Source organism: Mustela erminea, chromosome 9, assembly GCF_009829155.1.
Source record: "Mustela erminea isolate mMusErm1 chromosome 9, mMusErm1.Pri, whole genome shotgun sequence".
Taxonomy (NCBI): domain Eukaryota; kingdom Metazoa; phylum Chordata; class Mammalia; order Carnivora; family Mustelidae; genus Mustela; species Mustela erminea.
The window spans coordinates 112,491,109-112,626,601 of NC_045622.1; the positions used below are offsets into that span (position 1 = coordinate 112,491,109).

At 64.5% G+C, this 135,493-nt stretch overlaps 4 protein-coding genes and 1 long non-coding RNA gene across 13 annotated transcripts in view; 2 read left to right on the top strand and 3 right to left on the bottom strand.

Moving 5' to 3' along the window:
* Positions 1–24,629: 24,629 nt before the first annotated feature.
* On the top strand, positions 24,630–28,581 carry LOC116600201. Its single transcript, XR_004289546.1, has 3 exons — positions 24,630–24,672; positions 25,953–26,044; positions 28,547–28,581. It is a non-coding gene; the product is annotated as an uncharacterized LOC116600201 (long non-coding RNA).
* Positions 28,582–36,464: 7,883 nt separating this feature from the next.
* LOC116599986 lies at positions 36,465–76,828 on the top strand. The gene is made up of 8 exons (XM_032359920.1): positions 36,465–36,642; positions 67,990–68,056; positions 70,218–70,322; positions 74,097–74,225; positions 74,310–74,313; positions 74,706–74,834; positions 74,918–75,579; positions 76,717–76,828. The coding sequence occupies exons 1-8, from the start codon at positions 36,465–36,467 to the stop codon at positions 76,826–76,828; spliced, it is 1,386 nt and encodes a 461-aa protein (XP_032215811.1).
* Positions 76,829–92,203: 15,375 nt separating this feature from the next.
* Positions 92,204–95,009, bottom strand: LOC116599987. The gene is made up of 4 exons (XM_032359921.1): positions 94,986–95,009; positions 94,373–94,554; positions 94,134–94,267; positions 92,204–93,642 (listed from the first exon to the last, which is right to left on the bottom strand). Exons 1-4 carry the CDS (start codon positions 95,007–95,009, stop codon positions 93,164–93,166), a joined length of 819 nt encoding a protein of 272 aa, XP_032215812.1. The 3' UTR covers positions 92,204–93,163.
* Positions 95,010–106,446: 11,437 nt separating this feature from the next.
* MRPL23 (mitochondrial ribosomal protein L23) lies at positions 106,447–113,103 on the bottom strand. The gene is made up of 5 exons (XM_032358795.1): positions 112,997–113,103; positions 111,226–111,348; positions 110,388–110,470; positions 109,770–109,843; positions 106,447–106,653 (listed from the first exon to the last, which is right to left on the bottom strand). The coding sequence occupies exons 1-5, from the start codon at positions 113,068–113,070 to the stop codon at positions 106,480–106,482; spliced, it is 528 nt and encodes a 175-aa protein (XP_032214686.1). The 5' UTR covers positions 113,071–113,103; the 3' UTR covers positions 106,447–106,479.
* A 14,267-nt stretch (positions 113,104–127,370) lies between these two features.
* TNNT3 (troponin T3, fast skeletal type) overlaps positions 127,371–135,493 on the bottom strand; it is a 16,668-nt gene continuing 8,545 nt past the window's right edge. For 6 of the 9 annotated variants that reach the window (XM_032359293.1, XM_032359292.1, XM_032359289.1 and 3 more), the window contains 9 exons: positions 135,150–135,168; positions 132,599–132,644; positions 131,844–131,960; positions 131,667–131,744; positions 131,321–131,434; positions 131,136–131,245; positions 130,892–130,982; positions 129,225–129,265; positions 127,371–127,591 (listed from right to left, as the gene is read on the bottom strand). In XM_032359293.1, coding sequence (XP_032215184.1) covers positions 127,537–127,591; positions 129,225–129,265; positions 130,892–130,982; positions 131,136–131,245; positions 131,321–131,434; positions 131,667–131,744; positions 131,844–131,960; positions 132,599–132,644; positions 135,150–135,168 — 671 coding nt within the window. In that variant the 3' untranslated portion in view covers positions 127,371–127,536. Of the gene's footprint in view, positions 127,592–129,224; positions 129,266–129,832; positions 129,874–130,891; positions 130,983–131,135; positions 131,246–131,320; positions 131,435–131,666; positions 131,745–131,843; positions 131,961–132,598; positions 132,645–135,149; positions 135,169–135,493 lie in introns of all 9 variants that reach the window. The other 3 variants (XM_032359294.1, XM_032359291.1, XM_032359287.1) reach the window with 1 other exon arrangement.

A 135,493-nucleotide genomic window follows, 5' to 3' on the forward strand; every position in this document is an offset into this window, starting at 1 on the left:
CAAGGCAGGGCTCCTTCTCCCAGGCCTCGGTGGGGCCAGGCGCATGCTGGGAGCCCAGTGGTGGGGCCAGGCAGGCCTGTGAGGTCCCTGGCCAGGAGAAGGGACTAGGCCCTTGTCCCATTCAGACCATCCTCAGGCCTTTCTCCGGGGAGCCCCGAGTGCCCTCGGCCTCCCCAGCGCCGTCCTCTTGTCTTCTCCCTGCTCTTTCCCTCGTGTCTCCTTTCTGTCTTGGCTCCTTTCTGGACGCTTGCTCTGGCCAGTGCCCCCGGTTGAGTACTGTGGAACCAGAGCCCAAGAAGAGGGAGTCTTGGGGGCAAGGACTCCAATATTACGGGGGCACGTCCGCAGACTCACTCGTGGGGCTGAGGTAAAGGTGTCCCAGCAGCGCCCACACCTGAGGAAGACAGCCAGACCGCCTCTGGATGGCACGCAGTGGCTAGCTGGACGTGGAGGGCTGGAAGGGCGTTGTAGGTGCAGGGAACAGCACGGCAGCCTTGGCATGACCCGTGTTCCTGCATGAGCAAGGCCAGATCCGGGCCGTGGAGGAGGACACAAAGGCACACAGCGGCCCCGGATCAGCGGCCCCGGATCCCCAGGCCCTGAGTGCTGAGCCAAGAAGCTGAACTTGACTGTGGGAGAGCTCGGGGCAGCAGGGAAGGGTCTTTGAGGGGAGAGGGAGCCACTCCAAGGTGCATTCCAGAAAGATGGTCCAAGCCTGGGTCAGCTGAAGCCGGAGGGTTAGCAGAAGTCCCTGCACGTGTGCCCTGGTGTGTGTGTGTGTGTGGGGTGTGGGGGTGCTGCGTCTCACCCCTCCCCCAGCCCCAGAGGGCAGGTCCCAGCTCCCCAGTGTGGGCATGGGGGTGGGCAAAGCAGCCCAACCTGCTGCAGGTCCTAGACAGAAGCCCGTGCTGCTCCTGTGAGGCTGGCAACCCCCACCCCCTTGCCTGGCCAGAGCATCCCTTTGGAAGGCCTGGCCTGTACCTCTGCTCCCCTCTCCCTCCTTGTCATCCCTGGCCTCCCCTCGATCAAGAACAGATGTGCCTCTGGAACAGGAATTCTAGCTATTTGGTTAACCAGTCACTCAAGGGACTTTCTGATAAGGCGATTTGGTTCTCAGCAGAGCCAGGGCGGGGGAGGGGTGAGGACAGGGACTCCGCCCCCACCTTCCTTGCCCCCAGGCTCTGGGATGCTCCGGGCCAGGGTCTCCCCGCCCGCTGGCAGCTCTGAGGAAGACAGGTTTTCCAGGCCTCCAGTGGTGCTGAGGTGACCCAGCAGGTGGGGGGTGGGCCGAGGCTGCCAGCCGTCTCCCACTCCCCGGACCTGGATGTGGCCAAGCTCCACCCGCCACAGCACCAGCACGAGAGTTTGCTGCCCGGCATCCGGTGGTCTGTCCTTCATCATTCACCCAGCCGGCGAGGCCGGGGAGCCACAGAGATGAGGAAGACCCCATTGCTGCCATCAGGGCAATCAGACCACCACTGTGAAGAGGGAGGCCACTGTGTCAGCCTAAAGACACACCATGAGACGCAGAGAATGCATTTTCCAAATCTTCCCCAACACAGGTTGGGGCGCGACCCCAGGGGGCTCCTCTCCCCGGGCCCGGTGTCCTCTTCCCCTCCAGGCCGCCCCAACAAACCACAGCTGACTCCCTGCTTAGGCCGGCCCAACGGTGGACCAGCCCTGCTTGAGCCTTGGAGGTGGCAGTCCTGGGAACTAGTTCCTCAGATCTGCCATTTTGGGTCCCTGGTTTCCCAGAACCCAGCACAGCATCTGGTCTCATTCCACCCCATTCGCAGGCACAGACGGTTGGGACTGCCCTGACGCTTTCTTTGGTTTTCCAGAACTTAAGCCCTTGGCTCATCTCTCCCAGGCATGGACCACAATACCCATCCCAGGACCTGGTACAGAGTAGAGACTCTAGGTGGGCTTCATGAAGACAGACGGATAGAAGGCGGTTGGGTAGATATACGTATGTCTGTGGGTACTTACATGTGTGTAAGTGTGTACAGACAGGTGGGTGTGTGCAGGGGTGGACGGAGGGGTAGGCAGAGGTAGGGATGGACACATGGATGGATGGCTATGTGGATGGGTACGTGGCAACTACAGGGAAACAGATACCTACCCGTGTGGTTGCTCGTGATTGTCCTGGCTGGAAATGAGGAAGGACAGCAGAGAGACTGAAATGTACTGAATGTCCATCCTCATAGAAATTCTATGTGCTGATTCAGATTATAGTACATCCTGCTTTTAGAAAATGGAGCATAACATCGGTTGAAAGATGTTATGGATTAAATGAAAGATTTATGGATTTGTGGATTAAATTAAAGATTATATTAAAGACCATTGTGGATTAAAAGTCCCAGGTTATGGACTAAAAATCCTAAAATCCTACCCTAGAAAAAGGCACAGGGCCCAGAGAGTTTTACAGGCAAGGCTTTTTGGGTTTCTTTGTTTCTTTCTTTTTTCTTTCTTTCTTTTTAATGCTCATTGATGACCATTCTTCTGCAAAATGTTTCCAGCATAGAATATGGACACAATTCCAATTCATTTTCTGTGTCCGTATAACCCTGATCCCAAGGCTTGATCATGATAGCGCAGAACAAGGAAAAACCGCAGACCAAGTTCACATGTGAAGATGGAAGCACAAATTATAAAGAGAAGAATTAGCAAATTAAATCCAGCCGTGTATTGAATTAAAGTAATAATATACCATGACCAAGCAGAGTTTACTTCCAAGAATGCAAGGATGACTCAACATGAAGAAATCTGTTAATATCATTGTGTTTCTAGGCCAAAAGAAGAAAAACCATATGATGATACTGATAGGTGCCAAAAACATATTTAATAAAGTCTAACATGCACTCCCAGTTATAAAATGTGTTTCACAGGCTCAGAATAAAAAGAAACTTCCTTAACATGAGAGAATATCAATGGCTTGCCCCGCCGTCCTCTGTCTGAGCCTGCTTCCTGTCACCCACCGAGAGGACCCTCTTCATCGACCAGGAGCGTTCCTGGAGTGATCGTCAATAGACACTTTTTTCTTTTTTGGATGTGACCCCTCAGGAGCTTCTGCCACTGCTGACCCCACCCTCACCACCATCCTGAAACTCCTTTGGGTTCCAAGCATGGAGAATGTTTCCTGGATGAGGTGTTTCCGAAAAGTCAGCGTTCCTGCCGACAACAACCTTAAACCCTGGACAGCAAACAAACAAACAACTCCCCAAGGGCTCTGGAGAGTTGGCAAAGTAGGGTCGTCACAAAACGGTGCAGACATCTGAAATCCCCAGAGAGACCCTGTCGGAAGGTCACTGGAGACTAAGATGGGAATCCCCAAGAGAAGCGGAGATGGGGGCATCCCAAATTGTATGCATACACTCAGCTTGAGTTGCTGGTGTGGGGCAGATGGAAGCCAGACTGGATGGAGATCTGAGCCACCTCTTGGACCACATGGGGCAGAGTCCGCGGTTGGAGCCCGATCGAGCTAACTGCTCAAACAAACACATCGGCACTCTGCAGAGAAATGCTACACACCCATGGTCCATCCATGGAATGTTCGCTGAGTCTGGGGTGCAGCATGAAATTACACAGCGTAGGTGAGGGCCAGGGACAGGTGTTCCCCCTCCCCAAGGGAAAAGACGATTAATCAAGGCCAACTCTGAGGGATGTTGGAGTTATCAGACAGTCTTTGAAGGAGATACAATAGCCCCGGCCACCAGTGGAGATAAAGGAAAACATAGTCACAATGAATGAAAAGACAGGATTCTGGCAGACAGATGGCAAATGTTAAAAATGTCCTGATGGACAATTTGAGCGGAAGAGTACAATCTCTGAGACAAACAAAATCTACTGGACGAGGTGAGTGTCAGAACAGGGATGGAACAGTCTATCAACTCAGAGATCAGTCAAAAGGAGCTACTCGATGTGAGGAAGAGGGAGAGGCTTGAACGCAGAGTGCAGTCACGGTCACATGGGGGCTGGCAAGGGGATGGTAGTCTCAGAGGGGAGGAGTGGGAGCAGCAAAACACTCAAGAAGTAGGGACTAGAAATCTCCCAAATGGAAGAAAAACATAACAGATTCAGGAAGTTCAGTGCAAGCCAAGGAGGCTCAGTCCAGAGCACGACAAGCTGATGAAAACAAACGTTAAAAAGGAAAATCCAAAGAGGAGAAAACAGAACTTCGTGCGGCGGGAACCAAGGCGCCTCACCTGAAGCCATGAGGGCCGGCAGACAGTGGGACAACGTTCTTTTGGAACATGTTTTCCTTGTGCTCCTGTGGCCACTGGGTCCACTCTCCCTGTCTTCTTGGTGTTGTGCTATCTGTTCTGTTCTGGTTTTCTGACTCCCCTGGGTGGGGTGTTGCCGAGCCTTGTTCTGACCTGGTATCCCCTCTGTCCCTTCCCTAGACGTCTCCCCACGTGGAGGGCCACCATGCCACAGTGCTAGCAATCACACACAACATCCTGGATAGCCCCAGCCATGGACCTCTGGCTCCCCTCGCCTGCGGTCAGGGGCATGGATTCCACGTCCCCTCCGTTCCAAACCTGAGCTGCCTCCAGGGTTCCCTGTCTCAACGAGTGACCCTCCTGGCCATGTAGTTGTCCCGGCCAGAATCCCGGGGCTGGAAAGCCCCATCACTCTTCCCTCATACCCCTGGACGTCTGTTGTCTGGTCTGTCTCCCTCCTTCCGCCGCGGCCTTCAGGTAAGAGTCTCTAGGGTCTGGGGGCCGCTCTGGGCTACCTGCGTGCCGGCACTCCCTCCTCGGATGTGGAATCTGCATCCCCGTCTCGCAGATGGCCCACCGAGGAAGGCAGGTGCTCCGCAGTGGCCATCGGTGGCTCTCAAGTGCCCCTCATCAGGCCTAGGCTGGGCACAGAAGGGCCTGGCAGGCTGCCTGCCCCGGGAGCTCACCGTCTGGAGGGAAAGCCTGACAGCTAACAAGGCGTTTAATGAGCCGATTACATAATGACGGGCTGCAGAGAATAACAGGGCTCACGGGCAGGCGGCGTCCACCCTCCCCACGCCCCTGAGGCCCAGAGGCGGGTTCGGTTCTCCTGCTACTCTGGGCCAAGACGAGGCCTGTTTGTGGGCCCATCTTTTTGGGCAGCCCCAGACTCGGCTCCCGGACATCTCCCGTCGGGCCTCAGGGAGCAGGTGCAACGGGACAGCTGCCCTCTTCTCCTGCGCCGGGCCGGACGGCCTCAGAGACACGCAGTCAGTCAGCCTCGTGCTGAGCTGAGGCCAAGGACAGCTCTTTCCAGCCTGGAGCCTTCGGGCATCAGCTCTGCACCCCTATACCGGGGGTCAACCCATGACCCCAGGGCAGCCCTGTGGGCCTTTGTGGTGGGGGGACGAGGTCAGCTCTCCAGACCCGACCAGGTCTGGCCTCGCCTCCAGTTCTGAGCGACTTCCTGCCACAGAGGCAGACGTGAGCCCCTGTGTGCCGAGTGACAGTTAGCTTCCCGTTTCCCCAGCTCCGGGCGCAGGGGGGCCTCTGAGCCCGCCGTCCTGTGTGCTCCCCACCACCTGGGACCTGGATGGGATCTCCAGCCCATGGTCAAGGTGAGACCCAGCCCAGAGCACGAGGGCAGGGAAGCTCCAGGTCACTCCGGGGGCCCGGCTGGGAGACCCGCTGGCCCCTCCTGCCCCCGGGGAAACTGCCAGCAGCTCAGAGGTGAGTGTGCATGCAGAGGGAGGGAGGCGCGTGCCGCCGCATCCAGGCTCCCGTCTCCTCTGTGTCACGGGGCAGGCAGGGCGGAAGGAGTCGTGTCAGCGGTGCCCGCCTGGCAGGCCCGCCCGTGCCCCGTGTGGGCCGGGCCAGGGCCCCGTCTGTGCTCTCGGCTGGACGGAGGCCCTCCCGCCGCGGCCAGGCCCTGTCCACTTGCATCACTCGGGGACCGGCCAGCGTGCCCGGGAGATGCCCTGCGGCTCAGTGACGAGGGGCGGGCGCTCTGCGTGTTCCCGTCCGGCAGAGATGGGGCGAGAGTGGGGGTGTTGGCCGGTGCCGCCTGCCAGAGCCACTTCCAGGCCCGGCCGGATGCCAGCTCCCCGAAGGAGAAGGGGGCGGCTTCGGGGCGGCTTTGGCAGGCGGCCTTCGACCCCTTTCCCGGCCGGGGGGGCTCCCAGGAGAGGAGAGCCCTGGGGCTCAGGGCCCTTAATCCCAGCCAGGCCTGCCCACTGTGAGTTCCATGGAAACCCTTACACCAGCCTGGGCTTTCAGGGCTAATTCCCAGTGACATTCGAGGAAGTTCGTTAGGGAGTGCTGGGCACGGGCAGGCGGGAGCTTGGGGCAAGGCCCCTCCCGGCGCGGAGCCGCACCCCCACCGCGCTCTGCCTGTGACCAGCGGACGGGCGAAGGTTTGGCTCTTGGCGGTTCACCAGGGGGTCAGGAGAATTCCCGGAACCGAAGGAATCCTGCTGCTGCCCCGCCTGAGGTAAAGGGGCTTATGGGGCGGCAACGGGGCCGCGAGACAGACTTTGGGGGGTACTCGCAGCCCCGGCCCCAAAGGGCTGTCCAACACAAGACTGTCCTGGGGGAAAGGGGGCCCGGGGTACAGCCACACCCTGGGCGGCGGTAGCTGGGAGGATTCAGGGTGCTGAAGGGGCCCTGGGAGGCCAGTTCCTCTAGGCCAGGCTGGTCAGGGAGGGCTCCCTGGAAGAGGAAAGACTTGGAGAAGGAGAAGTGGATCGGGAGGAGGGTGGGGGGCCTACGGGGGGCGGGGGGCCTGAGGCGGCTCTTCCAGCAGGGCTCCTTACACGGGTAGGGGAGCTTGGCTGGCCTCAGGGCTGTGGCGGGGCTGGAGCCGGGTGCCCCAGCTTGGCGGTTGTGCCCCAAGCGGGAGCCACAGAGCTGGGACCCAGCCCAGCAGCCCATTGCACTTAAGAATGCCCTTGATGAGGGGCGCCCGGGGGGCACGGTCGGTTAAGCACTCGACTCTTGATTTTGGCTCAGGTCCTGGTCTCAGGGGCGTGAGATCCAGCCTCGCGCTGGGCGTGGAGCTCCCTTGAGATCTCGCGCGCCGTCCCTCCCCTTGCGTCCGCATGTGTGGGGGCGCGCGCTCTGTCTCTCGGTCTCTAAGAAGAAAGATCTTCCTCAGTGAAGCTGAGGTTTTTGTCTGTTCCAAGAACTCAGGGCCTGGCAGGACCTCTTCAGCGTCCCACGTGTGGGGGGTCCCGCTGGGGAGGAGCGCGGTGTCGGCGGCGGGAGAGGCTCGCAGTGGTCAGTGGCCGCAGCGGAGAGGTACTCACCGCCCGTGCTTGCGGAACGAAGTGTCCCCTCCCCTCCAGGAAAAGCAGCTGGGGTGGGAGGCGGGGGTGGGGGCTCTCCGATCTCCTTGGAGCTTCGGAGCAAAAAGCAGAACTTTGGGAGACTGGCGACTGGGATGGGAAGCCGGACCCGTGGGACTTCACCTATGATAACCCTTCCGTTTTGCAGACTTTCAGATTTGCGGACAAATCGGAAAGGCAGCGGTCGAGCTCCCAAAGCCCCTCCCGCGAGCACCTCGGCCCCCCCATGCATTTACAACCCCTCCCGGGGCCCGTGAGGGTCTCTGCGGTAGATTGGACGACGGGTCTGTTCTTGCCCTCTTTCGGCTCTGGTCCCCGGCCCCACACTGTTCTCCTCGCCCTGTCTCCTGGTCTTCTGCACCGGTGGGCTTCCCTAGGACGGGGACCCGAGGGGTCATCATTGTGGCCTCAGGCCCCAGATTGCATCTCGCTTTAAAGAAACCACAGCTTGCTGGGTTTCGATGTGGTATCAGAAAGAAAATAACTGTGCATCCAGAAGGCCGCGGGAACACGCCAGCTCCCTCGGCCGCGTGCTCCTCCTCTTGGTTCCCCCGGGACCTACGGACGCGTCGCCAGTGCCTGCACGGGAACCCTTGTCTCCTCCTGCTTGCCATGAGGCTTTGCGGGGTGTAGAGCCCTGCCTGCCATTCTCTCTGAACAGCTTTTGTTTTGAAAACCATAGTTATTTTTATGAAAAATAATTTATGTTCATACATAGTATCTGATTATTTTTGTGACTTTTAATTTATTTAAACCTGTTTTTAATTTCTGACATGTAAATGTAAAAACAGTTAATGTCTTCGTTTTAACTTGTGTGTGCCAATCCTCACAGCCGCAAACCCACGTCCCCACGAGCTCTTCAGGCCCTCACGGACCTCGAGGCCTGGAACGGATCCCAGGGCAGGAAGGACGGGGACGGAGCTCACGCAGGCTCGGCGTGGGGCAGCCAGCACTGGGTCCAGCCCTGGCCCGATTCGAAGCCGTCCGCCAAGGCTCAAACTAGCTCAGCTTTATGGGAAAAGTGCAGGGGATTCCCGCATACCCCCCACCACGCACACACGTGAGTGCACACGCACATACCTGCATTTGCACACGCATGTGTGCACACACATTTCCTACTAACGTTGAACGATATTCCACCGTCCGGATGTCCCTGTTTACCGGCTCACCCACCGAAGGGCGTGTTGGCGGCGTCCCGGTTCCGGCACTCTGGAGCAAAGCCGCCAGAAACATCCGCGTGCGGACTTCCGCGTGGAGATAGGTCTTCTCCCTAAGTTCCAATTTCAGATTACGGGCGCGTTGCCCCAGAATGATGGTTAAGGCATTTCTCTCTGTCCCTTTGTCGGAAGGGCTTTTTGGGTCATAGGCTGTTGTTTTAAATTCATGATGTTCTCTTCTCTGAGGTCTTGATGCTGTTTGTACAAACAGTTGGGTCTGTTACAAGACTTCGTTTGCCCCCCCGAGCTACAGCTCCTCTCCGCAGGGCTTCATTAGGGTGTCCCTGTGTGCGACACGTTCTCACAGTCGACCGGCCCGGCCGAACCCCTCGTGTTCCTGTTGGAGATCACCGTTGTGGGTTGACCCTTGTCTCCCGGACCCGACTGACAGAGACCCTTCCTCCCCAGGCATCAGTGGGGAGAAGTCAGGGCTCCCATCCAGGGCGACTTTGGCGCCCCCCACCACCACTCTGACCCTGAGATGCAGGCACCTGCATTCAGCCAGCGGCCGGGAGCTCTGGTGGCCTGGCATGGGCGTAGGAGCTGTCGCGGTCCGGAGACCCCGAAGCCCGCTGCCGGCGCAGGGCCTCCTGGAGCCACGGGCAGGTGAGCCCAGATGCCTCACTGGCTCACTGGCTTCGCCTGGGCCCAGAAGAGGGGACCCTGGCTCCCAGACACCGGCAGGCCTTGCCCCCAAGACGGGGGGTCTCGGAGCGGCCTCTTGGGTCTGCTACTTTGCAGCTGGAGTGCAGCAGACGTCCGGCAGTGCGCCTGCCTCCGTGCCCATACTCGGGGCCGCCCCGAGTGCATCCGTCCCGCGGTCCCCGCTCAGCGCCCCCCAGAACCGCCCCCCAGAACCGCCCGGCCTCCCTTTCTGAGCACCAGCCGTGCTGAGCACTGAGCGCTGTGCCCGGGGGCTCAAGCCCCACCGTCTAGCATGCCGTCCCCACCACGGGGGACCCAGCCCGTGTCTCCGTGGGGCTGTGAGGGGGGCTGTGGGGGATGGGCCCCTGTGTGTGAACCTTTCCTTGTGCTCTCCCATTGACAGGGCGCTCACTGCTGCCTGCCAGCCCCTGAGCCATGCTGTCCTCCTGGGCCCCCACCTGCCCCCTCCTCAAACCAGTCAGGGGCCCCCATGAGGGCTGGGCCGAGCCTGCCTGCTCCCAGCTGAGCACACGTCCGAGCCGAGCCCCCTCTGAAGTCCTCCCTTGGCCTGTCGCAACATTCTCCCCTGCAGCGCTCTAGGACGGGGCCCGACGAGACAGCTCTGACCCTGCCGGGACCCCAGGGCCACACAGGGCAGAAGTGCACGTCTTCCTGGCCCACAACTGAATCTGCCCGTGGAGGACAGGCAGGCTGATGGACTCTCGGGAGCGGTCAGCCTCGTGGACCCCAGCCGGCTCTACGGACCCGGGGTCCCGCCAGGCTTGAGGGGGGCCTGCCCTGGACGCGCCACGCATCCTGCCATGCCTTGCCCACCCCTCTCCTGCTCCCACAAGGAGCCCCTGCCTCAACTCACGTGCTCTTGGGCGGGGCACGGCAGCTCACGCGGGGACCGAACCCCCACAGTAGTGAGTGGGCCACATGCCAGGATCCCGTCTTCCTCGGACACACCCCGGTCTCCTCCGGCCAGGCTCGAGCCCAGGCGTCCCCCCTGACGGGCTCCTCAAGGACCCGAGCAGCCCACCCAGCTGAGTGCCTGGCTGTCTGTATGGGCCGGGCCCTGGGGACCCCAGCCCAGCCCTCGTGCTTGGGGAAAACCAGCTGCTTCCTGTTTGTGTCCGTGATTCGCTTGTTTTCCTGCCCAGCGGTCGAGGGTCGAGGGTCTGAGCGCCCAGCGAGCCTGGCGCTCCCCCTCGTTGTGGGGCCTGCTGTTCTGAAGAGAAACTTAATCACTTTGTTTTCTTGGTTTAGATTTTGCTTTTTAATAAAAAAATGACCCCGCTCAGCGCCGGCCCCGCGGCCCTAAAAGGCGTCCCTTTGAAACGGCTGCGCAGGGCCAGCCAGGAGCTCCTGGGGGAGGGCGGCGGGGCCAAGGCTGTCGGCGCTCTGAGGCCCAGCGCGGGCGTCGTCCAGGGAAGCTGGAGGGCAAGGCCGGGGGCAGCTGCCCTCTCTGTCCTCCCGTAGCCGGCAGGACCCCAGCCGCAGGTCGGCACTGGGAGCAGCGCCCTCAGATGCCAGGTGGGCCCTGGGAGGGCAAGGAGGGACTTCACCTGGGGCGGGGTGTGGGGGGGGTGCTGCGGCTCCGGAGGACTTCCAGGCCAGCCCTGGGCGCCCTCCCTCCGTCCCTCCGTCCGTCTGTCCGTCTGTCCGTCTGTCCCTCCGTCTGTCCCTCCGTCCGTCTGTCCGTCTGTCCGTCTGTCTGTCCTCCCTGCTCTCGCCTTCCCTTTGTCTCCCAGGGGGTGAGTCCAGGAAAGGTAGGGGACAGCCCCCGGCACCCCCCGATGTCCCCGGCACCCCCCGATGCCCCCGGCACCCCCCGATGTCCCCGGCACCCCCCGATGTCCCCGGCACCCCCCGATGCCCCCGGCACCCCCCGATGTCCCCGGCACCCCCCGATGCCCCCGGCCCCCCCCCGATGTCCCCTGGTACCCCCCGATGTCCCCGGCACCCCCCGATGCCCCCGGCACCCCCCGATGTCCCCGGCACCCCCCGATGCCCCCGGCCCCCCCCCGATGTCCCCTGGTACCCCCCGATGTCCCCGGCACCCCCCGATGCCCCCGGCACCCCCCGATGCCCCCGGCACCCCCCGATGTCCCCGGCACCCCCCGATGTCCCCTAGCACTCGTCCCCTAGAGGTCTTGGCCTCTGGGCCTGGGGTCCTGCGGTCTGCATTGCGGGTCTCCTCCTGGCTGGGGTGGAGTGAGGCGGCTGCCCGGGGAGTGCCTGATGCCTTCCTCGGCCTCCTGCCACGGCCGGACTTGCCCCTCCCTGGGGCGGGTGGATCCTCGGAGCTGAGCGGTGGGACTGGGGGAGGAGGGGGCCGCAGTCGCAGACGCTTGTCCACGAGGCACTGGAGTCAGGGTCCAGCGGGCGCCGCAGCATCCTCGAAGCCTTCCTCCCAGAGTCCCCGGCATGTCCCGCTCCCAGCATGCGGGGCCCAGGCTCGCCGCAGGGTCGGGGAGAGGTGAGCCCTCCTCGGGGACAGAGGCAGAGTGGGGGACGTCTGTGGAGGGCGTTCAGGAGGGAACCAGGCGATGGGGGTGCACCGGGTGGCCTTAGACAAGGGAGTAAGGAAGGGGCAAGGCTCGGAGGCTGGTCGGAGGCTGGTCGGAGGCTGGGCGCACGCGGGACAAGCCGCCCGGGGCTCAGGAGCGGGGCCGGGGACCTGGCTGCAGGGCGGTCGGCGCATCCCATCAGGGTCTCGTCCTGCGTGGACCCCGCGCAGACCCCATCCTCTCTCAACACCGGACACTCGGTCAGGGCGAGAGCCCCAGGACGCCCGCCAGCTTGTGGTGGAGCCCGGCAGGGAGGTGACACCGAGAGGCCGGAGAGGAGGTAACCGGACCCCGTTGCCGCCGGGGCATAGTTGGCCGTTTACCGGAGCCGGGGCAGGGCTGCCCAGGGCTCCTTGGGCAGGGGCCTGTCGGGCAAGAGCCGCTGGGAAGCCCGCGGTGCGGCTCGGAGGGGGAAGGGCCCGTGAGTGCGGGGTGGAGACCCTGTTTCCGCGGAGGTCTGCGTGCTCCTCCCGGAGGCAGGCTACGGAGGGCAAGGGCGGGGCGCAGGCTAAACAGAAGGTGCTGGGGTGAGGGAAGTGGGAGGTCAGGGTCAGGGCTAGAGAGGGGTATGTCCCTGCATCCGTCCTTCTGTGACTCTGTCCACTGTCTCTCCGTCCATCCCTCCATGCCCCCGTCCACCCGTCCTCCATGTGTCCACCCAGCATCCCTCCCCCGTCCCTCCCCCTCCCCCAGCCACCCATCTCTCGTCTGGAGCCAGAACCCCTGAGAACCCCCGCGGACCTCTGGGGAGTGAGTGCAGTGGCAGGGAGCTGAGGCCGTGTGGGGTCTCTCGGCCGTGCTCAGAAGGTGGCGGGAGCAGGGAGGGGCCTGGAACTGTCTGGAACGGGCCCAGTGAGGGCCCAGTGAGCTCTGAGAAGCGTGGGACCTTGCCCCTGAGGCGGGGGCCGGCGGACGGTCTGGCTCAGGTGCTGGGCCTCTGGATGCGGAGTGGACAGGCTGAAAGCGTCCAGGTCCGAAGCCGGGAGAAGGGGGCGCTGAGGAGGCGAGGGGTGGCCGGACCGGAAGCTGGGTGACAGCAGCGTGGGAACAGCGGCCGAGGGACTGCGGGGGCGCAGGGTGGCCCCCAGCTTGGTCCCAAGCCCCGGGGAGGATGCAGCGGGAGAGGCAGCGGGGCAGCTGGCCCCGCAGGGCACGGGTGGGGCTCGGCACTGACTTAGTGTATCTGCGACCCACGGGGACATCGGCGAAGGGGGCTGTGGGAGGACGTGCGGCTGACGGCCGGGACAGCTGGGAGCGGGTGGGGCTCTGGCCGCTGTTGCAGCCGCTCCCGGGCCAGCCGTGGGCACCCCTTCCTCTGGCAACCTCCTGGTGTTGGGTGTTGGAGGGAACTCCCAGGGCCTCCCTGGCCCCGGTGGCCCCGGTGGCCCCAGTGGCCCTGGTTCCCGGCCACCGCGCCAGCACTGCCCAGAGCAGAGGCAGGCAGGGAGAGGGGGCCAGGAGTGGGGGCAGAAGAGGGGCTTCAAGTACGCAGCCCTCGGCTGGGCCTGGGGCGTGAGTGAGGTTCCAAGGTGTGTTTTGGGCCACGGGATAAACCCGCTCAGATGTTTCCTGCATTACGGAGTGTGTGGGGAGGGAGGGGAATGCTCCACTTTGCACAACAGCCCTAAGTAATGCGGTCACTCGTTGCCGTTCCGATAGCTGGAAAACAGCTGATTCTGGAAACCGAGCACTTCCTTGGGCACAGGGCTCGGAGGAAGAGGTGCACCCCACGGAGCTGGGGGTGGGGGCACAAGCCCCCGGCAGGCCTTGTCCCGGCACCCGGGCCCTTTGGGAGAGGGGCTGAGGCCGGGGCTTGAAGGAGAGACCCCGCCCGCGAGCCCGTCCCGCTCACGGAGGCAGCCAGGTTTCTATGGCGCCGCGAACCCGACACGTGGGGTTCTGGAAACTTGGTGGGCTAATCCGGGCCCTAATCCTAGCAACGGGCTGGACCTGCAGCTGCATGCGGGCGGGGATGCTGGCAGGCATGGGGACCCTCCTGTGCGGGCCTCGCTGTGACGGTGCCCGGGCTCTCGGTGTCCCAGCACCCCGTGGACTGAGGGCTGTATTGAGCCTCGTTTGGGGTACCCTCTGGGCTGCCCAGTGTCCCCTTGGCTGTCCTGGCCTTGAGGTTGTCAGTATCAGAGGAGATTAGCAGGTACAGGAGGCCGTGGGCGTGTAGGCAGTCGGGTCCCTGCTGGGAGCCAGCAGAAGCCCCGTGGCCACTGGGGCAGGCTCAGGGACCCTGGCGAGCTCACTCTGGGCCTGGGCTCTGGCCCTGCTGGGTCACAGAAGCCCAGACAAAGGACAACCCTGGAGCCTTGGTCCCGGAGGCCCACCATACGCGTGCATACATGCATGCATGTGTGTGAGTGTGTACACGTGAGTGCGTGTGCATGAGCACAGGAGGGACCCTCTGAACGCCCCGGTGTCTACCAGCGGCACCTGCAATTGCACTGTGTATTGGAAACATACTTCCGCGGTGACCCCCGTCCCCTGGACCCGCTCTGGGCCTAGTGGACAGCAAAGGGGCTGCGGCCCTTGGGCTCCACACTGCAGACCCCCGGAGCCCACCACTCCTTCAGCCTCGCCAGGTTGGGATTCCCTGGGGCAGAGCTATCTCCTGGGGACTCGGGCCCAGGAGATGGTCGGCGGGGTAATTCTACCCAAGGAGCCGAGCATGAAGCCCTGACTCAGTTTCCCCTCCCCAACCTCCATGCTTTCCTGGCATCTGGGTAGGACTGGCCTGAACCCGCTCTGCCCGGCCAGCCAGCCTCTTCTGCCGGCTGCCGGTCTGCTTGCGGGAGGACACCAGCCCAGACTGGCTGTGGGGGGAGCAGGGAGGGGCTGGCCACAGGAAGAGGTTGAAGGGGAGAAAGGGGGAGTTGGGCCTTCAAATTAGCGACTTTTAGAAGGACTCAACTCAGGAGCAAAGTCGGGTCCCGGGGGATGTTTCAGGGAACTGACACCTGGCCCTCTGGTCCCTTCTGGGGGGCAACTGGGGCCAGGCTGGAGCCCAGGCCCAGGACAGCATCTTCCCAAGCCTTGCAGGGATCTGGCCTTTCCTGGCCTCCTGCCCCCCAGCCTGGCTCCCTGGCATCCAGCTCGAGGGCCCTGCTCCCTGTCAGAGGTGGAGGCTGCTTGGGTGGAGCCGGGCGGAGGAGGGCCAGGACCAGAAGGGCCCATTGTTCAGAAAAGGAGGAACTGACTTCAGCCCCGGCAGGGCCCCCTCCTCCCCCTGGCTTCCTGCTCTCTGGGCGGCCAGAGGGGAGTAGATCCACCTTATTTGGGGATTGAGATGCCGCCCTGTGTGTGTGGCCCTGGGGGTCCCAGCACAGGACCACAGACTCACAGCGACGGGGGGGAACCTCCATGGGCACCTCCCGTGACTCAGAGCAAAGAAAGGACCATTTGGGATCCGTCCGTCCTCCCAGGCACCCTGACCCCTCATTCACCCACCTCCCCACTCAGATGTCCACAGCTGCCCTCACGTCTGTCGTCAGCCGTCCCGCCGTCTGTCCCTCTCTCTCGTCACCCATCCCCCCACCCACCCCGTCCTCCGCAGAGCCCTCCTCCGTCCGCCGTCCGTCCGTCCGTCCGTCCACCCGTCCACCCGGCCCTCCGCCGAGTACCCTCCTCCGTCCGCGCATCTATTCAGCCCCCCCTCCATCCGCCCATCACAAGTTGGTGACATCTTAGTTTGATACTTGGAAGTTCATTGCCCCCCACCCCAAAAAATCCTTCTTGAATAAACTCCTTTAGCCAAAAAAGTGCAGCTCTATTGTCGTGGCTTATAGATTTTGAATCATCCTATCTGAGAGCAGGGCCAGGACATGGGACCATCCCATCAAGACCTTCCGTTTCCCATGCTGCAGATGACAGAAAGCACACATGGGCACCAAGGAGGCTGGGGTCCCGGTGCGAAAGGGCCTCTCCTGGCTCCACGGGACCTCAGAAAAGCACCTCACTCCTCTGGTCTCACCAGGCTCCTCTGTACAATGGGTTGTGGACACTGCGGTGGCTGTCAGTGGGGAGCAGGAATCCGCCTCAGCATTTTCCAAATATCCCGAGTGCGAGCTGTGATGCCAGCTTCATGGCTGCCCGTGGGTGTGGCTGACCAGGGGCCCCGTTTCCTGGAAAGGAATCCTGCAGGCCCGGGCTCCTGTGGCCAGGGCTCTGGCCCCTGGAACTCTCAGGACAGCCTTGGAGGGAGAAGCCTTGGGTGACGGCTAGGTGGCCCCAAGTCCCAGCACGAGCTTAACGTGGGAATCTGGGTTTGGGCTATAAATTCTACGGTCGTGGGACTGAGGGCTGATCCCATCTGAATAGCGTTTTGGTGGATGAATAGGAGTTTGCCACACGGCGGCAGGAAGGACGCTCCACGCAAAGGGAACAGAAAGGCAGCTGCGCTTGGGGTCCGCAAAGTCGATGTGGGTAGAGCACGCGTGCAGATTGCGTCCTGGCTTGGAGCAGTTTTAACGGTGACTGGAGGGGTGGGGCGGGGAGGGGAGCCCAGGGCTCTCCTGGGCGAGGCTGCAGGATTGAATGGGCCCGGAGCCCACGGAGCTGAGGGGCCAGATGGGGTTCCCGGAGGAGGGCTGTGAGCGCTGGCTGTGGGGGGGGGGCGGGCAGGAGGGGAGAGGGTCCTGGCCTCCGGCGGCTGGCGGGGGGAGGCTTCCGTGTGGGAAGCTGAGTCCAGGAGGCGTGCCCTGAGAACCACGCATCTCCTGCCCGGTGCCCGCAGAGGCTCTCTTGGGGCGTGCAGTGTCTAGAAGCCTCCAGATCCTTCCCCTGAATCAGGGGTCAGGGGCTTCTGCTCTGAGTCTGGCCTGAACCCCTCCTTCCTGCCGGGAGGCAGAGCTCCGGGAGCCCCCGGTCACCAGCTTTCATCGCCTGTGGCCCCCACTCTCCACTCAGTGGCCACAGGCATCCAGAAGGACAGCTGACCTGCAGCCCAAGGCCAACTGCCCCCAAAACCAGACTCTGGGGTCTCGGCAGAGCACGTGGTGCCGGCAGCTATCCCCAGGCCATGACGTGGCCCGTCGGCCCAGGAGGCGTGCTGCTGGAGCCGGTGCTGCCACGTGACTCCCATTCTGCAGGCTGGGGGGGCTGCTGGGCATCGAGCCTGGGGGCCCCTCCCTCCCAGCACTGGGCGGGCTTCCTGTCTGGCCCCGGGGAAGTGACCTCCCGCCGCCCCCAGCAGACAGTGACGTCAGCGTCTGAGGTGACAAGGCACGGGGCTGGCACCTGCCCTACACACTGGCCCGGTAATCTGTCCAGGAATAGAGGCCACCTGGGCTTGGGGCAGGCCGCCGTCGGAGCCGGCTTCAGCTTGAGGGAATGCAGATGCCTGGGTGGGGCAGGCGCGGCCCCCAGGACTCCCCGCTCCGCGCCGGCACACCGGACCGGGAGTCCCGCTCGCAGGAGGTGCCCAACACACGTGTGGATGAAAGAGCGGAGACTGACCAAACTTAAGGAGTCCTGATTTAGGGAAAAGCGGGACATTTTAGAGACAGCTATGGGTAAGAGGGGAGCCTGGGATCTGGGCCTGTCTTTGGAGGGCAGGCTGGTGACAGCTCGGGGCACCAGGGCCCTGGGAGTGAACGCCCCAAGCGGGAGGGCAGAGCTCTGTCCCACACCTCTGTCTGGCCAGCGTCGGGCAGATCCTCCAGTCATGGCCAATGCCAGGGACTGTCTTGTGGCCCGGACCCTCCTGCCCTGTCCCCCACCACGACCCCATCACCCTGCCCCATGCTCCTGCACTTGCTGGGAAGGGGACCAGCTGCAAGCGGGCACCTGCCGGCACCGTAACCATGCCGGCCTCCAGGCACAGCCTTGGGCAAGGCCAGCGTGCGGCTACCAGGCCCGGCGCTCTCTCCAGGTGCTGTGGTGAGGGTTGTGGCCAGCAGGTGGGTGGGGGTGTGCCCAGCCCAGCAGCCTGGCACCAGAAGGCCCTTTGGTGCCCAGAGGCCACACCCTGCGAGGGGGTCCTGTGCCAGCTGGCAGCAGCACAGGGATGTTGAACGGTGTTCTCCTGTGAGAACAGCAGGTATAGTAGCCATTTCTGGAGGCCAAGTTCAGGGAGGACCCCGTCCCAAGGCCCCCAGGCTGGGCAGCTGCAGGGCAGGGCCTCAGAAAATGGGCATGGTGGCCCGCTGGGGGGAGGGCAGGTTGAGCTGGGAGGGAGGTGCGTCAGCTCAGCTGCCCGCGGAGTCAGGGTACCCAGGGAGAGTGGGGTGGGTCTGGCGGGTCAGGCACCGAACCCAGCAAGGACAGAGGACAGGGCGAGGGGCGGGGTGCAGCCGACTGCGGCCGGGGCTAGGGGACGGGACTGCAGCCGCCAGAAACACACGCGAGCCGGGAAGGGCATGGGGCACGCGGGTTCAGGTAAAGCTTGCGGGACCAGGAGAGGGTAGGAACCGCACCACCCGCGGGGCCCGGATGTCTGGCCATGTCCACAGGCCTGGGGTCCACCCCTGCTCCAGTGCCCCCCCAGGAGGACTCTGGCACCACATCACGGACACCAGCTGTCCTGAACCGAGCTTCCCTTGGCTCCTGCCCCAAAGAGGTTCTGTCCAGACAGGAGAGGCAGTGGGGGGCGGGGCCCAGGCAACCAGCCATGGGAGGAGAGGGCAGCTGGGGGCGTGCCGGAGGCCCCCCGTCTGTGTGGACGGGGGCTCTTTGGGGGGACCTCACTGGTGCATGGGGTCCTGCCCAGTGTGAATGCTCACGTGTCCCATTGAGGGTGTGGGGGACACAGAAGGCCTAAAGGAGGGGGCCAAGAGGATGGGCATGACCTCCCCAGCCTGGGTGCTTGGTAGGGCACCCACTGGGGGGGTCTGAGGCCCTTTGCCTTCTGCCCCAGCCTTTGACACTGTGCCCAGAACACCAGGCTGCCCTGGCGAGGGGTCCTGAATCCCCTCACAACCGTGTCCCCCAACAGGGAGGAGGGTCTCCTGACCACCACGCGGTGGTCGGTGTGTCTGCAGGACATGGGTGAGCGTCCCTCCACCCCTGCTTTGGGCTCTGTGGGAGCCTCGGACTGTTGGGGGCCAGGCGACCATGCGGCCTCCCGCCCGGGGCCTGGGGGCCTGCACACTGAAGGCCAGGAAGGAAGCCACTGCCCTCGGGCTCTCCCACAAGCAGGCTGATCCCAAGGCCAGGGACAGACCCTCTCTGGGCCTTCTGGTAGCACTCATGGGGTTCTGGCTTTGGCCCTAGGACTCGGGAGGGTTGGGGGCGCCCCCCACCAGCCTTCACCAGCTTTGTCTCAGACACTGTCCCTCTGTCGACCCCTTGGGTCCACCTACCCAGGACACTCATTGAACTTTAGAGACACCGGCTGGTTCCCAGCCCTGGGCATCTGCTCCCTGGGCTCTCTTTTGCCCTAACTGTCCACGGGGAGGTGTTCAGATCTGGCCCTGATGTGTCCACCAAACGCCAGGCCCGCCCTCCCTCCGGCCCTGACATCCGACAGATGCATGAGGAACGGCCCCCACAACGCGTGGCCGCCGAGGCCAACGGCTCTTCTGAACACTCTTGTCTGATAGTTCATGAATCCCCAACGCGGTACTTCTGCCGTGCGGGGCTCCCGCCTTCCCAGAGCGGGAAGCAGCCGCCCAGGGTGGCGGGCGCAGTGGGGCCGGGCCTCCCTCCCGAGGCCCCCCCAGCCGAGGCCGTGTAGGAGGCTGGGGTTCCTGGGAGAAGGTGGCATTTAAGCTGAGACGGGCGGGGGCCGGTGGTGCCATCCCCGGGGGTGTGGGGCAGGGGACCTGAGGTCGGGGGCGGAGTGCGAAGCCAAGGGCAGAGGCAGCCGAGCCCCGAGCACATGGCTGCGGGGGACCAGGGGGTCCTCGGAAGGCTCTCAGCAGGGCAGGGTGAAGTTCACACTGAGGGATCTGGGCGGCTGCAGGTGGGGGCAGATTGGCAGGGTGGGGTGTGTCCAGGGAGGGTCAGAGCCTCTCTGGGAGGGGGCGGAGCCACCTGAAGTCCGGGGACCTGGGCAGGGGTGGAGGGATGCTCACGAGCCCGACCCGGAACGGAGCATGGCAGGCTGAGGGCCAGGCAGCTGGCGGGGGTCCGGGGGCAGGGCCCGGGGTGGGGGGCGGCAGGTCACTCAGCAGGGAGAAGCGAGCCAGGCCGTGTGCTCTTGCTGAGGAAAGGCCCCTGTGGCCAACCACGAAGACCCGAGGGGATCCACGTGTGGCCCTGCTCAGGGCGTGTGACATGGGCCAGGCTCACGGGGCAGCCTTTCCCCAGGCCCACGCCTCCTTTCTTCACTGGTAAAGGGCCTGCTAAGGGTCCAGACGTTTCCTGGGGCTGCCCGGGACGGCCTGCACTCCCTCTGGGTCCTGGGGCACGCTGTGGCAGCGGACGGGACCACGGCCAAGGCCCGGGGCTTTGGAGCGGTCTCTGGAGGCTGTGGTGGCTTTCTGAGAGGCCTGGGCAGAGCGGGGACCTCGGGCTACCCGGAGGGCCCGGCCCAGCGGGCTGCGGGGCCAAGGACAGCAAGAAGCCTTGGGGTCAAGGGGAGACAAGGGGTGCCTCCAGGGCACGTGCCACAGATCCCTGGGCCCTGCTGGGCCGTGGCCTGGAGCCAGTCCCGGCCGCAGCCCCGGACAGCACGCAGACCCCCGGCCGCTGGCATCGGGCTCACGGCGCCCGCTCCACCTGATGGGGTTCCAGCCGGGAGGCCTCACGCCCGTGAGGGCAGAGCCGGCCATCCCGTGGGTGCTGCCGCCCCCCGCCCCCCAGTTCGCCAGACCGGCCCCGGGCTCTCTGACAGCTGAGTCCTCCCCGAGGGCTGGTTCCTCCTCAGCCTCCGATGCAAACCAGCCCCCTTTTCCTGAAGCCGCAGTCCCGGGGCAGCGCAGGGCATCGTGGGGGCGCGGGAGCCAGCGGGCCGGGTCGCTGGTGCAGGAAGGCAGGAGGGTGAAGGCACAGCCGCCGAGGGCCTGCGGGTCGCTTCCGCCTCGGTGCTGAGGTGAGCGGGAGCCTGGGAGAGGCAGGCAGCCCACCGCGGGCTGGGGAAAGCCACCCCCGGCCGGTGTCACTCCTAAGCACAATCCTGAACCAGCCTGGCAAGACGGAGAACTTGGGGAGGGGGCCATGGGTCTCTTGCGGAAGCAGATGCCCCCTCGTACTCTGGAGAGGCATGAGTTCCCCCCATGTGTCCCTGAGCCTTCGGGGCCTGGACCAGACCCCTGTCTTTCTCTGCCTGGCCCTGCGCCTGGGGCGCGTGTGTCTTTCCCCCACGGCCGGCTGGGCAGGACTGCGGTGGGCAGGACGGAGGCTGGCGGACGGCCTTCCCTGTCCACATTCTGCCAGAGGCATCGTCCCCGTCCCTGTCTGGCTGTGAACGCAGCAGGGACCCCTCCCACTGGCGCGAACCCAGGAGGCGTGAGCCTCCCCCAACCACCGTATGCGCCCCCACGCAGAGACCGCAGGTCTCCGACGCCTGCAGCGTGGGGAGGACACCCCCAGCGTCCACGGCCCACCAGGTGGGCAGTGTGAATCGTCCTGCCTGGGGGCTGGCCGCTCTGGGGAGAAGCGGCCTTGGCCGGGAGCTGTGACACGCATGGCCTCGGGGATCTCAGAGGCAGAAGCAGGGGTCTGGGGCGAAGGGCTCCTAGGGCCAGCTGCCGGCTCAGGTCACCCCTGAAGCCCCGGGGACCCGGGGGCCAGGATGACATATGCTGGGATTGGGCCCGGCTCTGGGCTTTAGGAACCTGGTGCTGCTGGACATGGGGGCGTGATCTTGGACCGGGACTCCTGGACCGGGGGTGCGGTGGGGGCATGGCTGGAACCGGGACTGGCAGGGGTCTGAGTGTCTCCAGCTGCACACCGTCTGGAGCAAACTGTCCCTCTGTGCCTCAGTGGCCGTCTCCCCGGTGGGCATCTCCCCATTCGTCCTTCACAGGGTTGCTCTGAGTATGTGAGCGTGGACCCCACAGGCCCTGGGAAGGCCGGCCGAGGAGGCAGCAGGGGGCTGGGCTGGGAGTCGGCACTCGGGTCTGTGTGGTCAGGACAGCGCATCAGGGGTGGGCGGTGGCCACGGAGGGGCCCAGTGCCAGGACGGCAGGAGAGAAGGCAAGGGCCGAGGTCTTGGTCTGAGTCCTCCTGGCAGCGCTGGCAGGTGGCGTGAGATTATCCCATTTTACAGATGAGCAGCGGGCACTGGGGACCTTGCCAGGGCGGAGGCTGGTGCGCTCTGACTCCCGGCAGGTAGCCGGCTCTGGTGGCAAAAGGGGGGCGCGGGCTGCCCTTGGCGCGTCCGCCTTCATCTGCCGCCCTCTGGCTCCCTGAACCTTCCCATCAGCACCTGTACCCCAGCTCCTGGGCCAGAGCCCGCCTGGGCCGGCCTGCGCAGCAGTGGGGGGCACTGTGGATGCCCGGTGCCAGTCACCGGCTCCTCCGTGCCCAGGCGGCCCCCTCCCCCGGGCTCCGTGCAGTCACATTCCTGAGCCTGCGGGTCAGCGGCGCCCCTCAGCGGGGCATTAATGAAGACACGGTCTGGGGTTGTGCAACGGTGACAGCTCCACGGGCCGTGCCGGGGACGGTGGGGTAGGACCAGGCCCTGCTCTTGGCCCCCCGCCTGACCCCCAGCTCGTGGGCTGTGGCCGTCCCGCCTGCGCTGGCCGGGCAGCGGCTGAGCGGGCCTGGACTCAATTTGTCCCAAGTGAGTGTGTGTGTTTATTCTTGGTCACCGAAGCCCGTGCTGCTGAATTAACTTCCTGATGTAGTAAACATTTCGGAAGGCCGGGCTCCTCTCCTTCCTGCCCCCGTGCCAACAGCGTTCCCCAGGCCCGGCCTGTCTGGTGCCAGGCGGAGCCGCTCAGCGTCCCGGAGGTGCCCTGCAGGCTCTGGGGTCCTCTGTCTGTCCCGAACCTCCCGCCTGGCGCCGCTGCCCTAGCGCCCAGGGTTACAGGGCTCCCGGGAGCAGGAGGGGCTGGTTCTCAGGCCTACAGTGCAGTGACTGGGGCGCGGAGGGGCAGGAAGGGCCGACCGAGAGCACCAGCGGAGGCTGTGTGTCCTCAGCCAAGGACCCGGACCTCTCCGGGGGACGCCCGGGCAGTGAGGTGGGCGGGACCAAACTGCTCGCTCTGGGCACGACAGGGAGGGCTCCTGAGGGGCAACGGGGCCTTCTTGGTGGTATGGGTTCGGGGCACCGTAGCTGAAAGGAGCACAGCCTGGCGGGTGCAGACTCGGGGGTGTGGCCGGGGGGGCAGCCTAGTGGGCTCTAAAGGTGGGCTCTGCGGCCAGTCCTTGGAACCGCCCCCATCCCGGCTCGCACCGTGAGGTCCTCCCTCAGGGAGGGGTCCCCGCCTTCCCCCAGAGTGGCCCCAGGGCCTCGGCTCTGAGCACCTCTATGAGACATGTCACGTGGCTGTAGGTGCTGAATTGCAGAGCCGGTCACCCCGTCCCACTGGATTCTGCAAAGGACCTTAGAAGGTGTGGGGGCAGGTGAAGGGGAGACCGGGGCACGGAGGACAAGGACAGCCGGCGGGACGGGGACGGGGCTGGGCCTGGCCGACAGAGCCCCGCCAGAGCTACTTCTGCTTGGCAGGAAGGACCGGGTGAAGGGTTATCTCGCCACAGTGTGTGTGTGTGTGTGCTTGCGTGCGGTGTGGACATCTGTGCGTGGGTGTACGTGTACGTGCGTGGGTGTGAGTGCACGCTCGCATGCGTGTGTTTGAGTGGACACACGCTTGTTTGTGTCTGTGTGCACGCATGCTGCTTATGCACACCCACGTGTGCTGCGCTGGTGTAAGTGCATGTGCGTGTGCACACACACGTGTGTCTCTGCACACGCGTCTCTGTGCTGTTTATGCGTGTCCGTGAGTGTAAGTGTGCATTCACATGTGTGTTGGCGACACACGTGCGTGTGTGCACATGTACACAGGTGTGCCGTGGCGGCACGTGTGCACACGTGTGGGCACACGGGCATTTCCCAGCTCTGTGTACGGACTGTGTGCTTTCTTATACGTGTTTGGCATTTTTTTGCTGCCGAGTTGGGGGGCAGTGGTCTGGGGGGATGGGCAGCGGGGGAGGGGTTGCGCACGCCGGTCATCCTCCCCAGCTACACATTCTTGTGGTTGTGTCTTTAACTTGGTAAAAATTTGGGAAATTTCTAAATAAAACAAAACAAAGGAAAAACATTTTCAAAAGGCTCTCAGAATTGGGGCTGCCCCTTCCCCTGGTGACCGGCTCCGTGGGGCCTGCGATGTCCCTGCGCGGGCAGCGGCGGGAGGGAGAACTTTCTAACCACTGACGAGAGTCGCGCCGTGAAGGGATGAGCTCCCCATCAGGACAAAAATACAAGCTGCTCTGAGACCCCAGCCCTCTCTGGCAGGGGTCCAAAATTCCGAATTTGGAGGACAGGCTCGAAGTGTCCCCATAGGGTTGCCAGGCAGGGTGTCCTGGACCCCAGTCCCTCTGAGGCTGGCGGGGACAGCTGGTCCTAGGGTGCCGCAGGGAGGCTGGCGGAGGCTGGGCCGCTGAGGGGGGGACCAGGAGGAGAGGAGGGGCTGTTGCTGGAGCGAGGCGGGGCGGATGTGTGCGCGCCACGGACAGTGGCCAGGAAGGGTCTTTGTTGACTGGGGAGGGACAAAGGGAGGTGCTGGGCACGGCCCCGTGGACATGGGGTCCGCCGACCGCTGGTACCACTTCTGTCGGGCGGGTCCAAGGGCAGCGGCTGGGGGCTGGGCTGTCTCGAATGGGCAGCAGGGACCGCCACCAGAACCAAGAGAAACAGTGGCTTCAAGGCCTGCCCAGCAGCTGGGGATGGGCTCGGCACACGGGAGGGCACCCCCAGCCCTGGGAGCGGGTTGGAAGCTACTAGCTGACGCTCGGGTGCTGGAGGGCCGGGGGCGGAAGGCGGGGTCTGGGGGCTGCAGAGGGGACTGGGGACAGCGGGAAGGCAGGAGCGAAAGGGACATGGCTGAGGCCGGCTGAGGTCTGTTGTGGGGCATAAGAATTGTGGGGCTCAGGTGAGGGGTCCCTATGGGACCAGAAATCTTGGGCTGCTGGGGGTAAGGGGGCGGTCAGGGAGGTTGGGGGGAGCCCAGGGGTGATGGTGCCCACTGAAGAACACGGGGGGCCAAGCCCCTGGGGACCCCCTGTTCACGGGTGTGCACCCGCAGTCCCAGGCGGGCTGGCCGGGCAGGGTTAGGGACCATGTCCCTTTAGGGAAGTCTGTCTGCCCAGGACTGCAGGGAGCAGGTGGGCCTCCTGGCCGTGTGGCCCGCCTGCCCGCAGAGCCAGCTTCCACAGTCCGGCTCCCGCGTGCTCTGAAGGTCTGAGCCGTATCTTCTGCACCGGACCTGGCCCTTGGCCAACCCCCAGCCCTGGGTCCGTCCGGCCGTCCCCCTTCCCAGACATGCGGGGAAGTTTGCTGAGGCCATGGGGGGTCTCCAGAGTCTCAGCGTTGCGTTTCATGAGCAGACCCCTATTTTGTTTGCCCCTGGAGTTTGTAGCCTGCGGCGGCTCTGTGCATCACTCCAGGATCCACGAGCGAGGGCTGGAGAGACCTCCGGGGCAGGAATGGCCTCCCCTCTCTGTGCTAGGGTCTGGGCTGGCAGCCCAGAGGCTGGGATCCAAGGCCGGGTTCCGAGGGGCCACGGGATGGCCTCCTCGGCTGCGTGTCCTGGAGCCGCGTGGGCCAGGAGCCGTGGGCGTCCACAGGCCGGCTGCCAGCGGTGTCGGGTGCCCTCGCCGTTCCGGACCTCCGGGACCCGGCCGGGTTTGGTGGCTCCTCCCCCTCTGAGCACACACCCTGCGCATTCCTGTCTCTGCCCTCTGCCGGGGCTGTGCCCCTCTCCCTGCCGCACCCCTGCCCTCTGGCCCGCTCTACCCCTCCTCTTTGGGCACCAGCCCACGGGCTCTGGCGATTCCCGTGCTGTGGCCCCCCAGGAGCTCCGAGGATTAGGTGCCTGGCTCACCCCGCAGATGGGACCCCAGTGAGTACCAGCCAGGCAGGCTCTGCCCTCTTGGGAGCTCCCCAGCACCCTAGGTGCTAGTCCAAGGCCCCAGCCTGGTTCCCCGGGCGCCCACGGCCGCTCCCCTGTGCTGTCCCCACACCCCAGACTCCTGCCACTGGGGCTTCTGCTTGTCCCAGACCCTCCACCTGGAGTGCCCGGTTCCTCTCTTTCCTGGGGTGTCCTGCACGCCTTCCATACCCGGCTCAAGTGTGGGTACTGCCCCACCACCCGTGCCGAGCCTGCTGGATCTTCCCAGGGATGGCGGCCCCCCCCCAGCCTCACCACGAGAGGCTCCTGCCGTGCAGCCCAGAGCCGAGCCCGCTGGAGGTGGAGACATCGTCCGCACAGGTAAGGGCCCCGGGACGGAGCTGGAACAGGGCCCACGGTGGGGTACCATGGCACGGCCCGTAGTCAAACGCCCCCCTCTCCCCGAGGCAGGGCGCCAGGCTGGAAGCGCATTAAGGGCCTCGAGCTGGCACTTGGCCGGGCGGGGGCCACGCCTGCCAGGCCCTCCTGTCCAGCCTCCCAAGACAGCCTCCTCCCGGGGGACCCAGGCTGGGAGCCCCACCTGTCCGACACCCCCGGGGAGACTCAGGGTGCACCTCCCAGCAAGCTCCAGCAGCTACCTCTGCCTCTAGGCCCCCCAGAAGGTTCCACAGGCCGTGCCACTGTGGCGGCAGGCTTTGGGCCGGCTTGGTCGGAGGTGTGCCCAGAGGATGTCTGAACGCAGGACAGACTCGGCCCAGACCCCTGGGACCTCCGCGCAGGGGATGAGGGCTGGAGCCAGCAGGGCGTCCCTGGGAGGGCCTGGGGACAGAGGGGGTGCATGGCTGACTGAGTAGCACGTGAGGGGCCAGGGCTGCTGAAGGGGAGGCACCCTGAGCTGAGCTGAGCTGCTGGAAGGAGACAGTGTTGGGGGACATCTAGGCCATTTCAGCCCACCTCCTCCCCAGGAGCTCCCCAGGCAGGCTGTTGCCCTGCAGGCCGGTCTTACGGGACACCCCAGCTTTGCAGGGGCCGGCTCCGGGCTCTGCCCCTCGGCAGGCCCTAGTGTGCTCCCGATCAGGCAGGAGCCCCAGGGCTGGGAGGGACCGACAGGGATCCCTGGAGGTCCTCTCTCCTCACTGTGCCTGCCTACCCTGGTCCTGGCGTCCAGAGAAGTCCCCATGGGCGAGGGCCGCCCCTGGCGACACCGGCCAGCCGGTCGGCTGCTCTGCGGGCCACATGGCAGCCGGTCCACCACCCTGAGTCCCAAGGACGAGTGAGTGCACTGGCGGCCAGGCAGGAGAGGTGTAGGCCTGCCGGTTACGGACTTGCCTGGGAGCTGGGCTGGGTCACGAAGCCGACCTACGGTGCCCAAGGTCAGGGGTCTCTGTCCGAGGACCTGATCTGAGAGCCCCATCGCCTTCCTCCTTGGCCAGGAGCGGGGCTGTGCTAGCAGGCAGCTCCAGCCCCTGGGGCTCCGGGACTGCCCCAGACCATCCTCCAGCCCCTTCAGCCTCCTCCCTGCGGCGACTCTGTCCCCCCACGGCTGCAGCGGACCCCCACTGGGAGTGTGGGGGCACCTGCCTGAGATCGGTGGTTAGGTCTCCAAGCTCTTTGGGTCCCTCTGAGGGACCTGCGGACGCCCACGCCTTTGCCTCGTCCCCCGAGGCTGAGCAGGTGCCGTGGCGGCCTCGAGACCCCGCTGGCTCTGGGGTGGCCAGGCCCCGATGGAGGGGCTGTGGGGTGGGCTCTGTGACTTAGGGCTGGGGCCAGCTGCGTCCTGGCAGCGCCCTGGAAGAGCAGTGGTCACTCCGAGCCCAGCCTTCAGAAGCCTGTGTGTCCTCAGAGCCGCTGGGACCCAAAGCCCAGAATGGGGGTCTGATCTGTTCAACTGGGAAAATGGGGATCATAAATGGGGAATCACCCAAAAGGACCAGAGACTCCAGCAGAGGCAGGACGTCCCCCTGCAACGGGCTGCTCCAGCCCGCATCATGCCCTTCCTCATGAGGGTCGCAGCAGTCTTGGCCCCGCGGCCAGCCTGGGCACCTGGGCTCTGTCACCCGCTCAGACCCTGGTTTGTCCACTGTACTGGGCAGTGTAGCTGCCCTCCATCCCCTTGGCAGACTGTCCCCTAGCTGTCCACGCCTTGGCTTCCCAGCCTGGGATGTGGTCTGGAAAGTGGCCGGCCGACGTCCAGGACTCTGTCTGGGCCGACCACTCTGGGGGTGCTGGGTGTAGTCCCGCAGTCCGCTGGCCCTAGAGCGTCCACCCTGCCTGGCGAGAAGCTCCTGGCTGTGGTGCTGGCCGGCCAGGCGAGGCTGCTCAAGGGGCTGTGGCCCCGACCCCCCACACCTACCCCAGTCTCTCTCCAGGCTCTTGCCAGACCTAGTGGCCTGCTGGGCTGGGCGGGCTTGTCCCCACTGTGGAGGGCACCGGGAAGGTGGCCCTGCAGGGCCTTGAATGATACCAGGCGTGGGGGCACTGGGCAGACTGTGCAGTTGGACAGTTGTCAGGACAGGGCTGTGTTGGCACTTCCACCTTGGTGCCGCATGGAGCACGTCACCCACGCAGGGACCCCTGTTGCCCTTCTCGGTGCCGGGGCCGAGGGTCCTGGGGTCCAGCCCAGTGCTCTTTCCATCACCTGCGCGGTCTGCCCAGCGAGCACGGGCCTAGCCTCTGCCTGCCCCTGTCTTGCCCCCGCCCCCAGGCCCGTGCTTGGGGCAGAGCCGGTGCAGTTAGAAACTGGGTGACGACAGCCTGCCGTCCTGGCCACCAGCTTCAGCCACCATGTTCACAACACGATCTGGTCGTACCTCGTCCCGTTACGCGTTTTTTTTTTTTTTTTCCAACTTATTTATTTGACAGAGGGAGAACAAGCAGGGGGAGCAGCGGAGGGAGAGGGAGAAGCAGACTCCCCGCTGAGCAGGGAGGCTGATGCGGGGCTCGATGACCAGAGCCGCGGGCAGACGCTTCACCGGCTGAGCCCCCCCGGGGGGACGAGCGCCCCTGACCTCGTCATGTTAAAACGCAGCTTGCCTGGGGCATACCTCGGCCGCCCAGCGTCCGGCAGGGACCGGACTATCGTTCAAAGTAAAGCTTCTAATATTCTAAAAAAAGAAAGAAAAGTCTTTCTGATTCACTTCAAACTAGTGCGGGGCCAGGGTGCGGAGGCCGGGACCAGGGTCTCCGCGGTCCGGAGAGCTCCTTGTTCTTGGGTGCGTCGCTTCATGTCTAAAATTTTCCACCGAAAACTTGGGGAGGAAAGCCCAATGTTCAAACACCTCTCTGGGGACTGAGAAATGGATGTTTGGGTATCAGCCAGGCTTCGAGAGTGGCGGGGGTGACAGAGATGGGGGACATCCTCCCCGAGCGCAGGGGCGGCTACGGATCCTGCTCCGTGGCCCCTAGACCACAGGGCGCCGTGTGCTGCGTGGTTTCCGGGGCGCCCGCCTGAGGTCCCGCCTCGGAGGGGGACGCCGGGACAGTCCCCGACCGCTGTGGGCCAGCAAACCATCGGTCCTCACAGCCCCAGCCAGACGGGGCTTCCCCAGCGGGCCGGGAAACTGATTAGATCTGGCCTGGACTAAAATTAGTCCTAATTCAATTTCTCCTCCGAATAGGCGACCCGTTTGTCCCCAAAGAGCAGGATTCCCACGTGGCTTCCAGACCAGGACGGCCGCTCAGCCCTTGGGGCGCGCAGGCCAACCCCAGAGACCCAGACGCACTTTTTGGAATGAAATGCCCTCTGGGTTTTCAGCAAAGGACCTTCGTGGCTGTGAGGAGAGGAGGGGTCCGGCCCGCGGGCCACACTCCAGGACCAGCCCCTCCAGACCCAGAGCGGGCCGGGGCAGGGTTGGGAGCAGGTGGACATCGTCTCCCTGACTCCCCCCGCAGAGCTGGGAGCGCCACCCCAACCCTGCGGAGGCCCGCGGTGTGGGAAGGATCTTTTCCTCTCGTGGCTGGGGTGATGCCAGGGTGGCCAAGGGAGGGAGGGTCTCCAGTCCTGAGCCTTCGTCCTCGGCAGAAAGGGGGCTATGTTGTGGGCAGCCCGGACCACACAGCATTGGGCCTCAGGTGGGAGCTGACCCCGGTGACGTGAGGGCCCCTGCAGGGGAGCAGTGCTGAAGTGTCCCTGTTCCTTCTCATTATTGTCCGCCCGGTGGGGGTGGGGGGTGGGGGTGGGGGGGTTCCGCAGTGCCCTCTGACCGCCACCATCCTGGCTGGCCTGTGTCCGGGCTCCAGGGATGGACGGTCCTTACAGACGCCAGCTGGGGCCGGATGCACAGAAAGCTGCTCCCAGGACACGCAAAGCCTCTAGTCCCTTCCACTGGGGCCTGAAGCTGGGGGGACCCCAAGAGACCTCGTCCTTTGCGGCCCCCGGAGCCTTCTGGGCAAGGGAAAAACGCAGTCCTGGGCCCCCAACGCAGCTCCCACACGGCCTGTGACAGGAGGGGCTGCCCTCACCCCCTCCACGTCCTGGTGGGAGAACCAGCCGTTCCTGCCGGGAGCCGCCCTTGGCCATGGGAAGGATCTGACAGACAGCAAGCAGCCCGGGACCCGCCCAAGGCCACTTCCCACAGCTTATGCAGTTTTGGCCCCCTTTTCCCAAACCTCCCCTGCCCCGAGACACTGACTGAGCCCACAGACGGGAGTCAGGCCTAGAGCGGGGGGGCAGCTAGCAGCAGAGTTTGGGTACCCCAGGGAAGACCCCTGCCCAGCCCCCTGGTGTCCCGTGGAGCAGGACCCCTCCTCTGCCTTCCCAGCTCCTTCTCTCAGACGCTGGGGATAGAGGTCAAGGCCTAGGTGTTGTGACCTGATGGCTGGGGCCCTGGTGGAGGGCACGCAGCGCCCCGGGCCCGGGACCCAGGGGGACCAGGTATGAAGGGAGGTGGCCTTCGGGCCCAGGGCATCCCAAGTTGTCCCAGGACCCCGGCCCCGGCCTCGGCCTCCCCTGCCCGCCAGCCCTTCAGCCGGCAGCCAGCGTGGACTCGAGGGAGTGGGTTAACCGAAGGCGTTCCGACGCCTGGCGGAGAAATCCCTAGAAAGTCCAAACCTTCCGAGCGGTTTCTGCTTTGGGAGAGATATTCAGCCGCACTTCTGGGGAGCCTGAGTCTGTTGCCCACAAGGCTGGGGGCTCCCGTGTCCCGTGCCTCGTGGCTGCAGATGACCACGGAGCCTGGGTAGAGCCTGAGCGCTGCGGCCGCTCGGGAGCACTGCTGGGGCGAGCGTGGCTGGGTCCCAGCGTCGGCGGCCCTCAGGACGGGCAGGTGCGCCGGACACAGGGGCTTCCTTCCCAGCGCCCCCGAGCGCGTCCCCACAGCGCTCCTGGCCGCTCGCTGCTTGGCTGCTCCTGGCCACAAGGAGCTCACTCCTTGTGTTCTCAGCACATCCCCGCATCGAGGAGCCGTGGCTCCGGGACGGTCCGTCTGTGATGAATCTGTGGCTTGTGCCCGCCCAGCCACCTCCTGTCAGGGTCCTTTCTTACCCCCCTCCCCACCGCGAAGGCTGGATGTGCCTGGCCCCTTGAGCACCGTCCCTGCCCTAGACTCCAGCGGTAGGACAGGCCAGTGGAGACGGGAGTGCTGGGCTTCCCTGCACCCCAGGAAGTGACCAGAGTCCCAGTGAGATGGTCCTCGAGTTGACTCTTCCCAGGGCCCCTTAGTCTCCCTCCCCACACCTGTCTTTGGGGCTGTTCTTGCCCTGGGCCTGGAATTGGTGGCTGGGGACCAGTGTGGCCCTGTCAGTGGGAACTCGGAGGCCCGGTGGGAGGGCCTGGCCCCGTTGGCACCCCCACGTCACTCCGTCCCGGAGCCTTGCCTAAGGGAGCAAGGACAGGTGACCCTTCTCTGTATCGGCCAGGGACATGGGGGACCCCAAGCCACAGACGGAGGCCCACGGAGTGCCCATGGCCTGGCTGTGGCCCCTGGGACTCAGCACCCCACCACGCCCTGTCGGGTTCCAGGACCACCCCACAAGAGAGGACTCCTGGCCAGGAGCCAGGCCTCGGGGCTGTGGACGAGCGTCTGCCCAGCCCCCGCTGACGGACCTCCGTGGACAAAAACCCGGGCCAGGAGTGACGTGGGGGTGCGAGTGTCCGAGAGGCCTCCAGCCACCTCGTGTCCCTCTCTGGGGGCTGGCCGTCGGCCACGGTCAGCGTGATGTCTCCCAAAGAAAACACACAAACACGCGAACACGAGAACAGCTCACAAATGCACAGCCTTGCGTTTCAGATCTGGAGCAGGACGATATTTACTCTGAACCCAAACCCCCGAGACCCCTGCTGCCACACGTGGGGCAGGACGGGGTTCTCTCCAGAGTCACCCCTCTTTCTCCTTGGCACACAGGGGTAAGCCCCAGGAGCCCACCCTGACCCGTCCGTGTGCACAGGTCACAGACAGGTCTCTGGACCCAGGAGCCCTTGAACATGAGTTGAAAGCCGGGGACCTCCAGGTCTGCGGTCATCTGGCACTCAAAGAGGAGGCCGTGGCTCCATTCTGGAGGGTTCCAGCCCCTGTTTCAGGGCCCGCTGTCCCCTAGGAGAGCACCCACCAGGGAGGAGGCCGGCTTGGCTGCAAGCAGCCCCTGCCTCACGGGGATCCGGGCAGAGGGAGTTTCTGTGCGAGCAGGCCGCCTTGCCTTCCTCCTGCTCCAAGCCACACGGGCCCAGCCCCCTGCGTCTGACCTCAGAGGGCCCTACCAAGCCTGAAGTAAAGGAAGATTCTGGATCCTTGTGGTCGGAGAGCCCTGGGGGAGGCTGGTAGGCTCCAGCTGCTCAGACGCTGAAGACCGTGCAGCTGTGCCAGGACCACCTCCGCAGCCCCGTCTGAGAGCCCCCGCTCCCCAGCGGGGCCAGAAGGGACAGGGCAGGCCTGAACCCGCTGAGCCCATATGCCGCCCTTAGGAAGGACACGCCAGTGGGTCTGTGGAGCCAAGTGCCCTGGGCATGTCGGGCAGAGAGGGCCCAGGGTCCCAGAGGAATGTGCTGAGTTCAAGGGGCCCTGTCCCTTCTTCAGGGGAGAGTGTCCTCACAGAGGGACTTAGTCACCCGTGGGGGCCTTGACAGCCCTGGGTTCTGCTTGACAAGGAGGCATCTCACAGAAGGGCCTCTGTGCGTCTAGACCCAGCCCTGCCATCCCGCACGGCAGGGCGAGGGAGAGGCCCCCCCAGAGCATGTCTGTGAGGCTGAGGGGCTGGGAGGGCCAGCCTGAGCCCAGGGGCCGCACAAAGCGCTCGGATGGTGAAGTTGGCAGCAGGGGGTGGTCAGGCCCGTGGTGACACACAGAGTCCGGGCATCCCAGGAAGGACCCGGTGCTCGGGGAGGACTTGGGCAGCGGTTGTGGGGGACCATGCCCCACACATGCCACTCTGGTCACTAGTAGAATCTGGGGAGAGGAAGCCATTCATCCGTCCTTCCGTCCATCCATCTGTCCACCTGTCCACCTGTTCATCCGTCCATCCGTCCGTCCGTCACCCACCTGTCTGTCCGTCCATCTGTCCATCTGTCCATCCACTCACGTCTACTCCCTCACCATTTAGCCCAGCAGACACCAGGCGAGACGCCGAGACACAGCCGTGATCGAACAAACCCTGCGTGCGCAGAGCTTGTGTTCCAGGACCAGGACCGGGGACCCCCACCCTCGGGTGGTTGGACTGTGCGTTGGGGGTGGATTTCCCCCATCCAGGGATGGCAGCCACACCAAGGAGCAGGGAGAGGTGGTTCTCACGGGGGAGCCTCCAGAGTGCCGGGTGGTCGTCGGCACGGGGCTGTGCATGGGGCCTCGCTGGCCTGCTGGGCCCCTGGCTTCTCGGGGCGCTGCTGGGGCTGAAGCGCTCTCCCCCCCATCTGCCTCCTCCCCTCGGCCCCCGACCACGCGGCCCAGCCTCACCTGGCAGAGAGGACGGGCAGGCAAGCCAGGCGTCCGGCCCCTGCCCCACAGCCCTGCTCCGTCTGGGGCCAGGGGAGGCCCAGGGTGACCTCTGGGGGCCCCGGGCGCAGGCTCCGGTCCCCCCAGGGCAGGCGTGCACAGGAAGAAGGAGACAGGCTCAGGATGAATGGAGCGGATCAAAGGCATGGACGGGCCGCGCCGAGCAGGGTCTGGAAGCGTTTAGGACCTGGAGGAGGCGCGGCTTCAGCTCTGGGGGCCGCCAGCAGGCCCTCTGCGGACCGTCTCAGTCTCCGGCCACCCCTGGCACATGGAGGCCATGCCGGGGTTGGGGCAGCTGTCCGCAGGGTCTGGGTTCAGAGCCCAACGTCTGGCCAACTTGAACTGTGGGTGTGGGTGCGGGCGTGTTGGGGACACGGGGGCACAGCTTTAGCAGCCTCCCTGGCCCAGTCCTCTGGGCATCTCCGGGCACTGCTGTGGTGCCCGTACCCTGCGTCCCCCTCTCCTGCAGGTGTGCACTCCTACTCGCAGACCTCCCCTGGGCCACAGCCCACCGTGCAAGCATGCAAACCACTCCCTGGGTCCTTCCCCAGGGTCCTTCCAAACGTCTCCCTGCACAGAAGGAATGTGGGGCCGTTCTCCCCAGCTCCCTGTGTCCGATCCCCCTCAAATCCTGGAAGTTCCTGTCCAGTGCATCTCCTCTTCGACGCAAACCCCTGCTCTGCACCCCGCTGGCCCCCCCACCCCGCCTTGCCCACCGTCGAACCTTCAGGAAGCACCTCTTAGCCACAGCCTTTCTCACCTGGAGCCTGGTACAGGCTCCTGGCAGCCCCCAGCACCGCCCTGCCTCTGTCCACCATCTGTCCTCTCCAGGCTGGGTCACCACGGTGCTTCCAACCCATCACCCAGCCCCCTCGCAGGGTCCGCAGGGCCCCGTGGGACCCCAAGCCCCGGCTACCCCTCAAAGCTCCATGCCCAGAACAAACTGTCCTCTGCTCCAGAGCACCCGAGCCCCCTTCGCATCTGGCGACCTCCTCCTGGTTGTTCAGCTGCCCCTGAAACAGTGACCCCTTCGAGGGAGGCTCCCCTCCGTGCCCCGCCCAGGAGGCCTGTCATTCCCAGGCTCCTACCTATAACCCTGGGCTCATACAGAGCTTTGTCCCTCCCCCAGACTCTCGAGATAATCACATTTAGGACCCCCAAATCACTCATGGTCTAAACAGGGGGGACCCCCACGGAAGTGTGCGGATCCTATCAGCCCTCTGAGCCTGGGGCTTTCTCAAAGGTGCCGTCGACTCAGCCCATTCGCAGCCAAACTTCTGCTCATTTCCCGTCCCAGTGGCCTGGCCTCCGGGAGCTCATAGCATCCACGCCCTGGCACGGGGTTGGGGGAGGGGGGCTGGACATCACCCTCCAGCACTGGTGCACCGGCCGGCGGCCTCGCATTCACCTCCCATCCCACCTGCCTGTCCCCACTGCCAGCGCCCTCTTCAGGGCACCATCATCTTTTCCTACAATGATGGAGCTGCTTCTCAGGGGTGTCCACGGGCCCCTTCTGGTCCAGTCTTCCATACCCAGAGCCTCAACGCAGTTCCTAAATTCCTGCCCAGAGAGGGTCCTACTAGTACCTCCAAGGGAACACATTCCACCTGGGGTGATGGAAGCCCAAGAAAGCTCTCCCCCTTGGCCTGGCCATCAGATTTCCCCAGAGGCAGGGCCGCGGGGTGTGGCAGGGATCCTGGCCGGCTGGCGGCTAGGGGCGCTGGACCCTCCTCGCCCTGAAACCCCGCCACCCGGGTCCCGCCAACTCCTCACTGTCGCTTTGTGCTGTAAGCGAGCGCGTCCTCTCCAAACACCCTACGCCTGCACCCCTGTCCAGCTGCCTCTCCCCTTGCCTTCTCTTTCTGGAACATTCTCTTAAAAACCCTCTCATGGGTCTCCATGGCCTGACAGCCAAAGCCCGTGGCCTGTCCCAGTCTGTTTTCCCCAACCCCCAAACACTGTGTCTTCTGCGTTTGGACCTTGGTCCTCTTCCCATCCTCTCTGGGTGGACGTCACCCATTCATGTCCCTGGGCCTCTCAGACGGTCTGGTCCACCCAATCCCTGAGCCTGAACTCAGCACAGCACAAAAGGATGCCCCCCGGAACAGTCCCCAAGCACCTCAAATTCTGCGCATCAGAACAAGACAGGAGGCTGGTGCTCCGGAGGGTGGCAGAGCAGTGAGGCGGGGGGCCTGGGTCCCCGAGTCCCCACGTGAAGGACCCCTCGGACACCCACCCTGAGCTGTGCTGCGAGCCGGGCAGGAAGCATGGTTCTGCGTAACCAGCAGCCGGCCTCCCCCGCTGACTCCTGCCTCCCTGGGATGGACGCCAAGCGCCCCAGCGGGCCGGGGTGGGCCGAGCCACGGGCACTCTGTCTGGTGTGGGAAACCCATCGGGGCTGGGGGCCGTCGTGTTGTCACCCACGTGCATTAGTGACATGTGTTCTTTCCCAGGGAACTTTCCCCGTGTTTTATAAAGAGACAGATTTTGCTCAGATTATACAAGGGACGCGCCTTTGGGGAATGAGCCCGGGAGGTGGAGAAGCGCGTTGCGGGAAGAGCGACTGTGCCTCTGCGTCGCAGCACCTCGAGGGGCCCTGTGTCTCCGTCCAGTCTCTCCTCCGCGAGCGGGGTCGGCTCGCCCAGAGCCATGTCCCAGCATTCGGAACGTGGGTGTGCAGAAGGGGGCACGGGGACGTAAAGGTGAAGGAATTCCTTGCTTAGAGCTAAGTTGCTCCTTGAGGAGACTTGGAAGGGCCCCGAGACATGAGCCCCACCTCATCAACTCTTGGAAACCGAACGGGAAAAGCCTCTACCCCCGGCAGCGGGCCCGCCGACTCACCGGGGAAGAGGCACACGATGACGGTCAGGGTGTCTGAGCCTGCGGCTGCGAAGCCAGAGTCTCAGCCCGGCGGGGGCGTGGCTGGATGTCGACGTCCAGACGCCTCTGATGGTTCGGAGCCTGCAGACGCGGCCTCCCTTCCACGAGGAGCCACATCCTTTCCCGGCTTCGAGGCCGAAACCAAGCAGAAGTCAGGTAAGACCCAACCAGCCACACGCAGAGTCTCACAAAGGAGGAGAGGGACAGAGAGACACAAGTTCCAAGTATCAGAAATGGGAGAGATGACATCACCGCACGCCGTGCAGATGGCGCAGACAGCACGAGGCAGCATTCTCAGCAGCCGCAGGCCAGCGGCGCCGACACGGGGGACGTGGGTAGGGAGTAGGGACGAGCAAGCAGAGGCTGAGGCGGGAAATACCATTTACAACAGCGTCGAAAATATGAAAAACTTTGGGACGCATCCGAAAGATGGAAGATAACCTACTCGCTGAAAACTGCAAAGTATTCCCACGAGGAGTGAGAAACCGGAACAAGAGGGGAGAGACCTTCCTCACGGTCAGAAGACCCAGAAACGTTCAGATGTCAGCTCTCCTCCCGGCAGCCCCTACCCTGCTGCCCCGCCTCCGGCTCAGAAAAGGATGAGCTGATTCTAAGGTTTGTGCAGAAACGGGAAGATTCTAGAAGAGTCAAACAACTCTGAAGAAGGAGAAACGAGGGTCGGACTCCGCTCCCCGGAGAGGGAGGGTTCGATGGCTGTTGGACGGAGGACGCACAGACACATCAGAGGGACAGAACGGTGGATTCCAGAACAAATCCGCACGTTACACGCACCGCGTGTTTTATCTCTGGAAGGTGCAGACCTCTGTCCTTTTTAAACTGAGGTGTCGGCGACCGTAGAATCATACTGCCGACCACGCAGCTGCGACCTGAGTACAGGGCCGTGCGGCGAGGAAAGGTTGACCTCCCAGCGGACGGTGCCGGCGGAGCGGCGTACCGTACGCGAGAAAGACGCGCCCAGCCCTGCTGGGATTCCCAGTGGGCTCCCCAAAATGCCTTGGTAATGAGAGGAAATCAGAAACATATGGAATTGGGCAGACGGGCAGAGCTTCGCGCCACCGATGGGGACCCATGGTGACGCTCTTCATGCCTCCGTCCTGTTCACGGGTCCGGGGCCCTGTGACGGGTCTGGACGGTGGCATGGCTCAGTCCCACCATGTCTCCGGGAATAGCGTCTCTGCCCGAAGCTCAGGTCAGTGATGACTGAGTATTGATTTTGCGGGGTGGGGGTGGGGGTGTTCAGAACTGATCGGAGCAGGTCCAGCCGTAGCTCACGTCTTCGTGAGCGGGTGACCGCAGAGGTGCACAGCTTTGGCCCAGTGCCCCTGGCCATCGTCCAGCACCTGCTGGGAGATTGTCCGAGGGAAGAAGGAACCAGGGCATCGAGAGCCCTTGCAAACCACCTGTCTGCTGAGGGGTGGCTGCCCAAACACGGAGACAAGCCCTACAATCCAGCAACAAGCCTCCCCACCTGCCCCTCTCCCCTGACCTGGGCCTCTACCCCATCCGAGCCTCTCCTCTGTCCTGGCCTCTCCCCCACCTTGGGCCTCCCCATATCTGGCTTCCGGAGCCTCCGGGCCATTTCCACAAGCCAAATCCTGTCTAGAAGGATGAGGTTTGCTGATTTAAGAGGACTCAGGAGCTCCCCTGTCAGCAGACTCTCGGAGGACCCTCACCAGCCCCTCCTAAAACGGCCCAAACACACTCAGACTTGCGCCTCCTCCCACCTCTGTCCTTGGGGTGCACCTCCCCACCCAGCCAGCCCCCACCCCCAAGCCTACAAAGAAATCCCTCAAAGGCCCGGCTGCCAGCCTGGGCTGGGGAGGCTGATTGACGGGGCAAGTGGCCCGTGGCCTCCCTCCCTAGTCCCCCAGGGGCTCCGAGCACCCCTCAAGCTGCCAGCGGCAGGCTGGGTGCCCTGGGGCTCCCTGCGCTTCACTCCCTGGCAGAGGTGAAGGCCGGAGCGGGGCGGGGCGGGGCATGTTGCATAAGCAAGGAAAGCAAAGGTTAGAGAGAAAACAAACGTGTAAGGCAGCTTTTGATCGCTTTTCCACGAAAAGGCCCTCCTGGTCCCCGCCGTGTGGCCAGCAGGGACGCCAGCCAAGCCCGCTGGCCCTTACCCGGCAGGCCCCGCGCCCCCCACGGCAGCGGTCTCCTGCAGGGAAGGGCCCGGACCCCACGACGGCCTCCTGTCTTCCCTGTCTATGCGGCAGGGCCTCTTGGGGAAGAGCGGAGGCCCGTGCCCCAGGGGAACCCATGTCAGGGCCAGGCTCTTCTCCCCGTCGCCTCCCTGCCCCCCACCCAGGGCTGCCCTCCCAGGGGCTTCTCAGTTCCGTGAGTGGCAAGACCATAGGGCAGCCCCCCTTGGCCACGGGGAACTGAAAGCAAGTGGGGGGAAGAGGCCTGGGTGGGGAAGGGGCTCCCCTTGGCCGCTAAGAGGAGGCCCAGTGGCCTGGAGGTCCAGGCGGGGGTGGGGAGGGGTCCTTCCAGGCCTCAGCTTCCCTCTGGGTGGTGGACAGGTGACTGGGGAATTTGGCTGCAGTTTCCGGCCCGGGGCCATCTACTCCTCGGTGTTGGGGACTGACCTTGGTGGTGCTGGTGGGAGAGATCTGAGGCCTGGCGGGGGGTAGGGGGCAAGCCCTCCAGCTGACCTGAAGTTCCTCCAGCCAGCTTCCTGGCCTCTGGTCCAGTCCCTGCCCGTGCTCCGCAGCCTTCTATGGCTGCGCAGTACCTAGCGGAGGACGGTCTGCATTTGTCTCCACTCTGGCACCTGTCAGTCACAGACCCCAGAGACCGCGTCTCCCCCACATTCCGGGCTGCTCCGGCCTCCCCTTGGTGTCCTTGTCTGGAGCTGCTCCTGGACAGTCCCCTCTGCCTCCTCTGAAGGGCCCTGCACTGGGCAACCCTGCTGAACAACTCCCCACTTCCCCCAGGGCCCCCCAGGAGCCCCCAGGACCCCTGCCCTCCCCTCCATGTTTCCCCCCTCCGGCCCGGGGCGGCGCCCTCCCCTGTCCCTCCCCTGTCCCTCCCCTGTCGGCCCCTGGATTCTGCCGCTACCGGTCTTCCACCCCACTCCCCACCCTGGGCCTCCACCCAGCTCTGGGGCCCAACTCACCCAGCCTCACCCCTGCAGCCTCTCCCAGGCCCCTGGCACAGCAGCCCCACCCCTCCCTCCCAGGCCTTTTCCAGAGCTGCCCAGTCCCCTCCTTCCCGCCCCCTAAACTCCACTCCAGGTGTCCTGGAGCCCCCTCCCTGGAAGGTGTCCGTCCTCAACTCAGCCCCGGGGTGGGGCTTCCCAGTTCCGGGTCCCAGGAGCCTGGCCCTGGGGGATGGGGAGGGAGCAGAGGGAGGGGCCGGAGCGCCGGGGGAGGAGGACCTGGTCAGGGGCAAAGCGGCTGCAGGGGGAAGCCATGGCTTTGGGGAGCAGCTGGGGGGCTGGGCTGGGAGGGGTGGGCAGTGTTCCCATCTTGGGGACAGAGCTGGGGCCACCAGAAGCCTGCTTGTCCCCGGAGGTTCCAGTCACAAAAGGCCTTCCCCGGGAGCCTCGGAAATTTTGTTGTCTCTTGCGCCCCCGTGAGGTCAGTGGGCATCATGACATCCACTTTGGCCATCGAGGTGGGGCTTTTGGGGGGGTGCAGGTGGCAAGCGACCCCAGCCCCCTCCCCCCACCGAGCTGGGTCCCTCTGCCCGGGCTGTCTAGGGGCCAGGAAAGACCCTGCCTCCTCTCCCTTCCCTGAGACCAGGACCCTCATCCCAGCAGCTGGAGGCCCCTCTGCTACTGGGCCCAGCCCACCTGCCAGTTGGGCCTCAAGGGAGCCCCAAATCTGGCCTCAGCAGAGCCCCAACTCCGGCTGGAGGATGAGCCCAGCAGCCCCCAGCCCCGCTGTTGGCTCTCACTGTGCTCGAGCTTTCGGGGACACGGGACTCCTGCTGGGAGGGCTGCACGAGTTCTCTGGGCAGGCACCCCTAAGCCAGGGCCTACGGAGGGGTCTCCTGAGAAGACCCGTCCCTCCTAGGACCCTCACGCAGGAGCAGTGGCCCCCACGAGACCCGCCGGCAGGGCTGAGTCCAGAATCAGCCCTGAGAAGAGGAGGCGTAGTCAGGGAGCCCAGACCTGCTCACGGCCCACGGGCCCTTCCCTGCAGCCTCCAGAGCACTACAGGCCTCAAGGCTCAGACCCCCGGGGAGGGGCCGCCCAGCCGGCTGCCTCCTTTCCTCACCTCCTCGCTCCTGGGGTCCTGGGGCAGGAGGTGCAGCTCGAGGTCTGCAGGCCAGGTGCCAGTTCTCGGGAGCCACCAAGGGAGGACCCGTAGCACGACATGCGGCCCCGGCTCTGATGAAGCCCTAGATGTGCCTGTGGGCTTAGGGGAAGGGCTCTGAGGGCCGCAGGGCAAGGGGGATCCTGAGAGACCCGAGGCCAGGGGTGGCCTCCAAGGACAGCTGGCGGCTCACGGTGGGGCAGAAGGAGGGTCTGGGGGGGCGCTGCTCATGGGCATGCCCCTCCCCCAAAAGCAGGACCCAGAGGAACAGGCGGCGTCCCCACGGCGAAGGGGCAGGAGGCCCCAGGGAACCCAGTGGAGCTGTGCCAGACTCTTTCCCTGCGGCGCTCCGGCCCCACTCACCAGAGGAGCAGTAGGTCGGCTCCCACTGCTGTTGGACGGGGGGACACTTGGTGATTCTGGGAAGGACTGTGGCCCCCCCTTGAGGACAGGGCCCTCCCCCGCCTGCCCCAGGCCACCCTCCCGGAAGAGTGGCTCTTGTCCCTCTCCACAGGTCTGGCTGCTGGACAAATCTGGGACCATGGCAGAGACAGAGGAAGGGGTGTGTGGAGAGCCGGACTGAGCCTACAGACCGGCCGGGGGTCCCTGTCCCTGGCCTGCCTGCCTCGGGGCCTGGGCCTGGCCGGCTGCAGAGAGGCCATGTGTCTCTCTCTGTAACCGGTGCCTGGCCCTGAGGCGTCCAGGGCTCAGGCTGGGGTTTGTGAGGGCAGGGTGGGGGCGGGAAGGGGCCCGGAGGAGAGAAGACGATCCTGGGAGTGACTCTGAGCTTCTGCAGGGGTTTCGGGCACGAGTGCTGGTCTTCTAGAGGCTTCCGCAGGAAGGGAGGCCTAAGAGGCCAGAGTCCTGCTCTGCCCTCAGTGCCCAGCTCTGCTCAGAGCTGCCACACAGAGCAAGTCCTTGCCCGCTGCACAGCAGCCAGAGGGAGCCCAGGCCTGGAGACGCGGGCCTGGGGAGACGCTCTGGTTCTGTGAGGGCTTATTGCCCCCAGACATGCAGGACGCACCAGCTTTGCCACGTGCAGCCCCGCACATGAAGGGACACTCCGACCTTGGCTCCGGGACATCCCTGGGCTGTGTGGTGCAAACCCTCACGTCCGTCCTACTCGTGCTGCTCTCTCCACCCAGGGACCCCACATCCTCACCCACGAGGGAGCGGCTGCCCCCCGCCCCACCCAGCGCAGGCCCATGGAGGCCTGTCCTCCAATGCTTGGGGCCTCAGCCGCCCCATGGGCCCCTGAGTGGGGATCCAGGCCCCACTGACATCGGGGTTTGGACAAGTGGCTGCTGTACCACCCGGTGTGGGGGACCACTCTGCTCTCTGCACAGGGGGCAGGGCCAGGCCTTGCCTGCCCCACTATGGGGGCGGGGGTCACCTTCAGCAGAAGTTCAGGCCACTCACCCAGCCCCCGTGTCTCTGCAGGGACTGCCGCCTCCTGCTCCCTGCCCCTCCTGCCTCTCCTCTCCCAAAGTCTGAGGGCAGGGAGTGGGGGCTGCGGCTCCCCAGGGGTGGAGGGGGCAGCCCAGCTGAGGACAGATGGGGTGGGGGGCGCGTTGGGAAGGCAGTCTTTGCCACGCGGGCCCCAGAGCCTCCTTCCCTCCCCAAAACCCACCCTCGGCCGCCTGCCTCCTGTTGTCCCCTTCAGCTCATGCCGGCCGAACGGCGCCGGTCACCCAGCCGGTGGCCCCCGGGTGAGGCCTGTGCAGACTATGGACATGGGGGGAGGCCCCAGGCATGCAGGGCCGTTGAGGCTCTGCCCACCTGTCCCTGTGGCAGGAGACAGCTGGGCCGGTCCCTCCAGCACAGACCCCCTGCTACTGCTAGGTCTTGGCAGCGGGCCCCGGTGGGTCAGCCGCAGCCCCCTTCGTGGGCCAGGTGCCATCCCCCGAGCCCCACGCTCCAGAAGCACCAAGAGGCCTTCGGGGACTCTGAATTTCCCGGGCAACCAAGGCCAGACGCAGGAGGTGAAGCCATCTCTTGGTACCAGCAGGACCAGGCTCCCAGCAGGCCGAGGCTATGGGCCCCCGAGTAGCGCCGGGGCTGGGGATCTGGCTCTGCCCCGTCACTGCCAGGGCCTCGTCAGGGTCCGTCTCCGCAGGCACTCGGGATGCACTCTCAGGTCTGAGCACTGGATCCATCCTGCCCTGTGGCAGGCCAACCTCGGGACAGGACTGTTCCTCCTCATGTGCTTTCTCCCATGGCAGAGGCTCCAAGCGGAGCGGTGACCTCCAGCAGGACGGGCCCCTCCTGCCCAGGTGACAGGCATGGCCCACAGGGGACATGCCCGGCTCTGGCTACCAGGGCCCTAGACCCCCCAGTCACCTGCAGAGCAGCTCGCCTGACTGCTGTCTGTGGCTCTAAGAGCTGTCCGAGTGTCCCTTGCCTACCAGCCCCGGGGGGGTGGGGTCATCCCCTGGGCTTGCTCTGGGCACACAGGGTCTGCACCCGGCTCTGGACATCAGGACCCGGAAGGAGCAGGGTGCCCCGCCCAGCTGCACCCCCTCACATCTGGGCACTCGCTCAGGCGGGGGGTTGGTCTGGCCTCCTGCCGCCCAGGCTTATCTGACCCTCCAGGCCCAAGTCCGGAACCCCAGCGCCCCGGGGCCTCTTCCCTGCCAGACCCGCTTTTCCCCACGCCAAGGCCGAAGCTAATTTGGGCTTGAACTGGACAATGAGCAGTTATCTGGGTTATCTGACGGAGGGCCCAGCGGGCCCCAGGGGCCTGGCCCTTTGGCTCTGCCTGAGGAAGGGGAATCCCCGCGGGCTGTGGGCGGGCACTGACCCTCTAGCCCTGAGCCTGAACCCTGGTGAGGAGGGAAGGCTCCTGGGCCGGAGCCCGGGAAGCTCTAGGTTTCGGCCCAGCCCGGCAGGGTCCTCAGGCCCTGGGCCACCCTGGAAACCCATGAGCGCGGGCCCCCTGGAGCCCTAATGGGGAACAGTGGGGCTTGTAGGTGGCATTTGGAAGGCAGAGCCCCTTCCGGAGCTGCCCCGAGCAGAGGCGACAGGAGCGCCCGGGGCCTGCGGCTGGGGCTTCCATGGGTCCCGAGGCCTGAGCCACAAGGGCTGAGCAAGTCCCTGGAGCCTCGGGTCCTGGGTGGCCGGCCCAGGACCCCCCGCAACACTGTCTGCACCCAAGCCAGAGCCCCAGCACCCGGCGGACCACCCGCCCATCAGTGCCAGTCACTCTCCTCGCCCTGTGCACTCCGTCCAAGCCCAGCCCCCGCCTTCCCCTGCAGAGCCCCCCCACACCCCGTTCCTCCGGCCGCCCCGGCCTGGCTTGACTCTTCAGGGAGGGGGATCCTGCCCGCTGTCCTGCCCGTCCGCTTCCTCGTGTGCCGCACGCTCTCGCCCTGTCGGTGGCCTCGGGTCCCTCCTGTCCCAGCAGCCCCTCCCCGAGAGCCCCGAGGCCCCGAGGAAGTGGGCCGTCTCCTGAGCCGCCTGCGGCCCCGACCCACGGGACCCTCCCTCCCGCGCAGCCCGAGGCCGCTTCCTTCTCAGTCCGGCGGGATAAACACAGGAAACAGGACTAGTGAGGAAGGGGAAGCCAGGCCCCTGAGAAGGCCTCTCCAGGGCTCAGCTCGGAAATACCTGTCCCTGAGAAAACTTGGGGCTGGCCCTGGACACCCTGGCCCCGGGCTGCACTGCGGGAGGGAGTGGGGAGCAAGACGTGGAGCCCGCTGGCCTGGAGCAGAGGCTGGGGTGTACGCACCCGAGTTGGGGGCGAGGCCACACGGAAGTCAGAGGAAGGGGACTCCCTGCTGTCACAGCAGGACACGTGGCCCCGCGCCAGGGCGGGGGAGCGGGTGCCGAGAAAGACGGTGTCCCCAGCACGGTCCCCACAGCAGCCCCTTCTGCCCGTCCACCTCCCAGCTTCCTCTGGGGACAGCTTAGGGGGATGCCGGCCTCCACCCCGAAGGACCCCATCCCCAAGGGGGCTGGTTCTCAGTGCGGCGGAGCTCGCTTGGCCACCCTCCTCTGTCCCCTGCGTCAGCCACTCTTCTGGAGGCCCTGCCCGGCTGTCCTGTCCCTGGTCCTGTTTCCTGGCGGTCCTCTGCGGTCTGGCCCTGGGCTCCCCCAAGCTTGCCTAGGGGTTGTTTGCTAAGCCCCTCCCCCTCTGGCAACTCCGTGGGGCCCCCCTGCCGGCTGGTCTCCAATGGCACAGACTTTGGTGACCCCTCCCAGGAGACAATGGGGAAACCAGTTGTGTCGGGGAAGGTGGGGGCCAGGTGCACGGACTGCTCCTGCGGGGAGAGGCTGAAGGGAGATGGGCCGGGCGGGGTCAGTGAGGACAGGGCGAGGGGCGCTACTCCAGGGGGCCAGCAAGAGACCAGCCCGGGCACGGTGGGGTCCTGGGCACAGTGGGGTCCTGGGCCAGGGGCACCGAAGCCGACCCAGGATGGGGGAGCAGCAGGGGTGCTGTCAGATTTCTAGAGCTCTCGGAGAGTGACCCAGGCCCTCCTGCCCTGGTTTCCTTGGGGCCTGGCCCTGGTGGGAAGGGTCCTGACGCTCTCGGTTGCCTGCTCCAAGCCGGAATGGGGTGAGGATGGGTTTCTCAGACCCACTCATGGTTTCCACTGGTCCCACGGGGCAGGACGCAAACCCGCACGCAGGCGTCAGCAGACACGTGTGGAGAGCAGGTCCGGCCTTCCCTGGCCGCCGCTCCAGCCCTGGGGTTGCCCAGCAGGGATGGGTCCGCTGGGCAGGGGTGGGGAGGACGGAGCTACGGCAGGGCTGGAGTCGGGAGCCTCCGTGAGGTGCAGCGCGAGCCGCCCCGGTGCCCGGAGCCGGTGTGTGGCATCTGGGAAAGTCACTGCTGGGTCTGGCTCAGAGCTAGAGGCGTCCCCACCGCCCTCAAAGCCACCTGCTCCCTCCACCAGCCCACTCCTCCGAGGCTTCTTCTCCCTGAAAAAGATTTTGAGGGATTTCTTAGAAAGAGCAATTAGAGAGAGCCGCAGGCCCGTGAGGTCCAGGAGACTCCGAGGCCAGCCCAGCCCACTTCCTCCCTGCCAGGAACGCCGGGTCCCCGGGAGCCAAGGACGCAGGCGGCCAGCCTACCCAAACGCCGCTGTCGCCCAGAAGCACGGAGCCTCTCCTCTCCATCTCCCAGGGCCCTGTTGGGGGGGGACCCGAGGATGTCTCTGATAGTCCAGACTAAAGGGAGCTTCACGGCAGCCCACTCCCCACGGCCGCAGGTCCCCGGGTGCCCATGTGACTTGGGGCCCAGACAGCGGGCATGGGCCAGGAGGTGGGTCCTCCTGGGGATGGGCCACCGTGGGCTGCCGACTTCAGCAGTGGCAACCGGGGCTCTCTTCTCGGGGCGTTGGCTTCTGCTGGGGGGCAGAGAGACCAGCAGGGCTTCCTGGAGGAGGGGATATGAGCGAGAGAAGCCCCCAGAGAGCTTGGGGGGGTGCAAAGGTCGCTGAGCACCACGGGGTAGACTGGGGTTGAGCACCAGTGAGCTTGTGGGCTCTGGGGCCGCCCCCGAAAGCTTCCCAGGTGCAGGTCACTGCAAGTGGGCAGGCAGCACCCTGGGGCAGGGGACGGGGTGGTAGGGTGGCCACCACGTTCTATGCTGCTCTCCACCCCACTTCTGCCCTCTAAGGCCCAAGGACCGAGTTGAGAGATACAGGCTGCCGCATGTGACACGGCGGGTCCACAGCCTGACAAAGCCAGCCTGCCCGCTGGGTCCCACAGCAGCCTCCAGAACCCTCGCCCGCCTCGGGGTTCTGGGGGCGGGGAGCGCTGAGCTCAGACACGGCACCCCAGGGTCCCCAGGCTGTGTGGGACACTGGGCCTCCCAGCCCAGGCTAGCAGACCCTCCGGGACACCCCGTGTTTCCCCAGGGCCAGCCCCACACGTACAGTCCCATCGGAATCGGCACCTTGCAAATCACGTCCCCGTGTACAAAGCTGGCCTGTGTGAGGCCCCGTGGGCCTCGGGGCCAACAAGGCTGAATGGGGACGGCTGAGGGCAGGCTGGCAGGGCTGCCCGGTTCCCGGGGAGGCCATTTATCACCCGAGGCTGGGGTGCTGCGGTCAGTGGCCCCACGGCCGGGACTCCTGTCACTGTCCACGCTCAGCACTTCCTGCCGTCCCCACCTCTTAGCCCCAGAGGAGCCCTACCCAGTCCCAACCCCAGACCTCGCCCTGTGCTGCCCCAAGCTGCACCTGGAGCCCCAAAGGGAGCCCCAATGGCGAGGTGCCCCCCGCCCCGTGCCCACAGCAGCCCGGGCGCTCGGATGACTTATTTCACAGACGGGTCCCCAGGCCCCCCCCACAACCCTCCCTGCCTCTGGGGTATTTCCGGTGCGGACGCCAGGCAGCATACCCTGTGTTTGGGCACAGTCGCTGACACAGTGGGCCGTTTCAGCTGCGGCCAGGGGAGCCGCTCCGGCCCGGGGCACCTTTGGCAAGGCAGCCACTTCCTGGCGGGGACGTGTCTGGGCACCACACATTCCTGGGCTTCTGGGGCCGCGGGGCACTCCGGCAGCCAGGTGGTCTTGCTGGGACCTTGGCCTCCAGGCGGGGCACTGGGGGGACCCCCTTCCAGCCCTCCCACCCTTTTCTGGCCTTCTGCCACTCTCTGGAGTGGCCCAGGTCTGGACCTCTGCTCCTGCGGAGTGAATGTAGACACCCAGACAGAGGGCGGCCAGAGCTGGCCCAGTCTGCCAGGCTCCCCAGGGACCCTCTCTGGAACAGAGACCCAGGAGGAGCGGTTCCTAGGGGGTCTGTCTTTGCCCCACTCTGTCCCGAAGTCATCCCCTGGGGCCCGCCTGCCCCTGGCCCGCCGCCTGCCCCCTACTCAGCCTGGGTCTCACTTGCTGAGGACAGGCAGCTAGTGGGGGCTGGACACCGGGGCCCACCGAAGTCCCGGGGGACCTTCCATCACCTCCCTGCAGCCCACCAGCCCCTCGATGCGCCGCCATCTGTGCCCTCTGGGCCTGGCATAGGGGAAGGGCAGAAGGTGCATCCTAGGCTGACGGGGCCCCTGGAGGGAAAAGAAAAGAAAAAAGAGGGTGAACTGGGACATCCGCTTTGTTCTGGAGAGGAGCGTGGAGGCCATTAGCACCCTGCAGCCCTCAGCGCGCACCACAAGCTCCCCCATTCCCGGGGGCACAGCTAGGATTGAGAGCGCACTGCCAGGTCTGTGGGGCCAGCCTGTCCTCGTGCTACGGCCGGGACTGGAACCTCTGGGCTCGGCGGTCACAAGTCAGCGACCCCTGGCCTGCTGTCCCAGCTTTGTCTGAGAGAAATGTGGGCCCGTCAGCCGGGAGCCCCAGCCTGGGAGCCATGCTTCCTGTTTGCCGGCCCCAGGCTGCTCGGCGGGATGTCCGCGTCCAGGTGGCCTGGTGTCCAGCAGAGACCACAAATCCCCCGTGGGCAGGGCTCCGGCTGGTCCCCTATCAGAGGACCCTGGTGGCGGCTGCAGGCTCGAGGGGCTTTTGAAACCTGTTCAATCCAAACTCCCAAGCCCGCCACCTGGGCTAGTGGTCCCCCAAGAGGCCCCGGCTGGCGGGGATGCCTCTCGTCCCCAGCTCCAAGGCCTGTAGTCAGACAGAAGGTGCTGGACCTTGTGGGCTGAGCCGAAAGTCAGCTTGGCTGTGCTGGCGGCTCCCACAGCTCCATGTGCCCCGCGGCATGCTGACCACGGTCCCTGTCACCCGAGGCGGGGGGGCGGCGCGCAGGCAAGGCCGGGGGTGGGGGGCGGGGGCTGGGGCAGCTCTGGGACTTGGCCGGAGCCCAGACATGGGGGGGGCCACGGCGGCTCTATTTTCGGGGGTCTCACTCAAGCTAGGGCCCAGGTCACCTGCCGTGGGAGCCTCCATGCTCCAGCTCCCTGGCAAGCGCCAGCGCCAACGCCCTGTGCCCAGGGGCAGGAGCGGTCTGGCTGCCTTCGCGAACCCTTGTCCGCTTCGCGCACTTTCCTGAGAAGAAGGCCGGCTGCCTGTGAGCACGTTCTCGGGCTTTTCAGGCCCAGGAAGCTCTGTCCAGGGAGTGTCCCCGGAGGACAGAAGACAGTCGAGGGAAGTTGGCCAAGGCACCTTCCTCGTTGTGCTTGCCCCTGGCCTTGCTCGCATGGCCCCCACACCCCCGCTGGCCGCTGCCCTCCAGGCACTCTGCTGCTCACTGCTGCCCCTCTCAGCCGGGGCACCTGCTCTTGATGGCAGCCTGGGGGTCACGCGGATGGCCTGATGGCCCGGCTCCCTGGGACGGCGGGGTGGGGCTGGCTGAGGCCTATTTGGGCTGGCTCTGGCTCTCCCCGGCGCAGAGGACGGGGAAAGAGGGAAGCCACGCGGCGCGAGGCGGAGAGGACCCCACTTATTATCGCTCAGCTCTCAGGGAGGGGGTCCTGCTCTCGGGGTGGAGGCAGCCTGGGAAGCCCAGCCCCTCCCTTGGGTGCTGCCCAGCGCGGCCATAGCCTGGGACGGGGCCCTGCCATGCTGGTCTGCAGATGCCCTGAGACGTGGCAAGCCTGGCCCTAGAGCTAGCCCGTGACAGGGTCTGGGGACCACGAGGGCAGTGCTGGGGGGCTGGGGTTGGCTGAGCACCCCCAGCCCAGAGGCCAGGAGAAGGGGTCCCGGCAGCCGCATGCCCACACCTTCCCCGAACGTGGGTTGAGGGAGGCGGCGAGCTGGGGACCTCGAAACTGCCAGGGCCGAAGCCTGTGAGCTCACGAGCCGGGAGGAGGCCGGGCGCCCCGAGCTGACCCCCCCGCCGGCCCTCACTGCCCTTTTTGGGGTCTTGGAGTACACGGCCGGCGCCAGCCAGCAGAGTGTCCACATTCCCTTCCTCTTTGGGAAGAGGAGAGAGAAGCCAACACCAGGCCTGAAATAGGGACCCCTTGCCTGCTAGGACGGCCACGCGGATTGGCCTCTGGTGGGCTCCAGCGTCCCTGCACAGACCGGCCCGGAGAAGGCCCACAGGCCCTCTGAGCGGGCAGTGGTGCCTGGCGGCGGGCCGGGGGCCGGATGGGCCTCAGCAGCTGGGCCGCCAGTGGGGATGGAAGGGGACAGCTGGCGGGAAGGCTCTGTGAGGACATCCCCCGGCGGGGGCAGATCATGGGCTGGGGAAGGGGCTCCAGAACCCCACCACCCCCCGCGGGCCCGGCTCTGGCCCCGGTGCTCAGATGGGGGTCGGGTGGTCCCAGGTGGGCAGAGCGGGTGTGGGCCTGGTGCCCTGCCGTGTGTGGCGCACCCCCTCCCCTGCACGCCAGCCCTGGCAGGGGGCCCCTGGGGAAACCCTAGAAGGCCGCTGCCTCTTGTTTTCCTGGTCGCCTCAGCAGCTCCCCTTTCTGGGGCCTCGGGGCGCCTGACGGTCTCAACTGTCCATGGTGCCCGCATTCCCTGCCTCTTCAGGAGGAGAAGTGAGCCGGAGGCCGGAAATAGCCTTGCCGTGAAGTGGCCCTCGGGGACACCTGTGCAGCTGGGGGCTGGCCGGCCCCGCCATGAGGCTCAGCACTCCACACCACGCTCCTGCCCTCTGGCCGTCCGCCCTCCCCTGGGCTGGGGTCTGCAGGCAGCCGTGGGCGGGTGGGAGCGGGGTGTCCGCTTCCTCTGGGGGTGCGGACAGTGGAGGGGCTGCAGGGAGCAGCTCGGCGAGCGGCCTGGGTGGGGCGGCGGCCCTGGGCCATGTGTGGCGCGTGATGTCTCTCTCCCGGAGGCCTTGGCCCCACAAGCTCTCGGTGCTGAAGTTTCTCACTTTCCATTCCGTCCCGCTTCCCGTGTTTGCTTTCCTTGGTCCCCGGCAGCGGGCGGCTGGGAAGTCTGCTCTGTGCAACTTGGCCAATTCCGAGAACTGCTTCCTCGAACACTGGGCACGGCCCTGCTCGGCCTCGCCCGCCCCACGCCGGCACCCGGGAGCCCCGGGGGAACCCACTGCAGCACCTGCTCGTTTGCCCAGAGACCCCTGTCAAGACAGTGAAAATACGTCTGCTTCTTCCTCGGTGGGGAACACAGAGGGACAGTTGTTCCCCCGGGGGTGTTCTGGCCCCACTAGCTCTGTGGCCTTTCTGGGCCTCGGTTTCTCTGTCACCCGGGCCTCTGGGGAGCAGATGCTGGGAACAGCCACCCCTCCTGCTCTCTCTGGCCTCTGCTCCCAGCCCCCTGCCCACAGGGACCCAGTGCCACACCACCCACTCATGTTCCCGGGAGTTCGTGGCCCTTCCAGCCAGCACCCAGCTTCGCCCCTTTCTTTCTCACGGGCACACTTGGGCCATCCCTTGGGGCAGGCACATGGTGGGGGGTCTTCTGCAGGGCCAGGACCACGGCCCCCCACGCTGGCGCAGACACAGTGTCACCTGGGCCAGGGTGTGGCGGTGCTGCCGGACCCCCCGCCGGGCTGCTGGGGGGCGGCGGGGGGGACAGCCACCCGGGGGAGGGCAAGAGTCCCTCCAGCCAGCAGCCCCGTGGGGACAGGACGGCAGTTCCTAAGAGGCCGGGGCTCAGGGCACCGGAGTGGGAGGGAAGGGGGGTGTTAGAGGTTTCCCTGGGGTCTCTCACAGAGCACCCCGCGCCCACTGGGTGGCAGGAGTTGGAGGGTCAGGCAGAAGGCTGTGTCGTGCCCACTCCGGGATGTTACGGTCCATCCTGGTTCTTCCCGAATCTGGGCAGCAAGTAGGTGCAGGGGCGCCCTTTACCCCTCAAGAGCAGCTAGGGGTGGGACCGGGGAAGACCCCCAACGCCGGCGCACTCCCACAGACTGGGGAGAGGGTGGGCCGGCACACTCGGGACCGTCTGGACCAGCTGTCCGGGGGGAGGCTGAGGCTTTCTGCCCACGTGGCCCTCTGCCACTGTCCTCCTGAGCCTCCGTCCCGGGCGGCCCCTGAGCCCCGGGAGCAACTAGCCTCCCCCCGCTCAGGGTCTGCAGGGTCCAGGTGGGCAGACCCGCCATCACCCCCAGTGAACATGAGCAGAGCACACAGGGGCTTCGAGCCCCAGGACCCTGAGACCTGCTCAGGTTGCCCCCAGAGCCATGCTTGCCGGCTGAAGAGAGGAACCGGGGAGCCCCTTGGGGCTGAGGAAGGCCCCAGCAGCCTGCACACAGCCCGATCCTGTGCATGCCCGTGTCCGGCAGGCACAGTGACCGGGACCTTTCCCACCCTTCCCGCCCCGTGGGAGGCTCCGGCGACCAAGGCAGCGGAAGGCACGGATGGCCTGGCGAGTGGGGGCCAAGATGCCACTGGGGGTGCCCGGGGCCCCCTGTCCCCCTGCCCCAGCTGCAGGCTCCTGCTCGCGGCCTCCTGGACACCCTGGGCTTTAGGAGTGGGTTTGGGGGAGCAGCCTCAACGCACGACCTTGTAGGGAGCAGGGGTGCAGCTCGGGGCAGGGGCGGGAGGCCTGTGCACGTGGTGGTGCCAGCCGCCCAGCCTGGGTTCCCCGGGCCCGGGAGGGGTCCCTGTCTGGAAGGCACATAAGGAAAAAAGGAGCCTGGAATTTTTTTCCTCTGGAAAAAAGAAATTAAAAAGCTAGCTTGTTTTCAAAGGGGAAGATTGATGTCCTCCCTGCTTTCCTGCGCTTGGTCTGGGGCCCACGAGGTGGTTCCAGGAGAAAACCCCCCTCTCCCTCTCCTCAGTGTAACCAAACACGATCCCCGTTTGCAAATCACACGGGGACCTTCAGCGGCCAGAGCTCGGGAGCCCCCGCCCCCGCCAGGCCAGAACAGACAGGCCTCTCATCCTCTGGCCCTGGGCTGGGGGCCGGGCTGGGGGCCCGGCGGCAGCGGGTCCTGCAGGGTCCAAGTGTGAGGAGGTGTCCAAGACGAGGGCGGGGGCTGCGGCCTGGAGCCGGGAGCCGGGGCCCCACAGGACCCCAAGGAGAGGATGGCAACCAGGCAGCCGGCTCGGGTCCACAAGCCTCGGCATCGAGGGCCACGGCTGCCCTTTCCCTGGTCCCTCAGCTCTCTGAACTCTCCAGCCGCCCACCAGCCTCCACTGTCCCAGCGTGGCAGCCTCCCTCCCTCTCGGGGAAGGAGCAGAAGCAGAAGCAGAAGCAGAAGCAGGAGGAGGAGGAGGAGGAGGAGGAGGGCAACCAAGGGAAACCTTGGGGAAACCAAGGCCAGTTCCTGCACCCAGGAGCTGAGGGTCCGGGGTCCTGTGCCTTTGCTGTGGCTCAGAAGGAAGGCACTTGGGGACAGGATCGTGCCTGCTGGAGGGGTGGCTCTGGTCCTGCCTTGTGCACCGAGACCCTGGGTCCCACCTCCCGGGGAATGACCCTCCGGCCCATCCCCTGCTCCCTTCAGAAAGCACACGACGCACGGACGCTCAGATGCGCGTGCCGTGCACACATGCGGACACACACACTCGTGTCCACAGACACACATTTGCACACAGACATGCATGTGCACAGGGGCGGGCTCTTCTTTCCAGACACGCAGCCCTTGCAAGCACAGAGTCAGGAAGGAATAAATCTTCGAGGCTTTGCAACCTCCCTGAACCCCTTCTTGCCCTGCTCTGCGTACCCCTGAGGGGGTGGGGAGCCTCAGACAGAGTGCGGAGCCGGGACGGCAGTCCTCCCAGGATGCAGGGCAGACCCAGCTGGGGAGATGGCAGAGACCCACAGCCTGGTCCCCAAGAAGGGACTTGTCAGAGCTGCACGCAGGGGCAGGGGACAGCAGCCTGCTCGGGAGGCCTCGGAGAGGTGGGCCCCTCAACCCGCCAGCCCGCCCCAGGACGGACATTCTTGGAGGCCAGAGGGCCAGGACCCCTGAGCGGGCCTGCCCTGCTGTCACGTGCGGTGGAGGCTAGGGGCGCCTCCTCCCACCTCGAGATGCTGTCTGGACACAGACCAGGGACACTGGCGTCCCACGGGGTGGGCGGAGGACGAGGGAGAGACGGAACGCGTGGGGAGGGCAGGGTTCCAGGAACATCCCGGGGACACAGTGTGGGCCCGAGGCAGCCTGAGCAGGCGCAGGGCCCCGGGGACTGTCCTGAGGCCCATCTCAGGGGGCCCAGTGTGGGCGGGGCCCAGAGCCAGGGGGACCCGAGGCCGAGCTGCTACGGCGGCCCAGGCATAAAGCGATGACAACCAGCATGGGGGCAGCGGCAGAAAGAGGAAGGGGCCATCGGGAGTGGGAAGCACCCCCCCCCGAGGCTCCCCAAGGTCCCCGTCAAAGGCTGGGCAGTGCGGGGTGCTGAGCAGGAAGGCCACGGCCCCAGACCCTGAGGCGTGAGGTGTGCCCACCGTGCAGCCGGCCACATGGGGCAAAGGCGGGTCTGGATCCTGGTGCCCGCCCTGCGGGGCTGCCCCAGGGAAGCTTTGCTCAGCAGAGCTTGTTGGGAATGTTGGCCCCCGGGGGGTGATTTCCTACTCTGCTCAGGCTGATTCCTCTCCATCTCCGAGGGGTGCGGGGCTGGGGCACAGGGGCCCTGGGAGCAGGCCTGCCCAGCGAGCTGGGCGGGGGAGGCAGAGGACAGACCAAAGGGGCTCTGGGCCCCGCGAGGGGAGCAGAGGTGGGTGAGAGCCAGAGGACACACGGAGGCTCCGAGAGGCCCCACGGACGACGGTCTCCACTTTCAAGTGTGGCCGGGGGCTCCAGAGGCCGGGTCCCCCCAGGGTGGTCTGCAGGTGGCTTGCAAACGAGCGCCAGGAGTGCCATTTACTCCGCGGCAGCGGGCAAACTGCAAACCTGCGCACCGGCCCCCCCTCCGGTGGGCAGGGGGCTCCTGCCGGCCCCCAGCCACGCTAAGGCCACGGACACACCGGAAACACACCGGAAATGGCTCAGCACCACGCGGGGCTGGGGGAGCCCGCGTCCCTGAACACCGGGAACCGGCGGTTGTGCCCGGGAGATCTGGGAAGATCACGCTCCCAGGGAAACAAGGCCGGGAGACCTGACCGCTGAGAGGCCGTCGGGCCCTTCCGCTGACACGGGAGGGGCCGGAACACCGCGGGAAGGGGGCTCAGGGCTCGCAGCCCCCGGGGCGTCCCTGGGACCCGCCACTCTCTGGCAGGCGCCTGCTGGCCCCCCTGCATGGATTAGGTAACGGCACATTCCATCGGGCCTTCTCTCAACAGAAGAATCTTAATAGGAAATTCACCTTAAAAGGTGATCGGTGTCTACCCAGGGCCACCTTCTGCGAGATAGAGCAGGTCAGAGCAGGGAAAACAAGGCTTAATCCCCAGAGCTTTCCTGTGGGGCTTTGCGGAGGAGACGGCATGGCTCACGACCCAGCCCCCCATCTCCTGCCTCCCCACCCACGCCTTCCCCCACCCCTGCCCCAGCATGTCCGCCTTGGGGTGGGGGCGCTGCTTGGGGCCACAGCCCCGCGCGCAGGAAGCCAAGTGGAGGACAGGGACGGGACGGAGCCCGGAGCAAGGGCTTCCCTTTGGAACCTGTGAGCCTGACATCCTTCCCCAAGGCCCCACGCCCCGTGGTCAGACGAGGAAACTGAGGCTCGAAGCTCTAGGGAACCACATGCTGCGTGGAGGGGAGTCGGGGAGCAGCCCCAGCGAGCGGACCCCAGCAGCGAGCGGACCCCAGCAGCGGGGGGAGGCCAGAGGGAGGCCCTGCTCTCCCCTCCCCCCGCTCCAGCTGGGGCGCTGGCCTGGGGCTCTACGTAGGGTGCACCGTCCTCGCCGGTGCTGGAGACTCATGCCCGCGGAAGGTGGGCTGTGGCTGATCCTCTGTCCTTGGGTGTCCGGGTGCCCACCCCCCGGCCCCGGGGCTGCCCCCTGCAGAGGGCAGAGGGATGCGCTGTAAATGGCGTTATTACCAGGAGCCATTTATAGGGTGCACTTTGTGCACAAACAGGGTTTACAATCCCTTTTATTAGTCATAAAAAGGGTAGGGGAGGAGGCCGCAGCCCTGTGGGAACCGGAGACACAGCTGCCTCCTCCCCAGGCCCGCGGGGGCGCAGGTCCCAGGCCTCTGGGTCCCGTGCATTCCCCCGGGACCTCGTTCCTGGGCGAGGGGCAGAGGATAGCCCAGCTTCGGGACTGGAACCTGCTGGAGGGTGACAAGGAACAGGCAAGATCCCGACGAGCTCTCACTTTCGGCGGCAGAGGCTGAGACCCTCAGTCTGGGGGTTGTCCCCAAGGAGTCCCCCATTTTGATCCTCCTTCCCAGCACATGCGGCTGTGGAGCCCAGGTCACTCCTTGCACACACACCTGCTGTGGATGGCACCCTGCCCTCAGGCAGTGGTCTGAAAGAGAGGCAGAACGTGTCCTGTCTTCCTTCTCCTAAGGCTGTACCCCAAATCGAAACAGGGAGAGGAACCTGCGTCCTAAGCTGCTCTGCCCAGCCCTGTCGGGAGCCCCCAAGCCCTGTAGCGGTTGCCTTGGGAGCCCCCAAGCCCTGTAGCGTTGCCTTGGAAACCAGAACTGGAGTCTGGCCCCGGCAGCCCCTGGGGCTTCTTGTGTTCCTTCCCTGTCCTCTGGAAAGAACACCACCTGCCCCTTGCTGAGCCCCGGGGCCAGCCTCGAGGGGCCCTAGGAAGGTAGGACAAACTGCCTGGCATTCCATCCACCCTGGCCTGACTGTCAGGACGGCCCCCAGCCGCTCACGCCTGCCCGAAGGGGCGCCTGGGTCTCGGGCAGCGGCCTGTATGGCCTGGTAGGCTGTGAGGGGTTGGGGGGAGCCCCTAGGCGACCTGTCCTGGAGGCAGGGGTGTTGGAGCTGGCTGAGGCCCTGATGTCCCCGAGGTGGCCGGTGGTGCCTGGTAGGGACTCTTGGAGGTCCGTGGCCCACGTGGGCTCCAGGCCAGCTCTACCCGGAGCTCCTTCCAGGAGGAAAGGGGTCGCCGAAGGGCTCTGGGGAGATTCCGGTGGATGAGAAGAGGAGGTGTCTGGCCGCAGGCCCCAAGGGTGAAGGAGGCCATGCAGAGGGGCTAGACAGGCTCTGGGTCGGGGCCACCCCCCACCCACCCAGGTGGTGGGCACAGACGCCTCCAAGGCCAGCCCTCAGCATCTTCACGCCTGGGTACCGTGGAACATGCCTCCCTGGCCCAGCCCCCGCACCGTGGGTCTCCCGCGTGGCCCCGACCACGGGCGACGGGTACCTGGCCACCTTCCCTGTGCGTGCCTGCTGCCCCTAGAGTCTCAGTGGCCTGCTCTGGCCTTAGCTCAGGCCCCCTTGGAGCAGGGGCAGCCTCCTCCCACAGACCCCGACCTTTTCACGGCAGGCGAGGGGGCGGTGTGCTGTCTCCATCAGACTATGCTCTCCCTGGGACAGAGGCTGCTTCTGCCCTCAGCCTGGGGCCTCTCTGGGGCAGGGGTTGGCCTCCCCCTCGCGGTGGGGGGGCCTGTGGCGAGGCAGGAGGGGCCACGGCTTCCGCGTCTGCCCAGCGGCGCCCGGCGGGCGGCCCCCCAGACCAGAGACTCCCAGAGCCAAGGCGCTGTCTGCCGCGCTGCCGTGGAAAGTTGGCCTAATCAATAAGGCCACACGCTAAATAAATCACTGGAGGGGCTTAGCACAGTGTTTTCGCAGCGGCTGTAATAATATTCACAACAATGCCCCTCAGAAACCTGGCAGAGGCTGCCCTTTGCAGGCAGGGGGAGGTTTGGGGCCACGCTGGGGCCCCTGAGCCCCCACCCCCAGCCTCTGCCCACCCACCTGGCCCCGAGGCCATCCAGGGCCTCCTGGGGGCCTTCAACCCAGCCCCCACACCAGGCAGCGCCCATACCAGGGAAGGGGGGCAGCTGGGAAGACCCCCAGGGATGGGGGGGCCCAAGGCCGCAGAGGAGCAGGTAATGACGGGTCAAGGGGGCATGAGGGGAGGGTGGGACAGTTTCCCCAGAATAACCCGCCCCCAGTCCGCCAGGGTCCAGGGAGAGGTCCCACTCCCGATCGCCACGCATTCTGTGCGTCCCCGAGCTTCCCCAGGGCCACGGGACCAGCGAACCTGCCAGCCCTGTGTGAGCGGAGGCCAGAGCTCGGCCCAGAGGGGCAGGCTGGAGGCAGGCCCCGGCCCTGGAGCTTCGCAGTGCCGGGAGGGCTGAGTGGGACCCTCTCCCCGTTTGGTGCTGGGCGGAGGAGCCCTGCGGTGGGAGCCCCTGCTCCAGCCCCTGTGCGGGGGACGTGAGCACGGGACGCGCTTCGGCTCTCCCGCCAGCCCTCTTTCCATGGAGCCCCTCCCCTCAGCAGCCGCCCCTGCCCGAGGGGCATGACTTCTCCCCCTCCCTCTCTGCCGCAAGTTCTCAGCCCCCCACCCCCATCACTCCCCCCATGACCTGGAGCCACGGCAAGGGGCGCCTGGCCACGCTCAGATCTTGAGGATTCAGGCCATGCTCGGGCGTCCCCGGGGAGGGACTGGAGGGTCACCCCCCAGCACACTCTGCTAGACCCCATGAGACCGCTTGGCCCACCACCTGGTTCTGGAGGCAAAGAAGGCCAGTTGGCCATGGGTGGGCAGAGTAAGGGCTGCTCAGTGGGGTACAGAGATCGCACGCCCAGACCTGGACAGACGCGGAGGGACGGGCGGTGGGAGTGGGGTGACGGGCTCCCGAGGCTCTGGGAGACTTGTGCCATGCCAACGGCTGCTCCTTTTTCCCCAGGCCTTCTGGGAGGAAGGGGGACCTGGGTGGGGCTTTGGACCCAAGGGCAGAGGAGACTGGGGGTCCCAATGTCCCCCACACCTGGCCCAGGGTGACCCAGAGGGTGTCTCACGGGGAACTCCAGGCCCGCCGCCGCAGTCCTGCCCAGCGGCCGGCTCTGCTCCCCGGAGCTGCGGACAAGAAGGCCAGGCGGCTGCCCTCCACCCTGCCTCGGCCCAGTGATCCTGTCGGGGTCTCAGCTCTCCGTGTCTCTCCCCGCGGCCTCTCCTGCGAGGGCCCAGTGACTTCCCGCCATGGGGGGCAGTGCAGGGCGCTTGCCACGCTTTCTGTCGGGCTGGAGAGCAGAGGCCACCAGGGCGGGTCCCTGGATACAGTCCTGAGGGGCCCGAGGCCAGAGGAAGACGGGAGAGGTGGGGTGCCCACGGGGTTCCTGGGGCACAGGGAGGGAGGAGGGGTGGCTGTCGGGCGTCCGCCTGGCTGAGGGTGATGGCCGCGGGCTTCACTTTATTTGGAGGCTGATTTCTGGCAGCCTCCGGGGGTCCCCAGAGGACCCCCAGGGAGGGCTGTCTCTGCAGAGCACTGCTCTGGGGGCCTGTGAGGTGGGGGAGGGGCCAGCAGTAAGGACATCAAAGCCTCCCCTGAGTTCAAAGATGTCAAGAGTAAAGGTCATGGGCCCCCTTGCCCTCTGTTGAACCTCAGCCCCAGAAAGGGAAAAGGGAACTGAAGGAGGAAATCAAAGCCGCCGCCTCCCCGTCTTCTGCGTGGGTGGAGGGTCTCGGCCGGGCGCTTCTGAAGCGGGCCCCCTTGTCTGCGACAGTGACAGGAGACACGCGTGTCCCCCGCCCGGCCCCACCCCCCTTGCAACCCCAAGTTCTACCACGTGAAAAATGAATTCCTTGTTTTGTGATGGGGGGAGGGGGCACCAAGAGGGCGGGCGGCGGGGGTGGGGACGGAGAGGAGGGGGGAGGGGAGAGAAGTCCCCGTTTCGATCGGTTTCCCTCTCCTGGCTTGGAGCCCCCCCACGTCCCCCACCCCCGGCAAGGCCACAGCCCAGCCGGAGCCTGCATGCCCACCCCTGGGCCTGGGGCCCAGCCAGGCAGCGGGACCGGGGAGGGGAGGACGGGCGAGGGGTGAATGGGAAGTGGCCCAGAGCAGCCGTGTCAGCGGCAGGAAATCCACACCGAGAGCCAGGGCTCAGGGTGGATGGCCTGGTCCCCGCGGTCCTGCGGGAAGGACCGCCCCGCCGCAGAGCGTAGGGAGACCTGCGCCGGGGGGCCAGAGGACAGGGAGAGGCGTGGGGCTTCTAGCCAGAGCAGGGCAGCCAGCACCAGGCCAAGGGGAGCAGAGGGGTGACCCCTCGGCTCGCAGCCACTGGGAGTTTCCAGTTTGGTCCAGACACCCAGGGCCTGAGGAACCCCCCTTCTTGGTGCAAGGACCACGGCCTGAGGAGTGGGCAGGGGCCCTGCGGGAGGAATTTGCTCCCCACAGACCCTCGTCCTGTGCTCATCTCCAGCCCCCTCGGAGCCAGCCCTCCACCCAGATGCCCCACGAGGATGGGGGTCCATGCCAGAGCCCTCCCCCAGCACCCTGCAGCCCTCGGCCGCGTGGGCACACTCAGCCGCCCCTGCAAGGACGCACGCAGAGACCAAGCTGCGGCCCACCGGCCTTTGGTCGGGGCTGGAACTGGGGACTGACCAGCCTGACCAGGCCAGAGCCAGACTTCTGGCAGGTGCTCCGAGGAGCCCTCCAGGGTCTGCGGGGGACACCTGGCTCCCCATAGCAGCCAGGGCCTCGCGTTCCAGCCGAAACTCCGGCTGAGCGCTGCAGGCCAGGCTCCCCAGGGCACAGGCCGAAAATGCCACGCAGAGCCACATGCCTGTGCCCCCCTCCGCCCCCGCCCTAGGCCTTCCCTCTGCCCCAGCAGCTCCATGGTGAGAAGAGGGATCTGGAATGAGCATTCGGAGAGGGGGTAGGCTGTGCCCGCCGTGGCCTGAGCTGTTCCTGGGGGTGTGCATGAAGGCAGCCTGGTCTCTGGACCCCAGTCTGGAGCTGAGGGTCCTCCAGCACAGCCTGGTCGTGCGTGGGACTGAGATGGCCGGGCTGGGGCAACCCAGATTCTGGGGGCATCCTGGGGACAGAGGTGCTCCACGCTGGGAAGGCTGGCCTCTGTCCCCAACCCTTTGGGCGTTACTGGCCCCCAGTGCGGGGGTTTGGGCGCCGTGGAGACCCGTGGTGTTAGGAGAGGGCCGCCCCCAGGGCTGACTTCCTGAGCCTCCTGAGTCTTCTTGGAGAAGGGCTGCTCCCTCTGTGGCACCCTGAAACAGACGTGGAGTGAGCTGGGGACAAGCGTGGGACCCCGCGGTTCTCCCCGCCTGACGCAGGAGGCAGGGCCAGGCCAGATGCTGTGAGAGGCCCAGACAGCTTTGGAGAGCGCCCTGCTTGTCCACATGCTCGGCCCAGTCCCGACCTCACCCGTGCAGGGCTGGCCCCTCCTGGAGGAGGAGAGAGAAGGGGGCAGGCAGGGAGGGGCGCCAGCATGGGCTGGGGGGCCTCCAGGGCTGAGCCTAACTGCTCTTCTGCCAGGAGACCCCAGGCTCCTGTGTCCGGCTCGCGCCCTTTGGTACTCTCCTGGTGGGACCTCCCGGGATTCCTTCAGAGCGGCAGCCTTGCAGGGTGCGTGACCCTGAAGCCCGAGAGCAGGATGGTCCTCTGGGGAGCTGCCCTTGGAGGATGAGGAGGCTGGGCCCGGGGGTGGAAAAACCTCCAACCATAGACTCTTATTCTCTCTCAATCCCGGAGGCCAACGTCCCGGATCCAGGCGTGGGCAAGGCGGGGGCAAGGCGGGGGCCGCACTCCCCCTGGGTCCTCATGGGTCGTCCCTCCGTGCAGGTCTGTGTCCTGATCCCCTCTTCCTGTAAGGACTCCGGTCCCACGGCATCAGGGCCACCCCGGGGACCCCGTGTCCCCTCCAACACCTCTGTGGAGGCCCCAGCTCCAGATGCAGCCCCATCCTGGGGTGCTGGGGGTCAGGGCTCCAGCATGGGAATCTGGGGGACGCAGTTCAGCCATGACAATCACTGGTTCAAGGAGAGTCACCGTAAAAGGCCGAGAGGCTGCCACAGGGACGGGGCAGGGAGGTAGGGACATGTGCGCTGAAGTCCAGGAAGTGCGGAGCTTGGAAGTGCCCCGAGGAGAGGACGGGGAGCCATCTCTGCCGCGGGGCCTGGGGCACGGCAGCCTTCCAGAGCCTGCGTGCCCGGATGCCCGAGCCCAGGTGTGCAGGCCATGGTGGGGGCCGTGGATGTGGGCTCCGGTGGAGGCCATCACCCCCCGAGTGAGGCCCCGGGACGGGAGTGGAGGGCCCTGGGGTGTGGGCGGGATGACAGGGTGATGGATGCACGGAGGAGCGCGGCTGGAAGCGCAGTGTGGGAAGCGGCGCAGCCGGAGCCTGACGTTCAAGAGCCGGGGCGGGGGTGGGGGTAGGCGGCTGCCCGTGCACAGAGGGGCCCCCCTCCCGACCCCCAGCCCCGGCCTTGGGGAGCCAGACCCCTGACTTGCGGTCACACAGGCAGGCCTACCCAGGGCCAGGGCAGGACGGAGCATGTGCCCCCGCCGCCCGCCCCCCAGCAGCCCTGGTGCGTGGCCATGTCTCTGCTTCCCCTAATGGTCCCCATGTGAGCTCGGACAAGGGAAGTGAGTTAAGGCAGAAGTTCTCTCCAAAATAGCTCATCAACAAAGCCCAGATGGAAAAGTCCGCCTCCATGGAACGCCTTGGAATGGGACATTAGTTCTTTCTGGAAATATGCAGTGTGAGGGGTGAGGTAAAGGACAGACCCTGGGTGTTCCTAGAGACAGAGACTGTGGAGCCCACAGGCCACCAGCCCCTCCTCCTCAAGACCCTCATCGACGCACCTTCCTCCTCGTCCCCTCCTCCTGGTTGCACGACTCGGGGGTGTGGGACAGGGGTCTGAGCCCTGGCACTGTCTCAGGTGGGCTCCCTCTGCCCCAGACTCACAGAGATGCAGGGACAAGTGACCTCCAGACCGCACCCTCCCACGGCCACCTTCTGGAGTGCCCCAACCCTGGCCCCAATGTCCTCTCCGCCCCGACGCCCGTGCAGCCACATCTCTAACTCTGTCGCTACTCGGAGAGGGTGGCTGTGTGGGGAAGTGGCAGGGGGGCTCTTCTCCAGGAGCCTGCGAGGCCCAGACTCCTGCCATCTTGTGGCTCTGCGCTCCTGAGAATGCTGGAAATGCCCAGGGAAGGGAGGGAGGTCCTTCTGGAAACTTAGGAGTCAGACCCAGAAGTGGCACAATCTTTTTTGCTCACGTCTCCTGGGCGCACTCTGTCCTGGGGCCGGATCTACACCACATGGGAGCTGGAGGACAGGTCCCTGGGACGGGTCATCCCTGGCCCAATCAGTGCCCCCCCCCATCTTCCCCAGCAGCCCCCATCCCTCTGCTTCCCCACCAGCCCTTGTCCTGTGCTTCCTGGCCTTTGGGTGGGAACTTGGGAATGCACATGGAATGCAGTGGACATTCCCATGGCCTTCGAGCTCCAGAGGGGACCAGTTCTGCCCCCGGGGAACCTTCCATCCCTGAGTCTGTCCTCAGGGAGCTTGTAGTCCGAGTGGGAGAGGACTCAAGTGCCGGTCACTAGGTCAAGTGTGGAGGGGAGGAAAGAGGCAGCCCCCACCACAGGGGCAGCTCCGAGAGGGCCTGTGGGTGCCAAGGGCAGCCTGCAACTCAGGCCCTGGCATACATTCCAGGAAGGGCCCCGACTCCTGGGTCAGCTTAAGGGGAGACGGGAGGAACAGAGGGACGGAGTGACTCCCAGCCACGAGATGCCGGGGCCTCCCCTGGCCTTTCCGGCTCCAAACCCCCGACACGCAGTCCCAGCTTTCAGGAATGTCCTGTCCATGCAGGGAGCTGCCAAGGGAGATGGACAAGGGCCCAGGAGTGGGGGGCCCAGGCAGGTGGCTGGCGGCTCTGACACTTTCCTGGCTGAGGTCTGAGTCCCCCAGGACGTGGCTGGGAAGCTTTGGTGGGCTTGTGTCGAGATGTCTAAAATATTTGTTTTCTGAGGGATTAACTTCCAGATGACTCTCCAGGAGGCCAGGAGTCAGCGCTGTGGCCGCAGCGGGAAGGCTCTTCTTCCCTCTTGGATGCTGACCCAGGAAAGCATCATCTGTTCCCTGCGAGTTCGGGGACACATCCCTGCCCTCCCCTTGCACGTCAGCCCGTCAGCCCATCCGTCCGTCCATCCGTGCACCATTTGTTCATTCAACAAGCATGTCTGTAATGACTGTGGCCAAGGGCTCCGAACCCCTTCTGGTCAAGCACGCCTTTCTCACCAAGCAGAGCGGGAGGACCCCAGCCAGGCGCTCTGTGCTGCTCAGCCCTGGGGCTTAGGGGTCCCTCCTGGGTCGGCAACCTGGCTCATAGACCCCCGTGTGGCCTGGGGCCCGTCCCCGTGGAAGGGTCAGCCCCAGCGGAGGCCGGGCCATCGCCCCCTCTGCCCTCTCTCTTCCCACCGCCCCCGTGCGGGTCTGGTACCAGGCGAGAGGCCATGGGGCTGCTCCCGCCTGCAGGACACGACAGAGTGTGTTGGTTCTCTGTCCTTCCTTGGTCTGGCCCACCCAAGTGTGCTGGCTCTCCCAGGGACTCCAGATTGCGGCCGTCCCTGTGGGTGGAGGTCGGGCATCAGGGAAGCGGTGGCCTGCACCGGGCTGCTGTGGGCGGGGGGGGGGGGGGGGCGAGACGGGCTTGGATTGGGGCGGGTCTGACTGTGGCAGCCTGCGTACGTGTGGGAGGAGCGGCCCAGGGAACCCCGGTTCCCAGCTCGCAGGGGCCCGCGCAGAGCCCCCCACACACAAACCAGCTGCATGTTTGCTTAGTGCCAGCTTGCCCAGAGCTCCCTGGCAGAGTCCGAGGGGAACTTCTGGAGGGGGCGCGTGCCTGGGGTCGTGGAGGGAGGCCTGGGGCTCACTCTGGGGCCTCTCTCCAAGGCTGGTCAGCGTGGGCTTTCCTCACAGTGACCTCAGGCCCCTGGCCGACCGGGCCTCTCAGACGCAGAAACCGCGGGGCTTCCTGGCGCTCCCCTGCGAGGTCTCGCCGGCACACGCTGGCGTGTCGTGCTGGTCCGAGCACCCCCAGATTCCAGGCCAGGGCCTGGCCAGGGCACTGCGAGCAGCGGGCCGCACACGGGCTGGGGCAGGACGAAGCTCAGGCCAGGGTTGCTGGGCCGTCTGTGGGTCCCAGTCAGAGAAATGGGTGCTTCTGGGTCATCGGAAAGCCACAGGTTCGGCAACCGTGACCTCTCCACGTCATTCCCTCGTGGGACCGAGTACCTCGTAGCCGTGGGACGGAGGAAGATCCAGTCGGAAGACAGAACTACCCAGACAAAGGGGGTGTAGGGCATGGGCCCCTGAGCCGGGACGGGGCAGGCACTCGGGGACAGACAGGCGGGGAGAGGGAGAGGGCAAGAGCCTCCAAAGGCCACGAGGACACCGGAGCCCACGGGACAACGCGGAGCCTACGCCTGCTGTCTCCTGCACAGCGAAGGGACTGGAGCCCCCACACCACCAGCACACGCCTGTCTACATGGGACCTGCGGAGGTGACGTGCTTTGGACAAAGAGTTCCTGCAGGGGCCGGGGGCACACGGCGGGAGCCCCGGCCGGACGACGGTGTCCTTTAGAGAAGAGGCAGTTTGCACACAGACCCACAGACACGGAGGGGCCATGTGGGCACAGAGGCAGAGCTGGGGGGATGCCTGGGACCCCGGAAGCCTCCGGAGGGAGAGCGGCCTTGTGACGCCCCGACGTCGGACTCTGGCTTGAAGCACCGGGGGAGAGTCCCTTTGTGCTGACTTGAAGCACCCGGTTTGTGATAACCTCTCATGGCAGGAGCCACGGGAAGCAAACGGGACCCTCAGAGCCGAGGACCAAGGGCTCCTGGGATGCGCTTATGCTCCTCACTCCTGGCCGCGGACTCCGGAGACCCGAGGGCTGCCTGGTGGGCCCTGGGGACTGAGTGGCAGTGACAGATCGGGACAGCGTGCACGAGCCTCCCCGGGGCCTGCACCCACCTTCCGTGTGCAAACATGGAGCGGCTCCTCCTCCACGAATCTCAGCCGCGCCGCGAGTGCACAGCGGCGACCAGAACACGGAGGTCTCTGCTCTCCCGCTTCTGGAGCCTGGCCACGCTCCAGCTGGGTTTCTGGGCACAGGGACGGACGTAGAACAGGCATCCGAGCTAGGCCAGGAGGTCTGTCTCCTCCGCTGGGGCCATGAGGACAGGAGCTATCCATACCCATTTCTTGGAGCCGCCGAACAGGTGACCCCGTGCTGGACAGCTTGCACAGCAGAAAATAACTCTCCCAGGTGCTGGAGGCCGGCAGCCCGGGTCGAGCCCGGGACGCTCCAGGGAAGGGTCCGGACTGCCTCCTGCAGCTCCTGGTGGCTCCCAGTGTCCCTGGGCTGGTGGTCACGTCCCCCCAACTTCTGTCTCTCTGGTCACGTGGCCTTGGCTCTTCTCTTGGAAGGACACCAGTCATCGGGTTAGGGTCCACGTATGTAATCTATGATCTCGTCTGGAGATCTCTAACTGAAGCGCCACTGTGGGGACCTTCTCCCGACAAGGGCACACTCACAGACTTGGGGGATCGGGACGTGGACCCGTCTTTCGGGGGCCTCCATCAGCTCACTGCCGACGTTCCCTGGAGAGAAGGGGCATTTGTAAGGCTGGAGCTGCCTGGGGCCGCCACGCCGCAGCCGGGGGCAAGACAGCCTTCCATCCACAAGGCCGAATGAGTGGCTGGGCGTGGAGCTGTAGGGAGCGTCTAAGGGACAGCCCTCTGGGGTCCAGCCTGTGTGTCAAGGCCAGCTTGAGCTGCGCGACTGTGTCTTCAGCCGAGTCCTCCGGGGTCTCCAGGCTGCTCCTGGTAGGAGGAAGAACAGGGCCGTAGGGGCTGCCTGGCTGCCTGGCTGCCTGGAGAGGGTCCCCGAGCGACTAACCAAGGACCTGCCTGACCAGGCAGCCCACCCGCAGGGCGTCCACTCGCTGAGCTAGCCCACCCAGCTTGGGTCGCCCTGGCGAAAGTTAGGACAAAGTTGCTTTTTCTGGTCACGTGGCCGCCACTAGGACCGGCCAGGGCGGGGGCTGCCTCCTTCTCAGCTCGGCCCACCCTCCTGCCCGCAGGCATCCAAAGACCCCACCAGGCAGCCTCCCCCCAGACCCACCATGCGTGGCCCCTCTCGGCAGCCGCCCTCAAGTTGTGTCTGTCTTGATCCCGCGGCCCAGTCCTCTGGGGCCCCCCGGGGGTCTGGTTAGCTCGGACAGAGATGCCCCCGCGGCAACAGGGGGACAGTCTGTGGGGCCCCAGGCAGACAGAGTTGACTCTCCCCGGCTGTAAGGCTGCGAAGGTCACCAGCCCAGCCTCCTGCCTTACCACGCTGCACCCGCCCCCGCCAGAATTGCCGTCTTGGGGTCTGTCTTGGGCTGAATCGTGTCCCGCCTAAATTCATATGCGGGCATCCCACCCCCAGTACCAAAGAATGGGATTGTATTTGGCGACAGGGTCCTAAGGGATCACTAATGAAGTCCTCATGGCGTAGGGAGGCCCTTACCCCTTATTCAGTGTGACCGTGTCCTTACAAGAAGGGGAGTGACATGGGCAAAAGATGAAGACACACAGGAAGATAGGGCAGAGGGGGGTGCCCGCAGGCCCAGGGATGCAAGGATGGGCTGCCCCGGCCGCTGGGAGAGCCTCCAGCAGGACCGTCCCTACCGATGCCCTGATTTCTGGCTCTGGGCCTCCAGAGGCAGGAAGGGGAGAGTCTCCGCCGGCTGAGTCTGCCCAGGCTGGGGGCTTCCTTGCCAACTCCAGGGAGCTCGCACTGACCCAGGCTGGCCGCCCCAGCCTGCCCATCTGTGCACGCCCCCCCCCCAGCACAGGTGTGTGCCTTGGGGCAGGTGAGCTGCCCCACCCAGCAGAGCTGCATGCCTTGGGACAGGTGACCTGCCCTCCGCCCCAGCAAAGCTATGTGCCTTGGGACAGGTAACCTGCACCCTGCCCGGGCAAAGCTATGTGCCTTGGGACAGGTGACCTGCCCCCCACCCCAGCATAGGCGTGTGCATTAGGACAGGTGACCTGCTCAGCAGCCAGTAGCAGGTCACACCTAGCTGCAAGGGAGGCTAACGAACGTAACACCTAGCATCTAGAAGCTTCTAACAGAAGACCTTATTGGTCTATAAGGAGGGAAGGAAGGGGGGACAGCTGGCAGTCTGCGGCATGGCGGCTAGAACCAAGTCTCAGGGGCCCACCCAACACACATCTGCCCGCACCCTCACTGCGAGTCGCTAGGCACCAACGAGCACCGCATACAGGCCTGCTCTGGGTGGCGGGGAGGCACCATGGGAGGGTCTATGGGACCAGGGGCCAGCCATGTCCATGTGGCCGCTGAGGAAGAAGAGAGAAGGTTTATAAACGGAGGCAGAAGAAGGCAGGAGCCGGAGTCCAGGAGGTCTTTGAGTGTATTCATGGAAACACGCATGTGTCTGAGAGGCTGGTACCTGGTGGAAGGTTAGCACCCAGGGGGAGGCTGGCACCTGGGGGGGGTGACATCCCGCTGGAGGTGAGTATTCAGGCGGGAGGGGGCCCAGGCATAGGCTCTCCCTGAGTCTGCTGATGGATGTGGCCTTGCCCTGGGGCCGGCAGGACGGAGCTCGAGGGCTGAGGACTGGTTCAGCCCCGGCGATTACCTCACACTGACGGGATTTGGAAGGTGAGGGACAGTAAGCATCAGGGTGATGAGACCAGGAGAGAGTTTTTTTAAGGCTTTTTGGTTTTTTTCTTTTTTCAAGATTTTATTTATTTACTTGACAGAGACAGCGAGAGAGGGAACAGACGCAGGGGCAGTGGGGGAGGGAGCAGCGGGCTCCCCGCGGAGCAGAGCCTGATGTAGGCTCCACCCCAGGACCCTGGGATCATGACCTGAGCGGAAGGCAGAAGCTTAACGACTGAACCCCCCAAGGCGTCCCCTTTTTTAAAGATTTGATCTTTTAAGTAATCACTACCCCCAACACGGGGCTCGCACTCACAACCCTGAGATCAGAGTGACGTGTTCTACCCACAGGGTGCCGAGAAGAGACATTCCCGAGAGAGGGACACTGAGGGAGGCAGGACGGCTGGGCTGGGGCTTGGGGGCTGCCGGCCAACACGCGAGGGGTTCGTGCCTTCGTCCCAGGGTGCGCCGGGCTGAGCCGGGGGCACAGCGAGCTGTGGCGGGAGGATCGCGATTCCTGCTGTGGCCCGTCACCCTCCGTGGCCCCGTGGCCTGTGCCAGCCGCCACAGGCCTGAATGTCCCACGGCACATGACGGGAGGTCCCGGCGCCGCCTCGCAGCCCCCGTTCCTCTCTGCGCCGCGCCTGGTTCTCCCCCCCCACCCCCCCCACCCCCGTGGCTCGCGCTGCTGCCCCTCCCCCCCTTCGGCTCTTACCGGCGCCTTCTCCTGCCTGAGGGCGGGGCTTCGGCCGTTTGTTTCCAGGTAGCTCAACTGTGACGCTTCTGGGGTCCAGGGTAGCCCGTGGGGTCACGGCCTTGTTTCCTACCGAGCGAACGCGGAGCCCCAGGCCCCGGGGAGGTCGGGCAGCCGGGCCGCGTTGTGGCCTCTCTACCTGCCGAGCGTCACCTTCAGAGCCGACCCCCGCTGGGACGCCTGAGGCGCTCGGTCGGTGAAGCGTCTGCCTTCCGCTCAGGTCATGATCTCGGGGTCCTGGGATGGCTCCCTGCTCGCTGGGGAGTCTGCTTCTCCCTCTCCCTCTGCGAGCTCTCTTTCAAATAAACAAAATCTTTTTAAAATAAATAAATAAAGATGCCCCCATGCATTCTGCTCATCCCCAGGGCACTCTATCCAACACCTTGTGCAGTGGCTTGTGTCAGGGTCCCTCAGGGTCCCTCCCTGGCCACCCTTGAGCCTTTAGATGGCCCAATGCTGCAGCTCGCTCATCTATCGGGGACTCCTCCGGCGAGCAGGGCGGGAAGCTGGTGCCCGCCTCCCAGGAGTCCATGGATATGCAAAGGCTCCATCAAGAAGCAAATGGCCGGAGGCTTCAACAAATACCAACAGATCACCCCCCCCACCCCCAACCAGGGTACAAAAGAGGTGCCTAAAGGCCCAGGAGAGCGCCATCGGGATCTGCAGGGGCTCCAGGCCCTGGCACTGTGGTGGGCACGTGCCCAGAGGATGCATCACAAGGCGGCAGCCTAGATCTGCCCCACAGTCCATGTGCTGCCGGGACTGTACCCACTGACTGGGCTCCCGTGTCATCTGGGCCAAAGGGAAGGTGACAGCAAACGCTTGGAGGCACGGGATCCCCTGTGCTGGGGTGGACCTGACTGAGAGCACAGGAGACCCATGTCCGGGCACCAGAATCCAGGCTCAAAGGGAAACACTTCTCTTGGGGCCTCCGGCCACACGGGGGTCCTGGGGACTGCCTGGCTGAGCGCAGGATGCTTGGGTCTTCCTCCTTGTTCCTGGGCTGACCCCCGGAGCCCGTCACATCCCCTGGTTCGTACTGCATTGGTTGTGGGTGGCAGAGGCGACCGCGAGGTGGCACTGCTAACTCGTCCATCACCTCCCAAGGAGCCTGAGGCTGGGGTCCGCCCGCACCGCATCCCGGGTCCGCAGTGGTCCACGGGGGTCATCGAGGAGACGGGCACCAGGCAGAGTCACCCCAGGCCAACAACCCTCTGAGTCACCCAAGGCTGAAAAGAAGTTGGGGAGATAAGAGGGTATACTTGGTGGCGGCGGGGGATCCCTACGCCGAGGATATGGCAGTGTCGGCTTCGGGCGGCGACCCCACAGGCGCCCCCGGCAGCACAGGTTCCCTGGGGCTTCCTTGCCGAGGGCAGGCGGGTTTCAGTGCTCTCCTCTTTGCGTCAGGTGCCAGTGCCCAAGCCGATCGCACTCCCTGATTGGTGCCGAGTTGGTTGCGGATGTTGGAGACCGCGGTGGCCGCGAGGTGGCGGCCCCGACTCGCACATGTGGGTATCCCGGCCGAGGCTGGGGTCCGCCCGCAATACGACCCGGGTCCGCGCAGGCCTGATTCCGCAGTGGTCCATGAGGGTCATCGGGGAGATGGGGGGCTTGTCTGAGCCCCCCAGGCAGGAGGTCAGGGCACACCCGCAGCCCCTCAGACACAGGTCTGCTGGAAGCCATCAGCGCCGTAGACTGGGACTCACGTCACATCTCCCAGGCTTGCCGCCAAACCTGGAACTGCGCACACCTACACCCCCACAGACAGCCCCCAGACTCGGCTTTTTAATGGAGCCGGCATCTGCCACCGAGGGAACAGCAGAGCCCCGCAGACGCCAGGCCCCCAGGCACTAACATCTCCATTCAGTTCGGGCGTTCAGATGCTAATGACCCGGCGGGGCGTTGCCTCCAGGTCCTGCTGTGGATGGTCCTGCCGCGGGAGGTCCGGCCGGTCTCCCGAGCACCTTGACACAGCCACCGATGTGGGGTGTAGGAGACACCCCAGCATCCTAGGGGATCATTAAAAAGTGGGATCCTACGTGGCAAGCATGCTCTGTGGCCAAGGGTCCAGGTCCCCACATCGAGCTGTGGGGTCGTGGCGGGGTGTGGAGCCGCGTGTCCCGACTGGAGCACGCTGTTTGCCCTCGAGCCCCCGCGCTGTAAGAGTGGACTCCCCACCACACCCTAAGATCCTGGTGCCCCCTTTCGAGAGAGCAGATCCTTGGGAATCTAGGGGCCCCGTGTCCTGGGGTGACAGGAAGCCCAAATGCTAGAGCGAACCCGACCGCACAAGACCTGAGGCAGCGTGGGGTCCTGGGGCCTGAGTGTGGGGGGGTTGTGGGTCTCTCCTGATGGGGGTGCCGCCCCGAAGCGGGGTGCTCTCTGGGTGGTCAGTTGGGGGTGTTGGAGACCGCGATGGCCGCGAGGTGGCGGCACCGACTCGCACATCACAGCCCCGAGAGAGGCTGGGGTCCGCCTGCGCAGCGGCCCGGGTCCGCTCAGGCCTGATACCGCAGCCGCAGCGGTCCCCGAGGGTCATCACGAAGACGGGGCGCTCCACCGAGCCACTCCACCCAAGTCGCCCCCTCCCGCGTGGTTGAATTTGGGAGACTAGAGGGAATACTCGGGGGTGGTGAGGGACCCCCGTGCCGAGGTACCGTGGTGTCGGAAGGAAGGTTCGGAAGGAAGAACCTTCCCACAGGTCCCAGGCGCAGAGTCCCCGGTGCTGCCTTGCGAGCACAGGAGGATTTTGGGGACTCTCGCTGTGCCTTGAGCCCAGCCCCGGATCCCACCGTGCGTCCCCAAATGGCGCCCAGTCGGTCGTGCTGTGCCCCCGCAGTGGCCGCGAGGTGGCAGTGCGGACCGCCCGAAGGCTGCCGAGGCTGGGGTCTGCGGACGGCGAACCGTGGCGGTCCGCACCACCCTGACTTAGGAGTTTGCCGATAGCAAAGTCTGGGTTTTTTGCACAGGAAATCTGGGGGTTCACCGTGAGAAAGCCTGGGGTGTCAGGGGTGGTGGGTGGCACGCGGCACTCTGCGGTGGTATCCAAGGAGCAGAAAGTCTGCCCGCGGACCTCGGGGGACTCCAGCTCCCCTGTCTACATGGACTCTGCCCACAGTGCCAAAACCCTGGACTTGGTGGGCAAACCCTGGGGACCGCGCGGGTTTTTTCTGGGGGGCCTGGGGGGACCTGACACTCCCCAGAAAGGCCGAGGTTGTTCCCCCAGGGACGGACTGGCCAAGGGTAGGGCTTGGGTATCTTGGCGCTCTCGTGTCTTTGTTCAGTTCCCGAGCCGGCAGTGCCCCAGGGGGGCGGCTGTACGGGACGCTTGTCACCAGACGGTGCCTGTGAGCCCTGGAACCTGGTGGGTGCGCCTTGTGCGAGTGACGGGAAGACAGAGGTCAGGGGACCTGGAGCACCCCACCCGGCAGGACTCCTGTTCTGTGGCAGCCACTCTCCCCCCAACACAACCACTGTCCAGCGGAGGGTGTTCGAGCGGAGATCCCCACACACCCTGACCCACCGACACCCCAGGGAGCTTCCCGGGGCCCAAACTGAGCCCTCATTCTCCACCCTCACCCCCTGTGACTGCTCCCCGTGGACTCCCGGGGCCCTAGGGGGAGTGTGGGGTCTCAGCCATGGTGGGGGGCAGAGGGGGGTTCCGAGTCCTGCGCAAGCCCCGGAGCCAGCGTCCAGACCCCCACGGGGAGCAGAGTGCGTTGGCTGCAGGGAGGCTGGATGGGAGGGGTGTGCATGGGCCGCCCTGAGGGGACCCGGCTGCTCTGACTTGAGGGGAGGGGAACGTTTGGGGACAATGCCAGGCCCTGTCTACGGGGTGCCAGTGCAGGGGTGTGTAGAATGCCGTCTTTGGAGAATTCTGGGATGGGTGAGGAACGTGCGCTGGACCGGTCTGGGGCGGAGGTGGACCTTGCGGTGGCCCCGAACACGGTCCCCACTCTGATTGGCTGGCAGGGCAGGGGCGGGAATTCGGGGCGGGGCCACCCCAGTTAGAAAAAGCCCGGGCTAGGGCCGGAGAGCAGGGTGTGGGAGGGGGTGGTGGGTGGGGTGCCATGGGGGGTTTTGGGGGAAACTGGGGAAGCGGGGGTGCCGAGGGGTAACCAGGGAAGCGTGGGGTACCGGGGGCAACCAGGGGAAGATGGGGAAAGGGTGTAGGGGAGCTTGAGTGGGCCAAGGATCACCTTGGAAATCTGGAGTCTGGCAGGAGTGGCCGAGGGTTGAGGGACCGGCTTGGGCAGGGCTGGTGGGCACCTGGTGGGAGTGTGGCGTGGGGTCCCAGGTGTCTTGGGGTCTGGGTGACATCGGCATGGCATGCGGTGGGCCCAAGCTGGGTGCGTAGAGGGAAGAGGGGGGAGCCAGACATTCATCCCGGTCAGTTTTGGTTTTAGGTTGTGGCGGCTGGTGGACGAGGGGAGCTGGCGAGGGGTTCGCCCGGGACCTGGGGCGGTTGGGCTGTAGCTGGTAGCCGTGGGTAAGTGAGGACAGCGGTCTGTCGGCCAGGCGAGTCCCCTCCCCTCCCTGGGCCTTGCTTTGCTGGCCTTCTGCAAGCAGGAGGTGGCAGGGAGCAAGGAGCGGCGAGGAGACGCGGCTGGCCTCTGGCGGACTGGCAGGACGAAGGGGGCAGTCGGGACAGGTGACATCGTCTCAGGGGGAGCTGAGACTGTGCAGGCTGGGGGGCTGTGCGCCCTTCCCAGGTAGAGCGAGCATTTCAAGAGCGCAGGCGGGCGAGGAGGCTGGGCTGCCAGCAAGGGAGGGACAGGTCGCCGAGGGGGTCCAGCTTGCAGGGGCCCAGGCCCCGGGCGGACAGGATGAGGCGGGGATTCAGGACACAGCAGGGTCCCCAGCCGTCGCTGCATCTCACCCACTGAAATTCACTTAGGAGAAGGTGTAGGAGCGGCTCCAGCACGGGCCTCCCAAGACCCATGTCGGAGCCTCGAGGGCAGGAGAGCGGGAAGGAAGGGGCAGTGCGCGGGGAGACCCGCAGAGGGACGTCACCCGGAGGGGGCGGCGGCTGCCGGTTTGGGCTCCAAGGACATTTGTGCAGCAAGGAGGCTGCCGCGGGCCCGGCCTGCAGACGACCGTTCCCCCGTGGCACTGCGACCCAGGGCTGAGCGGGGAGGTGACCCTTCATGCCCTCCCCGCACAGCCCCTGGGTCTGGCAGGACAGACAGACAGCATCCAGGGGAGTCAAGGTCACTGGCGAGGCCGGACTAGGTGAGAAGGTTGGGGCGGAGTGAGTGTGAGCTCTGGGGGGGGGTCGGGGCGCAGGCAGGGGAAGAGTGGGAAGCTGGCGGCGAGCCGGGGGCGGCACTGGCCTCCAGAGCCCGAGGCCAAGGCGGGCCTCGCGGGCAACGACGGAGCAGGGATCGGTGCCTCCCGGTCAGACTGGAGACGCGGGTGAGTGCCCAGCCCACGGGCGTACTGGACATCCCCTGCCCCAGCTCTCTGGGCCCACTCACGGCCTTGTTCTCCTGCCCACAGCCAGGTCTCCAGGACGGGTGACGTGCCCTCCAGCCACCGAAGGCCGGCGGAGGCTGCGCTCGGAAGGACATGATATGGTCTGGTGTGACGGTGAGGATGGACGTGATGCCGTCCGGCCTTCCTGGTAAGCGTGGGGGTGAGACACGGCCCCTCCGGGCCAGCCGACCCGCACAGCGTCCCTCACGAGCGCTCTTTCTCCCACAGAACATTCTAGGCTGGCCCGCGGGTGTCAGAACACCTATAGGTCTCACTCCTTGGCCTTCCCGGAGGAGTCCACACACTGCTGCTCTCTGGACCTCTAGAACCCTCACATCGACAAGGTGAGGAGGGGCCGGGCGTCTGCGGGGAGCGGGCCCGGGCGCAGGGTCTGGGCTCTGACTCTCTCCTGCCCCGCAGAAATGGTGCTACCCAGCTCACGCCTGGGCCTTGGAACCGGGACTTCTTCAAGTCCTTCTAGCTCTGACTCAAGAACATGCTGCATTCTGGAACCACTTCACGACCCGACTCAGGAATCGGCTCCGGAAGGTGAGCGCGGGCCCCTGTTCCAGAAGCTTCCCCGGCCGCCCTGCGCGGCCCCCACACAGTTGCTTGTCGCTCGGTCTCTGCAGGTGAAGCTCCAGGAGCGAGAGCGGCCTGACAGCACCACCGTCGGCACGAGCCCCGCGGCGACCGTCACCCCCCGCCTGACAGCGTCATCCCCGTGGCCACCCTGCCGTGGCCGGGCCACCACCAGCCGCCACGCCCCAGCGCCCCTCACCCTCTTTCTCTTCTATCTTTCCTCTGGTCTCTCATTTCCTTTCTTTGCTTTCCTTTGTGCCCGGGACACGCAAAGCCGCCATGACTCTGTTTCCCCGTCCCTTCCGTACTCAATTTGCACTAAGTCGTTTGCACTGGTTTGGAGTCATGGAACCGGCCTCGAGTCCCCGAGCGAGTGTGCAAGCCAACTGCTGAGTGTGCTGGCCTCTGCGGCCCGCCCCGCGCCCGGCGCCCTCCTGCCACCCACCTCGGGGGGCTGCCTGGGTGCAGCCGTGTGTGGGAGGCCCCAACCCCCCCTCGCCTGGTCTGCAAGCCCCTGGCACGGAGCGCCCTCCTGCAGCTCCGCGGTAGAGCCCCTCGCCGGTGCCCCTCCCCACCAGGGCTTCACCAGAAGCCTTGGCCTCATCAATAAATACAGTTACAGCAATTTGTCTCAGGGACTCTGGAATCCGAGCTGTTTGCCTGGGGGTGGGGGGCGCCTTGGGCTGGGGGAGGTGGGCACGGGGGGGTCGGGGTGCGCACATGGTGGGGCACATGAAGAGGCACACGGGGAACAAGAATGGGAGGGGCGGAAGGTGGGGAAGGTGGGGAGGGGCACGGGACAGAGCGGGAGTCACAGGGATGAGAGGGAGGCGCGCAGTGGGCGGGGACAGGGGAGTGGGCGGGGACAGGGGAGTGGGCGGGGACAGGGGAGTGGGCGGGGACAGGGAGTGGGCGGGGACACGGGGAGTGCACACGGCCGAGAAGCCCTTGCGGCCTATGGCCGAGGAGGATATCGTGGGGGGGCAGGGCAGGGGAGGGGCCTGTGGGATGGGGTGACAGAGGGAGGGAGCCATGGGGTGAGGCCCAGGGAGGGGTCGCGGGGCCGGGGCCGGGGGCCCCTGCAGGGAAGGGAGGGGCTGGGGGTGGCCCAGGGAGTTCTCAGCAATGGGAGAGAAGCCAGACAACACCACGGCTCCCTCAGCTCGGTCCTGCCCCTCTAACTGGCTTAGGGACGACACCCCTGGGCCTCCCTGCGCCCCGGACCCCAGACCCCTGGTCTAGGGGATACCTTTGCAGAATCACCGAGGGGAGTGGGCTTGCCATGTGCGAGGGCCTGCAGCCCAGGCCAGGAGGGCTGGAGGCTGCTGTCTGGAGGGGCGGGCAGGACTGAAGCCCCAGAGAAGGGCAGCGGGGGAGGGGACACGGCCTGCTGGGGTATGGCCTCGGCTTGCAAGTGAAGCCCCGGGAGCTTGGGGTTGGAGTCCCTTTCCGGGATAGCAGCCAGTCAGGGACCCCAAGCTCATAGCCCTGTGGCTCTGGGCCTGTAGATGCTGGGAGCGTGTGGGAGCAGCTTGTGGAAATGAAACTGGGGTCCACGGCCCCTTCCCCAGCCAGCTGACGAAGACCAGATGGCAAAGGCCCGAGAACCCCGCCTCCATGAGGAGATCTTCCCTGGGCCCCCTGAATTTTTGCCCATGGCGCCGCCCCCACACGCTCCCCTCCAGCCTCTCCACTGTCCCATGTCTGGGACCCCCACTCCTCCCACCAGACCCATCTTGGGGACCAAGAGCAGGGCTCCCCGGCCTTCTGGTACGCCACATTAGGCGGGTGGAGGCTAGGGAGCAAGGCGGCAGGCGGGGCCTTGCGCAGGGCCCTCCGGTCTCCCCAGCCCCTCCACCAGCCCCCGAGGCACCCCGGGGCTGTGGGCAGTGCTCAGGGACATGCGGCTGCGGTGGTCTCCAGGCCCCCTGGCCCGAGAGATGAAGAAACCCGTCTCTTAGGTGTCCAGTGCGGTCTGTAAACGGCTATTAGTATAAACAGCCCTTTCTGCTGGAGCTCTGTGCACCCGGGCCAGCTTCCGGGGTGGTGGGGAGCAGTGGTGTGACCAGCAGCAGTGGCCCCAGGGTTGGGAGAAGGCAGGGGGAGGCTCTGGGGAAATATGGGAATTGTGGGGGGCCATCCCTTGAGCCCCCAAAGGCGGTGGGGCCAAGGCCTGGGTACTGTGGTCTTCTGTCACCTGGCGGTGAGTCACAGCCACACTTGCACCCTGACCTGGGCCCCCAGGGCTGGGAACCCAGTGCATCTGGTCTGGAATGCAGGAGGGTGAGGTCGCCCCTTTCCACACCCACCTGGGGGAGAAGGCCGGGGGCCCCTACTGCCTGGGCCTGCCTCTGTCCCCTCTGGGCTGCCCACGTCCGTGCCCCTTGACCCCTCTGAATGCACAGAGGGGCCCACCCGGGGCCTGGCCCCCACCCACTTGCTCTGCTCTGGAGCAGGCTCTGGGGCCACGTGCAGGGAGGGCCCTGGGGCCAGGGAGTGCAGGGGAGGTGGGGGGTGGCCTGTCCTCTGTCCGCGTGGGCTGGACCTAAGCTGCTGGGGCAAGAGCCACAGGCCAAGGCTCTGCAAACAGGCCTCGAGCCCCCACCTCGCCTGGGGACTGGGAAAATGGTGGGGGGGCGCGGGGCGCCCCCGTGCTGACAGAGCCCCTCCACGGAGCAGGGACAGCCAGGTTGGAATGTGTTTACCTTTAGCCCAACCCGATTTCCTGCTTTTTAGAGAAGGGGCTCTGGCCTCAGACAGGCTCCCGGCCCCGCCACCCAGAGGCGTTTTCAGAATGCCCGCGCTGAGTTAAGTGTCTCCAGCAAACAGGGGCTTGGATTTCAGTTCCCCCCTCCCCTGCACGGCTGCCGCAGGGGTGGGGGCTGCAGCCAAGATGTGGGGGAGGGGAGAGGAGGGGGTCTGCAGAAGCCCAGCCCTCGGCTGGGCCTTCCACCCCACCCCCCAGAGGCCCCACGGGAAACTGGGGGAGGAGGTCTTCAACCTGGACCCTTCCCCAGCAGAGCAAACCCTCCAGCTTGGGGGAGTAAGACTCCACTGGCTGCGGGTCCCTGCAGACACCCCCCCATGCCCATGTCCACAGGCGTGTCTCTGTGTCCACACATCCCTCGTGGTGCCCCTGGGGCTGTGAGTGAGGTGCTCAAGGCACGCACGGGGGCCCTGTCCTCTTTGGGGCACTCTGTGGGGTCTGTGAGCTTTTGTGTGGCCCAGCCCCATGTGGGGGCCAGTGTCCCTGGAGGGGGGACATCTGAGCCCTGCTGTGTGTGTGTCCTGTGCCTTTGTGAGGCTTGTGTCTCCGCACGGATTTAATGACCCAAGAGCCCACTTTCGGGCAGGGATTACGGACAGCTGGGGGGGTGGAGTGGAGTCGAGACACTTGTCATGCCGCTGAATGGGGGCAGAAAACATTCCAACAATACAAAGGAAATGAACTCTTGAACAGGCCTAACGTGACATTTGGGGTCTCGCTACAATATACCCTGGGAAGTCTGAAAAAAACACCACGGGGCTGGGCCCAGCAGAGTGGCTCCCTCACCCCGCCCCAGGCTCCAGGGAAGACGAATGGCTTCCCTATTCCCAGAGCAGAGGGGCCCTGGCTGGAGGCCCCGCGTGGCCCTCACCAATGAGGGGTCCAGGAGGCTCAGACGCTGCCTGTGGCGGGGCCTGATGGGACCCACGTCCTTCCACAGCCCTCCCGTGTTTGGGGTCTGTGTGTGCACGTACCCGAGAAGCCCCAGAGGGCCAAGGGCCCCAGCAGAGATGGTGTGACGGGCAGGAGGGGGGTGGAAAGTTCTGGAAGGAGTGTGGCCAGCTTGGCCTTCCCTGAGGTTGTGGCCTCCACCCGAGGCCGCCCCCACCTCTCCACCTCTCCCTCGCCGACTTCTTCCCTCCCTTCTCTGCGCCTCTCCCCAGCCTGCACCTGGTGACATGACTGGCCCTTTTCCAGGGATGAGGGGACCCCGCGGGGGCCCCTTCCTGGAAGCCCACCTGCAGGCCGGCTTGCTGGGAAGGGGCCCCTCCTCGGCGGCCCCCACCACCCTGAGCCACTTCCTGGAAGCGGCAGCCGCGGCTATTCCGCTCCTTGTCAGCACTGGGCCCGCAGAAGGCAGACAGTGAGGGCCTTGTCCTCCGGGAGCCCGTGCTCCATCACCGAACACCTGGCCGGACACAGGCGGGCCGCCGGGTCCTCGGGGGGCGGCGCGGGCCTGGGGCTGGACTCGTAAACAGACACGGGCGCCAAGCGCAGGGGGGCCCCGTCCCTGCTTCTGCCCGGAGCGCGCACACGCTAGCACGTGCCAAGGCTCCGAGGATGCCTGTCCGGCAGGGCTGCGGGCCCAGAGCTGAGAAGGGGTCGGGGGCTTTGTGCAGACCCCCAGGGGCCCCACACGATGCAGAAACCCAGCTGCTGGGCTGGGAGGCTGGGCGGCCCCCAGCTGGTTGGCGGGGGGTGTGCAGGGTGGCGGCAGAGGCCTAACAAAGCATTTACCTTGAGCCTCATCGGAAGATAAGCCCCCAGGTGTTTGGGGGTGGGGGTGACCGGTGGGCAGCAGTGTTGGGAGCCTGTGGGTCTGGTCTGCAGCCCAGAGGGCCGGGAGCAGGAAGGGAAGGACTCCGTGGTCAGGGACCAGGGACGGGAGGGATGGCCTGGGGCAGAGCGCTGCCTGCCTGCCCTGACGCGGGGCACGGAGCTGCCTCGCCCAGTCCAGGCCCCAGGCGAGGCATGCACTGGGGGGGGGGGGGGGGGGGGGTGTCAGGCAGGGCTTCAGGGCAGGGCTGGGGACACACATGCTCCCCCGGTTGGCCCCCCAGCCCCCCATCTGGACTTGGGGAATCACGATCAACCGGGACCGTGGAGGACGGAGGCCTGGCTCGGGGGCGTGGGAGGGCAGGGCAGAGGACTGTGGGGGTCCCATGTGGGGGGTGCGGAGCACAGCCGAGGCCCAGGGCCTCCTCCCACCCCCACCCTCCCCTCCTGGCCCTGCCTTTCCCGTGCAGGCAGTGGGTTGGGTACGACGTGCAGGAGACGGGCCTGGGGGGGAGCGGGGGCCCCTTGGGTTTATTCAGGTGGTTTTCAGATCACACCCCGTGCGTGGCGGGGCCCACGGCAGCAGGAGCAGCACACACAGAGCCCCCGACGGGCTCCCCATTGGTCGGCAGTGACATCAGCCCTGTGTCAACAGCGCCCTTCGGGGTTTATGGAGCAGGACGGACCTGCTCGGCCTCCGCCCCGCGCCCCACCCCCAGCCCACACACTAGCCCACTGTTCTGGGGTCTGGGGGTGGCGGCCTTGCCACGGCGCCCCAGCACAGCCTGCTCCTCCGCACCCTCCAAGCCCCCCATGTCCCTAGCAGAAAGCACGGAGGGCCACGAGCCCGGCCTTCAGCTCTTAGTCCTTCCGGCAGGAGGCCCGTGGCTTGGCCATGGTCGGGGGGGGGGGCGCCCTGCATGGCCTCTGGGGTGTATCTCAGGTTGAGTGATGTGGAGGGGGCACCAGTGGGTCCCTCTGAACATGGGCCAGCCCCCCAAGACCTCAGAAAAGCCAGAGGGGCTCCCCTTCCTGCCTCCAAGCTCTGGCTGACCGTCATCCTGGGACCGCAGGCCACTGGTCAGGGCACGGGGGACTGGAAGGGCCACCGTGGTGACTGCGGCCCGCCCAGCCTGATGGCCCCGGGAACAGAGACATTCTCGCCACATCTCCCAGGGCTCCTCCCTTGTTGGCCAGCCCCCTACAGCCAGACCCCCACCCGCCCTCGTCTCCAAGAGGGCAGAGGGGGGCCAGGACAAGGCCAGGGCAGGGAGCCATCCCATACCCTTGCCCCCCAGGGAAGCACTGCCCGTGATGGGGACCCAGGAGGGGCCCCTCTCCACAGATGGACTCCCATGTCCAGCAGGCCACAGAGAGCCTGGTGAGGCCAGGAGCCTGGAGGCCCGGGGCTGGGGGACAGGCAGGACTTCGGGGTGGATAACATGGGCTCCCACGCCTGCGACAGGACCCACGGGGGGCTCCTCGCCACACCCCTGCTGCCAAACCGCCACGTTGCCTGTGGTGGGGGGGCTCTGGTTTTAAGTCACTGTCCCCCTAAAGTCACAACCCCTTTCCAAGGATTCCTGGGGCCCGGATGGGACGAGTTGGCTTCGAACAGCCGAGGAGGCCGGGCAGGAGGGTCCGGGTCCGGGGGCGACGCCAGAGGGGCCCTGGGAGACCTTGGGTCCTGTGCGCTGGTGGGTGCGGAGGGCGGGAGGAGCGGGAGCAGAGGGGAGGGAGGAGGGTCCGCGGCGCTTTGGCCTGGTTTTCCTTGCTGGCTTCCTGCTCACTGAGCTCTGTCACTGAGGAAGGGGGGTGACCAAGGAGGGTCCCTTTCGGTTGTCACCGCGCTGCCCTTGGTTGCCTGTGTCCTTCCCCCTCCCACAGCCCTCGGGGGGCTGACCCCTTGCCCAGCCCCTGTTCCCCAGCCCCTAGCTGTCTCTTCAGCCAATCAGCAGGCCCCCAGGGGTGGTCCCACTCGTCAGAGCCGCCGCCGCCAGATCTTCAGTTCCCATCGCCCCCCGTCTGAGGGTGAATGACCTCACCCTGGGACGTGGGGCAGAGGGCATGTGTGCCAAGAGTGGCCCCCAAGGGACACGTGGCTGTTTGCAGTTCGGGAGGCGGCAGAGATAAAGCTGCTGTTTTCCCAGTGGGCACAGAGCCAGGGGGGGCCGAGGGGCAGCCCAGGGTCAAGGTCAGGCCCGCTGCCTCAGGCTCCCCTTCCGGGCTGTTGTCCGCCCCCCATCCCCCTCGGCATAGCGTTCCGGGAGGAAGGGAGGGGGTTGGTGGCAAGCCAGGCCCCTGTCCTCGGCAGCCACGCAGGGCCTGTGTGGTGGGCGAACCACAGCACGCCCCCCGGAGTGTCCCAGAGTGTGAGCCTCCCGCATGTAGGACCCCATCATGAGACAACCTTATTCAAGCCAAATTTCATGGGTCCCGTGATTTGGGTGGGCACGGCCCCTGCCAAAGGGGCTGCCGGCCGAAGACAGTTCACGGGTGTCAGTGACAGGCAGAAGGAGGAGGCGGCCAGGGGAGGGAGTCAGGGACAGCAGGGTTAGGGCTTGCGTTATATGCATGTCACGGGCAAGTGCCTGTGGGGGAAGGGGGGCTGTGGGGGCTGGGCGGGAAGGGGAGGCCATCTGGACAGGATCCGGAGGAAATAGAACTTCAGGCGTCCCACGCCTGCCCACCCTGCCCACGGCGGGGGCGGCCCAAGGGGCCCCCAGACTTCCTGCTCCAAGATGGGTGCTGGGCACAGCTGAGCCTCTGGGTACCACGTTCAGGCCTGGCGGGGTCTTCCCCGGGCTCGGATAGGAACAGGCAGGCTGGAGGACCGCAGGCCGCCCAGCGCAGAGCGATCCCACCGTCAGGACGGGCCCCAGGCCCCCCAGCTCCCCCGCCACCCTCCACGTAGCTGTCCCCCGAGAACGTGCTCCAGACACACACTCTTTCTGGCTCGGGCCCTGGGCCGGCTCCAGGCTTCTCCCGGCCTTCTGTGCGCGCCCTTGGTCCTTCTGCACATAACGGCCTGCGGTTCCCACCTCCTGGGCCCCCCACCACGCCGAGGTGCTCTGCTTTCCGGCCTGGCGCTCTTGCTGGGCACATAAGGAGGCACACAGGCATGTCCGCGTCTGTTCTGACTTTTTCCAAAGACCCAGGTTGTTTCCCGGAGCCTCCTCGGGACCCCGCCTGTGCTCACAGGGCGTGTGGGAGAGGGTGCCCCACAGATCCGGCCAGCCGGCCCTCTGTGGGCTCTGCCCTGCTCGTGAGAAGGCAGCCCATCCATCACGGCCAACAGCAAATGGCCCGTCACTTCCAAGGTGGCAGCGAGGTCTCCACGGGTGGCCAGGCTTCCCAGGACTCTGGGGGCAGCCGTGCGTCTCGAGAGGACTTGTGAGCCCTCCTCCCCCCGGGGTCAAGCCACAGGGAGCGGTGGGGAGGGCCGGCTTCCCGAGAACCCTGCGTGCAGAGAAAACAGAGGGGGTTGAAGGCAAGGCAGGCCTCCAGGGGCTGCACTGAACCTCCTGGACAGAGTGATTCCCCCGGAAAGGCCTTCTAGCCGAGCCTCGGCCGGGGGCCCAGCTCCTGGGAGACAGGGGCTCCCCAACCTGCTGGCCAGGGTGGTGCTTGTGGCCACCTTGTCATCATTTCCTTCTGCTCCTCTGGCCTCGCCCCTGCCGCCACCCCCCACAGCCCCCGCGTCTGTTTTACTGTTCAAGGAACAGAGCAGACAGACCGCAGGGGAGAGACCCTCCGGCTGGCACGCATCCTTCCAGACTGGGGGTGCCCCAGCATATGCTGCCAGGTGGCCCTGGGCGTGAAGGGGTGTGAGCGGGGGTGGGGGCGCTCTGGACCCCAGCCGCCAGGAGGGCAGTGTGTTGGGACCTCGGGGTCCCTTCCGCGCAAGGGGGACTCAGAGAGACACATGTTTAATAGAAGTGACATCCTGGGGATGCCCTCGGCTGACCGTTTGCTCAGGGGCTCTGGGCCCCTCACCCACACGGGCCCTTGCTCCTCAAGACGGCCCACAAAGGGGGCTGCTCGGACACCCGCGCTCCGCAGCCGAGGGTCCTGAGGGAAGGGAGGGGAGGGGTGTCCCAGGCTACTGCAGCTCCTAAGGGACCCCCGGGGCCCCGGTCCAGGACACCGGCTCAGACCCCACACAGTCACTGTGCTTTGCCACCCTCTGTGTGTGCTTGTGTGTTGTGTGTTGGTGACTCGAGCCGCCCCCCCCCCCCGCCCCGAGCCCGAACAGCCCACCCTCCACCGGGGGGCCGGGTACCAGCAGGAAGACAGCTCTAGAGAGTAAGGGTTAGGCTGTGGGGCAGGCACAAAGAAGCAGGAGGAACTTTCTGGAAGGTGAAACTTCCCCAGCTGAACCTACAGAGGAGGGCCGTCCGGATCTAATCCTACCTCCCACTGCCCACCCCCAGCCCTGGCGGTGTGGGCAGGACAGAGAGGGGCCTCGTGTGTGGGCTCTGGGATACACCCCCCGCCTCGGGCAAAGTCCCAGGACACTGACCTCCAAGCTCAAACAAGGCTGGTGGGGCTGGGCCCCCCTGGGGGCCTGGGGGTCAGGGTCAGCACACACCAAGTGGGGAAAAGGGCACTGTGCCTGTCCCTGGGGGGAGCAGGTGGCCTCTCACCAGCCTTACCGACTTTCAGTCAAGTCCCCCGTGCCCTGTCCAGCCTGAGGGTCACCTTGGTTGGGGGTCGGGGTCTCCTCCTGCTGCCAGCTCCCCCCAGCACAAGCCTGACTTTACAGGACGGTGGTGTGGGTTCTGTGTGGGGACGGGGGTGGCTGGTCCCATCAACACACACCCAGGAAGGGCCTTTCTCTCTAGGGGTGGCCCAGCCCCTGAGGGTCTTTCAGGGACAGGATGAGCGGGGGACGCTTGTGTAAGCCTGTATCCCTTCCTTCTCGGCCAGGTGGGACACAGGCTCTCCGACTGCCATCCCCTGTGCAGGGGCAGGGGTCCCGTGAGCGTCTCATGGGTGAGCAGCGGACGAGCTTCCCCACCTCCACATGGCCCGGGGGGCTACAGAATCCCTCCTGCCCGCGGCCCCGGGGTTCGAGTCCAGCAGCAGGGGTGCTGCACAGCCCCCAAGCCAGCCGGGGCCAGGGGAGGAGAAGGGGTGACCTTATCCCTGGTTCTAGATGCTTCTCAGGGCCCTGTGGGAGCTCGAAGACTCAGGTCCTGCAGCTGCCTGTGCGCGGGGGTCCATGTGCGGTGGGAGGGCCCTCCCTCCCTCTGCATCCACGCCCGACAGTGGCCACGGGAGGAGCCGGCCCAGGGGGCCCCTGGGAAGGGTGCTGCTGGGCTTTGTTGCAAGAAGAGAAAGGGCCATCTTGCCTCGGCAGAGCCTGCAGGGTCTGTCAGGGCCTGAGGCTGCCCGAGCCCCTAGAATGCCCCAGAGCTTTCCAGTCCCAGGGACCCCAGCCCGGGCCAGGGAGCGTGGGGCCCCCCAGTCCACTCACTGCAAAGCAAAGAGCACAGGAGGGGAGAAGAGGCCTTGGACCCCGGAGCCCCAGGCGGATAGGAACAGTACCCGGGAGAGGTCAGGCCGGGAACCCCTAGACACCCCCAGACATGGGGGATGAGACCCAGCGGGGCCTGGTACAGCTGGGGACAGGGTCACCCGCGGGAGGAAGGTCGCCTCTCAGGCCCGCGAGCCGGCCGGGCTGCCGTTTTCCCGGCGTGCGGTGGCTATGGGGCTGCCCAGCCTCCAGAGACCCAGGCCCTGTGGCCGCGGTGTGTCCCACTCAGGGAGGTCAGAGGCCACTCTGGCTCGAAGCCCCCTGGCCACCTGGGCCCCAGGCACTGCCTGCCCACTGCTCCCTGGGGATCCAGGGCAAACAGAAAAGCGCCGGCGACAGTGTTTATTTTCAAATGACATTTTTTAAGAAAAACAGCCTCCCCCAATGCTTGACCCTGATCCGGAATGTGGAGCCGCAAACAGCTGTCCCCTCTCCCCAGACCCCGCTCAGCTCCCTGGTTGTGGGTAAGGGGCCGGGGGGACCCTGAGGGACACTGGCACTATGTGGTCGGGTGCACGTCCTGGATCTGGGCTCTGTTCCTGGTTTCGCTGTGCCCCCAGCGGGACACCGACACCCCCCCGCAACCAGGCCCAGCAGGGATGGCTTGTCTTGGCCAGCTGGACTGGTCACCCCAGCCTCGGAGTTCTTGGACATTTGCTCCCGTGGGCCTCTCACACGTGAGCCCCGTGCTTCCACCCCCACTGTGCCCCCATCCTGAGTCCACCTTGGCCTGCGGCCTGCCGCAGCCTTCTCTGACCTCCGCCTTCTCTGAGCCCCCACCTCCAGGAAGCCCTCCAGGGAGCTCAGCCGGGTCTGCCCCAGGGGGCAGCTGCCCGCAGGGGGGGTCCAGGCCTTCTTGCCCACAGGCAGAGGCTGGATCTGTAGGTCCCACTGGAGAGTCCCCGGGGGAGCGCCCATGCTTCCCAGAGCCTGTCCCCTGCCTCATGCCTGTGGTCCTTGCTCCTCTCTGCGGGACCCCCACCCACAGCCTGGGGGCGAGTCAGCAGGCCATCTGGGTGGCAGGGAGTCAGGGGTGTGAGCTGAGGCTACCCCTGACTTGGCTACTTCCCCGTCCGGACCCTGGGGTGTCTCTGCGCTTCCTGGAGGAGGTCCTCACTCGCCCATTGCCAGGAAAGGTGCAGGGACAAGCACCCGGGACTTCTCCCTGGCCTGTTGGCCCTCGGGCTACCCATGCACCTGGTGCCAGAGGGCCTCCCTCGGAGGGGACAGGTCCGGGGTCCCTGACAGGCCCTGGAGAGGGGAGGAGGCGCCAGGGCTTTGCCCCAGAAACCCCGGGGCTTCCTGTTTCGCAGGCCACAAAGCACTAAAGGCCGCAGGTCCTGGGACATCAAAGGCCCTGGAAGCTCATTGGATTGAATTAAGTGTAAATGAAGCAGAGGCATGTGGCTTGCATTCCCCACAATTACGCCTGCTCTGGGGGGGGCTCCTAGGCCCAGGATGGGCTGGAAGGGAGCTGGCCCCTGCCTGGGTCCCTGGCCTGGCCCCAGGGAACAGCGAGTAGCCCAGGCTGGGGCATAAAGTCGCCCCTCCAGGTGGACCCTGCTTTGGTCCCACCCCAAAGAGAGCAGACAGCCGGGCCCAGTGCCCTCGGGGTCCTGGACGGGCTCTGGACCCTTGCCTGTGTCCAAGAGCGGCGGCCAGGCTGAAGGGTACTGGTACCCCAGATTCACCTACAGTGGAGCCCCAGGAAAGCCTTCCAGGCCCTCAGCCCCTACAGGGTGCTCTGAGGTGGGGATGTGGGTGGGGGACCCTGCTGCCCACCCCCACCCCCCAGCCTGGAGGTGCCAGAGCCTCTCGGAGCGGGGAGGCCGGGTGGCCAGGGGGTGGCCACAGTCCACGGGCCCCTCGGCGGCTGCTCCAGGAGGGAGGGAAGCATGGTGTGGGGGAGTGGGTCTGGGGCCCCGGGTGGGGGAGGAGAGTGAGGAGCCCCGAAGTCAGTGACCCTGGGGCTTATCTTCTTGGGTCTCTGCACACAGCGTCTCATCTGCAGAGTCGGCTGAGCAAGCGCCAGGAGCCAAGGGTCGGGGAGATTCGGTGGGCGGCCCCCGCACGGTCCCCTGTCTTCCCACGTTGGCCAAGGCCTGTTTTCCCGGTCAAAAATCCAGCTCACTCCCCGCCCTCTTCGGGGCCTGATGTTCCAGGGGGCCCAGGGGTCCCAGCACCGCGTACACACCCCCCGGCACCCCCGGCCGGCTGAGGACCACTCCCTGCTCCCCACTCCGGGATAGCTCTCCTCACACGTTCCCTGCATCCTGGGGACACCTCTGTCCCCTTGGATCGGAGCCCCCCTGTGTGGGCAGCGGGTTTTCTGCGATGCGTCAGCTCGGTCCTGGCGGGGACAGCTGTAATCGTGTCATCCCTTCACAGCTCAGTGGGCCAGGCGTGACTCGGTTTACCTCAGGTCACCAAAGCCCCCCGCTTGGTCCACTTGGGGGCGGAGGAGGTGTGGGGATGGGGAGGGGGCTGGGCTGGAGGCAGAGCAGAGAGGCACAGGGCAGGCAGGGGTGGGAGGCAGGGGCGGGTTGGGGGTGGGGGAGGCGTCCTGAGCCCCCCTCGGCCCCTCCGAGCAGCTGCTTGGCTTATCCGGGCCCATTCCGCCTGGTGTGAACGTCCACCATAATCAATCATGGAGGGCTTAGCCCGGGGGGCCGGGGCAGACCTGTCAGCCGGCTCCAAGCGGCAGGGACAGCTGCTCTTCCAGAGGGTTCCCAGGGCCCAGACCCACCAGACAGCAGTCTCGGCCCCCTCCTCTGAGGGGCGCCCCCACGGAGGGCCCACACTGCAGGGACAGAGGGCTCAGGCCCTGGCGTGGAGGGCGACGCAGAAGCAGGGGGCGCTGCAGGAGGCCCCGGGCTCCAGCCTCTGCCCCTGCCCACCCCAGCGGCTCAGGACGACCTGGACCCCAGTCTCTCTGCCGCAGCTGATGCGGGCGAGGGCACAGGGCGGGCCGGAGGCTGGCGCGCAGCGGCCTGGGGTCGAAGGTCTTCGCCTCGTTGGGGAAGGCAGGAAGGGCTGACGGACGGGGACAGCTGCAGGCCGCTCCCCGCCGGACAGGGCGCCTCATCCATCACAGCCCACCCAGGCCCCAGGGCCATCCTGCGATTCCCCTAATCCCCGGCCCGGCTTCTTCCCAACACTCAGGGCTCGCGCGCATTTTCCGAATTCCCGGGCGCTGCTCCTTCCTCCTCAAATTCCTCGCCCCTCGCCCCGTCCCGCCATGGGAAAAGGCCTCCACTGCCCCAACACATGCTCTTCGTCGGGCCGCTCGGGGGAGGAGCAGCTGGCCGGCCGGCAGCTGTGAGGTTGGGGGGTGCCGAGGAGGACAGCCCAGATTAGGGGGCGTCATGGGAAAGCTCTAAGGGAATGCTGCCCAGAGCCCCTCCTGCTGGCAGCCCCGTTCCGCTCCCTCTGCGGAGAGGGGCAGATGGGGCCTCTAGCGGGGACCAGTGCATCCCGCTGGCCGTGGGCTCTGCCAGGAATGTCCATCTGCCTGGGCTGGGTACCTGGCTCTGAGTGCGGGTACCAGCCGGTCCAGTCCCGACACCTGCTCCCCTGGACGTAGGATGGGCCCGGCTGACCCCGGCGTACTGGCCAGTGGGCTCCACAGAGAGGGCCTAGGATGTGCCCAGGGAGGGAAGGGCTTCCCACAGGGGCTTCCTCTGGAAGGGGCCGGAGCATGGGCCTGATGGCAGGAGAGGGGTGAGGCAGCCCTAGCCGGGGTCGGGGGCCACAGGGCAGGCCCCAGCGGGAGCTGGGACCCCTGGGTTCACCTTGACATGTCCAGGAGGCCCAGAGGACAGACTGTCCCCAAACACAGCTGGAAGACTGACAGGAGTAGCCAGTGTGCCCACAGGGTGATGGGCCATGCAGACGGAGGCCAGGTCCCTGCTGCTCCCTCGGGCTCTCTCTGCCTGCTGGGGAGCTTGGAGGGACAGCAGACCATCCCCCCTGGGCTCCTCTCAAACATGCCTGGGGCTTCCCAGGTCTCGGTCCGTCCAGAATGGGCCACACAGCCCTTTGGCTCAGGATGGTGGCCCAGGTGCACTCAGCTTGGAGGGCACAGTCAGTCGGCCCGCGCTGGGGCTTGAGCTGGTACTCCCCAGAGCTGGTGGGCCTGGCCTCACCTGGTGCCAACCCCTCCTTCTCCGGCTCCCCTGGGCGTCCTGCAGCAGACGGCTCTCCTCCTCTTTTCATGATAAAAATCAGAGTTCTTGCCCTTATCGGCTGGCACGGAGCCCCAAAGCGCTGTGGCTCCAGCTGTTCATCTGAGTTGACGGACACCAGCCATGGCCCCCTTCCTGGGCATGATGGTCCTAAGCGTGCCTCCCGCCATCGACAAGCCCTCCCCATGCCGTGTGCTCAAGGGTCTTCTCCCTCTGCGCTTGTGAAATGGACAGTCCCCAAACTCACCCTCGCTCCTTCTGCGGGCTGTGCACTCCCCAGGCCGTCAGGCCCGCCCGTGATTTTCCCGGAGGATGCGCTCCCCGTGCCCCCGGGAGACAGGCGGAGGCGCTCGGAGCGCCCAGGCCACATGCCTCACGTGTCCCCCCAGCAGCCACAGCCCGGGGCCCCGGGGCGCCGCTCTGCGTGGCCCAGGAGTGGGCACCGGAGGTCACAGGTGCTGGGATGGTGCAGGGAGTGGAGGCAGTTTCCTGCTGGGGCCGGGGCCCGGGCCGAGAGGGCAGGCGCTGAGGTCCTGAAGACTGGCCCGTGGAGGATGCCTGCCTGCCCAGGGTGTCCGCTGGGGACGCTGCCTGGTGGGCCGGAACGGATGGTGGGACTCTGTGACCACACGTGCTCCTGAGCTGGCCCTCCCTGGGCCACCTCGCACAGCTTCTGTTTCTTTGTGGTCAAGGACACACGACAGCGTCGGCTGCCCTCAGCATCCGTAAGGGGCCAGTGCTGCGGCACCAAGCACGTTCCCCTCACTTCCCGCCTCTCCAGGGGCCTTCATCTCCCAGAGCAGAAGCTCCTGGGGTGCGCCTGTCCTCCTTGGCCCTGACCCCAGCGGGCAGACGGACAGGGAGGCAGCTCCAGGTCACAGAGGAGCCGCCCGAGACACAGAGAGGCCAGACGTTCTCCCCGAGGTCTCACAGCAAATATGTGGCAGAAGGACCCCCCCCCGGGTGGACAGAGGGGGGATGTGGCACAGAGCCCCAAGTCCCCGAGACAGGCGACGGAGCCTGCCCTCCGGACGGACGAGGCTCCAGCCCGCCGCCTACCTGCCGGCCGGAGGCTTCCCTGGGCAGCCCTGACAGCAAAGGGGTTCACATCCCCGCCTCTGGTTGTCATTAGCCGCTCCTGGGTGGGAGGGGGCCCCACAGCCAGTGAGGGTTGGGGCTAGTGCAGGGCACCTGGGCCTCATTAGCCTCCAGTGCTGGGGACCGCCTGCCCCCACCCCGTCCAGCACGTTTGCCCTTCGCCAGAGCAGAGCGGAGCCGGGCTCTCCCCTCAGAGCCCAGGGACCGTTTGTGGAAGGCTTAGCCCAGCGGCAGAATAGCCTGGAAGAATGGGGGTGGGGGCCAGATCCCGGTCCTTTCCCAACTCCGTGGGGCCTCTGTCTTTCACTATGGTGGCCTGGGTTATGTGGTCAAGGCCACCACCGCTGCCCCATCGCTGACAGGTAGGAAAGTCTGGAACATCTTTCCCACCAGCCCCATCCTGGGACGGACCTCCTGGCCCTCCCCCAAACCCCCCACCTCCAGGAAGCGTCCAGCACACCATGGGGCCGGGGGGACCCTGGAGAAGTCGACCGTGGCCTGGCATCTCCATGGAGTCTGGGATCCCAGCTCTGTCTCCACAGGAGCCCCAAGGTCCCCAAGGACCCCCTCAAGGTGCCTTCGAGGGAACACCTTCAGCTTACAGGGACCAAAGGGGCCCGTGTAGGAAGGGGTCGCCATCTGGGGTTGGGCCCCTGGCTTAAGCTGGAGTGAGGCTTGAGGTTCCGACCCCACCTGGAGCAGAGGCCTGGAGGGAAGAGGCTGAGGGCTGGGGATGGGGGCACCCAGCAGGGCGGGACCCCAGGGCTGGGGATGGGGGCACCCAGCAGGGCGGGACCCCAGGGCTGGGGATGGGGGGCACACAGCAGGGCAGGACCCCAGGCCCTCGGCCGGCTGGAGCGCCCATGGTGAAGGTTGCACGCACATCCCCTTCTGGTCGTCTGGGCGCTTGGGAAGGATCCCGTGGCCCTCCTGGCTGACCACAGGAATGTGCAAGATGGCTGCTGGGGAGAGGCAGGGGTGGGGCGGGGCGGGGCGGGCCTCTGAGTGGCTGACCTGAGTGATGGGAGCACATCCCGACCTCGGCGTCAGAACCTCCGTGATTTTACCCACTGAGCAAATATACACTAAATGAGGCACAAATGAGCTCGGCCAAAGGAACGGCCGATTCTGTCCTTTCTTCTTAATCCCCTTGGCTTAGGGTTTCCCCAGCCTGGACAGCCTGTCCGAGGGGAAGGCTGCCCAAGGGCACACGGGCATCCGTCCGGGGACATTCAGGCAGTGACCAATCCCTGGCCGCCCTGGAGTGCACCCTGTGCTGTGGGCCTTTTCCCAGCCGGCTGGCGTGGGAGCAGCCACTGCGGGGCCTTGAGTCTTGGTGAGACGGTGGAGGGTGGACCAGGACGGAGACCAGCGCGGCCGTGTCTGTGCGGGACGGAGGAGCGTGGGCCAGGACGGAAGACATCTCTGCTGTCCCCTCGGCCAAGCCGCAAAAGCAGCCCTCTCCCCCAAACTCCCAGCACCAACCAACCCGGAGACCACCCTGGGCCGGAGCCCAGCACGGCCACCACCGCGTCTTGGCCGTCCAGCTCAGGACAGGTCAGTCCCTACACATCTAGGCTGGAACTAGTCCTTGAAGGGCCTCAAGGTCCAGCGGGGCATCGGAGGACCAGTGAGGGCCCCTCTGCGTGCTCGGAGAAGATCATTAGAGCTGGCCGGGGCACCCATCCTAGAGGAAGGCCATGCCTCCCTTCAGCAACCATCACCCGAGGAGAGTCCCGGATTCCGGCTCTGGGCCGCACGGTACCAGACCCCACCTGCAGACGCTGTCCTGGCAGGCTCGGGAGCCCCCGGCGTCCTGCCGCGGCCCGGAGTGGAGCTTGCCTCCCACCGCACGCAGGAAATGTCTTCAATCCCACTAACTTTGACCTCTTTCCTCCCAGCCTGGTTTCCCAGGAGATGGAGAGCAGAACCCGGCCCCTCCTGGAGGCTCCTTGAGTCCCAGAAGGGCACCCTCCTCGCAGACGCAGATGAGCACGCAAGCCCCCAGCTCCCACGGGACAAGCAAGCTCCTGCCGTGGGTCCCGCTCGCAGCCTAACTGGCTTTGGGAAAAGCCGACCTCATCAGGGGGAGCCCCTGTGCTACCCGCCCTCATCCCTGGCCCCCAGCCCTATTGGGCTGGAAGCTGAGACCTAAGCAAGCAAGCAGTGTGGCTGAGAAACCGGGACCCGTCCACACACGGCTCCACCTGTCCTGCCCCCCACCCTCCAACCTGGTCTTGAGCTCAACGATGCATTTTTCCGGGACCTCCTCGAGATGCCATCTAGCTGTAACCCAGGGGAGGGGCGAGGGGGCTGCTGTCCCCTCACAGGAGAGCACAGAAGCCCAGAGAGGAAAGGGGCAGGGGGTTGGGGTCCACACTGGCCTGGAGGGGGTTCTGCCCTCCTCACTCCAAGGGGAGGGTCCTGGGCACGGGGCAGGGACGAGTGAGTGGCTCAGGTTTTCTAGAAGGTTCTTCCGTATCTCTTGTGACTGAGTCACTCAATGCCGCTTCAGCAGGGCTGGGCTTCCTCTCGGCCAAGTGGGATGAGGCCCCCTTCACCGGGGCACCCATCTCTGGCCGTGAGCGGAGCACCTGCCCTGGACGCCAGTCCCGGGAGAAGGGCACTCAGCCAGTCCTGGAGACCACCATCTCCGCAGGCCCTGTCTCCTCCCTGCTCCCCGTGGGGCCCAAAGACGCCCCAGCCTCTTGGTGGGGCAGCCACAAGAGAAGAAAGGGGCCCGGGACCAGCGCCCTCCAGACACGGCGCACACTGCTCGCCACCCCATCCCACCAACCTCTGAAGTAATTCGTGGGTTCAAATTTTGCGTCTGCTGCTGCAGGGAACTCCTGCCTGCCCACCTGCCCGCTGCCCAGCCCAGACCTGCTCCAGCCCACGGGGCAGCAGAGGGGCCCGCGGGCACCCACGGGCGTTACACAATGGCGGCCCGGCTGGCTTCCCTGGGCGAGAAGGGAAGAAGCTGCTCTTTGGCCGAATGGGTGCCGCTCCTGTCTCTGCAGCCCCTGCCCCGCTTCCACAGCTCTCTCTTCCCCAGGGAGCAGCCGCCAGGGCCCCCTGGGTCCACGCTCCGGCACCTGGCCACAGGGACGCTCTCGTGACGGAGCCCTTCCCCAGGACACACGGCCTGTCCTTGCTCGTCCCCAGCGCGCTTCCTCCTTTCCTTAACGTCCACGTTGTCCCCGCGAAGACCCCTCCTCCTCCCCGAGTTCTCCTGGCCCTCCTGCCAGCCTGTCTGACCAGTAGCCTTCTCTCCGCCCTGGGGTCTCAGCTCTTGGACTCCTCTGTGTCCTGGCTGATCCCTCCTCCACCGTGGCCAGAGGGCCGGCAGGTAACGCCGGGTCAGATGGACGTCAGGCCGTGCAGATATGGTGGCCCAGGGACGGTGCTGACCTGCTCCCAAGGAGGTCCCAGGATGGGGGGCGATGCAGGTAGGTGGGCGGGCGGGCCGGAGGGGGCAGGAGAGCTGACGGTTTCTCTGGGAACGGTTGCAGGGAGATCCACACCCAGGGGCAGCCAGAGCCTGCCCGGGGCCCAGGGAAGCTCGCGCGTTTGGAGCCAGGCAGGGCCATGTCTGCCCGGGGCAAGGAAGTCGCTGCCCCATCCGGGCCCAAGCTTCGGGTCTGGCACGGAGCGCCGGTTGCTACGGGAACCACACACAGCTTGGACCTGGAGCCCACCATGCGTCGCCCTGGGCAGATGTGCCAGGCCGCCCCCTTCCTGAGTCACCGTGGGGTCCCCACTGTGGCCTGAGGACCACCCCGGAGCCTCTTCACAGTCCTCAAGGAAGCCCGGTGGGACTACATTAGGGGTCCTTGGAAGTGTGGGGAGACTGAGGATCCAGAAACAACCCAGCTACCGGGCCAAGATGGCCAAGGCCTTACTTGAACAGGGCTTCCTATCCCAAGTCGTCCCGATCCGGCCTCGCGGGGCCACGGCCGCCCGTCGGGTTCCGGGGGGTCCGGGATGCCCTGTCCCCGGGCTTTCCCGCCTCTCTCTGCGGCCGGAGTGTGGCTGGCTGGAAGAGGAAGCCCGGCCGGAGGGGTGGGGAGGGGGGGGCACCTCCGCAGGTTCACCCCCGACCGGAGCAGGGGCAGGCTAGAGGTGGGCCGGAAGGGCTCACAGAGGGAGAAGGTCGGAGAGAAGGGGTCTCAGCGAGGGCGGCAGCCTGGTGGAGAGCACGCACGAGGGAACATGGCCGTGCCCCTGGCGCGCGGCGGGTCCTGGCCGGGCGTCCCTCCGGAGGCGTGCCACGGACCGCCTGGCCAGGCTCTGCTGTGTGTGGAGTTTGTAGAAAGTGCTGACCTGCCGAGCCCAGAAGCCAGGCGTGGAGGGGACAGGAAGGAACTCGCTGCCCACGTAGGCATTACATTTCTAGGACACCACAGCCACCAAATCTGCCAGCTCTGTGCCCGGGGACGGGCTCGCTGGACCGCTCGGGCTGGGCTGTCAGCATTTCCGGGGAGACGGTCGGGCACCCACCCTTGTCTGCTGTCCCTGTCCGGGTCCCTCCCCATCGCCTCCCCATGGCTTCCTCCCAAACCCGGGACAGCGGTGTGCCTCTCCCTTGGGATCAGGACGAGGAGGAAAGCAGAGGGAGCCGCCCGACCCCACTAGCCCCAGGGGTGCCTCCCGGGCACCCCTGCCTGCCGCCCTGCCTTCCCTCTGCTCTGCAGCTCTCAGGACCCCCACACCCAAGGGAGGAAGGCCAGAGCTCTGGGCTAACCGGCTCCCACCAGGCCCCGGACACCAAGGGTCATGCTGGGCAGTCCTGGGTGGTGCCAGTCTGCAGGGAGGGGTCTCCGAGGAGCTGGGAGAGCAGCCCAGAGGCAAACCCCAAGGGTCTGTCCAGGAAGAGGGGGTTAGTGGGCAGCAGGGAGAGCTCTGTGTGTCCCCAGCTGCCCTCTCTGGCCCTGGCTGGTCACTTTCTGAGGGTCACAGACAAGTGAGTGGGCCATGCCACAACGTGAGGTCAGTTTCCACAGGGCCAAGCACAGGGGTCTGTTGGGGGTCCTAAGGGAGCAAAGGAGGAGGGCTTGGGAGGGGTCACGGGCCAGGGGCACGCCGGGTCATCCAGCAACGCGGTGTGTGGCCAAGAGCTGGGCCTCAGGGTGACTTCTTCCAGGCGCTAACTTGTGTGTGCCTGGAGAGGTCCCGGGGGGAAGAGGCTTGGACCCAAGCTTCAAAACCCCCCAGAAAAGTGTGATGGGAAGCAGGGGGAGGGGCGCTAGGGCAGGAGGAGGACGCAGGACACAGAGGGGCCGGCCAGGGCCCGGCAGTGTCGGGGACCCCATCCTTTCTGCCAGGCCGGGGATGGGCAAAGGGCCACAGAGGCCCACAGGGCTCTGTGGGCTGGAAGGTGGACCTACCCGAGCTTGGGTGGGGGGTAAGACGGCTTGGGGGCTGTGCCCCATCCGTGGTGGGAAGCCAAGAAGGGGTGTCCACAGGGCACGGGGTTGTTCAGAGGGGAGGCGGGGCGGCATCCTGCACCGGCAAGGACATACACCTGGGCCTGGCTGACGAGGAACCGAGCCGGCAGCACTCTGAGCCCGACCGGCTTTGGGGTGTAGGGTCCTGGGCTGGGGAGCTAGGGCAGCAGGGGCCGGGGGGCACAGCTCTGCCAGCGTGGGTGGGGCAGGGGTGAGCAGAGCCGGCGCTCAGCCCCCCGGTGGGCCGCCCCACCCCCACCTCCGGCCCACCGCTGCCCGCCTCGGGCTTCTGGATTCTATCATGTGCCACGGCAATCTGGCTGAGACATAATGAGGCAGGCCGGGGTCAGCGGGGTGACCTCTCGTGGCCCCAATGTTTGGAAATCCCCAAATCAAAATGACCCAACAGACGGGCCCGACACTGGGCTTTCCGTGCAGGCTCCTTCAATTACCCGGCAGTGGGGGCAGCGCGACCAGGCCCCTTGGATGACTGTCTCCCCCCAAACGGACGTGCTATGAGGCCCCGGGACCGCCTGGGGCCCCAGGGAAGCCCCCTGCCCGCAACCCTTGAGGCTCCCCCATCCTGGGGCAGAGCTGAGCTCACTCCAGCAGACATGAGTGGGGCTGGCACCAAACAAGAACGGTGTAGGGCCGAGTCCCAGACACAGAGGGACCCCGTGTTCATGCCGAGTCACTAACTCGTGTTTGGGGAAGGGGTACCGGCCACACAGCGTGTCCTCCCCGTCTTGGGTTCAGCCTCACACCAGCAGCCCCAACACCCTCGTCCCTCCCCGCCAGGTGTTATTTGGAAAAACAAAAACGAAAACAAAAAAACACACAAAAAAACTTTTCAAATCACATGCTGAAAACTTGAGCATGAAAATTTAATGTCAGAAACCCATAATCTCTTTCCCAGAGATAAGACACAGCCCCAGGAGGAGCAGAGAACCGGATCCCTCCCGCCCAGGGAGTGGCCGCGGGCTGGGGAGGCGGCCAAAGCACAGGGGCCCAGGCTGGGGCCATCCCCACGGTGGGCGACCTGGAACTCCCTGGAAATGCCTGTCTCTGGCCCTCCCTGGGGGTGGACGGGCCTCTCTGGCATTGGGACCTGACATTTCTGCAGCTGGGGTGGCTCAGGTGTCCCCGTGATGCCCGTGGCTTCTCCCTCAGACCCTAATTTAGGCCTCGAGGCTCCTGGCCTGCACGGCAGCGCGGCTCAGGTTGCCGACAGCTGACATGGAAAGGGCAGCTTGGTCATGGCCGCACACGACCTCTCCCAGCCGTCCCTCTCCCTCTGGGCCAGCAGCGCCGCCCTTCGGGAAGATGGTGCATGCACGCTTATGCTTCCCGGCCCGTGTCCTGGGGGGCTCACCGCCTCCCACTGCCCCAGCCCCTGCCCTGCTTCCAGATCAGCTCTCAGCCCTCCACGGCCAAACCTGGGAGTGGGCTTTGGGCATTGCCAAGTGCGCTGCTCGGCCCTCGGTGCCTGTATCGGCTCAGAGTTGGGGGAAAGGGAACAAAGGGTGCTTGCCTGGTTTCCTCCAGGGATGCAGATGGAATGATCCTCAGGGGTCCCCAACAATCCCCACGGGAGCAAAGGCTCGGCCTCCGCTCTCAGAGAACGGCCAGACCCCGGGCCCCAGGCCTCCCCTGCCCCCCGAGCAGCAGCCCCACACAGGCCGGGCAGGCAACTCTGGAATGGGGGAGCCCCTTGGCTGCATGGGGGCCAGACCCCAAGTGCTGGGACCGCATTCCAGGGCAGGGAGTGGTTAGAGGCACCTGGGATGCATGGGCCTGGTGTGGGGGCAGGGTCCCCCGGGGCTACAGGCCACCAGGGGACTGGCCTCGCTCAGCATGGGACACTACTGCCCTCGTCAGGCGGCTGCCCCCGCGGCTCTGTCCCAGTGACCCTCCCCAACCCCGCTCCACAGGATCCTGGGATCCTAACATGCCGAGGCGTTGGGGAGCTGGGGCATGGTCCCCAGGTCCCCCAGGTCCCCCACGTCTTCATGGAAGGAGGTCCGGACAGGGGCCGTTTGTCCTGTGAACCCATGGCCCAAGGGTCCCCGATCTTAGGTTTCCAGTGGCCTGAGCCCCACTCTTGAGAAACCCCATGCTGGGGGACCCTGAACCCCGGGGCTTCCTGGTCACATCAGTCCAGATCCCACCCCTCCTGAGGTGTGCTGGCATGGGGCTGGACGGCACAGGGACAGGACAGGGGCACCCAGGTCCCCCGGCACGGCTGGAGCCAAGCCAGCCCACGAGCCTCTTCTCCCAAACTTGGCGGTGTCTCTGAAGCCGTCCCGGCCCCTCGGGGGGACGACCAGGAGTCAGGGGGCCCCTCTGTTGTGGGCTGTTTGCTGGCCCCTCCCGGCGTTGCCATGGCGATGACACGGGGTGCGGCCCAGAGCCATACCTCAGAGGTGACTAAGTGCGCCAAGCCGCCGTTATAGCGCCCGGCGCCCTCCAGGGCCTCTCACACCTTGGGCCCTGGCCCCCGGCCCCCAGCAAGAATGTTCCATGAGCCCTGCGGGCAAGCATGTGGCCCGGCATGCCAGGCCGAGCGCGCCGCGCCGGCGCCTGCTCCCTCCCGCCCGGCCGTCCTGCCGTCTGGGCTCTCTTCCCCGCGGCGGTCAGGCCCTGGCTTCCTGGTTGCGAGAGGCTTCCTGCATTTCTATCTGGTCCCTGCAAGCGGACCCTCGGTGGCCATGGGCGCTCTTCCTGCCCCGCACCCCGCCGCCCTGCACGGCGCTCCACACTCGGTGGGTCCCCCGCTGTCTCTGACCCCTCGGTTCTGGGGCCGGCGGCGGGAGGACCCCAGAGCAGGGAGAAGAACGCAGCAGAAAGGAGCAGAACGGACCTGGGGCTAGGGCCGCCCGGCGCTGGGGTCGTGGGGTCACCAGAGGGTCCCCTTCCCACCCCCCCTGCTCCTGGGGGCTCCGGGGAGCCCCCGGCCAGCAGCCCCCGGGAAAGGCCAAGGTCAGGGGGCTCAGAAAAGGCCACTCGGGCCGGGGCCGTGTTGAGCGATGAGGACAGCTGTGCCCCGCCCCCCGAAGCTATTCGCGTCTTAGCAGGAGTCAGGGAGGGCGGCTCGCGGGCTTTCCGGCATCCAGGCGGGCAACACGATATTTCCAGATAAAGGGCATTCCTGGCGCCCCCCATCACTCTCCTCGGGCAGCTGTCGGCTCCACTTACCCCCTAAGCCCCACAGGAGGCCCGGAGCTGTTTTCCCATTCTGTCCTGGCCCAGGGGCCAAGGCGGATTTAGCCGGGCTGAGGCGGGGTCGGGAGCAGGCAGGGGATGTTCTGGGAGGTGAGGACAGGCAAGATGGGAAGAGCAGCTGCTCGTGATCCCACCGGCCTCCTTCGGACCAGCCCCACAAGGCCTCTTGCCCGGTTTTTATTTTTAGGGGGCACCTCCTAGGACTCGCGCTGCCCCGTCCTGGGGGCCACGGGGACAAGCTCAGCACAGTCTTGTACCAGGTGGCCCCTGGTGCAGGGTAGACCTGGGGGGTGTAGGTCCCAGGGTCCTGGTACCAGGACTCTGGGGACATGTGGCTCAGAGCCTCCGTCAATCTGCCCACGGGACACTTAGCCACACCTGTACCCCAGAGCAAGGCGGCGGTGGGCAGGGTCCTTTCCCAAAGTCCCTCAGGGGGAGGTGGCCAGCCACCCCTCCACACACACCTCTCGCCCAGGAGCCCCGGGGGTGGGAGGGAGAAGGTCACCAGCCCCGGACGAGGAGCGCCATGTCTTCTCTGGGGCTGGAGACCGGCACAGGAAGGAATCAGGTAACCATGGGCTTGTTTCCTTAAATGGGAAAAAAACCCAGCAGCGGCGGGAAGCCTCTCTGGTTGCTGGGCCTCCTGAAAACAGGCAGGGGATCGGGAGGGTCCCCTGAAACCAGGGAGGAGAGCAGGGAGAGGCAGCAGGAGGCAGCCCTCGGGGCTGGTGGGGGACCCCAGGGCAAGGGTGAGATTGCTCAAGCTCCGGGCCAGCCCCACACCCTGGGAGCGTGGAGCTCCTGAGCAAACTAGAAACGGCCCCGCGATGGGGCGGGTCAGCCGTGTGGCCCGCCGACCTCGCCCTTGCCACCCCAGGGTCAGGGGCCAGCAAGAAGGGAGGTTTCTGTCCTCAGCCAGCAGAACCAATGGCGTCTCCAAGGATGTGGCGTGACTGGGGCCCGTGGGGCAGGCGCTGTGGGTTCGGGCCGGGGGTGTGGCGCCCGCTTCCGGCACCGCCTCCCAGGTCTGGGTAATCTCATGCGGGGTTAGACACCCCATGAACCTTCCCACACTATGGCTGTCCAACCCCTGTGGGACCCTGCCTTGGGAGCTCCGCCACACCATGGCCAGGCAAGGGAGCTCAGCCCAGTCCCACATGCCACGCCCAGCAGAGACCCGGGACGTGGCAATCCACGGAGTGGGGGTGACAGACAGCCATAAGGACAAAGACCGGGCTGGCACGCGGGACCGGGACACTCGTGGGTGGAGAGCAGAGCCTGACATCGGGGTTGGGGTTCCTGGGAGCGGGGCCCTCCGGCACCTCCCTGGCTGGCGTTAGCGCTCCCACACTTCACGCCAGGAAAGATGAGCCCACAGCCCGGGGCCTCACAAGCTTGAGGGGAGACCAGGACCTGGCTCCAGGAGCCCCTCTTTGCAAAGCCTCTGGGCCTCTTCTGTGCCCCAACACGCTGTTGGCAAGGGGATCCTGCCCACAGTGGGTGGCCATTGTCTGCCTGCTGTTAGGAGCTGGGGGGCAGGAACCGGTGCCCAGGGGCCCCGGGGAGCCCTGCATGGTCCCCCTGAACATAGGGAGGGCCCTTCACAGGCAGGGTCTCCATGTCCTGCTGTCAGATGGTGTTGCGGCCTCGGAGAGCAGGCCGGCCTTGGGAGGGCACAGTGGAGGGAACCCCACGGGGTGACCGAGGCCCGAAGCACACGGCTCCGGCAGTGGTGGGTGTCTTTACAGAAGGCCCTTGCTCCCGGCCTGGCCGGCATCCCCCACAGCCAGCGTGTGTCCCGGAGGCCTCTGGTCTGGCCTTGAACAAGCACCCCTGCTTGTGGGTCCTCTGGTCTGGCCTTGAACAAGCACCCCTGCTGTGGGTCCTCCTCGGTGCTCTCCGTGTCCTGGGGGGCTTATCATCTAGACTCCCCCCCAGATGGCCCTGAGCTGGGTGCTTCCGGGCTCTCACGCCACCAGTGCTCAAGAGCACGTTCTCGGTGGTGCTCTGGGCCCAGGGTCCCCTGGTTCCTCCCAGGCCTGCTGCTGGGGACAAGGACCAGCTGGAAGGAGGGAGCCCCATCATTATCAGTCAGGGCTGGCTCCCAGTTGAGAGAAGCCTGAGGGGCCGTCCCAGCTCTGAGCGCTGGGGGCTGCACCTGACCCTGCCCACTGTCTGCACCTCCGGGCCCACTCCCCAAGGCTGTCCAGTGGGAAGGGGCTGCCCCGCCTCCTCCCTGTGCTGAGGCTGCCCGGCCAAGCAGCCACACTTCCTGGTGAACGAGGCCGCGGCGGGCGTGTGGGGTTCAGGGGGGCCAGGAGTGAGGCAGGAGCCCCAGAGCCGCCCCTCCCTCAGGGCTCCCCGCACTAACTTGCTCACGCAGGCGTGTGTGTGCACACGTGTGCACACGTGCACCGGCGGGAAACACTGGCGTCTTCAGCGCCGGGCTCGCGCAGCCCCCCCTCTGGCAGCGGACGTGGGGTTTTATTAGTGCTACAAATCAGATATCACACAGTTGGGGGCTGACATGGTTTTTATAAGAATTATTTAGGGCCCTGGCCGCCGGTGAAGTCCCAGGGAGAACCTGCTGGGGAACATCCAGCTGTTTGGTCGTCAGAATTCCCAACACTTCGTAAAGCCAAGGTATGAAAGGCCAGCACCTTGTTCTGTTTAAGGGGGCGCGTCCCCCCTGCCCTGGGCCCACTGCAAAGGCTTCTGGGAGGCACCTCCCCCGCGGCAGGGAGTGAAGGCCTGCAGCGGCCAGCGGAAGGGGCCGGGGGCCCCGCGAATACCCACCGGGGGGCACTGAGCCCCCCCGGTGTTCTCCCCAGCTCCTGTGGAGGATTTGCGAGCTTCCCCTCCCTGGCGGGCAGTGGGCACAGGCCCGCCAGCAGACGCCGTCCGGCTCGCTCTGCACCAGTCACCACAGGCCTGTCCCTGGTGTCTGCCGCTCAGCCACCCGGCCACCAGCTCGGGGGCGGGTGGTCTTTGGGCCGCCCCCAGCACCCTAGGTAATGTCACAGGACCCAGATAGCTGTGCGGGGTCAAGGTGCCCACGGCCTCCAGTGGAGCCCGCTAGCAGCCATCTCCCAGCGTCCTGCTGCCGGAGGAGAGAGCGCCACCGAGCCCAGCCTCCAGCCCCCAGACTCCCATCCGAGTCAGAAACCCTCCTTGCTGGGCTCCGCTGAACTCCGTACTGGGGAGTTGCGGGGCGGGGGCTGGGTGGGAGAGCTTGCTGTCACTCATCCGTCAGGGACAGGGGGTGGCAGAGGTCCTGGTGTGTGTGTGGGGGTGGTTGGGATGAAATGCCCGCGCAGTGCGGGGCGGGGAGCGGGGGACACCACGGAGATGAAGGCCGGAGCCGGGACTCTGCCCAGGGAAGGCCTTGAACGTAGCTATGGGGCATGGGGGGCAGAGCCTGGGACTCCCCCTACAGAGCCCGGCCCAGGCAGGGAGCACACAGACGTGCGGGCGCAGGCCTGGGGTCTCCCTCCCCCCCACCCCTCCCCCGGCCTGGCCTTGAGCGGGAAGCAAGAGAAGCTGCGGCCTCCCCTCATAACGTCAGGGCTCCAGCATCCATCGGGGAGGCCGGGGCCAATCAAAGCCAGATGTGGGGCAACACAAAAAGGCCGATGACTTTGACTAGGAAAAGCCCTATTTACGGAGAAATAATGAAGTGATTTGGGGGATTGTGCTGGGACGACCTCAGTCGGGAGCAAACGCAGGCGCTGAACTGGTCTCCCGGTGCTGGGGTTCCCGCCGGCGGGTGGGCAGCGGCTGCTGATCCCTCTGGACTGAGCCGGTGGAACGAGACCTCGCCCCTTAGCCCCCCAAGCCGTGCAGTCCCCGGGGCTGGCAATGGCCGGAAGAGGGCGCTCCCTGCCATGTGGCTTGGGGTCGCCCCCAGAGGGAGAGTGTCCTGGCGCGGTGGGGCATTGCGAGAGGGCTCCTTCTTTGCCCCGAAGGGACTCAGAGTCACCCGCACACAGGGGACCGGGGCTTGGCCCGGGGCCCCCGGACGTGTGGGGAGCAGCCCACACTGCACCAGCCGCCCCACACCTGGGCAAACAAGGATTGTGGAGCGTGAGGGCGGGGTGGTGTGCGAGGGGAGGGTGCCCCAGGTGCAGCCTTCAGGGAAGAAGCAACATGGGGCCTGGGGTCCCCGGGGCCAAAACCCCTCTCTGTGCTGGAGGGGAGGCCCCCCGCTCCCACACCCCTGCTCCTGCCCCGCTGGCAGAGCCCAGGCCTTGGTGGCAGGGACAGCCGCACACGTGGCCCAGCTCTGCACAGCGCCCACGGACATGTAGGGACAGAGAAGTGTCTGGCTCGCCTGGGACACTCTGGGAAGAGCGCCCAGTCCTCCCCCCGGGGAACACAGACACGCAAGCCCCCCAAATCGCGGACCCAGAGCGGGAAGCAACCCCAGGGTCTGCCAGAGAGAGTGGACCCGCCCACACACACCCCGGAGCACGAGGCGGCCGTCCACAGCACATCCGGAGACGTGCCACAGCACGACGGACCCCGGGGACACCGGCCCGACCACCGAGCCCGCATGGGGCGGGGGCCTATGTGTGCGACGTGCCGGGCACAGGCCGGGCCCCGCAGAGATGGAGAGCAGAGCTGAGGCTGACAGGGGTGGGGCGGGGTGGGGGTGGCCACGGGCTGCTTTCTGGACGACACAAACATGTTTTCTAAAACGGATCACAGGGATAGAGACGCAGCTCTGTGAATGTGCTCAGACACCTCACGACATACTTGCAGGGGGCGGGTGGTGGGGTATGCGAGCTATGTCTCCAGAAAGCCGTGTGAAGATAGCAGAGGACGTGCGAGCCTTGCCCTGCATGCCGGGAGGGAGGCCCTGGGTCAGGCGAGAGAGCGGGGGGCCCCCGGGCCGGCGCTCCCCACCCAGCACCCACCCACGCCTCACCCAGCCCCCAGCCCCCGGGCCGGGACACGGGGCCGTCACGTCTGCCTCGGCGGGCTCACGGGGCTGGCCGTCCCCCGGTTATGCTCCCGCACAGACTAGCAGAATTTAGGGTCACATGAAAGCCAGGAAGTGGGGGGAGCGTGGTCACTCCAGACGTGCCTTCCAGGAGGCCCTGGGGCAGGGTGGGGGTGGGGCAAGAGGAAGTGTGGCGTCCCTGGGCCTGGATCCTCCGCTTGGGGTGGGGGCCCATGGGGAGGGGGTGCACACTGGGGCCAGAAGGCGGGGAGCCCACCCGACAGGGGGGTCTGGGCTGTGGAAAGCTCTGTGGGCACTTTCCCGGCAGAGGGCCCCGTGGCCTGGTGTGTGGGTGGCGTGGGGATCCTGCCCCAGCTCCCCGCTGTTATCTGGAGTCAGAGACTTAAGCCCTGTGTTAGGAGCTGGGGAGACAGCGTGGCGCAGCCCTGGGGGAGGATTCCTCTGGCCCTAGAAGAGGAAAACCAGCCGCTGACGGAAAGACTGCGGCCAGATGGGTGTCCCCTCCATCCTGATGGCCCTGGGCGGCTGGGCCTCACCTGCAGCTGCTGGGGGGGGCGCGGAGGGGGGTCTGGTGTGCGTCCCCGGGGGCCTGGGCACCCACCCCGCTGCAGCCATACCTCATCCGCACACACCGGGAAATGGGCAGAGCAAGCGCGCCAGGCCCCAGGGCCCTTCCCGGCCCCAGCCCCCCTCAGCCTGCCCTGCCGGCCTCTGCCCGCTATAACCTGGCGTCCCCCGGTCTCTCACTCCCTCTTGCAAAGTAAACAGACCTCCCACATGGCGACACATGAACATCCCAGAAGATGGGGGGCTCGCGGGGCGTGGGGGAAGCACTGGGGGCCCTCACGCTCTTCCTCGGCCCAGGGACTCCCCCACAACCTGGGCCCTGCCTGCTCCCCACGGGACGGTCCCCACAGGAAGGGGCACCCAGGCCCATGCGAGGTGTCCAGCCAAGGAGGGCTGCCGGCCGCTTGTTTGCAGTGTGGGAGACACCCCACTCTGGTCCCCAAGCAGAGACCTGGAGCTCGTCTTCCGCTGTGCAGAAGGGACACTGAGTCACGGCTAGGACACCCGCGGGGCTATTGTCACAGGCCCTCTCCCTCCTCAGCCTCCAGCCAGGGAGCAGCCCGGAGGGGGAGGGGCGTCCAGCCAGCTCCTCCCTGAGGCTCTGAGCCTGGGGGTGGGGTGGAGCAGCCCCCCAGCTGCAGGCCCACTTCCTGGATTCCTGAGGACCTGCAAGGCCCCCCCACCGCTGCCCTCCCCTCCACCCTCATTCCCGTGGGCCTGTCCTGGGGCCCCAGGCAGGGAGGGGGCTCTGCCGGCCTGGGGCGAGGCGGGGAGCGTGCAGGGGAGACGGAGGACACAGCTGCTCTCCGGCCCCTTCCCCCCCCCGCAGAAAGATGACCGCGCCTCTGGGGCTGGAGCGGGTGGGGGGACACGGGGGTCTCTGGGAGGCTGCAGAGCGGGGCGCCCATGGGGAGAGCAGCTGGCGGAGGCGCTGGGCCGTGTGCGGGTGTGCGCGGCGGCCTGGCCGGACGTGCTCAGATGAACGATAGGATCCCCTCTCCGAGCCTTGAGTTGGGGTCCGCGGGGCTGTGGGGCCCCATGAATTATTTCTCTAAGGAGAATACCGTTGACTCTGCTCTCCGGGCGCCTTCCGGACCTTCCCCATCACTTTAAATCAACGCTGAAAGGCGGCGTTTGCCCGGACCTTCACCCTCCAAGTGGAGGGAGCCGTGAGGCCCACGTGACGCGGCCGTCCCCGGTCTGGGTGTCCCTCAGGGCAGAGGGGGGTTGCGGAGCCGCCCCCACTTCCTGCTGCCCCTGCAAGGCCCCCCGAGGAGGGAAGCAGCAGGGCTCTCCTCGGGTCATAGCGGCACCAGAGGATGTGGCTCCCGGGGGCTGGGGGCAACCGCGTCCTAGCTCAGGGGCCGTGTGGCCCACCAGGCTCAGTACGCCGGTGCTTTCTGGTTGGCTCCCGAGTCCCTAGGCCCAGCCGGGCTGCATGAAGCCTGCCCACAGGCACACTCACGCTGGCAGTCCCAGTTTGGGTGGCCTGTTCCCGCCACCGTGCCCAGCGCACAGCACCCAGGACTCACGGAGCGCAACCACAGAGGCCTGTGGCGCACAGAGCCGCTGGCCAGCTTGGCCGCTGGCACATCTCACAGCCGCAGCCCCTCAATGCACGCCTGCGGGTCCTTCTAGACTGTCCACCCAGGGTGCCGACGGCATTGCCCGTGCTGTCCTGGCCCCGGGGCCTTCCAGCCGGTGGGCCTTTCCACCTCTCCTCCCGTTTCCCGCCTCCTGTTAGGTTGGTCTGCTGAACACGGCTTCCTCTGGGTCCTGCCTTAGACCCCTCGGTGCTCAAGAGCCACTGGCGGTGCCCCCTGGTCCCCCAGCGGGAGCCCGTGGCGCTCGCCCTGCCCCTCCTGACGAGCTGCCCGCATGACCTGCCTCACGAAGACCCCGCTTGGGACCCAGCCCCGCCCCTCCCCAGCCTGAGGCTCCCAGGGCCGGACCGTGTCCCTGCAGGCCGGTGCCCTGTGTGCGGGGGGCGCCGGACAGAGGACACAGAGCCTGGGGCTTTGCTCCACACGTGGGATTTTACTGCGGCCGTCACAGGCCGAACCAGCTGGGCACGCCGCCGCGCCGGGGATCCTGGCTCTGCTGCTGCCGCTGCCGCTGCTCCTCGAGGAGCTTGTCCTGGATGTCGCCACCGCTGGGGCTGCCGTCGGGGCTCTGCTTTTTCTCGGGAAACAGGTCGGGGAACGTGAAGGTCTGTCCGTGGGCCTGCCGGGGAGACAAGTACTTGGGCTTGGACACCACACTGGCCCCGGGACCCTCCTGCCCCAAGCCCCCGGAGATGGCCGCGCGGCCACAAGTCCGGGGCACTGTCCCCGCGTGGAGCGCGGACATGTTGGCCCGCCACTGGCCAGGACTCTGGACACTGCCCCTTTCATCGGCATTATCTCTTTATGGAGGGGTGTCTGCGGAGGCAGAGGCCTCGTTAAAAGCAGCCCAGCAAAGCGCCTATTCACGGGCGTCGGGGCAGCCCGGACGGACCGGGGGGCAGGAGCGAGGCACAGGAAAACACGGCACGAATCACGTCTGGTGCCGCGCTGAGACTTTTTCCATCCAAAATACCTACAGGCCTTTACCCACATTAAAGCCTACCCCTCCTCCTGGCTCGGAGCTCGGCAAATAAAACGCATATAACGTACAAAGAAATGTACATATGCAGCAGTCTATAAATCAAGACCGGCTTTGCAAATTAACTGGTTTTACGTCTTTCACTAAAAGTTCAGAATGTGCCAGCGTCGGCCAAGCCCCAGCCCAGACCCCCAGCACGTGTGCAGGGCACCGGCCCTTGCGGGCGCGGAGGAGGGGGGACCCCAGCCACAGTGAGGTGCCTTTCAGCTCGCCTCGGCTCACGAGCGGCCCCCCAAGATCAGGTCATGGGGGTGGGGGAGTGAGGGGGGGCGCACACCAGGGCAGCGCTGTCTGTGTCCAGACGGGCAAAAAAGCACGGAGGACAGCATCCGTATCTGGAAAATTTTAATAAGTAAAATCAGTGAAGTGCACTGGTTCTTGGAGACCCTTGTTTTGTAAAGAAATTTGGCTTTGGGCAGGCGGCCAAGTATGATCTGAAACAGCCCACACGCCCCACCCGAGAAGGGAAGGTTTATAAATTCTGGTCGCATGGAGCGGCGTGCGGGCCCGAGTGTAGACAGCGGGGCCGTGTACCCTGGTAGCCCCGCCGGGGGCAGGACAGCTCACCAGCTCAACATGGCACTTTCTTTCTTTGTAAAACACCGAAGGGCGGCCGTTTCCACGCAGGCTGACTGCCCAGAACAGGGATTTATGTTTAACACATCGAGGTGATTTTGCTGGTTTTCTGAGGGGAGGACCCAAAACGACATTTTAAAATACAAACACCAAGATGCCAGTTTGCAAGAGCTCCGGGAACACGGAGCCGGTGGGGGTTCTTCCCTTCTCACCAGAGACCAGAGCCACTTGCGGGTGCCCCTCTCTGGGGACCATCACCTTGTGCTTTTCCAACGTGAACCCTCAACCCCCCTTCACGGCGCAGAGTGGGTCAGCAGAACAGGCGGGGAAGGAGCAGTGTGGGAACCGGCCCTGGGCCGGCGCTCCCAAGCGCCCCCCGGGCCACCGCCTGGGCCCCAGAGGGCTTTGGCTGGCCGGTGACGTGCGGCGGGCCGTTGGGGGGGACGCAGGCCCGCAGAGATGTGTATCAGGTTGTCGGGGGGAAACATGGGGCCCCCGCCCCGCCGGACGGGCTCTTCCGCAGCAGTCAACTCAAAATAGATTCGGAAACTTAATTTGTGTTCGCGATTGACCCTCTGTGTGCTTTACAATTAGCTCTGTTTTTAGAAGCCCCAGAGCAGGGCCCACGGGGACACGCTGGGAGAGGTCGGCCCCGGCAGCAGGGGGCAGAGAAGGGACCCCTCCGGGGGTCAAGGGCCTGAGCTTCCTGCTGGTCTGTAGGCCGGGCCGGGGCATGCAGGACTTGGGGGCAGGGGGCCCACGACGAATGTCGCTGTGGGCCGGCGGGACTCCTGCCCAGTGGGGTCCCTCCCCCCGGCCACGCTGCCCGGCTTCATGTGGGAAAAGAGGCGCGCCCCGTGGCAGCTGGGCCGCGGGGTCAGAGCGGGCTGCGGTGGGGCCCGGGGAAGAATGCGAGGGCTCGGCAGACTCAGAAGCCACTTGTAACCGTCGCTGGCCTGCGGAGGGCTGGGTGGCGAGTGCCCGCGCAGGGGGTGTCTGCCCGCACGCGTGACAGAGACAGATGGCCTGATTTCACACTCAGGACACAGGCGCCTTTATATGGCCAACGGGCGCTCTCTCCACCTGGGTTGGCTGCTTTTATGCACGGCAAATATCAGGCCAAATAATTACACGGGCCCCTGTTTAGAACAACAACTGTGACTGTTTCTCAGAAAAGCTGCCACGCTGACCTGCTCTCCTAACAAGCGGCCTCCTCTTGCCGAAGAGGCCTGCCCCGGCGAGGTTTGCGCAATAGCGCTACTGCCATCTAGCGGCCACGGGCGGCCGCCTCCTGCCGCAGGCTCAGCCGGGGCAGTCAACACCGGTATGGAAGAATCTAGAAGCCACCCCCTCACTGGGGGGTTTCAAACAGTGGGGGCAGCGAATGCACCCTGGTTGCAGGGCCGACCCTGGCAGGTTTGCACGTAGGTGGTGGGGGACAGGCCATCTCCGGGAGGGCTCATCTGCCCAAGCTCGTCTGGGGTCCCCGTGGGGGGAAGGGCGGAGCCTAAGCAGGGGGCTCTGGGGCTGTGGGTCTGCCTCTCCCCTAGACGGAGATGGGCAGTGGACCAGGACAGGCAGGAGACACGGTCAAGAGAACCTGGCAGAATGTGCTGGAGCCGTACAGCCCAGCCCAAAGGGAAGGGGGTTCAGCCAGGACCCTGGGGCACCTGCAACGGGTCCAGCTCTAAGATCCAAGCCATCAACTGAGCCTCCCCCGCCCCCGTCCTCCAGGGACCTGTCCCTCTGAGGACACGCTCTCCAGAGCCAGGAGCTTTGGTTTCCGTCTAAGCCCAGACCCCCTGGGCCTGAGTGGGCCTGCCCAAGCCGAAAGCACATTCAAAGTCCAAGGGCTCGACACAGCGGGCCTGTGCCCTCTCCTCCCAAGGAGGGACTGTGCTCTGAGCCCCAGCTCCGCCTGGGGCTTCACTGGGATTAGGACTAAGTGCAGGCTCTGCCCCTCGCCCGCCACAGGCCTTGAGCTTCTGCCTCTCAGGGCTTCCCTGGGCCCCAGGCGGGGGCCGCTGCACAAACACGTCCCCCACCCCGCCCCCCGCACCAAGGTCACGGTGGTGGTAAGTCACGCCCAGCACTTGGGCCTCTGCCCGAAGCCCACTCACCAGCTGCACATAGGCCACCTTGTAGTCTGGTCTCTTCACCCTGACGTTCCTGTGGTCCCTCTTCCTGTTAGAACCTGTCGGGGGGGGGGCACAACACACTGTACTACGAGCACGAGACCTTCAGTCCAACTCATGCAGGAACCCACGTTCTAGAAAGAGGCAAACACGTCAGACTTGGTCTCCCACAGAGGGCAGTGGGTCACACCCGAACGTGACCGGTTTGTGGGTCCAGAGTGGGCGTGAGGAGACGGCGTCGCCACTGTGCGTCTCCGCTCCCGAACGGGTCTAGAAGAAATCAGGAGACCGCTTTCTCCCATTTGTCAGCACAGTGACCCTACAACTCAGGGTGCAGTGGGGGGTCAGGGGTCAGGGAACCAAGAAGAAAGCGCTCTGCTGACCCTGCTTCCGAGGCAGTCGAGGGCAGAGCCCAGAGCAGGAGCGGGGCTGCCCACCCGAGCTCCAGCCCCGGCTCTGCTCCATCGGCAGTGTGGGCCCGGGAAGCCACTGCAACCCCGAGCACCTCGGTTCCCGGGCAAGAACCAGCACCCCGCAGAGGCTGGGATGAGGCCTCCTGGGCTCGCCCACCCCCACCGAAGGCAGCAGGGGCCTGGCACGCACCATGCTGCACCCTTGTCCGCACGGCGGCCACAGGCACGTTGTAGATACGCTCAAGGTAATTCCGGAGGTCCACCCTGGTCATCCTGGGGTAGAGATGGAAGAAAAGCAAGTCCCAGCCAGGCTGAGATGAACAGCAGCCACGTGACCCACCCGCGGTCTCTTCCTTCCCCCGCATGCAAGTAGGGGGAGGCCGCAGGGAGCTCGTGCTCACTGGGGGCCAGGCTCCCGGGCAGAGCTCTCCCCAGGGAAGGGTCAGTGTGGGGGTGCCCTCCGGGCCAGGCTCATGCACAGCTGCTATCCTACCAGGCCCTTCCCTAAACATGGTGGCGTTGGGGGGCGAGGCCCCCCCTCCTTCCACCGGAAATGGCCCTGCCCAGCCACCCCCAGCCCCTTGCCCTGGGACAGTCACACCCTGAGGCTCTGCAGCAGGACCCTGCAGTCTGGGGACAGGGTTGTGCGTCGCTCTGGCGCTGGGGGCCTCGGTAAGGGAACCACCAGGAAAACTAGGTTTTTGGAAGCTGCAGTAAACAGCTCGGAGAGCCTGGGGCCAGGCGCCTGGGAACAGCGCGGAGCTCCATGCAGTTAAAGTGCGGAGGCAAAGAAGTGTGGGGCCTCGCGGGGGGAGGGGGCAGTCGTCGGGGGATGGGAGGGCGTGGGGGGCAGCCTGGCCTCACCCGAGGCTCTGCAAACAGCAAGCCCTCGGTCAATATTTGCAGAGCAGCTCAGAGGGCTGCCTGTGGTGTTTCCACAGCGGGGAGAAGCCCCACAAACGAGCCAGGTTCTGTGACCCCGGCAGAACGAGGGGACACTCCCCGGCCTGCATTCCTCAGGGGCTTACTCCATGGGGATCCGGAACTGCACGGTGTCCTCGGGCTGGGCCGTGCCGGGCCGCACCAGCCGAATGAAGAAGTTTGTTCGGAAGACGCGGAGCTGGGGGTTACCCAGCTGGTATAGAGGGTACCTGGGGGGGGATGCATTCGTGTCAGACACAGAACACAGGACCCCGGGGCGCCCCTGGCGGACCACGGCTCGATTACCCACCGCAGCAGCAGCAGGAAGCCAAGGGAGCAGTTCTCCACAGGGCAGCGCCCCAGGGTCCCCTTGGTTCACTGCACGGTTTGGCCCAGCGTGGGCCCCAAGACTCGTGTACCCAGCAACGTGTGTGGGCTGCGGCCCTTAGGAAAGGACTGCCCAGTGCCTCAAGCAATTGGCCTGCCGTGGGGCCACAGCCCCGGTTCACCCCGCAGCAGGGGCGGGCATCACTTGCACAGACTCTGCGTGGTGGGGAGAAGCACCCATCACCAGGCCCTGTTAACCCACTCCCCCACCCAGAAAACCCCCAGAACGAGCAGAGGCCGCTGGAGAGCAGTGAAAGGTCACCACCCACGGCCACCACAGCAAGGGGAGGAGGGCGCCTTCGGTGTGCAGGGGGCCGGGCCTGGGGGGTTGGGCACGCAGGGACCCGGCGCCATTGCGGGTCTCACCGGTAAGCCTGGGGGCCACTCTGCAGCCCTGCCTGTGGCCCCTGAGCTCGATACGACCAGCACCCTGAAAGGGGGTGCTGGTGAGGATGAGGAGGGCCAGGGGGTGAGGGGAGCAGTGAGCCTCAGGGCCGAGCAGGCACCTGGGGCGTGTGGGCAGTGCGGGGGCTCTGGGAGGCCAGGGCACCTGTAGGACGGAATGGTCACATGCCATCTGCCCGTGACCATGTCGCCACGTGGCAGCTGCCCAGCAGGGTGGGCCCTGGGGGAGGCTGGAAGGACGGCTGATGCAGGCTGCGGGCCTGTCCTCTCCCGCCCGGGGAACAAGGGGCCTGCTTCGTCTTACCCTCCACTGGAGTTAGGGCCTATGGCCGGCCACCCAAGGGCTCACTTATTCCCCCTGCTGACCAGCTGTAGCACTGCAGGGGGACAAGGGCAGCCCTGGGGCAGCTGTGCGGGTAAGGACGCCGGGGCTCAGACCCCGCCTGGGGCTGGAGGGACGCCCAGGTGAGGGCCAGAGGTCAGGGACCTAAGGCGGGCAGGTCAGGACTCTCCCCTGGAGTCCAAGGCCTCCTCCTCCGGGCCCTGCACGCCCGGCCCGCACCGCCGGGGGCCCCCTGCCCCTCGGCCCGCCGGACCCTCCCGCGGATTCCCCAAGCCCGACCCCGCTCAAGGGCAGCTCCCGACTGCCCCGGCCTGCTCCAAGCACAGCGCCCTGGCGGGCTGCCGCCGGCCCTACCTCCCCGGGGCCCCGAGGGTGACTCACCCGCGCCCCCGCCCTCCCCCGCGCCCCTCCCGAGCCGCCCCGGCCGCCGCGTGGACACGCCGACCCGCGGCCAAGCCCGCCGCCCTGCCTGCTCCCCCGGCCCGCGCCCGCCCTCGGCACCTGCCGGCGCACCCCCCCACCCCGCCAGGCCAACGCGCATGCGCGCAGGCGGCGCTGTCCGCTCGCCGGGAGCCGGTGCGTCGCCTGCACTGCGGGGGGCCTGCGGGGGCGGGGCGGGGGTCCCGGCGACGCGGGCGGGGCGACCCTCCCTCGCGTGCGCCCCACGTGGGCGCCGCGTCCGCAGACCCCCGACCGGCACCGCCCCCTCCCCGCCCCCCAGGCCCGCGCCCCCCGCCACTCACAGCACGTTCCGCGCCATCGCCGGTTTCCGGGCCGCGGACGGAAGGAGGGGCGCGCAGGGCCTGCGTGGACCCATCACAGCGCCCCCTGGCTTCCGGGAGGGCCCTCGGCGCCCCGCCCACGGCCCCGCCCCTGCCCCGCCCCGCGCACCTGCCCCTCCGGCCCGCCCCGTAAACCGGCCACGCCCACTGGGTCGCTCCGCCCACGATCCTCCCACAGCCCCCCGCCTATTGCCTCGGCCCCGCCCCGCGCACCTGCCCCCACCGCCCCGCCCACTGCCTCGCCCACCGCCCCTCACTGCACACCTACCTCACCGCCCCGCCCACCGCACCTGCCGCACTCACTGCACCTGTCTCATTCTGCCCCATCTTCCTGTCTCATCGCCCCCGACCCACGTCCCTACCCCCCTGCTCTTGCCCCACCCACTGTCCCTGCCCCACGCACCTGGCCCCTACCTGGCCTGCCCATGTGAGCAGCACCGCTGACCTGCATGCCCTGTAAGAGCCCAGAGGCCCCCCGCGTCTCTCCCAAGTCCCGCACACCCTTCGAGCGTCTAGAACCCATTTCGCCCAGGTACCTCGCCTTGCCCGCTGTCTGCCCCTCACACCCCGCCCACGCCCCGCAGCATCCTCTTAGTCCCGCATGTCCCCCGCCACACCCTTCTGCACCCCACACTACCCCATAGGCCATGCCCTGGTGCCCGCAGGAACTGTAGACCATGGGCAGCCAGTCTTCCAGCTGCTGGCAGAGGTGGGGGGTGGGAAAGTGGGAAAGGGGTGGGTGCGTGACCCTCATGTGAGGTCCGTCTCTCCACCTGGCCAGGGTGGCTTTATCCCTTCCCTGATCTGGGGCTCCAAGGCCCCTCACAGTGCTTCTGGGCAGCCCTGGGCCCCTCTTCCCATCCCCTGGGCCCCCTTTGCCCTACAGCTTCCCATACAGCCCTTACTCAGGGGACGCCCACTCTGTAGGGCACATCTGGGGCCTAATGCCCCCTCCTCCCAACCTGCATGAAGACCTTTGGGGAGGGCCAGGTTGCAGCCTCCTCCTCCAGCCTGAGGCCCCACACTTGACCTGTTCCCTGTGCATCATGGCTTCAGGCCGTTCCTCGATCCCCTTAGCTGCCTCTCCCCCACCACAGTGGCCTGTTGACTCGGCACCAACAGCAACTTCAATGCTCTTCAGAGCCAGGAGGACATGAGGGGGGTGTCAGGCAATCTTCAGGGAGAGAATGGACCCCTAGGAATTAGGGGTAGGGTCTCACCTCTAGGGTCGGGGTGGATCGTGCGGAAGGCAGCAGGGAGGCTGAAGCTGATGGCTGCCCCAGGCTGAGAAAAGGACAGCCTGGGTCGTGGAGAGGGGCTGGAGCGCCCTCCTTCTCCCTGTGTTCGGCATAAGTGGGTCCCCCTGGAATGCAGATACTGAAGATGAGGGGCAGGCGCTGGGGACGGGTTCGCTGCCGCCGCGGGGGCGGCCTGCCTGCTGGGGGAGGCCCGGAGAAGGCAGAAGGGCAGCCCCAGGCCCTGTGCGGGAAGAAGTCCCTGGAGAGGAAGCACGCTGAGGGGCAGGGAGAGTGAGGGAGCTGGATTATGGGGGTCCCCGGGGCCAGGAGGCTTCTTTTTAGGAAGCGCTGTTTGACCTCCCAGGCATGTCATTGTTTGGGAAGGGCCTTTGGAGGTGTGGCTGGGTGCTGGACTCCGAGTTGGGTGAGGCTCAGTGGCGGACAGCTGTCAGTGGACTCGCGTGGGTTGAGGAGGGCTGCTGCCCCAAGGAGAGGGGTCACGTCTGAATAGGGAGCTGAGGTCCTCACGGAGGGTGCGGGCAGGGATGGGGTCTCCACCGTGCCCTCGACCCTCGGCCCCCACCCCTCTGATTCTCTGCGCTCGGGGGTCCTCCCCAGCAGGCCTGGGGTTTCTAAGCGGAGGCTGCTGCCCGAGCCGGGGGCACCCGAGAGCCCTTCTCTCTTCCTCCTTCTCCGGTCTCATCAGATCCATGCTCCGATAACTTTTTATTTGTTTGTTTTCAATTGTTTTTAGTAGACATTGTTTTTAGAGCATTTTCAGGTTTACAGAAAAATTGCACACAAAGTACCAGGAAATTCTAGTGTCTCCCCACCCGCTTCCCTACTGTTAACAGCCTGCGCTGGCTGGTCTCTTTGTTACAATCGATGCGCCGAAACTGAGACATTGTTACTGACTGAGGGCTACCATTGACCTTGGGATTCACTCTTACGTTGGATGGTCTGTGAGTTTAGAGGAAGGTACAAGGACATGAATCCACTATCATGGGCTCATGCGGAGCAGTTTCATGGCCCTAATCCCCTGTGCTCCTCCTGCTCACCGCCCTCAGCCCCCAGCAACCACCGATCCCTCTGCTTCCGCCATCGCCATCGCCTGTCCTTTCCCAGAAGGTCGCATGGTTGGAATCTCCCAGGGCCTTGCCTTTTCTCTTGGGTCTCTTTCACTCAGTAAGATCCGATTAAGGCTCCTCCATGTCTTTTCATGGCTCGACAGCACATTTCTTTTTAGTATTGATAATACTTCCTTGTGAGGGTGGGTCACCATTCACCCGTCCACCTGCCGAAGGCCCGCTTTGCTCCTTCCAGGTTCTGCCAATTCCGAGTAAAGCTGCTCCAGACAGCTGTGTGCAGCCATTTGGGTGGACAGGAGTTTTCGACTCCTTTGGAGCCCCACTAAGGAGCACCCCTGCTAGATCGTATGGAAGAGTGCGTTTAGTTTTGCAAGGAAGTGCCCAGCTGGCTTCCAGAGGTGCTGCCCTGTCCCGCCTCCCCACCGGTGCTGAGAGAGCGTTCCCGCCGCTCCTTAGTCCTACCAGCATTTCGTGGTGTCAGCGTTTTGGATGTTGGCTGTAGTGACAGGCGTGCAGGAATGTACTTCTTTTATCTTCGCATGCGTGTTCATTGGCCAACATCTGACACCCCCACCTGCCCCCCGCCATGTGCTGGTGCCAGGGAAGCCTCAGGAGTGATGGGAGCTGGCCCAGGGGAGGCAGAGCCCCCCGTGGGCAGATAAGGAGTGGGGCCAGGCAGGAGCCACCCTGTGAGGCCGGCTTATATGCTGAGCCTCCCAGGCCAGGCTGGGGAGCTGGGGGTCCTTTCAGACGGCAGTGGGAGACCCTGGGCAGGAGGGAAAGGACGAGGTGGGCTTGGAGGTGACCTCAGGCTGCAGACCAAGAGGGGAGGAGGTCACAGAGAGGCCTCTGTGTGTGCCCTCACTCGTTCACACACTCATTGATTTATTGTACCCATATTGTCTGGGAACCTACCCGGAGTTGGTGACACAGCACTGCACAAAAGCAATAAAGTCGTTGCCTTTGTGGTCATGTCCCCCAAGTGAGACAAAGGGCACCCAAGTAAACCAGCGAGATACATCAGATGCTCTTGGGAGATGCGTGCGGGGAAGAGTAGCAGGAGGTGGGAGGGGGCAGCATGTGCAAAGGCCCGGTGGTGGCACATGGAAGCCCTTGGCCCTCGGAGCCCCCTCATCACCTGAGTGAAGGCCACCTCATTCCTTGCCACCCCATTTTCATGGAAGGACTCCCCTGAGGATAGGAACGGTGGGTGGGAATGGGCTTGAGAAGGTTTCTGGAGGGAGAGAGCAGTCCCCTCCCCAGGAGTCCCCACACCTGCTCCGTGCCTGTGTCAGGGAGACCATCACCCCCAAAAGCACCGTTGGATCCTTGTAACCCCTTCTCTCATCTCTCCCTCCGCCTCTCCCCATGCCCCATCAAGCAACCAATGACCGGGTTAGCTTGCATTTTCTGGAGTTTTCTATAAATGGAAGCATGGAGCTTGTCTCTTCCCTGTCTGGTTTCTTTCTCCCGGCAAAACTATTTTGGGACTCATCCATGCCTTCGCATGCCTCAGCCCTGCATTCCTTCTGACCTCCATGGTATGGATGGGCCCCAATTCGTTTACGCGTTCATCTGCTGATGGGCATTTGGGCTGTTTCCAGTTTTTGACGATTAAAAATAAAGCTGCCATTTACATTCATGTGAAAGTCTTTGTGAGGACAAACATTTCCTTTTCTCGTGGGGAAATGCCTGGATGTAATGACCACATCACATGGCAGGTGTATGTTTAACTTTCTGAGAAAACAGATACTGCCGAGTGTATGGTTCAACGTTTCCACCAGTGATGTGAGGCCCTTCTCCATTCTGCCCAGCGTTTGTTATGTTTAAAGGGCTTTACGATTTTAGCCATTCTTATGGAGTGGTATCCTGTGATGTTATCTTGCATTCCCACAATGACAGAGCTGTGCCTCTAGTCACGGCCTCTCGCCATTCATCTGTCTTGTTCGTGAGCTGCCCGTTCTGATCTTTGGCCCATTTTTAAAAGCTGGGTTATCTGCTTTCTTATTATTGAGTTGTGAGGGTTCTTTCTGTTTTCTGGATCAGCCCTTTATGAAACGTGTTTTGCTAAGGTTTTCTCCCGGCCGGTGTCCTAGGTTTTCCTTCTCTTCACGGTGAAATGCAATAAAATTTGAAGAGCAAATTTTAAACATTTTTGATGAATCTCAGCCAGTCTTTCTTGGTGCGGCGGGGGATTGGGTTTGGTATTATATCTGGGAAATCTTTGCCGATCCACATTCATTAAGATTTTCCCTATGTTTTTATAGTTATTTAGGTCTACACTCCATTTTGAGTTAATTCTGTATTCAAACAACCCTCTTGTTCCTCCTCTTTCTTCCTTCTTGTAGGTGGATATCCACCTATTTTAGCATGATTTATTGGGAGAGCTATTATTTCTGCATATGTATGGGTCTATTTTATTTTCCCAATCTATTTGAAGATCTTTACACCAATAGTACCGTTTTGGTTACTCTAGACTGATCCTAATTCTCAGAATGTTAGCCCGATTTCATGCTTTTTCAGGGTTGTTTTGGTTAGTGTGGGTCCTTTGCATTTCCATATGAATTGTAGAACAGCCTTATAAATTTCTGCATAAAAAACCTGCTGGGCTTTGGCTGGGACTGCATTAGATCCGCGGGGTAAACTGAAGGAGACCTGGCGTCTTAACAGTGTTGAACCCGCCTCCGGTCCGTGGAGACCACTCATCCCTGTCTTCATCCAGGTCTTTAACTTCTCAGCACCGTTTCGTAGTTTCAAGATGTAGCTCTTCCACACCGTATGTCTCATTTCCCCCTATTTCTTGATGCTACTCGGAAGCGGTGTTTTTTAAATGTCAATGTCTGATCACTCATTGCTATTTTGCAGAAGTATAACTGACTTTGTAGGGTGACCTTGTGCCCCGAAACCTGGATAAACTCCCTTGTTAGTGCTTGTAGCTTTTCCTGTAGGTTCCACTGGACTAGATGATGCAGTTGTCTGTGAAGACAGCACTTCTCCTTTCTCCTCTACAGTTTGTGCGACTTTTTCTTGCCAAATTGCACCGGCAAGAACCTCCGATACAATGGGAAAAGGAAGGGGTGAGTAGACATCCTTGTCTGGTCCCTGCCTTTAGCAAGAAAACTTTGTCTTTCACCATTTGATGGCGGGCGTGAGGTTGAGGGAGTTCCCTCTATTCCTGGTTCGCTAAGAAATTCTCTCTCTCTCTCTTTAAAATCAGGAATGGATGTGGAATTTTGTCCAATGTTTCCTCTGCACCTATTGGGATGGCCTTACAACTTTTCTTTTTTAGTTTGTTAAAATGGTGAATTACTCCGATTGATTTTCGAACGTTATACAAACCCGACCTTCCTAGGATAAACCGCACTTGGTATGTAATCCATTTCATACATCGCTGATTTCCACCTGCTGAAATTTTGTTTTTGCGTTGGCATTGGTGGGGGATAGCTGTCTGTAGTTTTCTTGTATTGTCTTTGGTTTTAGTATCAGGAGAATGCCGGCATCATAGAATGAGCTGGAAAATCTTCCCTCCTCCTCAATTTATTTTTTAAAGAACGTGCACGTAACTGCTATTGTTCCTTCCTTAAATGTTTGGTAGAATCCAATAGCAAAGCCGACTTTCCTTGTGGGAAAGGCTTTAGCTGCACTTTCAATTCTTTAATCCGTGCCAGGCTCCTTGGGTCGTCTGCTTCTTCTTGAGTCAGATTTGATCTCAAGAAACGTGTCCACGTCCTCTAACCTATCAGGTTGATAGACGTGAAGTTGCTCATAATATTTCCTTGTTATTCTTTTATCTTTTAGCATCTGTTCAAACTGTAGTGATGTCACCTTCCCCACTCCTGATTTTGATACTTCCTGTTCTCTCTCTCTCGATCCTAATTAAATTGATTAGTTTTGTCAATTTTTATAGATGTTCTCAAAAAACCAAGTTTTGATTTGATCTTCGAAGAGTTCTTTCTATTTTTTTCTGTTTTCTATTTCATTGACTTTCATTTGATCTCTGTTATTTCCTTTCTGATGCTTACTTTGGGTTTCATTTGCATTTATTTTTCAACTTTCCTGGAGGTGGGGGCTGAGGTCATTGACTCGAGACCTTTCTTACTTTCTATGACAGTCATGTGGTGGTATAAATATGGCCCTCAGGACTGCTTTAATGGCATTCCATGAGTTCCCTTAAGCTGCATTTTCATTTTCATTCAGTTGACAACACTTCCTAATTGCCTTTTTTATTTTCCTTTGACTCATGAATTATGTAGTAGTGTGTTATTTAGATTCCAAACATTTGAGAATTTTCCAAGGATCTTTCTGTTATTAATTTCTAGCTTAATGCCACTATGTCCAAAGAATATAATTTATGTGACTTGAATCCTTCTCAACTAATTAAGTTCTGTTTTATGGCCCAGAACGTAGTCTGCACTGGTCAATGATGTGTATTTGAGAGGAGCGTTCTATAAATGTCAAGCAAGTCAAGTTGGTTGGTAGTATTGTTCAAGTCTTCTATGTCCTTGCTGATTTTGTGCTTGCTTGTCTGATTAATTGTCTAGAGAGGGTGTTGAAATCTTTGACCAAGATCAAGGATTTGTCCACCTCCTCTCGGTTCTCTTGGTTGTGGCTTCATGTAACTCTGTCATTCCTTATAACCAGTTGGTGTGTTTGTTTGTTAAAACGAGTTTCTTCCAACTGAGGGCTGCTGGAGGGGGTTGTGGAGGGGGGCTGCGGTAACTGGGGGGTGGGCATTAAGGAGGGCACGTGATGGAATGAGCACCGGGTAGGATGTGCCACTGATGCATCACTGACCTCCATCTTTGAAACTAATAACACACTAGATGCTAATTGATCGAATTAAAATAAAACTGAAATAAAATAAAATGCATTTCTCGTAGGTAGCACAGAGTGAGGTCTTGCTTTTTAAATCCATTCTGACCATCTCTGCCTCTTAGTTGGGCTCATGCCTAGCGTACCCTCGGCCCCCTGGTGTGGTTGGCTGTGAGTTAGTCATCTTGTTACTCGCTTTCCATTTGCCTCACCCACTCTTTCGACTCCTTTCCTCCTCTTCTGCCTTCTTTTGGGTTCATCAAGTCTGATTTCTTCCCTTTTATCTCTTCCGTTGGCTTGTGAGCTGGGACTACTCCTTTTATTTTAGTGGTTGCTTTAGGGGTTTAAGTTTACAGTGTTAACTTATCACAGTTGGTTTTGATTGATTTTCTCCTCCTCGTGGGTCACGTTCTCCTATTTCTTTGCCTGTTTGATCATTTTTGATCAGAGGCCAGACATGATGAATTTTTCCTTGGTGGGAGTGGGGTATTTTTATACTTCGACCGATCTTCTAGAGCTTTGTTCCAAGGGCAGTTAAATTACCCAGGCACAATCTGGTCCTTTCCGGTCTTCTCTTTCTGATTTGTAAGGTAGGTCTGGAGCAAGGGCTCCATTATTTATCTAGGGTTAATTATTCCTTTTACTGAGACAAGACATTTCTGAGTTCCCAATGCCTCATGAATTATTCACTTTTCCAGTCCGTTTGCTGGGCACAGACCCTTTTCCCACCCCTGTGTGAGCAGGAGGCATCGGTCTCTCCAATCCTTTCCAGTGGCTCTCTTCTTAGCCTTGGACAGTTCCTGTCCAGACCTGTGCCCTGCACCTTGCTGACTGCTGGGGGACGCCTCTGCATGTCGCCAGCCTTCTCTCCATAGGTCCTCCTTCCTGCGCCGAGGGCTGGAAACTCTCCCAAGAAAGCGAGCTGGGCAATCGTAGGACCCAACCTGACTGCTTCCCATCTCCCTGGGAACACTGGTATTCACTGCCTAATGTCCACACTCTTGAAAAACATTTTTTTGTTTTCCTTTTTGGGTTGTTTCAGACAGGAGGAAAGATTTGGCTCCTGTTACTCCATCCTGGCTAGAACTGGGTGTCTGCCTTTTGATAAACACTTCTTGATATACAGAAACTCCACATTTCCAAGTAATGAAACTTACCGAGCTTTTCCTTGACTTCTCTGATGCTTCCATTGCTTGTGAGCTTAGAAAAATTTCCCCAGATCGACATGCACCTAACATTTCTCAGTAGTTCTAGTTTTAATAGTTTTTTTCATACCGAACTCTCTCGTTCTCCTGACATGTATTTTGGTATTTGGCATGGAGTGAAAGTCTCATTGCCTTGTCTTCTTCACACGCACGTCTGATTCTCTCAACCTCCTTCATTCAGTATCTTACCAGCCCACTTGCACCCATCGGGGTGCTTTCCGAAGCTTACGCGTACGTGCTATTGTGCTGATACATACTGTAGGATTGGAAGAAATTTTACAGCCATCAAGAGCAGAGCATGTGGAGTTGTCATTCACCATCTACGGTTGAGTAGACGCTTCATGGCTGCGTGGCCTTGGGACTTGGTGTAACCCATCAGAGCTTCGGTTGGCTCCTCTGGAGAGGGCAAGTGACGAGAATATTTGCCTCTTTGGTCTACTACGAACATTGCATGAGGCAAAGCAGAGCAGTTTTGTCGGACCCTGGGTCTGCAAGGAGCTCTCGGCGCGTATCAACCGTAATACCTTCACTTGAGAAATCTGCTCTTAATTTTCAGAAATGTTTCTTAGCTATCCCTGGCTATGTTTCCTCCTCTATGAATTTGAGATTCCTCCTGCCAATGACCTCCCCACTCCCTGGCTCACCCTTCTCTCCCAAGTAAATCCTGTTCGAATTTTGGTTGAAAACCTGGCAAACCTATACATCGATTTGGGAAAGAACTGATTTTTTATAAACTTCCTCAAGAACAAGTTGTGTTTTTCTCTCTCTGTCTCTCGTGTTTCTTTCAAAGTTCATTTTCATGTTTCTCATTAAACTTTGTCCTTCTCTTCCTACAGACCCTGGACATTCCTAAGAGGGTTATTGCTGAGTATTTTATGCTCTTTGTTTGGTTTGGTTGTGTTTGAGAACTGTGTTTTTGTTCTAGTTTATCTTCTTGCTGGTCGTTGCTACAAAATAATAAAAAATGTCTATTTAAAATATGTATTTTGCATCTGGCTACTTTCCTGAGTTCTCTCATTTATTCTGAAAGCTCTTCCGTTGACTCTCTCGGGGCTCCGAGGAATGTGGTAGTTCGGTTTCCTCCTTTCCAGAAGTTATACATCTTATCTCCGTTCAACATCTCTCTCATTGTCTTCAGCTTCCAGCCCAGGGTTGAAGACTAATGGTAAAAGCAGGCGTCCTCGTTTGGGTCCTGTCTTGGACTGAAATGCCTTCGTGTTCCGCCACCAAATGTAGATAAAGGAAGTGCTTATTTATAATTTCTATAGTTTCTCGAGCCTTTGTTTTGTTCTCAGAAATAAAGATTGAGTTTTGGCAAGTGCCCTGCCCCCGATGTTTAACAATTATGAACTATTTCAGATGCACCAGAAGGTATAAGTAAACATAGGAAGAACCTGCGTTTCCCTGCCCACCGCTTGGCTGAGAAGTAGAGCATGATGTGCCCTGTCTCAGGGCTCTGGGTCGCCCCTTCACAATAAGATCCCCTTCCCCTGCTGGAGGGGACTCTGCATCTGCCACGTGTGCTCCCCACAGCGAGGCACGGATAATTTCTCTTCATATTTTTAAATATGTTGTGTAAGCAGGTTTTTCCTTCTGTAGCTTACTTGTGCCGTGCTTTCAAAGCTTGGCCAGGGCTTGCGTGGAGCAGTAGGTCCTGTCCATCTGCGCCTCTGCCAGGATTTACCTGGCTGCTGCACCCCGGGGGAAGGCTTGAACTCTCTGGGATTGCCCCCAGCGACCTGCGCCAGGAGAGGGACTGGCACGCCTCAAGGAGCGGAGCAGGTGGGGCAAGCTGTCCCCGCGCGCCTTCTGCTGAGCGCCGGAGCCCACCGCGGTGCCAGTGCTGGCTGCGTTCAGACCTGGTTCCGGTGCACCTGCTCCCACCCACCCCGCCCCAAGCCCCGCGGGAGGCCTGCGACAAGTCTCAGAGCATCGACCTCTGCCTCCATGACCGTGTTTCCACCATCATGCCACCGACACATGGGTGGCAAAGTGTCCTCTGTCGCTTGGGGCTTTGGAAGTGGCGTGTGATCAAGGTTGACGCATTGTCTTTAATTTTCGTGCCCTTTCCTTCTTTTTTAATTTTCTTTTTTGGGGGTGGGGGGCTTTCAGGTCAGGGATGGTTTCGAAGAGTCTGAGCCAGATGTCTTGAAGGGGGGTCCCACAGCCAGATTTGTTGGGCGGTTTCTTCATGAATCAAATCGGGTTGAACTTCAGGCTATCTCTGAGGTGGGGGGTCTGCAGCATGACCCCTTGCCGGGGGCTACTGCCTGGCTAGCGTGCTGTCAGCTGCTTCTCCGTTTTCAAGGTGCTTTGAGCTTTACAAGTCGTCGGCAGGGGTGCTCCGTTCACTGCCTGGAGAGGGGACTGGGGGCGCCCTTCAGGGCCGCGCCTGCATTTCCCTGCCCATCCTGACCCTCGCCTCCCGCCTCCCTTGACTGGGGCACCTGGGGCCGCGAAGGGGAGCCTTTCCAGCCCCAGCCTCTCTCATCTGCACGCACAGCCGGCGTGCTCCCAGAAGCATGAGCCCCTCCTTCCCCTAACCCACCTCTGTCCTTTGCCCCCCTCGTGTGTGTGGACTGGTGCTTCGTGGCCGTGTAAACGTGGTCTCCCACTTCCCATACATTCACTGACCGTCCGGGCTCTTCTCTGTGAACTCCGTACCCCCTTTGCCCATTTTTCTCAACGGCTTGCCTTTCACCTAAGGGTGCCCCGAAGTTCCTTCTATACATCCAACCGGGCCACCCCTGGCCTGCATCGGGGATGTGCTACAGATACCCACTCCCAACACCTGGCTTGTGGTCCACTGGGCTCACGGCATCTTTTGGCGCAGATGTGGGAAGAGACAGCAGGAAGAGACAGACAGAGTCCCTTGTCTGGAGCCCACGCCAGGCAGCTGAGCCCCCCGCCTGCCCCTCTCCCTGTGCGGCCTCACCCTTTGTTCCCTGGGGCCCCTTCCTGCCGGCGCCTTGGCGCTGCCTGAGTCCAGAGCCCCCACACGAAGCCGACGAGGACTTCAGAGCTCGCTCGCTCGGACCTTGTTTTCTAACCCGGAGAGATTCATGTTCTTAAAACATGCTTTACGCCCGTGGCATTTGTCAAAGTCTTGTCCTATGCTTTGGAGCTTTCACACCTGGTTGAAGAAACCGCCCTGTTCCGACAGATTTCCGACGCTCTCCATGGCCACTTCCTGAAGTCGGGATGTTTCCCTTCTCAGGCTCGGTTCTTCAAACAGGGACCGACTTCGGGACCGTCGTGCGCAGCTGGTGCACGGCGTCCCCTTATTCATTCTCAGAGTTGGTCTGTCCGCCCCTCGGCCCCCGGCGCCCGCCCGCCCCAGCACAGCCGGCGTGCCCGTGGCCCTGTGCGTGGGGCTGTCCTCAGGCTCCGTGTCCACGCCCGTGTCACCTGGGAGCCGGCGTCTCCCTCACACGGTCTGTGTTGTGCTCTCCGTCCCCACGCATGTTAGGATCAGCGTGGATTTACACGCGCCCCTGTGGGAACGTGGTTGAGTTGCCCTGAATGCATGGGTTCATTTAGGGAAAACGAACAGTTTTAAGACAGGACCTCTTTCTCTTAGGGAACATAAAACTGTCTCCAGGTATTGGTGCTTTTTAGATGTTCTCAATAAAGCGATTCTCTCACGCCTGGCCGTCCTGCACATGTTGGGCTGGATTTATCCTTATTATCGTACGTTTTTACATTTCTGTTGTAAACGGTAGTTTTAAATATGGTCCTCTAACTCTCAGCCCTTCTATCTTATGCTCTCACGTACCTGCATGAACTCTTGATTTTGATAATTCAGAATGTTGCAGATTTTCTTGCTCGTTTCTTTTCTTTCTTTCTTTCTTTCTTTTTTTTTTTTGTAGATAATCATTTGTTTGGGAATAGTGCCAATTTTTTAAGGCACAAGTAGGTAAGACAAAATACTTTTTTGCCCTTCTGTCCTTTTCTTTTTTTTTTTTTTTTTAAAGATTTTACTCGTTTATTTGCTGTAGAGAGAGGGCGTGAGAGGAGAGAGGGAGAGAGAATCTCAAACAGACCCAGCGCTGAGCCTGGAGCCCGACACGGGGCTCGATCCCATGACCCTGAGATCATGACCTGAGACCAAGAGTCAGACGCATCAGTCACTTGCTGCTCTAGAACCGTCTAGAGGCACCTACGACTCCAGAACCCGGGGAGAGGGGATGACGTCATCCAGAACAGACCCAGCGCTGAGCCTGGAGCCCGACACGGGGCTCGATCCCATGACCCTGAGATCATGACCTGAGACCAAGAGTCAGACGCATCAGTCACTTGCTGCTCTAGAACCGTCTAGAGGCACCTACGACTCCAGAACCCGGAGAGAGGGGATGACGTCATCCAGAACAATTCCTTGCAGTTCCAGCGGCTCAGCCTCTCGGGAACGAGACCCGTCTGCTCACGTCTGCCTCTTCCCCCCGAGTCAAGGCGGTGACGTTCTATTCCCCTGGACACTGGCCATCGGACGCAGTTTTCAAGAACACCGTCACGAAGCGGTTTCTGACCTCTCCCCCCGCCCCAAACCCCGGGGCTCTTGCCCAGCCTCCTGGTGTCCGCCGCAAGGTGCCAGGCGGGGCCCCAGGTGTGTTCCCGTTTCTAAACAGATGATGATAAGTCCCCTGCCACAGGCCGGGACGGGCCGCAGAGGGCTGGCCTGGGGCTCCACGTGCTGGTCGCAGGCTGAGGCTGAGCCGCTCCTGGAAAGCTTCACGTGTCCTCCCCGTTTGCAAGCATGGCCTCCCACCAAGGCCTGTCTCCCCCGCCGGACTGTCCGGTTCAAACCTGCCCCTATCCCTCCGGCCCTCCCGGCTTGTCAGCCACGCAGATGTGCTCTCCGCGCTCCCTCCGAGACCCCAGGCTTGTTCATGCTCCCTGCGGCCGGCGGATCCCTCGGGAGCTCACCCCTGCAGTGGTGGGGGGAGCTGGCCCTCCCGACCCCGTGCTGACAGGCACCCCAGGGCAGCCTCTCAGAACAAGAGAGATGGAGAGCCAGGCTCCGTGGGTCCCGCCGATGCTCCCTTGCATGCCCTCCGTCGAGCCGGTCGGCTGGGAGCGTGTCTGTGTGCAGGGCGGTGTGTGGAGCTGGGGTGCACGTACTGGGGGACACGTGTGTGCTGGCAAACTGGTGAGCCCCACGCGGGGTGTGCGTTCGTGTGGGGTGCAGATGCGTGTGCTGGGGTGGGCTCGCGCGTGTGCATGTGCTGTCTGGGGGCTCGCGCTTGTTGCTGGGGTCCCCCCCCCCACGGCGGACCGAGGGCACGCTCCCTCCTTCCCTGGAGTCCGCGGAGCCTTCCCGGAGGGGCGGCTCCGACTCTGGAAGCCTCGTCCGTGAATAGTCCGCTGTGCGAGGCTCTCCGTCTCCGTCCAAGTTTTGTGATTTATATTTTCCATAATTCTGTTTGGTCAGGATTTTCACATTTATTACACAGCTGCGCACTGTGCTCCCTTACAACACAGACAGAGCGGCCTGTGTCTGCCGAGGCCGCCTCTCGACACGCGCTTTCCTGCTCCTTTCCTCTGGAGGCGAGCGGCCCCTCAGGCTGTGTGCGCCCCCTTGTTCTGGACCCTGCTTCTGCCCCCACATTTCCAGGGGACGCCTGTAAGCGCTCCTAGTGTGTTCCCACTCCCCTCCCCCCAGACCGCTCCAAAGGCAAAGCTCTTCTGCCCCAAACTGGCTGCAGAGTGCACTCAGGCACTGAGGGACCACTCTCGGGCGGTGGGCGGGGGGGCAGAGACCTTGGCTGAGGTGCAGATCTGAGGGTCAGAGGGCCTTGTGGGTCGGGGGGCGGGCAGATGTGGAAGCCGCTGGCAGAGCCGGGCAGGGCGTCCCAGTCCCCTGGAGCCATGTGCCCTGACCCCTAACGGGAGCCCCCAGTGTCCCTTGGGCCCCCGACCTGCACTTCTGTCTTCCCTAGCCCACCCGCTCCAGTCCGTGCCCCCCAGAGCCCCGTGTCTGAGAGCCAGCACACACTTGGGAAGGGAGTCCGTCAGCTTTATTCACAGACCCCAGGACATGGGGGAAGCCAGGACAGAGACGTTTGGCGGGGGGGCCTCTGCCCCCAGGCGTGGGGGCCAGACACTGCCCCACGGGCTGCGCGGGCCAAGGGTCGCTGCCTCTGGGACCTTCTCTGGCTGTTTCACTTCCAGCGCCCGCCGACTTTGCCCTTGGCCGGGGCTCCGGCCTTCTTGCTACTGCGAATGGAAGCAAGTGGATCGTCAGCGGCTGCGTGTCTGGGCCCCCAGCCCAGCCCCTCCTTGGCCCCCCACACACCCCCAGTCCTGACAGCTCAGCCCACTCAGGCCACTACCGGGGCAAAGCGTCCAGTCTGGCTTCGAAGTCACAGGCACACACTCCAAGCTCCAGTCACTCACCTGTACCTGGTCCGGCTGGGCCGGGGTGCCTTGTGCTGGGACAGTTAGTGTGGTTAGGGGAGGGACCAGAGAGCAGAGGACACCCTCCAACCCCTGCCAGGAGCTTGGGCTCCCGGGGCCCCACCTCAGGTGGACCCCAGGCCTGCCAGGGAAGCTGACTCTACAGGTGGCTCTCATCACCCCAGTGACTGTGGCCTGGAGAAAGCAACCCAGGTCACAGCCTCCTGGGGCAGGAGAGGCTCTGGACAGTCAGCGGCCCAGGGCCCTGACTCCTGGCCACCAGGCAGGGCCTGGCAGACTCGGGGCCTGGAGGCCTCTGCCCCAGCCCTTCAGTCCCTGTTAGAGCCGGACCATGGAGCAGGAGGAGGGTCAGCACCCTGCCGCGTGGCCGTCCTTCGGAGCCTGGCCCTGTCTGTCTGAGGCTCTCGGCACACCAGCGAGCCAGGAGGCACCTGGGTGCCTGGTCAGGGTCCCTCGGGTGGGGAATAGGGTGTGTGGGCTCCAGAACCGACCTATGGAATGACTTCTGGCTGGTGGAGGCCATGCAGTTCCCAAGGCTGGCTTTGGGAGAAGCCCTGGCACCCGCGGCCGTGCCCGTGGCCCGAGTCCTGCAGGGGTCAGCCCGAGAACACTTCCACGCATGCACACACACATGCACACGCACGCACACATGCTGGCACACATGTGCAAACTCCGGAGGGACTCTCACAGGGCCCATGTCCACTGCACACAACAGAGCCCAGGGAGGAGGGGGTCACCTTCACCCGGTCCCCGGGCTGGAGAAGTCCAGCTCCGGGAGCAAGAAGTGGGCAGGGGCCGGGGAGGACGGAGGGAAACCCCAGTCCAAGCAGTCCTGGGGACACTGCCCTGTGTGGGTTGGAACCGGCCCTGCGACCAGGCTGGGAGGCAGCATCCCTGAGTGGGTGAGGCGGGGAGCACAGGCCCTTGGGGACAAGCAAGGTGCGGGCCTTTCTAGGGCCCTCCCAGCTGCTGTGCTGTCACGGAGCCCGCAGACCCTGGGGTGACCTTACGGACAGAGGGTTCACGTCCCGAGGAGCCAGAGGCTCCCCCAGGGCTGCAGAGAGACCCGTGACGGAGCCCAGCCTTCTGACGGTCCAGACCAGCTCACCGCTGAGGCGGCACCGTGAGGGGACATCTGGGAACCCCATCTGGCTTTGCCAGCCACGGGGGAGCTGGCCCGGGGTTGCCCACGTCCCCACGGTCGGCCTCCTCCTGGGCTCTGGGGGTGAGGAGGGGGCAGATGGAGGCTGCCGGTGCAGGGGCGTGGGGCCCGGACCCGTAGCCTCCCTCAGCCGCTGGTTAGTCTTGTTACTGCTCTGCGGAGGGCCGGCTGCCCCCGGGACTGGCCGAGATCGCGGGGCCCAGGGGCAGGCAACGGCGGCCAGCCCCACGGGGCCACGTGCCCGGCGCAGAACCCCTGAGGGCTACTCACTGCTTCTGGGCCTGATCGATGCGGCTCCTGAGGTTGATGATCTGCGGACAACACGGCGACTTACCTGGCGGGTCGGGGCCGGGCCAGGCCAGCTGTGGCCCGCGTGCCTCCTTCAGCGGAGCCCGGCCGCCTCGCCAGGGCCGCTCGCTCCTTTACTGTGTCCTGGCTCCTCCGGGCAGGAGACGCCTGCCCTCGGCCCTGGGGACGCTTGCCTCTGACTTACTTTGGGTGGCCCGCGCTGGAGCCCTGGGCCAAGACACACAGCAGCCCTGGAGCCGGCCACTTACCTGCGGCAGGCGTGGTGCGGGCGGGGCTGGCAGGGCCCTGGGGCTGGTGGCTGTGAGCGACCAGCCCCGTGGCCCCCTGGCTCCCTGGCCCAACAACTCCCTCCTCCCCACAGCCTTGCGGAGAGGCTCAGGGAAGGGCAGGCCCTTCTCTCCCTGCCCGCGAGGGCCGCAGGTGCCGGGGAGGAGGTGGGAGCAGGAGGCCGGCGCCCGTAGTCTCCATGCCCGCCGCCACCATCCGCAACGAACCGGCTTTGCCATGCGGGAGGCTCACTGCGCAGTGCACACCACGAGCCCGGTCCAGGGTGGGCTCTGGCTACTTACAACTTGGCCAGCATCTCCACTCTGGCCCGCATGTTCATGATCTAGAAAGACCAAGATTGTTAACGGGCTGGGCGGCGGGCTGAGGCTCCGGGGCCTTGCTGTGTGCTGGGCTGACCTAGGCCTGGGTCCTTTCCGGCCCCCCCGGGAACCCCCCCATGGGTCGCGTACACATGTGTCAGGAGGCAACGTGTCCCTGACTCCACCCTGTGGACCCTCATCTGCCAGCCAGCCCTCCTAGGGGACCGCGGGGAGAGAGCAGTGCCGGGGCTGGCACGACCGTCCTCCCCCTGGTAGAGGTGAGCAAACCACAGGAGAAGACCCTCTGCCCTCGGGCATGGCTCCTGAGAAGGGGCCAGGAGTCACCAGTCACTGCGCACCCTCTATCTTGGTGGCCTGTAGGGATGGCCACAGGCGACGCCCCTCGGGTGTGAACAGTCTTCCCCCGGGGACCTGGGAGGGCACTGAGGGGCAGGGGCAGGGGCAGGGGCTGTGCCTGTGTTGGGGAAGCTGGAGGTGTCTGTGTTCACACGGAGCATGTTGGCTCCCAGGACCTCTCCTGCTCCCCAGGCCCCGCAGGGCCTCCGAGGGGATGCTATCAGAGCAGGACTGCCGTTCTGAGCTGTGTGCCCCTCCCAGGAAACTCTAGGCAGCCACCCCTGAGATGATCCAGCCCCAGACCCTTTTCCAAACTGCTGGACGGGGGCCCGAGGCAGTGACCGCTCAGGGACCGAGGCTGGGTCCCCCAGGGACTCTGAGGAAGCCGATGTCTTTGTGGGCACGGCTGGGACCTTACTTTATAGAGAAGCTGCATCCAAGAAACCTATTGGCACAGCCGGGGGTGCTTTCTGCAAGCCCCCGGCCATTCAGAAACTGGACTGCGAGGCCACGAGGCCTCTGCTCTCTCCTGCGGCCCTCAGAGCAGGGCCAGCGGCTCGGGGGCACGGAGGCGGGCTCAGAGGGCGCCCCCGCACGATCCCTGGCTTCTCAGGGTCGAGGCGGTGGGGGCTTGTCACGGGGCGGCCCTGGCGGGGGGCCGAGCTGCGAGGTGTCTGCACTCACATCATACTTCTGGCGCTTCAGCTTCTCCCCAAACTCAAACTTTTCGGTCTCCAGTTGGTAGAGGGTGTCCCAGAGCTCCTTGGCCTTGTCCCTGGGAGGGGGCGAAGGTGCATCTGGGCCGGGCAGGCAGGGGAAGCAGGGCCCAGCGCGCCCACCCCCCCCCGCCAGCTGCCGTGGAGAACCAGGGCGGCCTCCGGGACCCCCCGCCCCGCCCCGCCCCGGCCCACCCCAGGGCCGGGTCTACCTCAGCTTGTCCTCGCTGAGGTGGTCGATGTTGAGCGGCTTGCGCCTCTCAGCCAGCACCTTCTTCTTCATCTCCCGCGCCGTCTGCTTCTTGCCTCTCTTCTGGTCGGCCTGCGGGGCACGGCAGAGGGGCCGGCCTCAGGGGGGGCCCCGCACACGGCTGGCCGGCCGCGGGCCGGGGCTCACCTTGGCCAGGTAGCTGCTGTAGTTGGCGCCCATGGAGGACAGGGCCTTCTTCTTCTTCAGGTCGTCCTCCGCCCTCCGCTTGGCATCCTCCTCCTCTCTGCGCGCTTTCTCCTCCTGCGGGGACCCCGGCCCGTGGGCCTCAGTGCCGGGCGGGGCCTCTCGGGTGCCCCCCCCCCCCCGGCCGCGGGGCAGGCGTGGTCGAGGACCCACCCTGGGACCGGCACTGTCCGCAGGTTCTGCAGGACGTGGGGAACTTAGCTGGGCCCCCCCGGTCCCCGGCCGGCGCCAGGGGGACGCTCGGGAGGACAGGGAACCTGTCGGGTCAGGGGCGCGGGCCGGGCCTCACCGCCAGCCGGTTCTGGCGTTCCCGCTCCTTCTCGGCGCGGATCCTCTGCTGCTCGGCTCGCTCCGCGCGGCGCTTCTCCTACGGCCAGAGGAGCAGGTGGGCCCGGCCCTGCGGGCCTGGTGTCCCGGCGGCCCCGCTTCCGCCTGCCGACCCCCCCGCCCCCTCCCCAGGACTCACAATTCTCTCCTTGAGGGCGATCAGCTCTTCCTCCTCCTTCTTCCGCGCCTCGAAGTGGCTGTCGATGAGAGCCTGCAGCTCCATGAGGTCCTTGTTCTGACGCTTCTTCTGGATGTCCTGTGGGAGGAAGGGGCCCCTTCTCTCACACCTCCCCCTGCCTGGGCCACCGTGCGGCAGGCGGTCCCTTCCTGGGCCCTGCGGGGACGCCCTCCCTCCTCTGGCCACCATGAAAGCTGAGGGTGACAAGGGACCTATGGCCCTCGCCACATCCCCATGGCCACTGCGCTCTGGGGGGCCAGAGGCTGCCCGATCCCTTAGCTCCAGGGTAGGAATGGTACCCTCCCCGGGGGGTGAGTCCAGGCCCTGCCGAGCTCTGAGGTCATCAGCACCCCTGGAAAGACGGGCTCTGACTTGGCTCTGTTGTCATCCCGAGATGCTCTGCACGGGCCAGACAGAAGGAAACTGGTGGATGAGGTAGTTTGTTGGGTGACGGATGGGTGGATGGACGGACAGATGGACAGACGGACGGACGGATGGGTGGATGATGGGTGGGTAGGGGGTGGGAGAGGAGGGAAGACGTGTGTCTGACACTGTGGGTGTTTCCTCTGGTCCAGAAATAAATTAAGGCAGAATGGTCTGCAACCAGGAAGGGCTAGCTCTGGCTGCTTGGGAGCAAATGACCTTCACGGGTCTGGAGGCTGAAGGCTAGGGCTCGAAGGGTGGAGGCTGTGTGGATCCAGGTCCCATAAACTTACATCAAAGTCTACTTTCTCCCCTTCCGGGATCTTAGGAGCAGTGAGTCTGGAAGAAGAGAGAGACTCATGGGGCGGGGGGCAGGTGGAGACGCTACCAGGGAGCTGGTCGTCCTGCCCTTCTCCTGGGGCCCCCAGCTGAGGACCCACTGCCTGACCTTTATTCTGCTCGGATGTATAACCCACGGTCCCCAGAGTGGCCCGACCCCTTTGAGGACGTTTCAGTCTCTTCACGTCCCGCCGTTTAGCCAGCATCTGGACATCGAGTGGGCCGTTTCACCCCCGGCCTGTGCAGGAAGGGCAGTCTCGCTTTCTTTCTCAAACAAAGAAGCACAGCCAGGTCAGGCCAGCGGCAGCCTGGTCACTGCAGGCCCCCGAGGGGTGTTGGACTCTGTGGTCGGGAACGGCTGTCTTGACCCTTCCCGGGTCTCTGACCCCTCTTGAATCTTTCCTTCTGGGGACCTGAAGGAGTGGGGCAGGGCAGAAGGCAGTTTGGGGAAGAAATGAGACCCTGGGACCCGGCCGGCTGTAACCGGCTATCAGCCCCGGGCTCGGCCCCCGTACATTCCAGATGGAGCAAAGAGTTAAAACAACAACACGGTTTTTCAAAACAAGCCACAGAAGGACGTGGAACTGAATATGGACCCAAATGCTGGAACAGGAGAGGCTTTCCTAAGCTCAGAAGCCCCAGAAGGTCCCGCTAGGGGAAAGATAGCCAGACGACTCCACGCAAATGAAAAACTTATGTATGTGAAAAAAAAAAAAAAGCAAAAATTGAGAGAGGAAAAAAAAACCCCAACCCAGACTAGAAAAATATTTTCAGCAAGCACAGAGAAGACTTATACCCTTGTGCAGGCCGATGGCTGAAAACACGGGGACATGTCTGTGCCGCGAGATAAATGGGCAGGAGGCGCGCGCCGCCAAGTCTCGGGAAGAAAGGCGGCCAGTGAGCGGGTGCGCGGGAGGCGCTCCCGCAGCCCTTGGAGGCGCGCGAACAGAGCGGCCCTGAGAGGCCCCCCTCATCCATCAGTGTCCCCGGCCGGGCGGCGGCGGCGCGGGGCGCAGACCCGCTCACGTCCGTGGCGGAGCCCGCCCTGGCACGGCCCCTGGAGAGCAATTTGGCAGCGAGGGCCAGGAGCCTGAAGAACGCTCACACTCTTTGACCCAGTAATTCCAGTTCTGGGAACGCGGCCTAGGGAAATAACCCGAAAGACGGAAAATGCTTTCCACCCGGCGTTATTTATGATAGTAAAATATTGGGGGAAGCTTTAATGTCCTGCAGAAGACGGACGGTTAGAAAAATTATGGTTTGTCCAATTCATGGAATATTATGTGGCCATTCAAAATATTTAAGAAGACTATGTAAAAACACGGAAAAATACTTATGAATAGTGCTAAATTTTAAAAAAGCAGAATGGAAGGTTGTATAGACAGTGCGATGTTTGAAAAACAGCTCAGAGTTTAAATCTTTTTTTCCGAGCCCGACGCACGGAAAGAGCGCGTAAAATTCCTCCCCGGGCCTTCCCGCAGTCTGGCTGGCGGGCTGGGAGAGTTATAGACGATTTTTTTTTTTCTTCATTGGACTTTTACGTATTTTCCAAATTTTCTTTAATGAGGTGTTTTATTTTCATAATGAAAACACAAACATTTTTTTAAAACTAAAAAATATCTGGGACCCAGCAGCGTTATTCAACATTGCTGAAAAATAAAGTGCAGGGGACGGGAGTGTGCTGGCCGAACCCTGGGCTTGCCGCGGGGCCCACGGACCCCCGAGGGCACCCCAGGTCTGGCCGGGCCGTGCAGAGTGCAGGCAGGACACTCTGCGGGGTGAGGGCGTGAATCACACACCGTGTGCCCCCCAAGTGCTCGCCCAGCACGAGACGTCAGAGTTGACGGGTTAAAAAACAAAATCCCTGAAATCTTTGCAAGTGGGTAAAATGAGGGAAAGGCGCCCCCCAGATGAGGAGGAAGGCGCCCGGAGGCCCCGGGGCCGTGAAAGATGGCAGGTCCGCCGTGGTTCTGCTCTGAAGGGGCCACGGGAGCGAGACCCTCCCTCCTGCTGCCTCTCGTGGCTGCCTCTCAGCTAGGACTTGGGGGCACCCTGTGGCAGGCCGGCAGCCGCAGGGGGCAAGGGAACCCCGTTCTCTCTACCCCGTCTCCCCCAGCTCCCTGCCCTCCCCCGTCCTCCCTGGGCCCCCGCCTCCTCCCGCAGGGAGTCTTCCTTGCCTGCCGGGCCCCCAGAGTTCATCTTTGCTCCTTGCTGGGGAAGAACTGCCCCCGTGAACTCTGCTCCCCACGTGTGGGGGAAGGCACTAGCCGCCCCAAATAATCCCACTTTCATCAGGGCCCTTCGTCAGATGTCTAGAGCTTTAAACAGCACATCAAGGAGCACAGGCACGGCCACCTTCCCTCAGGGGTTCGGGGTGCATTCTCCATGGTACCCAAATGCGCTGTCTTCCGTGGGACCCCAGGTGACCTTGGTCCTGACCTCCAGGCCTCCCACACCACCCATCTCCCACACCTGGCATCCGGCCCTGCCTGGGCCCTCACTCACCTGGGTCTCGGCTTCTCCTCTGGCCACCACAGCGGGCATGGGGAAAGGGAAGAGAAGCGTGGTAAGTGGGGTGGCCCACTCCCGCCCATAGACCCCTGGGGGCACCCTCGCCTGGGGGCTGGGCTTCCTGCCTGGCGCCCGCCCGCTTCTCCCTCTCCAGCGGAACCTACTGCCCAAGCTCCTGTCCTGCCAGCGACAAGAGAAGGTGCCTGTGGGGTCCCAGGCGGAGAGCTCCGGGTGCGTGGCCCAGAATGTGGCCCAGGAAGGGAATGCAGAGGAAGGAGGGACTGCCAGCCAGAGGCCGGGGCCCTCAGGGACCAGCAGGGCAGAAGGAAGGGAGGTGG

Bases quoted from the DNA above. Each gene is read 5' to 3' on its own strand.
- LOC116599986 (XM_032359920.1), top strand. From the start codon at position 36,465: ATGACGGTCAGGGTGTCTGAGCCTGCGGCTGCGAAGCCAGAGTCTCAG. The intron at 36,643-67,989 runs GTAAGACCCAAC...TGGGGCCGGCAG, and splicing joins CGAAACCAAGCAGAAGTCAG to GACGGAGCTCGAGGGCTGAG. The intron at 70,323-74,096 runs GTATCCCGGCCG...GTCGGGGCGCAG, and splicing joins GCCCCGACTCGCACATGTGG to GCAGGGGAAGAGTGGGAAGC.
- LOC116599987 (XM_032359921.1), bottom strand. From the start codon at position 95,009: ATGACCCTTGGTGTCCGGGGCCTG. The intron at 94,268-94,372 runs GTGAGCCCTTCC...TTCCTCTTCCAG, and splicing joins CTCTCCGACCTTCTCCCTCT to CCAGCCACACTCCGGCCGCA. The intron at 93,643-94,133 runs GTAAGGCCTTGG...CCTTGGGAGCAG, and splicing joins GGATAGGAAGCCCTGTTCAA to GTCAGCACCGTCCCTGGGCC.
- MRPL23 (XM_032358795.1), bottom strand. From the start codon at position 113,070: ATGGGTCCACGCAGGCCCTGCGCGCCCCTCCTTCCGTCCGCGGCCCGG. The intron at 111,349-112,996 runs GTGAGTGGCGGG...ATCCCCCCCCAG, and splicing joins GCGATGGCGCGGAACGTGCT to GTACCCTCTATACCAGCTGG. The intron at 106,654-109,769 runs GTGAGTGGGCTT...TCTCCCCGGCAG, and splicing joins AGGTGGCCTATGTGCAGCTG to GCCCACGGACAGACCTTCAC.